Genomic DNA, 143,804 nt, shown 5'->3' with positions numbered 1-143,804 from the left:
CCACTTTGCCACATTCCCTGACCCTTCTCTAACCCTCTGCAGCCATTGCTGGCTGTGAAATGACAAGCTCCTGAGGGGCCATTATTCTGAGCCAGTGATGGCGAACCTTTTGAGCTCGGCGTGTCAGCATTTTGGAAAACCCTAACTTAACTCTGGTGCTGTTGTGTCACATATAGAAACTTTTTGATATTTGCAACCATAGTAAAACAAAGATTTATATTTTTGATATTCATTTTATATATTTAAATGCCATTTAACAAAGAAAAATCAACCAAAAAAATGAGTTCGAGTGTCATCTCTAACACCCCTGTCATAGGTTCGCCATCACTGGTCTGAGCGCTGGGGCCGAGTGGCAGGACCTGGCCCGTGTTGAGTGTTCACTGTTGGTTCTGACACACATGTGCATGCTGGTCAGTGCGTTCAAGGGTCAGATCAGGGCTCCTGTGCCTTCTTGTGGAGAGACATTACTCAAGTGTTTCTGTGTTGTTGTGCAAGCCCAGGACAGAAAGGGGCGATTTTGTTGAAAAAAGGGAAGACAGAGGAGCAGATGGGGCCCTGATATTTCAGACACGGCCTGTTCTCAGAGGCCCTTTGGGTGCCTAGAACTTACCTTAGAGACGGTCACTACAGGAGTGGGTCTGCCAGGGGTCATTTCCCCCAGAGCAGACTGCTGCCCAGGGCCATGCCCTGAGGCTGGCAGGGTCGGTGCCAGGGAATCCTTAGGGCGGCTCTCAGGGTCAGCGCTGGCTGGGGCCGTTTCTTCTCGCAGACAGTGGTCAGGGAGCCTTGGCGCTGGGGAGCAAGCTCTCCAGTGGAGTAATTCCCAAAAGGAGGTCAGAGGGTGACAATGACCTGAGGACATCTGCCACCTCCGCAGTTTGCCCATCCCAATGGCCCTCCCCTGGGAGACTCACTGCTCTGATTCCCCAGTGGCTACAGGGGCCCAGAGCACCTCAGTGCTGTTTGCTGGTTCTCCTCCTCCCTTCACCCTTTCCTTTGTCTCAACAGCATCTGCAGCGCTGGGAGCGGATGTGACCCTGAAGCCCGGTGCCCCCATCACTCCTTTCACAGCACAGCCCTTTCCCCCGCCCACTACTGGCCCCGCACACCGGCCACCTTGGGAGCAGCACCTGCCGCCCCTCAAGACCCCGTCATTCCCTCCTGGCCACCCCCTGGTGCTGCCCGCTTTGCCCAGGACACCTCTGGTGGCAGGAGGTGCTGGTCAAGGCCCCGTTGGGCCTGGGGCTTGTAACATCATGGACCAGGTCAGGTCAGAAGGGGGACGACCACAGCCCTCCCAGACTCAGACCATTGTCCTGACTCAGGCCCCCCTCAACGGGAGTGCTCCAGGTGCCATCTGTGGGGGTGCTGTGTGTCCTGCACCCCTCTTCTTGGAAGCCACTGAGGTGGAGGCGATTATGCCCCCCTCGGCTTTTGGGGGCACCCAGGCTGGCGATGGAGGCTGGTGTCCCGGCCTTCCTCCTCATGCTCCACCACCAGTTGCCCAGCTGGCCCCCATCGTCCCCCGAGTGGATCCTGGACCACGGCCACACACGGCTTCCAGGGAGGGTGGCCTGGCCGGCTCCCAGTCCAAGGCCTCTCTGGATGATGCCTGTAACCCCGAGAGTGTGTATGAGGACTTCCGTCGGTGGCAGTGCTTCAAGGCCCTGGCCCGGGGGCACCTTCCCCAGAGTCCTGATGCGGGAGCTCTTTGCTGCTTCCTCATGTGAGTGCACTGGGCAGGGCAGGGGGCGCGCCTGGAGCTTTCACATCAGAGGAGCTGGGAGGGACTTGCAGGCTGGCTAATCCCAGGATGCTGGAGGGCAGGTCTGAGGGTGGGGTCCCAGCGATGGGTGTGAGTGTAGGGTCAGCCTCCAGTCCTGGTTCATGGGCTGGTGTGAATGTGAGGCCATGACAACAGCAGCTGGAAGGCTTGTCTTTGCACACAGACGCCTCTTCCCTCACCTGCCGGTGCTCAGTCCTGCCGGGTGGGGGTGGGAACCTGGCGCCACTGAGCTGGGGTGGGCAGGCAGGTGGAGGCCAGGCTGCAGCCATGACTGACCCTGAGGCATTACAGGCCAGCACTCCGGTCCCTGTCCCGCCTGAGGCCCACCATGACGCTGCAGGAGGGAATAGGGCAGGCCATGCAGGAATGGCAGAACAAGAGCAACTCTGACCAGAGGGTCTATTTCGAGATGGCAGAAAAGTGAGTCCTTGGTCCCCACAGCTGGGGGTGGGGGTGTGGCTGATTACTGGGCTTGGTCCAGCTGTGAGGTCTCATCAGAGAGGAGGGTGGTGGGAGGGTGTCACTCAGGACGGGGTCCCCGCTGCCCAGAGGCCCTTCTCTCCTGGGGAAGCCTCTCCCTCAGCTTCAGAGCGTGGGTGCTTCTGTCCCACCTCCCAGGGAGCTCCCCCCTCCTCTGACCCTGACCCGTCCTGGGCTGGACATGAAGGCTCAGGACAGGCTGGGGGAGGTGCCCGCCCCGTGGGCAGACTCCAGCCAGAGGGGCTGTGCAGGAGTGTGCTCAGCCAGCCTCCTGCCTCCCCAGTGTCTGGGCCCTGACAGCCCCAAGGCCCTGGCTCTCCCGTCCCGCCACCCGCTGCAGCCTTTCTGGGCTCCCGGGGCCTCCTTCTCAGCACAGCTGTGTCCCCCTCACCCCCAGGTTCATGGAGTTTGAGGCAGAGGAGCAGATGCAGTTTCAGAAGTTGCAGTTGAAGAAGGGGGCGCAGACCCAGCCCCCTCCTGCCCCACCGAGACCTGCTCCTCGGGGGCCCCCAGCCCCAGCGGTGGGCGGGCAGCCAGGTAGGCCAGCACGTTCCCATGGGAGCCTATGGCCAAAGGCAACAGGGCCTAGGGCTGGCCACTGTCCCACCCATAGGGGCCCTTCGCCTTCAGGGGGGCTTTGGTCTTTCAAGGGAAACAGCCCTGAGAGTTGGGCCTCAGCGGCCCTTTGTCTGAATGGGGTCTGGACCTGGTCCACTTTCTCATCCCCTCTCCCCGCTCCCTGTCAAAGGCCCCACATGAAGTCGGCTGAGAAGCGGGCTGGCTGCGGGGCCCCTTGGAGATTCGGTGGCTCCACACGTCCTCACACATGACTCTCTTGGGTGCTCCCCTCTGGCCTCTCCCCTCACATAGCCACAGGCTTCAGGTGTCCCGACCCAGCCGCACCCATATTAATGCCCCGAACACTGCCCTCAGCATCGCATGCCCCGGAGGTGGGAGTTTTATCCCCTCACGGTCCCTCCTCTTCCCTCTCTGCCCAGCTCGCACTACCAGGAAGGCTGTACCCAGCGCCCAGTGCGCCCTCACAGCCCCGCTGCCCCGGGAGACTGAGTCCCACAATGGGATCCCCCCTGAGGCCGAGCAGGAGGACATGGACATCATGGATGAGCTGCCCATGGGGGCGCCAGGTGGAGGATGGGAAGATGAAGAAATGGAGTGGCTGCAGGATGAAGATCTCCTGAGCTACCTGGACCACCTGTGCTCCCAGGAAGACTTTGTCACCCAGGTGGGCTGGCTGGCAGCTCCGGGTCTATAAGATCCCAGAGGGTGGCGCTGCAGCACCCAGACCCGGGTTCTCCCAGGCTGATGGGATTGGGCTCTGCTCTTTGTTCCTGAGCTGGGCACGTGCGAGTGTGTGTGTCTGTGTGCATGTGTGCGCTTTGTGTGTGTGTGTGTGGTGTGTGCTGTGTTCATGTGGGTGTGCCTGTGTGTGTATGTGCATGTATGTGCGTGTGTGTTGTGTGTGTGTGTGTGTGTGTGTGTGTGCACCTGATGACCATGATGGAGTAAAACACCCACCTGAGCAGGAGGCCGGGTGGGTCTTGGCTTTCCCACTTGTGCTCCAGGCCCCACTGACTCCCAGTTTGCTCCCTGCCAAGGGGCTCACAGCCGCTTCCTTCTGTCCCAGGTGGAGGAGGTCATTGACCTCCAATTCATGGAACAAATAATTTCGCCAGACACACAGCAGGATCCCTTGGCCCTAGCTGAGGAGTTGGAGCAGGAAGAAGGGCTGACTGCTGCCCAGGTGAGCTAGGGGAGGGTAGACATTAGGGAGATGGGAGGGGGTACCCAAGTGAGCCATAGCATCCAGGGACCCCAGGGGAGTTAGAGGAGGGAAAGGCCCTAGTGAGTCAGGGAGGAAGGGAGGTTGATCGGGGTGGGAGGCCTTCAGGGAGCCAGGAAGGGCACACCCAGGTAAACCAGGGCAGGGAGCAGCCCAGAACCAGGACACACATGCCTGTGTCCACGCCACCCCTGCCTGCAGGCACCGCATGCCGAGGGGCCAGTCCTGGGTGGGAGCAGGGCAGGACAACAGAAAGGAGAGGGCTACAGAGAGGAGGGGGTGGGAGCCCAGAAGGGGAGGGGCCACAAAGCTGGGAATATGGCACAGGGGACAGAGTAGAGACACATGACTGCGGTGGATTCCAGTCACTTTGTCACCTCCCACTCCCCTCCCCCCGCCTCCCCTGCCCCCCACCCGTGCCATTGTCCTGTCACCCACGCTCCTCCTCCTCTCACATGTGAGCAGCGCCAGTCACTGTCCCTTCTTCCTCCCAGCTGGTAGAGAAGCAAGTCCTGGCCTCCAAGGAGGAGGGCGTGCAGGCACCCCCGAGTCACAGTGCTCCCCTGTGGGACTCAAGTCCTTCTGAGTCTGCGACCTGCCAAGATGCCCAGAGGCATGACCATGGCCCCAAGCTGGGGGTCAGTGACAAAGCCTGCCCACCAGAGACTGACTTCAAGGACCAGCAAAGGCGCGGCCCAGCAGGCGCCCACTGGCCCAGGCCCCAGGCCTTTGCTGTCTCTGCGGGGCGTCAGGAGCATCCACCACTGCGGGCTCGATGCCCCCCCTCTGCTCCCCAGGGCCATGGGCCTGCTGACTGTGCACTGGGCCCCAGGGAGGCCTGCGTCCCCAGAGAGGCCTCTCCTGTCAGGGAGACTCGCGGGCCATCTGACAGGCCCCGTGAGGAGGACGAGGATCTCTGCAGCCTGGCCTTCCTCTGGGCCTCTCCCGGCCGCCTGCTGCCCTGCACGCTCTCTCTGAGTCCTGTGCCCGCCTCGGGCCTGGCCTGCCCTGGAGGTCGGGGGCCCCGGGGTGCGGCCCAGTCCGAGTCCCTTCAGAGACGAGGCCTCAGCCGAGCGGCACCTGCAGCATCCAAGTCTCAGAAGCGGGCTCTGGGGGGAGGCCCCGTCCATGCTGAGAAGACCCCCCGCCCAGGGGCCGACCTCGGGGTCTGTGGGCGGCCAGCACTGGCTCTGGGGCTGGTGCCCTCCTCACAGCCTCGCAAGAGGAAGTGTGACCCGTCTGACCCAGGGAGTGGGAGGAAGCGGCACTGCAGCCAGGATGGAGCAGAGGGGTGTGCCCCCCACTGCCAGCGCCCCGAGGGGCCCACACTGCATGGGGCCTGGCTGTCCCCCAGAGGAGCCAAGGGCTCCTTCTCATCGCAGGGCTGATCCTGCTGCTCCACTGACATGGGAGGGTGGGAGGCAGGAGGTAGGGCGGGACCCTTAGGGCAGGGTTGGGTATGGGGTGGGGGTAGGAGGGAGGGCAGGGCCATTAGGGTAGGGCTGGGCCTGGGGAGGGAGGGCAGGACCATTAGGGTGGGGGGGGGCCTGGGGTGGGGGTAGGTGGGAGGGCAGGACCCTTAGGGTGGGGGTGGGTCTGAGGTAGGGGTAGGAGGGAGGACAGGACCATGAGGGTGGGGGTGGGGGTAGGAGTAGCACCTTTGGGACATTGTGGGTCTGTTATGAATAAAGATAATTTTGTTTGAAAATGCTCTGGGGGCCGCTGTGTCTGTACTCGGGTCTGCACTGCTCCTTGGAGAGGGGACCTGAGAGGAAGGGAGGATGTGGGAGGTACTGGGCGCTCTGCATCCACAGGGGACCCTCAGTCCCTCCTCCTGATTGACAGGGACCTCTTCCTGCTCCTGGCAGCACAGAGCTCTCTAATGCCCAGGGACCCCTCCCATCACTTCTGCTCCCAAGGCCAGGCTGTGCCCTGACCCGAGAGGGAAAGGCTGGGCCTCAGGGGCACCTGTCCCCCATGGGCCTCCTGCAGGAGGAGCATCCTCTGTCTCAGTGGGTGATTGAAAGTGAAGGGGGGTGGAGGCGAATCTGGAACAAGGGGGTGACAGGAGAGTAATGGCGACAAGCCTGTTAAAGGTGGGTACACGGGGAATGGCAGAGGGTGGGGAGGATACCAAGTCCCTTGGGGATTTCTGTGTGGGACGATCCTGTCCAGCTGGGGGAGGAGGACCCCTGTGCTGTGGCTGGGGGACGGGGCTCAGGGAGAACGGGGATTCAAGGACGCCCACAACTGCTGTCCCTTCCCTCCCAACCAGGGCTGGACTCTTGTGTGATAGATGCTGATGCAGATTTACATCCGCGTGGGAAACAGGAACTACTCACAACCTGTGGGGCCCTTTCACAAGCTCGACCAGCAGGGGCGGCAGGGGCCCAGGTGTGTGTGGCCCCAGGGCTGGTGGCAGCTGAGATCCAGGCTGAGGGAGGGGCCCCGTCACCGGCTGTGGGCACTGCTACCGACCACACAGACAAAGCAGGGACCCGGCCCGGATGTAAGAGTGAGATAAGCCAGCAGTGAGGGACGGAGCTGAGCCAGGAGGAGACCCCTGTCTGCAGAACTGCCTGTCCCAGCTCTGCTCCCACGTGGCCACGCTCTGGCCCTCACCCCTGCCTCCTGGCCATTGCCTCTTCCCCAAGTTCAAGTCTGATTCCTGCCCTGTGCTCAGGTTGGGTGGGACGGCTGAGGCTCCCAAGCAAGGCCCCAGCCCACCCAGCCTGCAAAGCTGTGGCCCCGGGCGGTGGTCCGGCAGCAGCGATGGGATGGGGCTGAAGCTGTGCAGTGAAAGGAGGCCTGGCCCTCTGCTGCCCCCACAAAGAGCTCGGGCGAGAATGGACTCATGTCAGGGCCCTAACCCCCTCTCACAAAATCGCAGGTCAGCCCTCAGGTCCTCTGCTGCCTTCCCTTGTCCCGTGTGGCGGGCAGCACCCACTCTCCCAGCCTCCTGGGCACTTTGTGGAGGAGACTTCTCACCTGGGCCCGTCCTTCCCGGGCGGCTGCCCCCTCCCTGTCCAGCTGGGTCTCAAACAGAGAAACGGGCTTGGAGGTTGTGCCAGACTCTGTGTGTCTTGGGGCTGGTCCAGAAGCCGCCTCCCCTCCCGGGTGAGCATCCTCCCCATGAGCCCCGATGTGTCCCTGCCTGGGTGGCAGGCCCTGGATGCAAATGTGTGGGTGACGGCCAGAGCCTGGACCCTCAGTCGCTGGTGCGAATTAGTCCTGCAAATTCTCTGCTTTCAGGGTCTTGGTGGTGAAACAGGGTAACCGCTCCCCCTCCTCCAAGGTGTCAGGAGCACTGAGTTGTGTTTGAAGGGAACACACTTGCTCCACCCCTGTGTGCCCTGTCACTATCATTAGGTTCTCACCTGGCCCCAGGTGTCTCTGCGTCTGTCCTCACTCGCCTGCTGTTTCTGCCTTTGAGTCATTTTTTGGATGAACAGTTCCCAGGGGGAGGCAGAGCCTGGGCTGCCCCCACCTCAGAGCCCTGGGAACCCCGAAATCTCCCTGGAACCTGCACAGTGGGGCCGACTGGAGGCCTATTGCTGCTTGAATCGTGGGCAAGGCCAAGTCCATGGGGTACGTGGAATCCTGGAGAGATTTGCACATTAGCGTTTGGAAAATACTACGGTAGGTGCAATGGGGAGAAAAGGGAAGAAGTGTTTCATATTTCCCTGCAGCCAACCTTCTTTATTACAAACTTATTACAGGCAGTTCTGCAGACATAAATAAAATGAACTGGGTTTGTAATAAATGAATGGAAAATAAACTTGACATGACACCCTGGAGGGCAGTGCATAAGGCAGGAAGCAGGACTGCGCTCCTAGTGACTGAAGTAGAATCTGTGGAAACGGCAATGCACTCCCATCACTCCTCCGGGGAAATCACGATGCTCATATGGAGAAGGTGCTCCCTGTGTGCTCAGCGCTCTCTGCTGCTTCTCTTCCTTGTAGGTCCTGATGGGGCTGAGAATGGGTGGAAGGGGGAGTAATATTGTAATATTACCTCCTCCCTTAGAGAGCCTGGGAGTGAGTTCTTTTCCCGTTTTTCTGTGAGGAAAGTGCAGCTGGGAAGGTCAGGGTACTGAGTGCAGGTCCCACACCAGGAACTGGGACAGCCTGGGAGGCACCAGGCAGGTTTGGCTGCAGAGACTTCCTCCTTCTCCGCGTGGAATCAATCCCCTGGAGGAAGCCCTGGCATCCTGGGGAAATCCCAGTCACATAGGACCGACCTGTCACCACCCTTGTGACTCGGAGCGGCATCTCATTGCGGATGGAGATTGCGTTTCCCTGATGTTGAGCATCTTTCCTCTGCTTCTGGCCACGTGTACATCTTCTATGGAACAATGTGCCCTCATCGTTTGCCAACGTTTAGTTGGTTTGGCTTTTATTATTGAGCTGTAAGAGTTCTTTATATATTCTAGGTAAGAGTCTTCCCAGAGATATGGTTTCCACTAAATTCTCCCATTTTGTGGGCTGTCCTTTACTTTCTTGGGAGTGTCTTTGGAAGGAAAAAAGTCTTAACTTCTAATGAAGCCCAATTTATTTATTTATTTTCTTGTGTTGCTTTGGTGTTTGGTGTTATATCTACAAATCTGTTCACAATCTATGTTATGGAAATGTATGCTTATGATTCTTTTTTTTTTAAACCATCTTTACCATTTTTACATGTACACTTCAGTGGTGTCAACTACATTTGCATTGCTGTGTCACAGATTTCTAGAAAATTATCATTTTTCAACCTTGGATCTCTATACAGATTAGACACCAATTCTCCTACCTTCTTCCCCAGACCTTGACAACCACCTTTCTATGTTCTACCTTTGACTTGACTACTTTAAATACTTAACGTGAGTAGAATCACAGCAGTATTTGTTCTTTTGTGACTTGCTTATTTTACTTAACGTAATGTCCTAAAGGCTCATCCTCGTGTGACTCACTTTCCTTGTTTTCAAAGCTCTTGGTTTGTACAGACCACATTTCTTTACCTTTTCATCTGCTGATGGACATTGGGGTTTCTCTTGACTATTGCAAAAAAAAAATGTAGCAATGAATGTGGGTGTTCAAATATTTCATTTGAATATTTTATTTATTTATTTATTGTTTTATTTTTTAATCCTCACCTGAGGATTAAAATCAGTGAGCAAGTAAGATGATCACCTAAAGCATCTAATATGCTTTTTGTAATTGCTATTGAAAATCATGCCATCATTTGAATAATCCTTACTTTGTAGGTGATCATCTTACTTGCTCACTGATTTTGAGATTGTCTTTTGAGTTCTACTGTTTTAAGAAGTGTAGCTGGGTTCAGGTTAAAATATTCTCTATCCTCCTCCTGACCTCTTTTGCTTCATTAACTGACAATACACATTCTTCATCAACTCTAGAAAATGTATCATCTTTTTAATGTTGCATCTCCTCATCTTCTCTTGTCACTACCCCTACAACCCCAAAAATATGTATACTGTCCCATCCTATGTATTCTCTATGTCTTTATCTGCTCAGGCTGCTACACTGAATACGACAGAGTGGTTTAAACAAAAATATTTATTTATTTTCTTCATTTCTAACTTAAATTAAAAATTTCTCAATTACAGTTCATATTCAATATTATATTACTTTCAGATGTGTTACATAGTGGTTAGACATTTCTATCACTCACAAAGTGATCCATCTGGGAAGTGCTGCACCCATCTGACAGTATATATAGTTATTACAATATTATTGACTGTATTCCCTAAGCTGTACTTTACACCCCTACGACTGTTTCATAAATGTCAATTTGTGCTTTTTAATCCATTCGGCTTTTTCATCCACTCCATGCAACCCCCCTCCCATCAGGCAGCCATCAGTTTGTTCTCTGTATTTATGAGTTAGGGTTATTGATAGGTATTACCATTTTATTACCATTTTATTATTTATATTTTACCTCTTTTTTCTTCTTCATCTTATTAAAGAAGTCCCTTTATCATTTCTCATAATATTGGTTTGGTGGTGATGAACTCTTTCGGTTTTTTCTTATCTGGGAAGATCTCTATCTTTCCTTTGATTCTAAATGATAGCCTTGCTTGGTAATCTTGATTGTTGGTCCTTGATATTTGTCACTTTGAATATTTGTGTCAATCCCTTTTGGCCTGCAAAGTTTCTGTTGAGAAATCAGCTAATGGTCTTATGGGAGCTCTGGTTTACATTACTATCTGCTTTTCTTTTAGTGCGCTTTTCAGATTCTCTGTCTAACATTTGGCATGCTAATTATATGATGTGTCTTGGCATGGGCCTCATTTGGTTCATTTTTTTTGGGGGGGACTCTGCACTTCCTGGACTTGTATGTCTATTTCTTTCACCAGGTTAGGGAAGTTTTCCATCATTATTTCTGCAAGTAGGTTTGTAATCCGTTGACTCTCTTCTCCTTCTTTTACCCTTGTGGTGTGAATGTTGTTACTCTTGATGTTGCCCCAGAGGTCCCTGAAACCACCCACATTTTAGGGGGGAGTTCTTTTTTTTTTTTTTTTAAATATATTTTATTGATTTTTTACAGAGAGGAAGGGAGAGAGATAGAGAACCAGAAACATCGATCAGCTGCCTCCTGCACATCTCCTACTGGGGATGCGCCAGCAACCCAGGTACATGCCCTTGACCGGAATCGAACCTGGGACCTTTCAGTCCACAGGCAAAAGCTCTATCCACTGAGCCAAACAGGTTTCGGCGAGGCGGGGGGAGTTCTTTTTTCTTTTCTCTTTGTGTGTGTTCTGTTATTTTGACTTCCATATCATTGATTCAGTCCTCGGGTTTCATCTAATCTGTTGTTGATTGATTCCTATGTATTCTTCATTTCAGTCATTGTACCCTTTATTTCTGACTGGTTCTCATTCATGTTTTCTGTCTCCTTTTTTACATTTCCTATCTCTTTGTTTAAGTTCTCACTGAGATCATCTGTTCTTCCCCTAAGTTTGCTGATCATCCTTATGAGCGGTGTTTGAAATCTGCATCTGGTAGATTGCTTGTCCCCATTGTTGAGTCCTCTTTCTGGAGTTTTGTCCTTTTCTTTCATTCGGGACATATTTCTTTTTCTCTTCATTTTGGTTGCCACCCTGTGTCTCTTTCTATATATTGGGTAGATCTGCTATGTGTTCTGGGCTGGGCAGAGCAGCCTTATGTAGTAGGTGTCCTGTGAGTCCTAGTGGCACAGTCTCCCTGATTTCCTAAGCAAATCTCCAAGGGTGTCCCACCAGTGGATTTTGTGTGCTTTCCTGTGGTAGTTGAGCCCCGACTGCTGTTGGCACATGTGTTGGTGGAACTGACACTCAGGGTTACTGCTTTTGAAGACTTGTCATCACTACAGTGGACAGCTGTTGTGTGGAATTTGAGTGGGATTCATTTGAGCATGGCCGGTGCCGGCCATGTTCACCTTTTGGTGTTTCCTTTTTGGCGCTACGTGGGTGGTGCTTCGGTGTGGTCTGAAGACAGCCACCAGGCATATTGATACTAGAGCCTTTTGGGAGGGGTTCTGGTACAGGTTCAGGTCAGCCCCTATTTGTGTTTAGCCTGGGGCCACATGGTTGGACTACAACGTGATCTGTGGTTGGTTGTTGCCTGTGCTGGGTTTAGTGGCACCCGGGAGTGGTTGTGCTGTGAACTGAGGCTGGCTACCACTAGGGCTGCTTAGCAAAAGGTACAGGGCCTGCCGAGGTCTGCTGTTGCTTGTTTGGGATTTATGAACCTGTGATAGATTTTAGAAAACTGCATAGTGTGGGCCCAGGTTGGTCGCTTGTGTGGGTTAACTTCTGAAAGAGATTCTGGCAGGCCTATGAATTGGGTGGGGCAAGAGAACCACCGGTGTGGGGCAGGTTAATGGAGACTCACATTTGGCACCAGCCTTTAACTGCAGGCTGTGTATATGTGGGAGGTGAGGGAGAGGGCTCACAAAGGAACAATGGGTCCTGCCATCACTTTATTCTAGCAGAAAGCTGCTCCACCGAACCTCGCCCTGAAGCCGGACAATTCAGTCCCTCCCACATGTGCCTGGTGCCTTTCAAACTCCTGACCCTTTCCTGGAAAGGGAAGGGTTTTGGACGGGTTTTGGTGAGCAGGTGTGTCTGTGCTCAAGCTCTTTAGGAGGATGCTTGGGCCTATAGCAGCCCTCCATCTCACCGGGACTGAGTTCCTACTGATTTTCACAACCAGCCACCATGGGAACTCTTTTTCCTGACACTGCTGCTGTCGGCTGGGAGTTTGATTTGGGGCTGAAACCCCTCGCTCCTCAGTGGGGACATTCACTGCTGGGATATCCCTCCAAATTCTTACCTGCCACAGGTGTGTGGGGAACCAGCTCTTGTTCGTCTTTGCCCCTCTTTCCAGTCTCAACGTGGCTTCTGCTTTAGATCAGACAGCTTGTAAGAGTGTGCAGCTGAAGTGGCTTTGTTTGAAGGACCTTGTTAAGCGATGGGCAGGGGGCCATGTGTTCCCAGAAGAATGTGGACGCTCTGGATTGCAGGTGGCCTTCTTTTCAGACAGGGGTGATTCTGCTGGCAACTAATCAGGAAGCTGGCTGGTGTCCTTGGCACTGCTGCCATCCCATGCACAGTAGGGATACAAGGGACTGAAGGGGGATGGGATAGTGGACACCCTCCCTGATAGCAAGGAGCCATTGCCTGTTGTCTCCTCACCTCCACTGCCCATACAGACATGAAGGGTGATAGCTTCCTGTTTAATAAATGCTATTGATTCTACACTGACGACCTAAGGAGTCTCAAATACTGACTTCTCGCTACTCAGCAGCACAATGGAGACATGGAGGGTGGTCGATAGAAGTCATTAAAGATCTTGTTTGAAAGCCACTGTTCTCAAAACTGCCTGGTACTGGCACAAGAACAGACATATAGATCAGTGGAATAGAATAGAGAGTCCAGAAATTAGCCCGAACCAATATGCTCAATTAATTTTTGACAAAGGAGGCATGAACATACAATGGAGCCAAGATAGTCTCTTCAATAAATGGTGTTGGGAAAATTGGACAGATATATGCAAGAAAATGAAACTAGACCACCAACTTACACCATACACAAGAATAAACTCAAAATGGATAAAGGACTTAAATGTACGACAGGAAACCATAAAAATTCTAGAAGAATCCAAAGGCAACAAAATCTCAGACTTATGCCAAAACAATTTCTTCACTGATACAGCTCCTAGGGCAGTTGAAACTAAAGAGAAACTGAACAAATGGGACTACATCAAAATAAAAAGCTTCTGCACAGCAAAAGAAACCATCAACAAAACAACAAGAAAACCCACCTCGTGGGAAAACATATTTGCCAACGTCATATCTGATAAATGCTTAATCCCCAAAATTTATAGGGAACTCATACAACTTAACAAAAAGAAGATAAACAATCCAATCAAAAAATGGGCAAAGGATCTAAATAGACACCTTTCAAAAGAGGACATTCAGAAAGCCAAGAGACATATGAAAACATGCTCAAAGTCACTAATCATCCGAGAAATGCAAATCAAAACAACAATGAGGTACCATCTCACACCTGTCAGAATGGCCATCATCAACAAATCAACAAACGACAAGTGCTGGAGAGGATGTGGAGAAAAAGGAACACTTGTACACTGCTGGTGGGAATGCAGACTGGTGCAGCCACTACGGAAGACAGTATGGAGGTTCCTCAAAAAATTGGAAATGGAACTCCCATTTGACCCTGTGATCCCACTTCTTGGAATATATCCCAAGAAACCAGAAACACCAATCAGAAAGGATATATGCACCCCAATGTTCATAGCAGCACAATTCACCATAGCTAAGATCTGGAAACAGCCTAAGTGCCCATCAGTAGATGAATGGATTAGAAAACTGTGGTACATCTACACGATGGAATACTATGCTGCTGTTAAAAAGAAGGAACTCTTACCATTTGCAACAGCATGGATGGAACTGGAGAGCATTATGCTAAGTGAAACAAGCCAGTTAATGAAGGAAAAATACCACATGATCTCACTCATTCATGGATAATTAAGACCATTACAAACTTTTGAACAATAATAGATACAGAGGCAGAGCTGCCTCAAACTGATTGTCGGACTGCAGTGGGAAGGCCAAGGGAGGGTTGGGGGACAGGAGGGAGGGGAGAAAGGGATCAACCGAAGGACTTGTATGCATCCATATAACTATAACTAATGGACATAAGACACTGGGGTGTAAGGGAGGGCAGGGGCTTGTCAAGAGCGGGGGGGAAAAAAGGACACTTATGTAATACCCTTGGTAATACTTTTAGCGAAAAATAAAAATTAAAAAAAAAAAAGATCTTGTTTGAGGCAAACTTGCTTATTCTGCAATATGTGCTTCTTTACTTAATTGGGGTCAGGCTGGTCTGTCTTTTGTAAAAATGATGTTGAGAGTATTTTAAAAATGAAAGATTGGCCCAACTGGTGTGGCTCAGCAGTTGAGCATGGACCCAGGAACCAAGAAGTCTCCAGTTTGATTCCCAGTCAGGGCATGTGCCCAGGTTGTGGGCTCAATTCCCAGTGAGGATGTGTGTGGGAGGTAGCTGATCAATGATGTTCCTCTCTCATCAATGTTTCTATCTCTCTCTCCCTCTCCATTCCCCTCTATCTCTAAAAATCAACAAAAGCAAGTGATTAAGACTGAGAGCTGGCAGACTGGCAAAGTGGGCTGGTTGGTCCCACCTTCTTGCAGCCAAGGCTGTGGAGACAGACACAAACATAAGAGCAGTGGATTGTTAGGAGCTTCAACACAAAGACAGTGCCTGACAGTTGTCAGCACATAACTAGCTAACAGGAAGCCCAGAATTGGCAGCTAGAACAGAAGAGTGGGGTCCTAAACTAGCCCCTTTGGGGTATTAAAATATGGCTGAAGCAAATAACACTTATTATTTTTTCTTTTAAATTAAAAAAATTTTAGTATTAGTTATTTTATTTTTAATTGTTATTTAATTTATTTTTCTTTTTTTCACTTTTTTCTTCCTAATTCTCCCTTTTGTATCCTGTTTTTCTTCTTCTTTCCTGCTTTAGTTTTTCTCTGTCATACTTTTGATCTCTTTTTAAAAATTGGTCTTCTTTACCTGCTTTATTGATGTGTTATTATTACTGTAGTCTCTCTTGGCTTATTCATATATCTAATTTCCTCTTCCCTACTCCTACTCCATTTCCCCTTCTCTTTTTTTTTTTTTTTTGCTATTCATTTTTTCTCCCTCTCCGCTCTTTTCTTCTCCTAATTTTTTAATTAGTTTCACTTCCTTAATTCAGGCCTATCTACTCTCTTCTCTATTCTCCTTTTAAAAAAATAAGTAATTAAAACTTTTTTTCTTCTTATCCACTCATTCTTGTTCTCCATTCTCTATACTACACCATGGTCCTTCACCTATTCATCCAATTCCTTAACTTTATTTTCTGTATTTGAGCTCTGCCCCTACAGATTCTGCCCCCCTTTTTTCTGATTGTTTTTTATTTGTGCTTTTTGGTTTAGCTGTTTGTTTTGTTGTAGTTTCTACCCATAGGGAAAGGTGAGGACTGCAATCCAGGTTGGAGAGAGGAATGCATGTCGGGGAAGTCTGCGCCCCACAAAGCCCGCGGCCTTTGGGGCCAGGTGATCCGTAAGTGTGGAAGGGGATCCACAGGGCTGCTGGCAGAAGGGAGCTCTAAAAATTATCCCATAGCTGGATTGGGCGCAAAAAGGCAGCCTCGGATTTTACCAGTGTGCCCGCTGCTTAGTGCCAGGGGAAAAAGGATGTGCAGAAGAGATGTTTGGAGAATTGTGTGCAGAGCTGGATGGAGAGAAAGAGCTACATAACCAGACACCCGGAGAAGAGAGATCATGGGGAGACAAAGAAATAGCCCACAAACGAAAGAAAAGGAGGCATCACCAGAAAAGGAAGTAAACAAAAAGGAGGCAAGCAATATGTCAGAGAAAGAATGCAGAGAAATGGTCATAAGGTGGCTGAAAAGAATGGAAGACAAATTCAACAATATGTGTAAGAACCAAGAGGAAATGAAGAAGAACCAAGAAGAAATGAAAAATGACATCGCTGCTATAAAGAACTCAATAGAAAGCATCAACAGTAGACTAGAAGAAGCAGAGGACTGCCATCAGTGAGCTAGAAGACAAGGTAGGAAAAAATACCCAAGCACAGCAACATCTAGGAAAAAAAAAAACTTAAAAAACAGGAGGAGAGCCTAAGGAAACTTTGGGACAACATGAAATGAAACAACGTCCACATAATAGGGGTGCCAGAAGGAGAGGAAACTGAGCAAGGAAGAGAAACATGTTTGAAGAAATAATGACAGAAAACTTCCCTGATATAGGAAAGAAAACACACAAATCCAAGAAGCTCACAGGTCCCAAACAAAATGAACCCCAAAAGACCGGCACCAAGGCACATTATAATTAAATTGGCAAACACCAACGACAAAGTAAGAATCTTAAAAGTGGCCAGAGACAGAAAGTTATCTACAAAGAATCCCCCATCAGACTAGTGACTGATTTCTCAACAGAAACACATCAGGCAAGAAGGGAATGGAATGAAATATACAAAGTCATGCAAAGGAAGGGTCGGAATCCAAGAATACTATACCCAGCAAGGCTATCAATCAAAATTGAGGGTGAAATCAGGAGCTTCACAGACAAAAAAGGACTATGGGAGTTTATTACCACCAAACCAGCAACGCAAGAAAATGCTAAAGGGTCTGCTGTAAAAAGAAGAAATAGGAAATGAAGAAGGAACACAGGCGTAAAGAATAAAAATGGCCACAAACAAATACCTATCAATAATAACTTTAAATGTTAATGGATTAAATGCCCCAATCAAAAGACATAGGGTAGCTGAGTGGATGAGAAAACATGACCCATATATCGGCTGTCTACAGGAAACTCACCTCAGAAAAAAGAACTCACACAGACTGATGGTGAAGGGATGGGAAAAGATTTTTCAGGCAAATGGAAATGAAAAAAAAGCTGGGGTAGCAATACTTATATATGACAAATTAGATCTCAAAGTGAAGGACAAAACAAGGGATAAGGAAGGCCACTTCAAAATACTAAAGGGAGCAATATAACAAGAAAATATAACTCTGGTAAACATATACGCACCCAATACAGGATAACCCAAATACATAAAAAAAACTTCTGGAGGATATCAAGTAAGAGAGTGATAGCAATACAGTCATAGTAGGGGACTTTAATACCCCACTATCACCATTGGACAAATCCTCTAAACAAAAAAAATCAGCAAAGAAACATCAATCCTAAATGATGCACTAGATCAGATGGAATTAATTGACATCTTCAGAACATTTCACCCCAAAGCCACAGAATATACATTCTTCTCAAGTTCACATGGGTCATTTGAAAGATAGACCATATATTGGGTCACTGGAAAGTCTCTTCAAATTCAAGAAGATAGAAATCATATCAAACATCATCTCAAATCACAATGGCATAAAATTAGAAATCAACTACAATAAAAACAATAAAAAAAACCCCAAACACCTGGAGGCTAAATAGCATGCTATTAAACTATGACTGGGTTACCAGAGAGATCAAAGAAGAAATAAAAAGCATCATGGCAACAAACGACAATGAAAACACAACAAACCAAAATCTATGGGACACAATGAAAGCATTCTTGAGAGGGAAGTTCATAGCTCTACAGGCCTGCCTCAAAAAACAAGAAACAATGGTAATAAATTATCTAACCCTACAACTCAAAGGGTTAGAAAGAGCAACAAGAAAAGCCCAGTGTAAGCAGAAGGAAGGAAATAATAAAGATCAGAGTGGAGATAAACAACATAGAGACTAAAAAAAACAATACAAAAGATCAACAAACCAAGAGCTGGTTATTTGAAAGGATAAACAAGATTGATGAACCTCTAGCCAGGCTCACCAAGAAGCAGAGAGAGGACCCAAATAAACAAAATCAGAAATGAAAGAGGTGAAATAACAACCAATCCCACAGAAATACAATTATGAAAAAATGCTATAAACAACTCTATTCCAACAAAATTCTATGGACAACCTAGATGAAATGGACATATTCTTAGAAAAATACAAGCTCCCAAAACTCAACCAAGAAGAGTCAAAAAACCTGAATAGGTCGATAACTACCGAAGAAATTGAAACAGCGATCAAAAAATCTTCCAGCAAACAAAAGCCCTGGTTCGGGTGGCTTTACAGGGGAGTTCTACCAAGCATTCAAAGAACTAAAACCTATCCTCCTCAGACTATTCCAAAAAATTCAAGAGCAACACACATTTCCAGGCTCTTTCTATGAAGCCAGCATTCCCCTAATCCCAAAACCAGATAAAGATACCACAAATAAAGAGAACTACAGGCCAATACCCTTGATGAACATAGATGCTAATATCCTCAACGAAATCCTAGCAAATCAGGTTGAGCAATACATTAGAAAGATCATACACCATGACCAAGTGGGATTTATGCCAGGAAGGCAAGGATGATTCAACATCTGAAAATCAATAAATGTGATACATCACATAAACAAACTGAAAGACAAAAATCACATAATAATATCAATCGATGCAGAAAGAGCATTTGACAAAATCCAACCCCCTTTCTTGATAAAAACTCTCAGCAAAGTGGGAATAGAGGGATCATACCTCAACATAATAAAAATCCTATATGACAAACCTACAGCCAATATTATACTCAGTGGGCAAAAACTAAATCCATTTCCCCTAAGAACAGGAACAACATAAGGATGCCCACTTTCACTACTCCTGTTCGACACAGTACTAGAAGTACTAGCCATAGTGATCAGACAAGAAGAAAAAATGAAAGGCATCCAAATTGGGAAAGAAGAAGTAAAACTGTCCTTATTTGCAGATGACATGATATTATACATAGAAAAGCCCAAAAACTCCACCAAAAAACTACTAGACCTAATCAATGAATTTGGCAATGTAGCAGGATACAAAATTAACACCCAGAATTCTATGGCCTTTTTATACACCAATAATGAACTCACAGAAAGGGAAATGAGAAAAAAACAATCCCATTTACCATTGCACCAAAAAAATTAAGATACCTAGGAATAAACTTAACCAGGGACGTAAAAGACCTATACTCGGATAATTACAGGACATTGAAAAAAGAGATAGAGGAAGACATAAACAAATGGTAGAACATACTATGTTCATGAATTGGTAGAATCAACATCATTAAAATATCCATACTATCTAAAGCAATCTATAGATTCAATGCAATGCCTATTAAAATACCAATGGCATATTTCAAAGACCTAGAACAAACTCTCCAAAAATTCATCTGGAATAAAATAAGACCCCAAATAACCACAGCTATCCTGAGAAAGAACAACAAAGTTGGAGGGATCACAATACCAGACATCAAACTATATTACCAAGCCACAGTTCTCAAAACTGCCTGGTACTGGCACAAGAACAGACATATAGACCAATGGAACAGAATAGAGGACCCAGAAATTGACCCAAGCCATTATACTCAAAAGTGATTGCTGAATTCCCACTCAGCACTGGGGACTCTTTGGTCCTAGCACAGGCCTAGGCACCTACTGGGAGGGAGATCCAGTACTGAAAAGGTTGGTTCTAGATAGGTCTGTAAAATAAACATTTGGCAAATGAATGAACAAAAAGCAAAGAAACATTGATAGAGAAGATGTTCCACTCTGCTGACTTAAAGTTTGCTTTCAAAAGGAGGTTTGAAGCTTCCTGCTGTTTTTTTTTTTTTTTTAGCTTCTTTGCATTTTTAAAAGGCAGGACCACTGAAGTCTAATGGGAGAAAGACAAGAAAGTGCTGGGCATTCAGAATCATGGGCAGTGGGAATATTGGGGAACCTCAGACCAGTCACTTCATCTCCCTGAACCAGTTTCAATCTGCAAAATAACTAATGTGTGTGTTTTAAAAAATATTTTTATTTATTAAATACATTCGGGTGACATTGGTCAACATGAACATATAGGTTTCAGGTGTGGGGTTCTATGTTACTGGATCTGTGTATTGCACCGTGTACCCAACGCAGGAAGCAACACCAGGCTGGTGAACAGGAGATGAGGTGTGAAGGCGCATCATGGGTCAACTGGCCACCAGAGGCCAAAGGGCTGGCCTGTGAAGGACTAGGGACAGGAGCAACATCCTGGCGTGAACTGGTCTGCAGTCAGAACCCTCTCCTCCCTGAGGCAGGTCAGAAAGCAGCTACTGCATTTCTGAACAAGAAATTGAGACACGGGTTTTGACAAAAAAAATTTAAGATATTTTAAAAATTCATGAATCTATGTGGGATGTCGTAAAGTGGATTAAGATATCATATGTATGTACATGTTAATGAATCAGGTTTATTACAAATATGAAATCAGAAAAGAGCTCTTTGCTCAGGAATTCATTCATCAAGTGTGTGCTGTCTACCTGGGTCTCGGGGGCAGGGACTTCACAGGTCACCTTTCAGGTGCTGAGAGGGGCTGAGGGACAGACAGGTGAACAAGAACCAAGGCAACACTTTATTTCAGGAGATAGGAAGAGCCACAAAGAAAACAGACTTAGCTTATTATGACTAGGGAACCACAGGGACACAAAGGATTTCTGTTGGTGCCCTGACCAATGACCTTAAACACAGTGGTTCACAGGACAAAGTGTGGGATCCCAGGTGCTGTGGGTCAGAAACCCGAGGAGGTTCATTGGGTTGCCCTCCTCCCAGGAGGCCTTGGGGGGGCCTGCTCATGGGGAGGTGGCAGAATCCATTCCTTATGGGACAGCTCCCTTCTGTGTCCCTGCCAAAGCCACTCCCAGCTTCCTGGGCGCTCCCAAAAATGTTGGCCTTTGATCCCTTCCTCCAGCCTCAAAGCCAGCAACTCAAGTGGAGTCCCTCCCTGGCTTCTCTGCCCCGCCCTCCCACCCAGTTTTCACTGTCAAGAACACCTGGTTATGGAGGGTCAGGACCTCGGGGAGAGCCACGCCTCCTGTGCTTTCTGTAGAGGGCCTGGGGTGTGTTGGTGTCAATAAATGTTTATGCCCTGATTTTAAACAACACAAGAAAATTTGAGAGGTTGGCCCACATGGCTGACCTGGCAGGGTTGCTAGGTTACCTCTATGACCTGTCTTACCATTCTGACCTCTGTTAGTACTGTGACCTATTGCCTGGTGTACCCCCTAGGGCTGGGTGGGGGCTCCCCAGCAGGGTGACTCCCCAGCAGGCTCAGGGAAGGGTTCCCCAAAATATTTAAACTGAGTAGTGGCTTTTGAGACAGAGCTGGCCCCATAGAGAGCTGGGGAAGCCACCCCAAAAGGAGAGGCAGTGCCCCAGAGCAAGGACAGCCAGGCTGGATGGGAACAGCAGATGGTGGGGGGGTGGGGGGGGGGCACATAGGGGACCCTAGTGTGGATTGAAAATGCTGTCACAGCATGAAGGCTTTTAGGCACCAGAATAGGGGGATCTGATTTATATTTTTTAAAGATCACTCCGTGATTTGACATTTGAAATGATATTTGACATGTGTCCTGAGAGCCCGGGTGGATTTGGGCAGATGAAGATGGTGAGATGTGCTTCAGGTACAGACAGTGGACACGGCCTGGAGGCAGGACAGATGAACACTGGGGACCAGAGCACATGCCTTTCAGAGCTTGTGAGTGATGGGACACGGCAGGGAAACAGAAGACCCTGCATGGAGGGGTCAGGGCAGGGGGAAGGGGTCCTTCCATGGAGAGGGCAGGGTAGGGGAGGCAGTGAACCCTCCATGGAGGGGGCAGGGCAGGGAGGAGAGGGGACCTTCCATGGAGGCTGCAGGGCAGTGGGGGCAGGGAACCCTGCATGGAGGGGACAGGCAGGGAGGAGAGGGGACCCTCCATGGAGGGGACAAGGCTGGGAGGAGAGGGGACCCTCCATGGAGGGGACAAGGCTGGGAGGAGAGGGGACCCTCCATGGAGGGGACAAGGCTGGGAGGAGAGGGGACTCTCCATGGAGGGTACAGGGCAGGGATGAAAGGGGACCCTCCATGGAAGACGTGGGTCAGGGAGGAGAAGGGACCCTCCATAAAAGGGGGACCATAGGGGGATGGGAACCCTCCATGGAGGGGACAGGTATGGAGGAGAGGGGACCCTCCACGGAGGGGAAGGGCAGGGAGGAGATGGGACCCTCCATGGAGGGTGCAGGGCAGTGGGGGCAGGGAATCTTCCATGGAGGGGGAGGCAGGCAGGGACGAGAGGGGAGCCTCCATGGAGGGGACAAGGCTGGGAGGAGAGGGGACCCTCCATGGAGGGGGACAAGCAGGGATGAGAGGGGAGCCTCCATGGAGGGGATGGGTCAGGGAGGAGAAGGAACCATCCATGAAGGGGGGACCATAGGGCGATGGGAATCCTCCATGGAGGGGACAGGTAAGGAGGAGTGGGAACCCCCCATGGAGGACACGGGTCAGGGAGGAGAGGGGACCCTCCATGGAGAGCACAAGTCAGGGAGGAGAGAGGACCCTCCATGGAGGGGGGACTGTAGAGGGATGAGAACCCTCCATGGAGGGGACAGGTAGGAAGGAGAGGGGACCCTCCATGGAGGGTGCAGGGTAGTGGGGGCAGGGAAGCCTCCATGGAGGGGACAGGCAGGGAGGAGAGGGGACCCTCCATGGAGGGAACAGGCCGGAAGGAGAGGGGACCCTCCATGGAGGGGACAAGGCTTGGAGTAGAGGGGACCCTCGATGGAGGGGAAAAGGCTGGGAGGAGAGGGGACCCTCCATTGAGGGGACAAGGCTGGGAGGAGAGGGGACACTCCATGGAGGGGACAGGGCAGGGAGGAGAGGGGACCCTCCATGGAGGGGACAAGGCTGGGAGGAGAGGGGACCCTCCATTGAGGGGACAAGGCAGGGAGGAAAGGGGAACCTCCATGGACTGGACAAGGCAGGGAGGAGAGGGGACCCTCCACGGAGGCGACAGGGCAGGAAGGAGGGGGAACCCTCCATGGACGGGACAGGGCAGGGAGGAGAGGGGACCCTCCATGGAGGGGACAAGGCAGGTAGGAGAGGGGACCCTCCATGGAGGGAACAGGCAGGAAGGAGAGGGGACCCTCCATGGAGGGGACAAGGCTTGGAGTAGAGGGGACACTCCATGGAGGGGACAAGGCTGGGAGGAGAGGGGACACTCCATGGAGGGGACAAGGCTGGGAGGAGAGGGGACACTCCATGGAGGGGACAAGGCTGGGAGGAGAGGGGACACTCCATGGAGGGGACAAGGCTGGGAGGAGAGGGGACACTCCATGGAGGGGACAGGGCAGGGAGGAGAGGGGACCCTCCATGGAGGGGACAAGGCAGGGAGAGAGGGGACACTCCATGGAGGGGACAAGGCAGGGAGGAGATGGGACCCTCCATGGAGGGGACAAGGCAGGGAGGAGAGGGGACCCTCCATGGAGGGGAAAAGGCAGGGAGGAGAGGGGAACTTCCATGGAGGGGACAAGGCTGGGAGGAGATGGGACCCTCCATGGAGGGGACAAGGCAGGGAGGAGAGGGGACCCTCCATTGAGGGGACAAGGCTGGGAGGAGATGGGACCCTCCATGGAGGGGACAAGGCAGGGAGGAGAGGGGACCCTCCATGGAGGGGGACAGGGCAGGGAGGAGAGGGGAACTTCCATGGAGGGGACAAGGCTGGGAGGAGATGGGACCCTCCATGGAGGGGACAAAGCAGGGAGGAGAGGGGACCCTCCATTGAGGGGACAAGGCTGGGAGGAGATGGGACCCTCCATGGAGGGGACAGGGCAGGGAGGAGAGGGGACCCTCCATGGAGGGGAAAAGGCAGGGAGGAGAGGGGAACCTCCATGGACGGGACAAGGCAGGGAGGAGAGGGGACCCTCCATGGAGGCGACAGGGCAGGGAGGAGGGGGGACCCTCCATGGAGGGGGACAGGGCAGGGAGGAGAGGGGAACTTCCATGGAGGGGACAAGGCTGGGAGGAGATGGGACCCTCCATGGAGGGGACAGGGCAGGGAGGAGAGGGGACCCTCCATGGAGGGGCAAAGGCAGGGAGGAGAGGGGAACCTCCATGGAGGGGAAAAGGCAGGGAGGAGAGGGGACCCTCCATGGAGGGGAAAAGGCAGGGAGGAGAGGGGACCCTCCATGGAGGGGAAAAGGCAGGGAGGAGAGGGGAACTTCCATGGAGGGGACAAGGCTGGGAGGAGAGGGGACCCTCCATGGAGGGGACAAGGCAGGGAGGAGAGGGGACCCTCCATTGAGGGGACAAGGCTGGGAGGAGATGGGACCCTCCATGGAGGGGACAAGGCAGGGAGGAGAGGGGACCCTCCATGGAGGGGAAAAGGCAGGGAGGAGAGGGGAACCTCCATGGACGGGACAGGGCAGGGAGGAGAGGGGACCCTCCATGGAGGCGACAGGGCAGGGAGGAGGGGCGACCCTCCATGGAGGGGGACAGGGCAGGGAGGAGAGGGGAACTTCCATGGAGGGGACAAGGCTGGGAGGAGATGGGACCCTCCATGGAGGGGACAGCGCAGGGAGGAGAGGGGACCCTCCATGGAGGGGAAAAGGCAGGGAGGAGAGGGGAACCTCCATGGACGGGACAAGGCAGGGAGGAGAGGGGACCCTCCATGGAGGCGACAGGGCAGGGAGGAGGGGGGACCCTCCATGGAGGGGACAGGGCAGGGAGGAGAGGGGACCCTCCATGGAGGGGACAGGGCAGGGAGGAGAGGGGACCCTCCATGGAGGAGACAGGGCAGGGAGGAGAGGGGACCCTCCATGGAGGGGACAGGGCAGGGAGGACAGGGAAACCTCCATGGAGGGGACAGGGCAGGGAGGAGGGGGGACCCTCCATGGAGGAGACAGGGCAGGGAGGAGAGGGGACCCTCCATGGAGGGGACAGGGCAGGGAGGAGAGGGAACCCTGCATTGAGGGGACAGGGCAGGGAGGAGAGGGGACTCTCCATGGAGGGGACAGGGCAGGGAGGCGAGGGGACACTACATGGAGGGTGGAGGGCAGGAGACAGGGAAACCTTCATGGAGGGGGCAGGGCAGGGGGACAGGGAACCCTCCTGGGAAGGGGCAGTGCAAGAGGACAGGAAACCCTACAGGCAGGGGGCATAACAGTGTGGACAGGGAACCCTTCAGAAAGGAGTTCGAGCTGGGGACAGGGAACTGCACATGGAGGGAAGGAATAGTGAATACAGGAAACCCTCCATGCAGTGGGGAGGGCAGGAGTAAAGGGAACCCCAATTAAAGGGGGGCAGGGCAGGGAGGAGAGGGGAGACCAGGAACCCTCTATGGCAGTGGTTCTCAACCTTCTGGCCCTTTAAATACAGTTCCTCATGTTGTTACCCAACCATAAAATTATTTTTGTTGCTACTTCATAACTGTAACGTTGCTACTGTGATGAATCGTAATGTAAATATCTGATATGCAGGATGGTCTTAGGTGACCCGTGTGAAAGGGTCATTCGACCACCAAAGGGGTCGCAACCCACAGGTTGAGAACCGCTGCTCTATGGGGAGGGGGCAGGGCAGTTGGACAGGGAACCCCCATGCAGGGGGGAGGGCAGGAGGTAAGGGAACCTCACTTTGAGAGAGCAGGGCAGAGAGGAGACAGAACTATCCATTGAGGGAGCAGGGCAGGGGGGCAGGGATCTCAACTTTAGGGGCAGGGGCAGGGAGGAGAAGGTACCCTCTATGGATGGGCAGGGCAGGGGTGTAGAGAACCCCACTTTGAGGGGGAGGGGCAGGGAGGAGAAGGTACCCTCTATGGATGGGCAGGGCAGGGTGTAGAGAACCCCACTTTGAGGAGGAGGGGCAGGGAGGAGGAGGTACCCTCTATGGATGGGGAGGGCAGGGAGGAGGAGGTTTCCTTCTTGGAGGGGGCAGGGCAGGGGGACAGAGAACCTCACTTTGAGGGGGCAAGCAGTGGGGAAAGGGAACCCCAGTTTGAGGGAGAAGGGCAGGGAGGAGACAGAACCCTCCATGGAGGGGAGAGGCTGGGGGGATAGGGAACCCTACTTTGAGACAGCAAGGATTTTGGCACAGATCCTTAAATAGAGGGCAGGGCAGGGGGGAGAGGGCATCCTCCATGGAGGTAGCAGGGCAGGGAGGACAAAGAACCCCACATAGTCTGAGCAGGATAGTGGGGTTAGGGCACCATCCATGGAGGGGCCAGGGAAGGGAGGACAGGGAAGTAGAGATAGGTAACAGGAGAAGCAGACCCCTCCATGGAGAGTCCCCTGTTCCCCCATGGTGGGGCCCTTGTTTCCTAGCCCTGCCCCTTCGCAGCATTCCCTGTCCTACCTGTCCATCGGCCCCTCCCGTGGTCCCCTGTCCCCGCTGCCCTGCATTCCCATGGAGGGGCTCCTGTCTCCCCTGCTCTGACCACTCTGTGGTTGGTCCCCTTATCCTTCTGCCTTTTCCCTCCATGAAGGGTCTTCTGTTTCCCTGCCCTGACCCCTCACTCACAGGCATCTGAGGGGCATATGCTCTGGTCTCTCCAGTGTTCATCTCTCCTGCCTCCAGGCCGAGTGTCCACTCTCTGTACCTGAAGCACATTCTCACCTTCTTCTTCTGTCTAAATCCTACCCGTGCTCTCAAGACACATCTCAAATATCATTTCAAATGTCAAATCACAAACAGGGGAAGGGGGGTGGGTGGGTGGAGGAAGGGGGGTGGAGGGTGGGGGGCTGGGGAGTGTGGGGTGGGGGTGGGGGATGGGAGGTGGGTGGGTGGGTGGTGTGGGGTATGGGATGTGGGGTGGCGGGTGGGGGTAGGGGTGGGGGATAGAGTGGCAGGTGGGGGTGAGGGGTAGTGGTGGGGGATGGGAGCTGGCAGGTCAGGGGTGGGGATGGCAGGTGGGGGCTGAGGGTGTGGGGTGTGGGGGTGGCAGGTGGGGGTGGCATGTGGGGAGTAGGAGGTAGGGTTGGTGGGTGACAGGTGGGGGAGGGAGAAGAGGGCATGGGGGGGGATAAATGGTGATGGGAGGAGACTTGAAGGCAGTGAACACACAATCCAATATACAGATGATGCATTATAGAATTGCACACCCGACCTATGCAATTTTATTAATGAATGTCACACAAATAAGGTTGATGAAAAATAAGTAAAAGGTGGGTCTTTTGAGGTTGATTAGGTCATGAGGGTGGAGCCCTCATGAATAGGATTAATACCCTTTTCAAAGATAGCCCATGCTAGGCTTATCAGGAGATGACTTTATATGTTATATAAATGTCTAACCACTATATTGTACACTTGAAACTAATATTGAATGTCATCCCTAACTGAAAAAAAATTAAAGTAGTAAAACAATTTTTAATAAAAATAAAAATACAAATCAGAGTGATCTTTAAAAAATATAAATCAGATCATTTCACTCTGTGCCTAAAAGCCTTAAGCGCTCCAGCAGGGGTCAGCTCTCCAGACAGAATCATGCCTGTGAGGGTGTTACACTGCTGGGAGAGGAATGCCCTGTCTTCTTCCTCCAGTTGCTCCCTTCCCTGTGCTGGTGACGTGTGGCACTGGTACAAGGCAGTACTGTGCTTCCTTGAGAGTGAGCTAAGCATCACTTTGGCTGCTTAGTTGTAGTGTGGGAGTAGACACAGAAAAAATAAAGTTAAGCCTTAAAGATTCTAACAGCATTTCGACCCACCAAACGGACCTCTATCCTCCCTTCCCTACACTCCAGCCAGCCTGGCTCATCCAGCCTTGAGGAAAGAAGGCAGGGACAGTGCTGCTCAGGAAGCCAGTGAGCATGCATGTGATCGGAAGTCTGGAGAGAGCTCCAGTTCTCTTAGGATAGAAATCGAGGGATGAATCTGCTGAAATCAGCCACCCATGAGGGGACTCTACTTTTCACTACCTGATGAGGGCATCACACCTGCATGATCCTGCCATGCTCTCGCTCCCCTGTGGCATCCCAGGGGACCCATGAATCAGCCACAACAGGAAGCAGCTCTCTGGCCTTTGAGAATCCACAGACCCTCTGCAAAGCCCTTAAGTTCACAGGGCTGATCTCAGACTACAGATCCCAGACATCTTAAATCCTGGGAAGCAGCCTCTTTTGACTTTTTCATTCTCCTCCTACAAACAATGCCAGGTCTGTGTCTTCTGTACACTGCTCAAAGATGTGTGAGGACCCAGCAGGTGGCAGCTGGACCTGGTACACCCTGGGACATTTGCTGAGTGGCCTCAGACCCAACACTGACACTGAGCTTGAACCTGCATCAATCTGGTGTACACCACTCACCTCTACCTGGGGACTCCCTGAGCACCTACCTCATGCAACTTGAATGCTTCCAGAGACTCTTTCATTCACTGAGACTAACAGGCACCCAGCAGATGGAGGCAGACAGGGAGGCAGAGCATGGTGTGCTCTGGGACTTTTGCTGACCTGTCCCCAGGCTCAATGCTAGTAAAAGCCAGCTTTGGTGCCCTGCTTGGACCCTCCTGTGCTCACTCAGCCTCGGTAGAGGCTGTCACACATTGTGAATTGCTTTGTAGATGCAAATAGATTGCCCTGGGCCAGTCACATAAAGCATCTGACATTGTTCAGCACCAGAGTCCATCCCAGGAAGCCCCAGGACCAACACGCCCAGTGGCAGCTTCCAAGCACATCAGAGCAGGATACAATTAGCCTCACAAGCTGCATATCCAAAGAGAGATCTAGGCAGGCACCAGAACCTGCTGAGATGAAAATCGCTCCACCTGGTCAACACCTGTCAGCAGCTCATACACTGCACTGTAGGCAGGGTACACTGGTCCCAGCCAACTAGCCTGAGCATCGACTCAACACATGCATGGGCCAATAGCCATCAAGAATCAACTACCACAGGAAGGTTCACATAACATACATGGGACATCCCTGGAGCACTCAACTCAGGTGATCAAGAAAACCTTGCCACTGGGTTCCACAGGACACCTACTACACAAAGTCACACTACCAAGGCTTGGGTTCTAATACAAAGAAACAAACACACAGAGGCAGCCAAAATGCAAAGAAACATGCCCCGAATTTAAGAACAGGAGACACATCCAGAAAAAATGCTAAATGAAGTGAAGGCAAGCAATATACCAGATACAGGGTGTTTTAAAAAAAATGGTTGTAAGGATGTGAATAGAAGTTAGGCGAAGAATGGATGAAATCAGTGGGAACTTGAAAACTGATAGTAGGCATGAAAAAGAACATTTAAGCCATATAAAAGATCCAGTCAGAAATAAAGAGTACAACCTCTGCAATGAAGAATACACTAGAGGAAATAAATAGTTGGATGAAGCAGAGAATCAAATTAGTGATTTGGAAGAGAAGGTCACAGAAGACAAAAGCAGAAAAAAGAAAAAAATGATTTTTAAAAATGAGGACTGTTTAGGGGACTTTTGGGACAACATGAAGCATAACATCCACATTACAGGAGTAAAAGAAGGAGAAAAGAAAGATTAAGGGACTACAGCCTATTAAAAGAAATAATGACCGAACACTTCCCTAACCTGGTGAAGGAAAAGACACAAGTACAGGAAGTTCAGAGTCCCAAAGGAGATGAACACAAAAAAACAGGACACCAAGACACATCATAATTAAAATAACAAAGATTAAAGACAGGACATCTTAAAAGCAACAAGATAAAGACAGTCAGTTACCTACAAGGGAGCTCCCATCAGATTGTCAGCTTGTTTCTCTGCAGAAACATACCAGGTCAGTAGGGGTTGGCACAAAATATTCTAAGTAATGAAAAGCTAGGACCTTCAACCAAGACTACTTTACCCAGCAAGGCTGTCATTTAAAATGGATGGAGAAATAAAGAGCTTCGCAGACAAGAAACAGCAAAGAAGTGTGTTACCACCAAACATTAGTATAAGAACTATCAAGAAGGAATAAAAGGGAAACAGAGTTAAAAGAATAAAACATATCTATGAATAATCACTTTAAATGTAAGTGGCTTAACTGCTTCAATTAAAAGGCATGATAGCTGAATCGATAAGAAAACAAGAACCATATATATGCAGTCAATAAGAGACCTACCTCAGAATGAAAGATATACAGACAAAAAGCAAGGAGATGGCAAAAGATATTTCATGCAAATACAAACGGAAAAAAAGCTGGGGAGGTAATACCTATAGCTGACAAAATAGACTTTAAAACAAAGGCTATATTAAGCAATAAGGAAGGACACCACATAATGATAAAGGGAGCAATCCAACAAGAGGATATAACCCTTGCAAACATGTATTTCCTCAACATAAGAGCACCTAAATGTGTAAATCAAGTCCTGGTGTACATAAATGGAGAGTTAAACAATAATATACTCATAGTAGGGCATTTTAATACCACCTTGGCATCAATGGCTGGATTTTCCACACAGAAAATCAAGAAGGAAAGAGTAGCCTTAAATAACACACTAGATCAAATGGATTTAATTGGTATCTTCAGAGCATTTCACCCAGAAGCAGTAGAATATACATTCTTTTTAAGTGGACGTACAACATGTTCTAGGATACACCACATGTTAGGACACAAAAACCAGTCTCAGGAAATTTAAGAAGAATGAAATCATATCAGGAATCTTATCTGACCATAACTGTATACAACTGGAAGTCACTGAGAAAAAAACTGATATACAGATGATCTATTACTTAATTGTACACATCTAAAACCACCCTGCCCCAATAAATTTATTAACAGAGAAATAAAAGCAATGAAAAGCAAAAAAATAAAATAAAAATCTGGAGATACACAGTGGCGAGAATTGCATGTCAATATACGTAATGTATACTTAACTGTGGTTAAAACTCTAAATCTTACATTTATTTGACCACACTAAAAATGAATAATATAGGATTGAAAAAAAAACAGAAAAAGAAAAAGATAAATCTGCAAAACATAGAAAGTCTTGGAGGCTAATTAACATGTTACTAAACAATGAATGGTTAACAATGAGATCAAAGACATAATCAAATGATACCTTGAAACACATGGAAATGAGAGCACAACAATCCTAACTCTATGGAACATAGCATAAGCAGTCCTAAGAGGGAAATTCATAACATTACAGGCCTACCTCAAGAAACAAGAAAAATCTGAAATACATCATCTAACTTTACACTTAGAGGAACTAGTGCAAAAAAAAAAAAACAACAACAAAAAAGACACCACAAAGTGAGAATAATAAAGAAATAATAAAGATCAGAGCAGAAATAAACAAAACAGTAAAAAACAAACAAGTGATCAATGAAGCACGGGCCATTGTGTGTCAGTGGTTAGAGCTATGGTCCACGCACCAAAGGATCATGGGTTCGATTCCCAGTCAAAGGCACGTACCTGGGTTGCAGGTTCACCCCTGCCCCCTGTTGAGGTGTGTGTGTGTGAGAGAGACAACCATTTGATGTGTGTGTCTCACATTGATGTCTCTCCCTCTCTCTCTCTCTCTCTCTCTCTCTCTCTCTCTCTCTCTTTGCCCGCCCTCCCTCCCTCCTTCCCTCTTCTCTAAAAAAAAAAAAAAAAAAAAAAAATTCATTGGAAAATATATCCTTGGTGAGGATTAAAAGAAAAAACAACTTCTCAACAAACGCAGATGCTGGACTGGATGGCTTCACAGTGTATTTCATCAAACATTCAGAGAAGAACTAATACTTGTTCTCCTCAAACTCATCCAAAACACTCAAGACAAGGGAAGATATCCAAGCTCATTTTATGAGTCCAGCATTATCCTAATCCCCAAACCAGAATAAGACTTTACAAAGAAAGAAAATTATAGGCCAATATCCCTGTTGAACATAGATGCTAAAATCCTCAACAAAATATTGGCAAACTGGATCCAGTAATACATTAAAAAGATTACACAACATGATGAAGTGGGATTTATTCCGGGGATGCAAGCTTGGTACAGGATCTGCACATAAAAAACATGATACAGCATAAACAAAATAAGGAATAAAAATCACATGGTTATAACAATAGATGCAGAAAGAGCATTCAACAAAACACCTTTTCATTATAACAACTTGCAGCAAAATGTGAATAGAGGGAATACACCTCAACATAATAAACATCACGTAGATAGAAAGAACAAAAGAAAGAAGAAAATGAAAGAAGAAAATGAAAGAAATGAAGGAAGGAAGAAGTTGCAGAAGATACAAATAAGTAAAAGCATATATGGTGTTCAAAGATAGGAAGAATTACCAACATTAAAATGTCCAATGATGTATTTCAGAGAGCTACAACAAATACCACAAAAATTTATATGGAAGTACAAAAAAAACCCCCAACACACACACAAACACATACACACACACACACACAAAAACAAAACAAAGAAAATAAAACCAAGCCAATAGCCACAGTGATCTTGAGAAAGAACAGCAAAGTTGGAGGAATCATGCTACCTGATAACAAACTATACTAAAAGGCCATAGTAATAAATATAGCATGGTACTGGCATAAAACAGACATATAGATCATTGGAACAGAATAAAAAGCCCAGAAATAAACCCATACATTTATGGTAAATTAATATTTGACAAAGGACACAAGAACATACAATGTGGTAAAGATAGTCCACTCAATAAATGCTATTGGGAAAATTGGACAAGTATGTAGAAAAATAAATGAATGCAGACTACCTTCTTACACCATATTGAAGAATAAACTCAGAATGGATTAAAGAATTGAAAGTAAGATTTGAAACCATAAAAATTCTCGAAGAAAATAAAGGCAATAAATTTTCATAGCAATATTTTTTATTCTGATATCTCTATTTGGGTAAGGGAAGCAAAAGAAAAACTAAACAAATGGGACTACATCAAACTAAAAAGTTATTGCACAGCAAAGGAAACCATCAACAAAATGAAAAGACAACGCATTGAATGGGAGAACATATTTGCCAAGGATACATCTGATAAGGGCTTAAGATACAAAATTTGTGAAGAAGTTATAAAACTCAACATCTTAAAAAAATCAATCCAATTTAAAAATGAGCACAGACCCTAAACAGACACTTCTCCAATGAGGCCCTGCAGATGAGTATTACACAAATAAAAAGATGCAGAGCACCACTAATCACTACAGAAATAGAAATTAAAATCTCAGTGAGGTATCACCTCACATCTGTCAGAATGGCTGTCATCAATAAATCAATAAACATCAAGTGCTGGTGAATATGTGGAGAAAAGGGAACTCTCCTGTACTCTGGGTGGGAATGCAGATTGGTGCAACCATTATGGAAAGCAGTATGAAGTTACCTCAAAAATTAAAAAGAGAACTGCTTTATGACCTAGCATTTCCACTTCTGAGAATATAACTGCAGAAACCTGAAACACTGATCTGAAAGGATATATGCAGCCCTATGTTCATTGCAGCATTATTTACATTAGCAAAGATTTCACAGCAGCCCAAGTGCCCAGCAGCAGATTAGTGGAGAAAAAGCTGTGGTACATTAACAGAACGGAATACTACTCACCCACCCACACACACAGGAAACGAAGGAAATCTTAACTTTTGCAACAGCATGGATGGAGCTGGTGAGTATTATGCTAAGTGAAGTGAAGTAAGCCAGTCAGAGAAATACAAGTTCCTTATGGTTTCACTTATATGTGGAATCTAGTGAACAAAATAAACTACAATCAAAATAGAAACAGGCTCATAGATATAGAAAACTGACTGACAGCTGTCAGAGGGGAGGGAGGTTGGGGGACTAGGTGAAAAAGGTGAAGGGATTAAGCACAGAAAAAAACTCATAGACACAGACAGCAGTTTGGTGATTATCAGGGAGAAAGGGGTGTGGGGAGAAGAGGGTTTAGAAAGGATAAATTGTGATGGAAGGAGACCTGACCTGGGGGCAGGGGGGAGGGTGGTGAGACACAGAAATCAACATACAGATGATGTATTATAGAACTGTATACCTGAAAGCTACATGATTTCATTACCAATCTCACCCCAATAAATTCAATTTAGAAAAATAGGCCATTGTGACACATGCTACAACCTGGATGGACCCTGCAGACGTGATGCTCAGTGAAGCAAGCCAGTCACAAAAGGACAAATATTGTGTGATTCCACTCACCTGAGGTCCCTAGAGCCGTCAGAGTCATAGAGACAGAGGTAAGAGGGAGGGGACCAGGGATGGGGGAGTGGATGCAGAGTTGTTGTTTAGTGGGGACAGAGCTTCAGTTGGAGAAGATGAGAACAGTGATGGAGATGATGGTGGTGACGGCAGCACAACAATATGAATGTACTTAACACCACTGGACTGCGCCCTGAAAAATAGTTAAAATGGTAATTTTCATTGTGTATATTTTACTGTGATAAAGATATACCAAAAAAAAAAAAAAAAAATAGAAGGCACTGTCCTGGGTGCGGGAGAATTGGGTAGAGCTGTTCTCCATCTGCCCTACATGGGTGGTTGGGTCACTGTCAAAATCCTGGTTGTGAGATTTTTATAAGATATTATTGAGAGCCAAAACTGGTTTGGCTCAGTGGATGGAGCGTCGGCCTGCGGACTGAGGGGTCCCAGGGTCGATTCCGGTCAAGGGCATGTGCCTGGGTTGCGGGCGCGTCCCCAGTGGGGGGTGTGCGGGAGGCAGCTGATCGATGTTTCTAGCTCTCTGTCTCTCTCCCTTCCTCTCTGTGAAAAATCAATAAAATATATATTTAAAAAAAAAAGATATTATTGAGAGAAACCGGGTCAGATTACATGGGCCACCTCTGCATTCTCTCTTACAAATAATGTCAATCTACAATTATATTTTTAAAAGTCTAAAAAATAAAAGGGGTGGCCCAGATTTGGTTGTCTTGCCCCAGAGAATCTGGTCCAAGCAGGTCCAGTTGGGGTCTGGGCTGAGTATAAGGAATTGCCCACGGGCACTGGTAGTCAGTGGGATTGAGGGCCACCATCCAGACCAGTGACCTCCACAGCTATGTTCTCATCCCGTCACGGAGCTTCCACAGCCTTTAAGACAGCTGCTGTGTCTCAGCCACTGCTAATGCGATCGATCCGGAGAACAGCTCCTTCACTGTACCACCTGGTTTCTCAAAGGAGCTTCAAACCTTTTAACCATCTCACAAAACACAACAGAGGCAGCACAGTCCTCCCACAGTGACCCTCTGCTTCATTAAACCACATCCACCAAGTGACAAGGATGGGCCTTTTGTGCCATTCCAGGAACGCTGGGCCAGGGTCCCATCGACAGAGCAGATCCACTTCTCGGTGTCTTGGTTGGGTCCTGGGCCCAGGGCCCAGGAGTGACGCTACCCAAGAACAAGGATGAAGGAAGGGAGCATTGTCGTTGCAAGCATGTGCCTTTGAATCATCTACAGGTCTCAACTGCAGAAAAGATACTTATGCTCCGTTAAAGGTCAGGAAGGATAAATAATTTTTCTCTGTGTACTCGGCAGAGTGGTGCTCAAAATTAAGGTAAAAATAATACCTTGTCTTCATATGCTCTCTCCTTCCAGAGATGGCTCCAATTTGCCTGTCAACTTGACTGCGAGATGGAAGAAGGAATGCTGGTGAGTGAAATCAACACATCCCATTTTTAAGGGTTAACCCAGTGGTCAGCAAACTGCAGCTCGCGAGCCACATGCGGCTCTTTGGCCCCTTGAGTATGGCTCTTCCACAAAATACCACGTGCAGGCGCGCACGTACAGTGCGATTGAAACTTCGTGGCCCATGTGCAGAAGTCGGTATTTTGTGGAAGAGCCACACTCAAGGGGCCAAAGAGCCGCATGTGGCTCTCGAGCCGCAGTTTGCCGACCACTGGGTTGACAGAAGATGAGAGATGGAGTGTCACTCATCAAAGGTCCGACACCTTACTCTGTGGTCCACTCAGGGAGGTTCTAATTGTCCATCAAAGACTGTATCATTAGGGTAATAATGTGGGCTGTCATGAAGAACTTTTCAGTGTCTGAACCCAATAAAATCTTGCTCCTTGTGGTCCATGATGTGTGCCAGGGGGCCACCAAAGCTCATCCTCTCCATACAGTGACTCAGGGCTCCAGGGCTCCTCTGGCTTGTGGATTCAGCTGGCAATGAGCACAGACCAATGGTGTAGAGGTTGGACAGAGGAGTGGGGTCAGGATGGCCTGGGAGGAGCCACTCATGGCTGTCCTTGCCTCTGGCCAGACCTGACTCACTTGGTGAGAGAGGCTCAGAAATGCAGAACAGCACAAACTCCTTGCATCTTGGCACATAGGACAGCACATTCACTCTCTTGTTCCTGTACCTGTGCAGCCAGCCAACTCAGTCACCTTCAGAAAGAACATGCAGAGAGAATAATAAAATAAAAGTACCTCATGCCAATCCACATAGCACTTCAAAGTACTAAGAGTAAAAAAACTCACTGTCCATGCATTTCTACAGAAAGGTTACTTGCTGTCCAGACCCATTTTCTCCCTTCCTTTTCTTCTTCTCAAAAGAACCGAAGATATCATTCTGGAGCCACCGAGATGGAGCAGGTCAATGGCTAGCTGTCCACCCAATGATGACAACCATGGTCTCAGAGAGAATAGTAACTGCGGACTCCAGAGAGAGCAGCAGTGGGCTGAGTGGGGAGAGAAGTGAGAACTTGACAAGTGACCAGCACGGTGGTGAGCTGATTTGTCTTGAAGGCAGTGAGTCTTAGCCCTGCTCTGTGAGTAGGATGGGAATGACTCAGAGGACTGCACCGGGGGCCTGTTGGAGCCAGAGTGGGGGCTGCCCTGGATCCTCCCCCTCTTCTTTCCTGGCCTGGCCCTAAAGCCATGGCCTGGGCATAGCCCTTCAAATGCTGAGGAAAAACCCATCCCTGGTGAGGACCTGGGAAAACGGGGCCCTGAACTCCAAAGTATTGGGGGGACTCCTGCTTATTTTTCTTATTTTTCTCTTGCCAGTTTTCCCCGAAAACTATCGTGTTATATGAAGCTTCCACACAGCTCATGGCGGGAGAGGAGTCTAAGATTCTGAGAGAACCAGAGCTTCTAGCAGAAGGACCGGGAAGGTGGCTGAGGTCCAGGGGTAGAGGAGCTATGGGTGAGCTGGACCCTCACAGAGCACATCCCAGAGGCCAGCATAGGCTCTGCGCACACTGATGCTGAGGTCACCCCCAGAGCTTCCTAGACACAAGTGAGGTCTGAACCTAAGGCCCCACAGCCTTACAGTGTGGGCTCTCACCTCTGCCACTCAGTGGTGGGAAGACAGACTGTGGAGCTTGTCCGGTAGGGGCAGCACATCCATCACCAGCCTCATGTGAAGTCTGGAGGGAGAACGGAACTGCATGTGAACAGGCACAAGGGTCAAGTGCAAGAGGCCAGGGCAGTAGAGCCCCAGCTACAGACCCACCACACCCTGCACTTTAGTTCCAAGTACAGCTCTTTTTTGCAATAGTAAGAATTGTAGGTTTGACTTTGAAGAAAAAAGACCTCAAATTACATTAGAGATTTCCATTTTGGTTTGTCACATGTTCAATGGATGTTAGCTGAACCCAATGTGGTAATCATTTCACAGTGTAGGTAAATCAAACCATCATGCTGTCTGCCTTAAACTTATACAGTGGTGTATATCAATTATTTCTCAATAAAGCTGGGAAAAATAAACAGTGCCTTAATAAATGGGGAAAAAAAGTGGTTATAGATGCAGTGAAATGCATACACAATAACTAAAGAAAACAAATCAAAATACACACATAACAAATAGTATCATCTTGCCCTGGAGGCATGCTCAGTGGTTGAGCATTGATGTATGAACCAGGAGGTCATGCATAGAGTCCCTGTCAGGGCACATACCCTGATTGTGGGCTCCAACCCCAGTAGGAGGTGTGTAGGATGCAGCTAATGAATGATTCTTCATCATCATTGATGTTACTATCTCTCTCTTCCTCTCCCTTCCTCTCTGAAATCAATAGAAACTATATTTAAATAAATAAATAGTATCACCTCAAAAAGGTATTTAGATATATAAATTTACCTAAGGCAAAGAGAAATACTCTGAAATGTTGACAGTGGTTAACCCTGGATAATGGAGAGAAGTGGTTTCTTTTACCTCATATATTTCTTGTAAATTTCTACTAATGATCCTGTATTGTTTTGATAATGAGAACAAATCTTCTAAAAAAACATTTAAATAACTACTTTTGGTTTAAAATGCATTTTGCACCCATGTTCAGTGACCATCCACTCATCTTTGAGAAACTTAAAAAGTGCTTTGGGTGTGAAATATCCTTTAAACTGCATTCTTGCACGCTAACAGCCCCTGAATGAGAACACTTGGCTTTGGAGATGCTGGGTCTGCTTGGAAAAAATAATGGGGCAGGGGCTGGGGCGCAGTAGGGGAAGGGGCAGATCAGGAACCCTGAAGAGAGGCTCCTAGGCAGGATGCCTCAGTATCCACAGCACAGGCTGTATTTGAAGAATTCCTCATTGGAAGGCTGATATCTACAGTAAAGGTTCAGATTTGATCAATTTTAGGCATGAGCCATAGCTAATTTTCTTTTAGAATGGTTTTTCCTGTTCTTATTGCAAATCTATATATATAAAAAGCTGCTAATATGCTTAATGTCCAACCGTCTGACCAGTCGCTATGATGCGCACTGACCACCAGGGGGAGATGCTCAATGCTGGAACTGCCTTGACGAGAACTGGCAATTTACAGAAAACCTGGAACCCACAAGTAACACTCAGCTTCCCCCAAGTGGGACACAGGCCCTGCCACCACCGTGAAGTGACACCCCACCAAATAGCAGCCAACACTGCCGAGACCCCATGGCGCAAAGCCCACAGCCCAGCCCAGCACAGAAATGATGGCTGTGGGCGCCAGGTAATGATGTCACATAGGACACCCGGCTTCCTCTCCCTAGTGACTAGCCTGCTTGGAGTTTCTTCATCCCACTTGCTTTATAGCCAAGTGAAAACTTTTTACAGTTTAACCAAATGTCTGTGAAACGTTTTCACATGCCTCTTCTCATTTCATCCTCACAGAAGTCCTGTAGTAGGTAGATAGGAGACTCGGTAGAATCCTATTTTCTTTCAATTAGCCGGAAAATGGAGATTTAGAATGTTTAGAAACTTGGCCCAGCTGAAAAGAAATAAGAAATGGTAGAACTTGAAAATGACTCCAGGTTTTCTCACTACACAGAATATAGTCAAACAGTGCTACAGTTAAATAGTTCACCCTTTGTTCTCCCTGTATGATCTGCAATAATAATCTGCTTCGTATTGATATTTACTGCTGTGTTGCTGACAATATCCTGAAAGAAAAGTTGGGGTGCTTCACTGGGCTGGAAAAAGTTGAGCTAAATCAGAAAGCAGGTCTAATTAAGCAAGTTTATCAACATACAGTGGGGCCTTGACTTACGAGTTTAATTCCTTCAGAGACTGAGCTCCTTAAGGAGCTCGTTAACTCAAATTACTCTGTCAACTCAAAGCAAAAAATCGGCCGAGAGACAGCTGCTATCTCAAAAAACTCGTTAGTCGGACACTCGTAAGTCAAGGCCCCACTGTATGTATAAAGCTCTCAGTGGTGCCAGTCATACCCATGTGTTTCAATCTGTCATTGTTGATCATGAGTTTGGTTGACTGTGATCAGAATGCACACTCTGATTTCAGGCCTTTGAAACAGCGATGGTCTATAATTGTAAATGTTTCCTGTGCACTTCAAGTGAACTAGTGCTCTCCATCTGTGGGGTGTGATTCTCTAAAAGTGTCAGGTCCAGTTGCTGAGAGCTAGTCTCAATCTCCTACACCCATTGTTTTCTGCTTGTTGTTTTGAGATCAATCACCCTTTCAAGGTAGGATTTGGCAAATGCCTTGAGGGGAGATTGCAGGCAGATGTGGTGGCTACTTCCCTGTGGTTTCTGCCTCTCTGAGGTTCTGTTCCTCAAATGCCCAGCTGCTTGGGCACCTTGAATTTCAAACTCTGTTTCATCCTTTGTCCCATGGAATGACCACTTCCTACTTGAACTTCATTCCTATGTGCTCTTCACTATAATCATGATCACCATACTTGGACATGATGAATGACCAATAAATGTTATTATTCCTTTTTAATAATCAGCCTCTCCCCTCCATGGAGGGTTCCCTGTTCCCTCTCCTCCATGCCCTGTCCCCTCCATGTAGGTTCTGTCTCCTCCCTGCCCTTCTCCCTTAAAGTGGGCTTCCCTTTCCCCCCTGCCTGCCCCCTCAAAGTGAGGTTCCCTGTCCCCCTGCCTGCCCCCTCCATGGAGGGTACCTTCTCCTCCCTGCCCCTCCCCCTCAAAGTTGGGATCCCTGTCCCCCTGCCCTGCCTCCTCCATGGATAATTCTGACTCCTCTCTGCCCTGCTCTCTCAAAGTGGGGTTCCCTTTCCTCCTGCCCTCCCCCCTGCATGGAGGATTGCCTGTCCAACTGCCCTGTCTCCTCCATAGAGGGTTCCCTGTTTCCCCTCTCCTCCTTGGCCTGCCCCCCCTAATTGGGGTTCTCTTTCCTGCTGCCCTCCCCCTGCATGGAGGGTTTCCTGTCCCCACTATCCGGTCCTTCCCAGTGGGGTTCCCTGTCCCCCAGCTCTGACCACTCTATGAAAGGTTCCCTGTCCACACTGTCCTGCCCCCTGCCTGGAGGGTCCCTTCTCCTAGACACACAATGTCAGGGCCTGGAATAAGCTCTGCCCCTGACCATTCCCTTCCCTCAGCTCTCCTCTCCACCCTCCCCCGCTCCCCCCCCTCAATACACACACACACACACACACTCTGTTTGACCAGGTAGTTAACTTTCTGGGGACTACAGATCTGTCTTGTCCCCCGGTTTGAGACAAGTCCTGGAGAAGCAGGACCCCTCACTGTCTGGCTTAATAGACAGGGGGCCCTGCTGGGGTCTGGCTGGAACTCTGTCCCCAGCTGCCTCCTGTCAGTACAGCAGCCAGCACTCATCCAGGTCCAGGGAGCACACGCAACCTGCACCCGAATGACAGGGGACCAGCTGCCCACAGGGATGGAGCCCACACTTGGGCTCTTGGTCTCGCACGGGGCTCTTGGTCCCAGGTGGCGGCTTGATGGAGCCTCTCCACTCTCCTGCTTTCTCCCATTACCCGGGGCTCCCCAAGTCCCAATCCTTTGGGAAAGTGACTCCTTGGCTGCCCCCACAGAGCAAGGCTCAGAGAAACCCCAATCCTCCAAGTGTTTTAAATACCTGACAAGCCCAAGTTCACCCTTGGAATGAACCCTTCACGCCCACCACAGCCACCACCACGTGGGACACTCCAGGCCGGGCCCCTGGGAAGTGCCAGATAGGCTGGAACCCACACTCAGTTGCAAGGGGAGGGGGCGGAGGGAGGAGGTTTAACAGGGCTTTTAGGCGGGAGGAGCTGGGCAGGTGAGCAGGAGGGCACTCACCTTGGTGACATGGAGGAAGGTGGCCTGGCCCAGCACTGCCCCTCACCAGCTTCAGCTCCAGTTCCTCCCTCAGATTAGCAAGAGGATCCAGGCCACAGGCGGGAGAGGAGCGCCTGCAGGATGGTGGCCTGGATTCCAGGCTGATGCACTTGGTCTGGCAGCGGGGCGGCATCCACACCAGCACGCCTTGGCCTCCAAAGGCTCCTCCAGCTCCTCTGCCCGCGGGACCCTGGCGGACTCGGGCGAGGCAGCGGCGCGAGCCAGGAAGCCCAGCGGGTCCTGTGACTCCAAGTCCCTCCAGGCTAGTCCCCCTCACCCACGTGGACGCCTGTGGCCAGATCTGCCAGGCTGGCCTGCCAGGCGCATTTGCCGCTGCAGCGCCACCTGGTGGGGCCTCTGCGCAGTACCAGGAGGCCATCCTCCTTTGCTCAGTAGTGTGGGTTACCTCATCCACCCAGCATTGCTTACTGACAGTCTGTCCCTGCAGAATAATGTCAACACAGGACACTTCTGCGTTTTGACCAAGTCAGTGTCGAGAGCCAGAATTTTTCATGAGGTCACTGGTTTGGTCATCATGATGTAGAATATTTGATCTTTTGACTTATTTTATTAAATGTTTTCTATTAAAGAAGGATATAATTTTTTGTAGATGTTAGAAAGGAGGGTATGTCATTATATTATGTGTATACCAGGTGTCAGCAATTTATAGTCAGTGGGTGAGATCTGGCCTATTGCCTGTTTATATATGTCCCATGAGATAACAATAATTTTTATTCACGTTTTAAAAGTTAGAAAACAATGAAAAGAATATTTTTGATACATAAACATAACATGAAATTAACATTTTGGTGTCCATAATTAATGTTTGGTGTCCATAATTACTGTTTGACTGGAAGGCAGACATGTACATTCATTTACATATTGTCTTTGGCTACTTTCATGTTACAATGGCCAATGTGAGTAGTTATGACCAAGATGGTATTGTCTACAGAGCCCAAACCATTGACTACCAAAGCCTTTACACAGGAAGTTTGCAGAGTCTTGTCCTTCACGGAGTAGATGAAGGCCATGTGCGTTATTATTAGCTCTGTATTTGGATTTCAAATGATTTTAAATGTCACATATTGCACATTTTAAAATCAACAAAATATGCCTAGCTAGTGTTGCTCAGTGGTTGAGCATCAACCAATGAACCAGGAAGGCACAGTGCTCTGAAACCCAGTCATTTGCCTGGGTTGCAGGCTCAATTCCCAGTGTGAGGTGTGCAGGAGGCAGTGGATCAATGATTCTCTCTCATCATTGATGTTTCTCTCTCTCTATCTCCCTTCCTCTCTGAGGTAAAAAAAATATTTAAAAAATAATAAATAAAATCAACAAAATATGGTAAATATTCACCAGTAAAGGAATACATACGTAGTTCTGAAATACTTATATGAATAAATATTTTTTCCTGCTCCAAGGCAAATTGGTGAGCTTTAAAAAAACATAAAACTCTTTTGGGTCTGTTAATAATTTCCAAAGAAAAGAGCAGCCAATGGTTGAATAAATAAACCATTCTTGATGACAATTTAAGAACCACAGTAACAAATGTGTGCATATGTGTGCTTGTGTGTGTATGTGAACACACAATAGTGCAATCAACTTCTAATTAATCCTATTAATTTGAGAAGTACTATTCTGGCTGAATCTGTCCCTGTGTGTGCATTTCTCTATACACATATAATATTTCAGAGAAGAGTAAAAAATTTAGCTGATGTCCAGGGTTAAATTATGCTTTGTTAACAAAACATAAGTAATTCCTAAGAATAATTTAGTAATTCACATCCATAATTTCAAAGGTGGAATGGGCTGCCTTAGGAGGTAGTGAGTTCCTGGTCACTAGAAGTGTTTGAGAAACAAGTGTGCAAGGACCTCTTGATGGAAATGTTTTGGTTGGAATCCTTTTACCCATTGTGGAGAATTGGAAGTGGTGAATTTTTAAGTCCCTTCTAATAGGAGAATCTATGATTCTATGACATAGAATCAGCAATAAGTCTTAAATGAGAGCACGGTGAAGGCAAGGTTACATCTTTAACACAGTTCATAGGACATACAACCAATGTGGATGGAAGCCTGAATCAGTTGGATTCGATGATTTCTGATACCCTCCCAGCACAAAGATGGAAGTTGATGAATTTAATTGCATCAGTCAGGCCTCTCCATGTACTGGGCATGACTTTCGGATTTATTATGAGAAACTGACTCATGCAATTGTGGAGACTGAGAAGTACCACTACTTGCCCTCTACAAGCTGCAAACTCTCTGGGTGGTGTGATTCAGCTGGAGTCAGGAGGCCCGAGAACAAGGGTTGCCAGTAGTGTAAATCCCAGTCCAAGGGTAGGAAAGACCCATGTCCCAACCAAAGCAGAGAGGCAGGAAGGAGGAGAAGGGGTGAATTCCTCCGTCCTCCACCTTTCCTTTTATTCAGGCCCTCAACAGATTAGAGGACACCCACATTGGGGAGGCTATGTACTTTTTGGAGTCCATCAGTTCAAATGCTAATCGTATCCAGAAACACTCTCACGGACACACCCAGAAATAATATTTAATCTGGGCACCCTATGGCACAGTCAAGCTGACATGTAAATTAACCATCACATTAATGAGTGTCAGCCTCTGACAATAATGTATATGGGATGCATGACTTTCTTCTTCAAGGCTCTATTTCCAACCAGTGGAGCTCTTTCCTTTTGTATTCCATGCTCTTTAAACCTGTGAATTTTTGGTGGCACTTCTGATGGGAATAAGTTATATCCACAGTTACTTCACTGGTTACTTGCCTGTCCTTCAGCATTGAGTTGCCCTTGAATGGAATTCTTTACCACCTCGACTACACAGTGTTATATGCTCCTAAGGAAAGTTCTCCCAGTTCCAGCCAATCCCAGTTCACCCTGGGCACTGGCTCCTTGCTATGCACCTCTTACACTTTCTCACTGACAGGTGGACTCTTGTGTGGCTGGCTTGGCCCCGTCTGCTAGACATCACCCAAACAGTATGCATCTCTGCCTTAACAAAAAATGAATTTTACATGCTGCCTGAAATTTGGTGGCATGTGGGTGAAAGGTAAGAGAACCATTGTTGTAAATGTTTCTACGTTGTTGAACATCTGATGTTCAGCAATAAAACAGACCAGGTCATACTTTAATCTTCAGTGCTCAAGTCTGCCGGGAACCTTTAGCTGATGCTTCTGAAGCTCTGTGTGCTTTGTAAGAAGTCAGGCTTCTCTGTGTACGAGGTGTGATTTTCAGAAACTTTGCTGAAAATCAACAAAGGCTGGCAGCATGTCTTCTCAGTATGGGCACCCTGATAAAACAGCCTATGACAATAAAGTCGGCAGTCAGTAACAAGAATCTTAGAGATGACCCAACATATGCAAACATTTTCCTGACTCTGTCTCCCAGATTCAGCTTTGCTCTTGAACTTCAGCTTTTAGGCATCCTGAAAGGGTCCTGCGTTCTACCTGGACCACACATACATGTGCATACTGCCTCATAAGCAATGCCCTGCACAGCTCCGGGGTGGAGGGAGCAGTGATGTTGATGGGAATGGAGCCCGGCTCACTAATTGTTGCTAGCTGCCTCTTATCACAAATCTTCGCCTTCCTTTCCGGTGCAAACCTGAGTCTGTGTAGTTTGCTTCAACACATCATGGGTTCAGTTGAGACTTTTTAAGGGAGAAGGGCTCCTGTGGTTTTTCATTCCACATCTCCACTTCCTCCCGACAGTTGGCAACACTCTTCTTCTCCCCTGCTCGCAAAGAATGCTGACCTCCACGTTTACAGAGAGCACAGTGGGGTTCAGCAAGTCTCCCAACAGCTTTGATTTTAATTCAAGTGATGCGAACATCCAGGACTTCTCCAGAGGATATCTTACAAACTTCAAATTGCTGTTGCCTTTCTGGGACATTAAAGAAAGTTTCTCGTGCCCCTAGGCTTCCCGGAGGACACTTCCAAACACCAAATTTGCTTTGACTTGAAGGAAGATGACATGTATGGTAAGGAGCAGCGAGGAATAAAGATGTAGCAGGCTTGAAAATTCACTCACACTCCACTCAGAGGTGCAATATCAAATAGTTTCTGTCCTTCCCAAAGCTGGTCTGATCTTCTTTCGACACCCCCTACTCGCCAATTAGCAATATCGAAGTCTCTTCCAATTTAAATGTTTTCATTTCAATTAAATATTTTATTTATTAGAAATCCAGTTTCTTTCTGGAGCTGACATCTTGTCCTCTGTAGGTAAAGGCTCATTCTCCATCCCAAGGGGGTTTCAGGGTGATTAAAGAGGCTTCTGTGTTTTTTAGTGGGAGAGAAAAAAAGGGGGGTGGCTATGTGGGATCCTGTTATTGCCTCTTTATCCTGATCATGGTTTTCATCTTCCCACCTTCACAACCTTATACCTTGGGATCCAATACATGTCATCCCAAGAGCCCTAGAGACCTAGAGAGCTGCCTTAGACCCCCAGGCTGGGTACCTTTAGCTTCCACTGTTGTCCCCTTGCTTTACCTGACTTTGGAAGTGACCATACAGGTGACTTCTTGAGGCTTGTAGCCTCTCCGGAGAATCCCCATGGAAGTGTGACAAGAAGTGAGTCTCTACTCTCTTGATGTTGTCAGCCTTCCCCTCAGTCTATCTACACTGCTGCCCTGTTCCAGGACTTGAGAGGAAGGGTCAGGACCCACCTGGCTTCCCTTGTCCACCTGCCCCTTTGCCTTCTTTGTGCAGCCCCTCAGGCGAAAGCAGCCAGCTTTCCACTCCTCTGAGTCCCATCCTGATGGCATAGAGTAAATCTCTAGGATCTATTCCACCAGGTATGGCTCTTGATACACTAATGGGAGCTAAAAAAATTGAGAAAATCCCTTTCCTTCTCAACAATGCCAGGCTTTGAAGAGGATTTTCCTGCTTAAGAGGTCAAGAAAGCCAGCTTTGAGATTCAAAGTGATCAATGGTCTCTTTGTTCTAGGCAGTATCCCTGGGGCCAGAAGCCCCATGCCTCCACCTTGGAGGTGGAGGACTGCAGAGGAAGGTGATTTAAGAGGAAACCAAAAAGTTAGAAGTGTACTATTCGCAAAATATTATCCCTGTTACAGAAATATGATTCTGAGCTTCCAAGAAGCACAGTTAAACACTCCCTTTTAGGAAATGTCCATTTATATGATTTTCCTGTTTGAAGCATCCATAATTTTCGACTTCCTTCCTAAAACACTTTCCCCAGAGTCCTATGTACTTTGAAAGACTGTCTTTGAAGAATTTTATTCCACATTCTTTCTCTATTTTTCTGGTTTGGTTAACAAACAACACTGAAGTAGCAATAAATGTTACCTCTACCAGTTGCTCTTTCTCTAACTACCCTAGAGTCTTCCCTCACTCTGCACTCCCTTCCCTTTCTCAGAAACTACCAAGTCACAAGGGCATTATACAGGACAGAATTACAATCCTTGTGGCTGGAAGCAGGATGGTTTGATAGTAACATGCTGGGTGGTTGCTGTGATAATTTCTAAGAAATAGCTGGCAACTCGGTTTTCATTAGGGGCATAACCTCTAATTCTTTGTATGTTGTCTCCACAGCAATGACCATGACTCCAAATAAAATGAACGTGGCACAGAGAGGAGTAAGTTTTCCTCATGCTTGTCAAAGCATGTCAGTGTTCGCCCACGAAGTGTGGTACAATTCTCCTAATGCAATCAAGCAGCACCTTCTTTTACCATGAAAATGCACTTAGAAATGTCAGTCTGGCTTGTGGTCACCAGGCTGGGAAGAACTTACTGTGTTATAGAACTTGAAACCTGTCCTGATTATATGTTTTGCAACAAAACCCCAAAGTTCACATGAACTTTTCAACTGGTGAGTATGGCTGGGGGTTCATCATGGATTCACTTGGATTTGGGGGCAGAAGATTTTGATTCAACATGCTTAGTAAGGTGCTTGTCATTTCTCTCCAACCTTCTGGGCAGCACTCTCATTCCTATTCTTTTGATCTGACAGGAAGCCACTTCTCCACAAACCTCTGTGGATTGGATGAACTCTTCATGACAGGCTTGAAGTAGAGAGCAGCTGGTCTCCGCTGATCCACAAGCCACCAGCCCTGCTCATAGGTTTCTCCCATGACTGGTTCAACCTGGGAGGCAATGACAGTTTTACCCTTCACTGTTCATGTGTGTGTGATAAGAGTCATAATTCCTTCGATGAGTATAGATATATAAGGGTTACTCAGCATGTTCATTTAATTCTCATAAGCACCTAGTAAGAGAGGTAATGGTGGTCAACACAGCCCTTCAAACCAATGTACATGCAGTGGCTTTGGAAATGGGACTTGTCTTGGGGATGTGATACAGTATAGCAGCTAATGATGCTGGTTTTAGAACATTCCTTCTAAGGCCATTTACATTTGTGGGGCCCAGTAAAAAATGAAAACATTATTCATTTTGACACTTGTTCTAAAAGCAGGGGAAAATGCCATTTAAAATGGTTCAGTGGCTGAGCGTCGATCTACGAACCAGGAGGTCATGGTTTGATTCCTGGTCTAGGCACATGCCTGGGTTGTGGGTTCAATCTCCAGTGTGGGGTATACAGGAGGCAGGTGATTGATGATTCTTTCTCATCATTGATGTATCTGTCTCTCTCTGTGATCAATAAAAATATAGATATTTTTAAAGTAATAAAATATAAAGCTTTTTCCCCCCTCTATGGTTTCTCTTTTGACTCATCGTGGTATTTTTTATTTTCTATTTAATGTCATTCTACATAAGGAGAAATTAAAATCTTAAATTATTAGCACACCTTTTACTATTCATTCAACTTTATGTTGTTGGATGCCAGTTTTAAATGTAACCATAAGAGTACTTAACTCATGCAATTAATCAAGTACTTAACTCCACAATTCATATTTTGTAGCTCACGCGTGTATTTATTATTACTAGAATAGTGAAGACATTGCACAAAACTAACTCATCTGTTTTATTTCACCTCCTGATATGAACATATTCTACCAATGCTTCCTACATTTGGCTAACTGCTGAGTAAGAAAGGACTAAAAAGAAATATCAATTTTATCTAAGTGATAATTATAGAACACTTCATCCAACAACGCAATACACATTCTTATTAAGCTCATATGGAACATTCTCCAAGAGAGACCATATTCTGGGCTACAAGACACACTTTAACAAATATAAAAGAATAGAAATCATACAAAGTATGCTTTCAGATCATAATGGAATTGAACGAGCAATAAATAACAGATAGATAGCTGGCATATTCTGAAATGTTTGGAAATTAAACAATACACATATGTCAAGGAAGCGGTCTCAAATAAAAAAAGAATTTTAAACTAAATAAAAATGCAACTTAAAGTTTGCAAGATTCAGCAAAAGCAGTACTTAAAGGGCAATTGATAGCTTTGAAAGCATCTATGTATAAAGAAGGATTTAATATCTCTCAGAAACTCTGGTTTACTTATCTAATTGATATACCTGTTTCCAAAATATTGGGAAATATGGATTCTTTTCTAGGTAGCACAGTGAGAGAAGGAGAAGCCCTATCCCACAAGAAGGCTAGGAATACCTAGAAATTTGAGCTATGGTTCAGCCATCGTACAGTAAAGCACCTCAGTCAAAGAAGATGGTTTGCATCTTCAAAAGTGCATTGGGACCTTAGGCAGCTGGACATTGAGAGCACTGTCTAAGCTAGATTTTCAGGCCCACATCACGGAGCTGTAACAGAGACCTCAAAAGTTCTTGAGGGTGGGTTAGGGGACAACTCAGAGACAACGGCCTCACAACCCATCTCCCCATCGTCCAGCCCAGGAGATCTGTTTATCCCTACAGGGAGGGCCTTTTCGATTTCTCCAACATAACTTCCAACTTCACCCAGTCAACATACCACATATTTTAACTTGGTGAAATTTTCTATTTATTCCACCTCTTACCCAGATAGTACCTGAAGCCCCTTGACTGCTTGGTGATCTCCTCGTGGACCTCAATTACCCTTTGGAAGCCTGCTGTGCCCAAGGATTTACATCCCCAAGATCTACTCTGTCCTCAAGTGCAGCTTTCCCTGGAACATAATGTGTTCTTACATGAAACCAGAGATACTTACTTGTATGAAACCAGAAATACACTCAGCAGCAGCCCCACCTCTATATCTCCCCCAAAGAATCCACATTTACCAAAAAGTGTGAGAGAGCAGAGCAGCCTGTATCAATGCACAGAAAGCATGACTAAGAGAGAGACGAGGGCATGGCACACTCATGCACCCATGGCAAACATGTCTAAATTCTGTAGTAATCCTTTTTCTGCCAGATCCCATTTAGGCTATTCAGCCCCTATTAGCCTATGTAGCTCCTAGATTCTCAAACCTAGTCCTCTTCACACAGTGTCTACCTCTGCTGTTCCTTTTCTTCTCTGCCAAATTCCTTCTCTCCTCACAACATTTTTTATTTTTTTTTAAATATATTTTATTGATTTGTTACAGAGAGGAAGGGAGAGAGAGATAGAGAGTTAGAAACATCGATGAGAGAGAAACATCGACCAGCTGCCTCCTGCACATCTCGCACTGGGGATGTGCCCGCAACCCAGGTACATGCCCTTGACCGGAATCGAACCTGGGACCTTTCAGTCCGCAGGCTGACGCTCTATCCACTGAGCCAAACCGGTTTCGGCCTCACAACATTTTTTAATTCTTTATTTTACACAGCAGTTGTGCTAGCCCACAACACACAAGACAAACATCTTGATTAGGAAGTGGGCTTCTCATTAGCATAACTTCTAATGTGCACGACTGTGATTATGTTTAGCAATACATTTTTTTTTTTTGGTTTTCTGTGTGTGTGTTTTTAAATCACACTGATGGTTACTTCTTCTATGAAAAGTTAATGGTTTTACTTTTTAATTTTTCACCAACATTCCTATTGGTATCTTTTGGAATAATTATCTTTTGATAATGTTGTGTATGTATTCATTTCCTCTCCCATACCAGCTAATCCTCGAATAGTTACAACCACTGCAGCTTCCCTTTTTTTAGCTTATGAACTGCTGAAATGAAGCCTTGTCATTCCCTTGCATTTCTTGCCTGTGTTCCCTCTGAGTCCGAGGAATCAGGCTTGGCCTCAGTCCTCTATCCTCTCCCTCCCACTGAGGATGTTCACCAGCAATGACGGCTCCATTCTGTGTGTGTCTTCTCCTGCATCCACAGCTTCACCATTGTCTCCATCCAAAAGCAAGGTGCACTTTCAGCCCCACCGCCACCCCTTATCCTCCCTTGACTGCTGGAGGTGTCTCTTCAGAAAAATCCCTCCACTCTCCTTGTACTTCTGGTATCACTTTCTTATAGCAAGACTGGCCCTGACTGTCCTTAAGGTCCATAGGACTCAGAGCCGTAAAAACATCCTTTAAGATCTGAGCAAGATAAACTGTACAACATTTTTTTTTCTAGGTGAGAAGACATTATGAAAATAGCACATTGAATACGCTTTTAAAAAAATGGCCTTGCCATCAAAAGGAAAGGCTGAGAACCTGAGACAGACTCAAGGAGAATAAAGACACATGACAACTCAATGCAGTATGTGCTTCTACCAGGGGTGGGCAAACTTTTTGACTCGAGGGCCACAGTGGGTTCTTAAACTGGACCGGAGGGCCGGGACAAAAGCATGGATGGAGTGTTTGTGTGAACTAATATAAATTCAAAGTAAACATCATTACATAAAAGGGTACGGTCTTTTTTTTTAAAGTTTTATTCATTTCAAACGGGCCGAATCCGGCCCGAGGGCCGTAGTTTGCCCACGGCTGTGACAGAATCCTGTAATGGAGGGTTTTAAGAAAGCCACAAAGGACTACTCAATAAACTGACAAAAATAGACTATTAATGGGACATTAATTAAAAGTTTTATGCCAAATGTTAAATTATTGGTGGGAATAACTGTATTGTATGTAAGAGAATCTTTTAAAGAAATATGCAATAAAATATTGGAGAACATACAGGATGCATAAACTCAAGTATGCATGGATATTTTTCATATATGTGTGTGTGTTGATATATAGGGAGAAAGGGGAGGGAAGGAAGGAGACAGAAACAGTGGTGGATCAGAGAGGAGAAAGGGTTTATGGTTTTACTATGCATGCAACTTTTCAAAACTTTTAATTTTCAAATAAATATATTTTTTAAATGGACCGTTGATTGTTTTCCTGAATTTTACCTGACGTTTGAGATTTCTAACTTTGATTTCTGTAGCTACCACCACCACCACCATACCCAGACCCCAGAAGTGTGCAATGCCAACTTTAAAACAATGATCTGATTTTGTCCCAGGCAGAAACCTGGCACCCACTACACATTTAAAGCATGCTAACTTTTCAAAAGGATTTTACAAATTACTGGAGAACCTTCAACTCATCTCCCCATGATCCAGCCCAGCAGATCTGTCCACCCCTACAGGGCCCTTTAGATTTCTCTAACGTAACTTCCAACTTCACCCATTCATCATACCATATATTTTCACTTAGTGAAATTCCCCCCACCAATGAATAAAAGATTTTTTAAAATTATACATAATATAAAAAACAATAAAAGAACAAAAAATCAAGATATTTACCACATGGAACCCCTCATTTCTTGTCTGGTGCCACCAGGTTGTTCGTCTTCTGGGGTTTTGTGCTGTGATGGGTTTGCCGGCACTTCCCCTGTTCTGCTAGTCACTTACCTCTCCTCACCTGGATTCTCATCTCCAGGAAATGTGTTGACGTCTTTTGTCTTATCCTTTCCCCTATTTGTCCTTCTTAAGTACTTATTCTTTTTAAATTTTTCACTTGTTTAACTTTAAATATAGTTCACATACCATACTCATTTAAAGTGTATAATTTTAATATATTCACAGATATGTGCATCTCTAGTGAATTTTTAAACATTTTCATGACTTCAAAAAGAAACTTTATAATCTCTAATTATCATCTCCCCCCCCCTTCCTCCCCCACCCCCAGCCCTAAACAATCACTAATGTACTTTCTATTTCTCTAGTTCTCTCTGTTTGGGACATTACATATGAATGGAATCACATGTGATCCTTTGTGACTGGCTTTATTCACTTATCATAATGCTTTCAGGGTTCATCCATGTTATAGCACGTATTAATAGTTTTTATTGCCTTAAGATATTACATTGCATGGATATACCACATTTTATTTACCATTCAACAGCTGATGGACATGTGGGTTGTTTCCACCTTTGGAGTATTATGAATACTGGATGCTACTGCTGTGAGCATTTGTTTACAAGTTTGGTGTGGACATGTGTTTTCATTTCTCATGAGTGTGTACTTAGAGGTGGAGTTGCTGGGTCATATGGAAACTCTCTGTTTGACATTTTGAGGACAGGCCAGATTATTTGTCAAAGTGGCTGAACCATTTTTCATTCCCGCCGGCTATGTGTGAGGGTTCCACCTTCCCCACATTCTCAGTGAGACGTACCTGAATTTTCAATTCTAGCCTTTTGTGTGTGTTTGTCTGTTGCTACCTCATAGTGCTTGTGATGTGCATTTTTTTTTTTCTGATGGCTAGTGATATTGAGCATCTTTTCATCTAATATTTTACTTTTAATGGCATTTTTGGAAAGAAAGAAAAACAAGTGTGCTGATCTGCGTTTAAGTCATTTTCATGCATAACAGGAAACATTCTTCTAAATCAGTGGTTCTCAACCTTCTGGCCCTTTAAATACAGTTCCTCATGTTGTGACCCAACCATAAAATTATTTTCGTTGCTACTTCATAACTGTAATGTTGCTACTGTTATGAATCATAATGGAAATATCTGATATGCAGGATGGTCTTAGGCGACCCCTGTGAAAGGGTCATTTGACCGCCAAAGGGGTCGCGACCCACAGGTTGAGAACCGCTGTTCTAAATATTTGAAAACACATATAGCAATGCCAATTCTGTAGTTTTCTACTTCTATACATTTAGCGTGTTACCATAGTTACTGTGTGATTAAGGAACAGCAATGCTGTGCACTGGATTTACTCTGTATGGAGTTGAGAGAATTTGCTCAAATGACTCCTCAGGGTTGACTACAAGGCAGATCAGAACTGATTGCCAAAGCCTCTAAAGCTGCATGCTGTTTACATCTGTGGTGCATAAGTGTGTCCCATACGTGAATATCAAAGAAAAAGAGGAACTTGGACATGGGCACATAGCATATGTCTGAGAAATAGATAACAAGATGTTTCAATGGGCTTTTCCACTTTATTGTAAAAATGGGATGTATTACATGTACCAAATGATAATTGTGAAAGTTGGGTGAGGGTACATGGAAAGATATAAGGTTCTATCTGCTCTTATGCATGTGTGAGCATTTCTGTGTTAACAAGCTTTGAAAAATAAAAGACGTTGGGTACCTCATAAGGAGAGGGAGGGGGCAAAGGATACCTGGCAAAGGGGCATCAGTCCATCCAGATGGGAATTTAGCTCTCTCTTAATAAGGCAGTGTCATTCCGTTGAGGTTGGGAAGAAAACCTCTTTCCATAGAAAATAAGAAGGAAAAAGGAAAGGAGAATGTGAAAGGGCTTTTAAAATAGATTTTATTGATTTTTTAGAGAGAGGAAGGGAGAGGGATAGAGAGTTAGAAACATTGCCCCACAACCAAGGTACATGCCCTTGACTGGAATCAAACCTGGGACCTTTCAGTCCGCAGGCTGATGCTCTAGCCACTGAGCCAAACTGGTTAGGGCTGAAAGTTGTTGTTTTTTTAAGTGTTTTGTTGAAAAGTCCCCATCTCGTGGCTTCTTGCTCCTCTCTGAACAGTTGTTCAGCACATCTGTCGAGCAAGTGGAGATGGCCTCAGTTTGAGGAAAGTGAGATTTGCCATGGATTTGAGGAGCTTTGGGAAGAGAATGGACTAAGAAAACAGGGAACTGAGCTCCATTTGTTTTGTTCACATGTCAGTAAGCATGGGAGCATTATTTGTGGAATGAATGAGTTCCAGGTAGTTCCTTGGAACCAGTAGAATCAATTGTGAGATCTAATCCAATAGTGGTCAGTTACTTATAGGAAGACATTTCTGAAAAAACACAAAGTTGAAATTTCGCCAGACAGGAAGGATTAAAGGGAACTGGAAGCGGGGGTGGGGGGGGGGGGAGGGGGAGGGGGGCGCATTATCGTAGAGCTTTTTAAATGTTAGTCACTAGATGGACCATCAAGTCTACCTTAGTAAGGGAGGAAGCCAAGAGCTTTGTGGATTGGCAGGGAGTGAGTGGATAAATATATGACCTGAAATTGAAAAATTAACAATGGGCATCTATGCTGGAAGGATAGGGGATGAGGCCAAAGGGTAAACGGTCAGACTATATTATTCCTGAGGCAGAGATGTTCCTGGTAATAAGGTCTGAGTGTGGCAGTGACTGCACTGGAGCGGCAGTAAAGGACCCCAAGATGAGATGGTGTAGGAACTGGGAGGCTGCGTTATCGGCTGCTTGTCCACATGGATGTTACAACCCTCCGCTGCCTGCTGACCTCTTCACGTCCCCTGCCTTGGGCCCCATTCCACCTTTAGTTCCTTTTTGTTCTGCATTTTTTCTCTGATCTCTAGCTTCAGACATTGCAAGGCCAATGGCATAACTCTAGACAAGAAGATACTAGTGTGGTAGTGAGAGGGGGCTCTTTGGTTTTGGTTTTTGCTCTTTCTCTTTACGCTCAGGATTCACAAGGCTGACTGGAAAGGCAACCTGAAGTGCTCATGAGGACACTCATTCCATTTTTGTGTTTCAGTCTGTACCGGTGGATCTGCCTTCCCTCCAGACCACTGTAATAAGGGTGTGTATGTGCAGATTTACCTCCCCCCACCTCACCCCCAAAAATACATTCCATGGAAGTCCATGGTGAGTCCTCAGATATCTGTAAACCTGGTGCATAGTCTAGAACGCACCTCTGGTTCATGAGCTGAAGGTGTTCTGGGGAGATTTATTATAGCTCCACTACCACTATGCCTTTCTGATGCGAGGCATCAGTGTGCTGTGCAGTGCTCTGACCAGCCCCAGCAGGTAGAGTGTAGGTCACTTAGAGGAAGCTGGAAGCAAGACAGCATCCAAGGTGGGGCTGACGAGGCATAAACCTTTGTTCCACCAACAAGGTTATTCTTTCCCCTCTTTATTTGTTCTTACTTTCTCTTTCACTTTAAGGCATCTTGTACTTACTTTCAGCTTTGTTTTACCTGGGAGGTAAGAGGCTGCCTGGTTAACATTGCTGCTACTGATAGCTGAGTGGTGCTTTTGCTCAGCAAAAAGTAAAAATAAAAAATAAAATAAAATAAAAATCATTAATCCCTCAGCCTGAAGAAATGCCCAGAGATGGGAACCACTTTCCTAAGGTGACTTTCCAGTAGGCGTACTTCAGTGTCAGGGTTAAAGTATGCTTTTACAACATGTTAACTTGACCCACAAGATTGATTTTTGAGCAGTGTCTGTGCTGTTCCTAGCTCCTACCTCAACCAGCCCAACATTCACGGCAGCAATATCCCTCCACACACTCCTATTCAGGGTTCACCCACCTGTGGGTTCCTCTGATTACTGATTCTAAATAATGATTAAGCCACTGTCTTCCCTGCTGCCTTCAAGGTCATACAGCATTCCCTGAAGGGGAAGGTGTGGGCTGCTATCCATGTTCCTTAAGGCTAAGCTATGAGGTAGGAGACAGAGCCCATCTCCTCAAACCTCATCAGGGAGGAAGTGGACTTTGGGGGAGGGCACATGATATGTATTTCTCACAAGAGCTCCAGAGAATGGTCACTTTAAAAAAAAAAAAGAAAAAAAAAATATATATATATATATATATATTCCAGAGAGGAAAGGAGAGGGAGAAAGATAGAAACATCTGTGATGAGAGAGACTCATTGATTGGCTGCCTCCTGCATGCCCTCCCACTGGGCATGTGACCTTGACTGGAATCAAACCTGGGACCCTTCAGTCCACAAGCTGATGCTCTATCCGCTGAGCCAAACCTAGCTGGAAATGGTCACTTTTGGAAGCCAAGGAAGCAATCAGTAGGAGTTGAACTTATTCCTTTCTTCCCTTAAGCACAAGCCCCGAGAAACCCTAAACCCTTGCCCCCAACTCAGGACACGGAGAAGACATCACTATTATTACAGACACATTTATTAGGCAAATCAGTATTCCCCACAAGGAGGGAATTACTTGGGGGTGGGAAATGTTTCCCCCTGGAAATTCTGGAGAAGCATTGTGTGTCTAAATCGTGGAGGCTGCTCTCTGAACGCAGTGCCTCCAGCAGTGGTAAGAACAGCAGGAGGCCCCTTGGCAATTTGAGGCCTGCAGTTGGGGCTTGGATGGGGCAGAGTCCCCCTGAGGGGCACAGATTGAGGGTGCTTCTGACATATTTGCTGGCCCTTTGATAACACAACGTTCTGGGGGGGTCTGTGTTCGTTTGTGGTATGTCTAGTATTGCTAGAGCCCTGGCCAGCCAAGATAGCTGTGTGGCGGCCGGACACGGCATTTGTCACATCATAGGGGGGAGCCCTGCGGAGGAAAGGACGCCTCTGCACTGGCTCTGCCTGGGCCTGCACTGCTCCCTTCTGCACAGGTTTCCCCGACTGCGCTGCGGAGGGAAGGGGCTCTTGGGGGCAGGTGGTAACGACTGCAGGCCGGCGCCCCAGTTTCTCTTCTGGGGACTTCCCCATGTCAGACATGTCATGTGCTGGCCCAGTAAAAGCAGCTCTGCTTTTAACTGGGCCTCTGCTTTGTGTAGATGATAGGGGGATGATGCCCTTTTCCTGGAGGGCTTCTTGCATTTTCTGTTTTATTCCAGGCTGATACCGTTGAAAAAAGTTCTTAATTTTACCTAGGAAATGGGTATCTTCCTTGCCCACAAGTGAGGTGGCCTGTCCCTTCTGTGATAGCGCCTGGGAAGATCTGTTCCTAAGTATGTCCTCTAAAATTGCTTCCTGAGAAAGAAATATCTTCTCTTCAGGTTGGGAAATTGTCAATTGTGCATCTCCTGCACCAAGCTCTACTGATTTGGGGTCTGTAGGCTCTGGGGGAGGGGACACGATATCATTGTTTACAGCTGGTGGGGAATTCTGATCCTGGCAGGACCTTAATGCCTGCCTTGGAAGCCAAGGTTCCTGCTGCTTCTCCATACTGACTCCGCTGTCCTCCGATTGGACATGCAGCAACTGGGGAACCTCCTCATCCCCACTGGAGACACCCTGATCAGGAGTCAGGGAGCCTCTGCAAGTCAAGCTGTCTGAGTCATAGGACACGTCCGTGGGCTGGCTTTCGGACTCACTATGCTTTGTCTCTAACTTCAACTTTAACGCAGTCATTATTTGCGTTTTAAGTTCTGATAAGTTAGGATCTTGAACTGATGGGTTTTCAGTGGTCACAATAGTTTCTTTGTCGATCCTTTGGGAGATTCCTGGCTTTCTGGTTGTCAAGACGCCACTAGTTTGGGGTTGAAGAGCTTTGAGCCCCTCAGCCCTGACTATCTCCCTACACATGCTGGGCCTGGAAGCAGGTTCTGATTTCTCCCTATTTGCACCCTGTTGTATTTCTACTCTGTCAGAATTCACACTGTTATTCTTTGTCTCCTGTGGGGTCCCTTCTTGCCTGGCAGGCAGCTTTGGGGGTTGAATGTTGGCTATCAGAGAATTTATCTGACTTTTCCCCTCATTAATGGTATTTGTGACAGGCAGTTTGATTTTCAAAAATTTCTGAATTTCCTCTGAGAGTGTGTGTTGGATCTCAGCAGGCGAATGTCCTTTCTTGTCCATGAGTGAGATGGCAGGGAGAGGAAAATTCAGGTCGTCAGCTGAATTTCCTGTTTCCACTTTGTCCAGGTGAAGGGATTCAGAACTTCCTCTCAGGGGCATGAAGGCCCCAGATTTGGTGTTTGCCTCAGAAATCAGTTTGGTTGAGGAGGAAGAGTTGGGATTGATAGAAGAATGAGATGCAGTATCTTTGGGTTTGAAGTGCTCTTTGGATTGGAGGACTTTGGTGGGAAGGGCTGACAACATCCCCATCTGACACTTGGTAATGTGGGGTTTCCGCATCTGCTGTGTACCACACTCAAGCGAGGGAAGCTCCTGGGATGTGCTCAGGCAGTAGTCCCCACCCACTGATGATGGCAAACTTTTCTCTAATTTGGTGTGGGATTTTACAGGATTCTGCTTGATAGAGTGTTGTGAACTGTGCACAGTCCCAGGAAGCTGACCCTCACCGATTTTCTCAAACTTTTTTCTCAAAAAATGTACTTTCTGGACATTTTCCAGTTGTCTCTGACTTACACTATGCTCAGAAAACATTGAGTTTTCTCTTGACAGACTCATCACCTCAGAGCCACTTCCCACATCCTTATGTGAAGAGGTCTTTGAATCACTCAGCAGATGAGCTTTTGGATCATTCTCTTGACCGGGTCCCTCATCCTTCCCTTTATTCTCCTCTAGCTGAAACATTTCTAAGCTCCTCTCATAGAAGCTTCCTGTTTGGCTCAATCCAACATTTGGATTTTCACTGCTCTGGTCCTTATCCACAGAGATCCATGAGAGGCCAGAACTGCTCTTTGACTCAAGTATGCCTGAGCAATTGCTCAGAGGCCTCATTAGTGACAGAGGCCCATGGAGCATGCAGGGCTGGCCCTGGTGGTGTTGGATGAGCCTCTTTCTAAGGTGATGCTCAAATTGATCTCGAAATTCACTGCTGAGAGGAAACTCTACAGGATCGATGGAATTGGTAACATGGGCCTTAGAACTTTGAACCACAGAGGTTAAACCCCACCAACTTTCCTGTTCTTTCAGCAACACATTGCATTCCAGGTGTTCCGTTTCAGACGAGGTGTGACATTCTGATGCATAATTGGGTATGTGGACACTCATTTCACAGGCCTTCTTCTGGGTAATGGGACTGGATGGTAGGATTGGGAGTGGGGATTGAAGGTGGGCCTGGGTTTGGATCTGAGTGAGATGGAAGTACTCAGGTTTGAGACAAGGCAAGGTTTGAGACAAGGGTTGAGGTTGGACCTCTGCCAAGAATGGAGGTTGGAAATAAGAAAGTCCTGGGGATTCTTGGTCTGTGAAGGAATTTGAGATGCTGTTGAAAAAGATTGAATAGTCGCCTGAGGCATTGACGGCAGAGGACAAGGACTCACTATGCAGAGATGGAAGGCCCCAGAATAGCTGAGTAAGTTTTTCCTTTAAGTTGCCTTTCCAGGTCTTAGGATGTATGTCCTCCTGTGTTGAGTCATGCTCATCAGGGCTGAGAAATAAAAGATGTCTAGGATCGATAAGTTTGGCTTCCGGGTCTGCCCAAAAAGAGGTTTTTGTAGAATGGAGGGCAAGAAACCCTTGATGCAAATCATAGTGTGTCAAGGTCGAAGAGAATAAGTCTTTGGGTTGAGGTGAGGAATGGTGCATTGGCTCTGGAGTTTGACCCAGTGGTAAAGGTGACAGAAAATTACCCAAGGTTGTCATTGGGTTAGAGGAGAGAACAGAGGGAGGTTGTGGGGAAGGCTCAGGCAGAGGAGTTGGTAAGAGTTCTCCGAGAGGGATTGCTGAGAAGACAGAGGACTGATTAAATGATGGCTCAGTCACCGGAGCTGTCTCAGAAGCTGAGGAAGCCACAGAAGACAAAGAGGAAGTAGGCTTTTCCAATGCCTCTGAGAACAGCATCTGATTAATTTCAGCAGCTGCATTATTACACACCTCACAGGAGGGGTCTGGACATAAAAGTCGACGACAGCGGGTGATGTCATAATTCTGTCCCAGGGTGCTGCAGGTGATAGGAAGTAAGAAGATGCTGCTAGGACCAGAACAAGGAAAAGAGGACCTACTGGCCTGGTGAGGGTGGGGCACCTGAAGCCTGCTGCCCTTTCACATTGCTCCACACCCATGACTTCACAATGCACTCATCTCAAGGCATTCACTCACATTCCCATTCCTATGGCAACCCCTCCCATGACCAGGGAAGGCTCCACTGAATCCCTGGAAATGCAGAGAACATGCTAAAGGGAGATCAGGAAAAATGGGGAAAGACTAGTCACCTTTTCAGGAAAGAAATCTGCTCCCTGTCGTCGTCCTTGCTTTGATGATATCTTGAACCTGGGAGCCAGAAGAGTGAATTACATGTAATGAAGGTAGACACATAGGCAATACACATGAGGCCCTTTCTGGGAGACCATTGGGATATTAGACTCTGAAAGACCCAAGAATTAGTAGATGAGTCAAATGGTCAATGATAATAAGAATAAGGTCCCCATATGTATGTTGCTTCCTTTATAAAATAATCGCATTTGATGCTCAAAAGCACGCTGTGAAGCAGAGGTGTCCATGGTTACAGCAAAGAGGAATCTGATCATCCTGAAGCCAAAGTACTTTCTCAAAGTCAGGAGACATAACTTCTGACTCTCGACATCTACTGGGCAACACCCATGGCCCAGGTCCCTCACTGCTTCTTACCCATGGACAGCAGAGCAGGGAATCTGAGCAGTATCTCAGGTTCAGTCTTTCCATGAGCCTCTCCTTTGAGGGCTCTGTTTCATGAGAGGGGCTGTATCTACCAACTGACAGAGACCGTGGACCTGGTACCTCATGGGAAGGAGAGAGAAGGGTCACCCTTGGGGAGCTCAGGTGGAATAGGCAGAACCTTACCTCTCCGTGTCCCACCTTTCCTTCTCCTCTTGGCTCTGACCCGATGCTGAGAACAAAAAGGAATGAAGGGGTGATTAGGCCTCATTTCTCTCCTCCTCCCCCTTGGAAACTCAGACATTTAGTATCTAAGAATAATGTCCCTCTGAGCCAGCCAAATAGATTTTAACTAATAGAACTTTGTGTTCCTTTAACCATTTTTTAAAGCTTTAAAATGTTTTTTATTTTATTTTTCCTTGTTGAAAAACTCAAAGAAGGACTTTGTTTCTGGGGTCCACACTTGGTATACTCAGATGTCCTCTGCTCAAGGTCGGCATATAATCTGAGGCCTACAGTCCATCTCTGTCCCCTCAGATAGGACCCAGTAACCTGATGGTGCTCAGGCTGCAGCCTCTGCTCACTCAGAGGCTCTCAGAGGCTCAGCACTCCCTGCTTAGCAGCCCAACACAAAGGCTAGTTAAGTGATGCCTGCCAGGGCAGCATGACTCAGGATGAAGTGCTGGTTAACTCTGATGTCCTACAGAGACGCCCATGTCTCTAAAGAACTGGATCCAGGACTAGGGAATCCCTGTGTTTGGAGCCAGAAACCTGTCACCACACCCCGATGGTCTGTGAGATTCAGATGGAAGCCTGAGTCCTCCCTGAACCCCTAGCCCTGCCTGGTCTCTTCCCCTAGAAGAGCGCTGTTCTGTTCTCTCCTGAGATGCCCCATCTTCAGTGTCTCTCTGACTCATCCACACTCATTTAGAAATGTGGGAATCAAAACGGCAACAACAATGAAGAACTCTGTTGGGGTTCCACTGAACTCTCACTCAGGGTTCCTTACCTTATGTGTCTGTTCATTTTCCCGGAAGTATGGAATTCCCACGAAGAAAATGAAGAGGAGGAAAAACCACAACACCAAGATGGAAATTGGGTTGAGGTTATTATATAAAAATTCTGAGCCGAAGCTCAGATAAAATTCTAGAAGGCTATTCAGAAATAGACTGAGTTCCATTTCCCGAACAACAACGCTGCTTGAAGCAACTGAGCTCTGAGAGCTCCGACTCTTGGCTTTATAGCCAGGCCTGCATCACAGAGCACTGTGGAGTCACAGAGGGTTTCTGAGAGTGGGGGTGGGTCCACCTTCAAGAGGGTTTGTCCACAGCCCCGCCCCCCAGCCAGCCCAGCAGATTCCCTCCATCTCTTCTGGGCCTCTAGGTCCTTCTGCCCTCCTCTCCTAGCCTGTTTTTCAATTTGCCTTTTAACATATCATATATTTACCTTAATTAATGCTTTGCTTGTTTCATCTGTAACCCAGATATTAGCTGGGTCCCCCGTTAATGTTTGGAAAGCTTGACTTTGGTCTCACCAGGTCCACTACCTTGCAAGTCTGAAATACTCCCTGGAAATTTTGCTTGTGCCCAGACATTTACACTGAGGGTCACATATGTTCTCAAATCCAACTTACACAAAGCCAGGTACAGAACTTAAAGTTCTTTTAGACGTACTTGTGGATGGTAAGTAGCAAATTTTAGTTTTTTCAGTAAGTTATAAGTGAATCATAAAGTTTAAAATATTATCCCTCTCAGGAATACATCTCACATATGTTACATCTATCCAAACCCTAAGTTCTGTAATAAAGCTCTCCACAGGACATTTCAAGCAGACATGGAGTGCTGGGGTCCAGCCCCAGCGGGTCCAGGGGTTCCCAAAGGTGTGGACAGAGTCGGCCAAGAATGTTTTACACAGAGACAGCGTTCAGAACTCTCTAGCTTTCCTTAGTCTCCGTGGATCTACCTGTGCCTGGCTGAGGCCACAGAGAGAGATCCCAAGGCAAGCTGAGCCTTTATTTTATTTATTTTTATTTTTTTATTATTATTATTTTTTAAATATATTTTATTGATTTTTTACAGAGAGGAAGGGAGAGGGATAGAGAGTTAGAAACATCGATGAGAGAGAAACACCGATCAGCTGCCTCCTGCACACCCCCTACTGGGGATGTGCCCGCAACCCAGGTACATGCCCTTGACCGGAATCGAACCTGGGACCTTTCAGTCCGCAGGCCGACGCTCTATCCACTGAGCCAAACCGCTTTTGGCTGAGCCTTTATTTTATAGTGAGAGGTAAACAAGGTAGTGGTTTCTAGAGTTACACAGTTCTTGTGAGTTTCACTTGTTTTGACCGTAGTTACACTTCCTGCACTTCCCTCAGCCCATTAGCTTCCCAGATAAGATCTAGAGAGCCTCATAAGGTCAAGCCTAATTATGCTAAGAGGACTGTGCCCTCTAAGCTGGGAATTGTTTGTGACTTCACCAACAGGTCAGTCCGAGGCTTAACCCTGTATCAGCTCCCCACATCTCACCCTTCTTTTATTTTTTAAGCTACTATAATGAGAGTTTTTAAGCTACCATAATGACAGTAAAACTTAAGCATCAAGAACAAAACTCTGGCTATTAAAACAATAACAAAACAATGCCAATGTAAAACCCAAAACATTTTAAAACTTGAACATAACATTTCAAGAACAAAAAATATTTTAAGTCCCAATTTCAACGTCCAACAGTTCTGAGTCCAAGTTTCAATGTCCCACAGTTCCTTATGTATACATGTCAGCAATGATATTTCAGTTCTGGATGGTGGACAAATGGTGGCAATGCAGGTCCGACCCTCTCTGGTTTGATCCTGGGCAACCTGCAGCGACGCACAGCTGCTGACTGCTAGTATGGCAAAGTGTCGTCAGCGTCCTCCATCTCTGGATTGTTTTTCCTCTTGTCTTCATCGCTGGAGCATTCCTGATAATTCCTCTCTGTTGCAGGAATCCACATGGTCTTGAAGTTGTTTTCTGAAAATATACAAACATATTCTCGACCGAAGGTTAATAAAGGGAATTTTACTTGGGGTCCTTTTTATATTTGCCCAAATGATTTTCCTTTGGCTTATTTTGACACTGTGTGTGTTTTCCTGGGTGTCTTGCTGTTAGCATTACAAATGAAAATTTTTTCTAGATGTAATTTAGTTACAGGATATTTTTCCTTACATGGTATTTTTCCACTATTCCCCCTTTTTTTGATTTAATCTAGATATCTTTAAATTTTAATGTTTTTGCACAAAAATATGACTGTTTTAGTTTCATTGCATGTTAAGCAATTTTTCCATGAAATGAAAATTTTTGGTTAATACTTCTTGAGCCAATTTTAATTAATCTGAAAACTTGACTGCTATTTTACTGTCAAATTTAGTACTCTAACAACAATCTTAGTTTACATTGTAAATATTAATGGAAAGGATTACTTTACATCCTTGAGGAGGCTTAAGCATTCCTGTTTGTTAGGCTAGATTTAAATACAGGGTCTGTTAACTAAGCCTTCGTTTTTCTGGGTACCATTTTCAGCTGGACCAAGTCTCTTCTGTTATTTGGTTCCTGATCTGGGCTGGGCATGGGAAGCAAGAAGCAGCCATGGGGACAGGAGACCTTCCTCAGAAGGGGCGAGTGTTCCAGCCCCTGCACAATTGGGGGGGTGAGGATCTGTGCCCCACCTCTGTTGAACCCCAAGTTCTCTCCTACTGGCCCCCGGCTGTGCCTGTCTTAGGTTGCCCCACCCTATGGGGTCTTACCCGTTGTTGACTACCAGCCATCTCTGGGCCAAGTAGGGTGATGTGAGATTCAGTTCTGTCTCCTTGGTAGCCTATGTCCCTCTGGCCTCTATGCCCAGCAACTGCCTTTGGATGCCCTCGCCTGCTGGCGGGGCACCAGCATTGATCATGGGGAACCCAGGTTTCTTCTCCAGAGAGGGCCCAGCTTACGCCATTGGGCAAGAGACAGATCCATGGTACCAGCTTTTCATGATCCCAGCTTGAACAGAAGGTCAGATAACAGCTGTAGACAATTGGAATCCTCTTGGCAAAAAAAGGTCAAGAGAGGTCAATATAGAATGCTTAAGTGCCTTCCCAGGAGGGAATAAATCCCTTCAATGTCCTTAAAACATTCAAAGAATTAATTTGTAAGTTTGTTTGGGATAAATGCACAATATACTGTTGTAAAGCATCAAAAATTATGAATAAAACTTGTAGAATAATACCATGTAAGAATATTCTTTGCTCTAGGTCATGACAACTTAATTTTAAACTGGCTGTCTCAAAGTTTGGAATGAGGAACCTAGTTAGCAAAAAAAAAAAGCAATTTACAGAAGCAGAGACAGCATGCTATCCAAATTACAGTTTTGGGTAAACATATTATCTAGAGTCCTTGGGTAACCTAGGTTAAACTTAGGCATGTTATCTAAATTTACAGTTTTGGGTCTCCAGAACACTAAGTTGACATGCTAACTGGAGCCCTCTGACCTTGGGATAGCTGTGCTGTCCTTCCCAGGTAAAGGAAAAATGTGCCTTCTAAGACCAGCATGAAAGTTATAGTTTTTACCTGAATTAATTGTTACTGAAAGGGCGCACTGCGCAGGCGCAGGCCCTGCGCTCCAGCCCCGCCCCTGCTTGCATCCTGCTGGCTCCGCCCCGCACGCAGGACTGCTGCGCAGGCGCAGTCTGCAAGGTTCCGGCGGCTGGAGGACCGCGCCTGGCGGTAGAGTGGGGTGCTGGGCTCGGCTGGTGGGTGCGTGCGGGTGCACCTGCCGCGGGCCTTTGGCGTGTCCGGCTGCAGGCCCGCACCCAGCCGGCGGCCTGGGGCGCCTGAGCCTTGGGGACGCGAGTCCCACCTGTGGAGACCTGCCCTGCGTGCCCTCCGCTGGTGCCGCAGCGCCCCGAGGCCAGCCCCAAGCTCCGAGGCGGTGGCGGCCACGTGCGGGGGGGCCCTGAGCCTGCCCCTCTCGGGAGCAGGTGCTCCGTGCTCGGCCTCGTCCGCTGGGGCTGGGACTGAAGGAGCCCACGTGGTGGCGGCGGCACCAGCGAGGCCCCGGGTGCGGCCGGCTCCTGAGCGGCCCCCCGCCCTAGAGCCCAGTGGCAGGTGTGGGCCACGGGCCTCTGAAGGGGCGAGTGCGCATACACGCGCACCAAGCAGGACGAACAAAGAGGCGGTGGACGCAGGCGGCCGAGCGGAGCAGAGCGCCGACGAGCACCGCCGAGCCAGGCCGTGCAGGGCCGGGCCCAGGAGCGTGCAGGTGATGGGGGTGACCAGGCCGGGGTCGGCGGGCCCCTGAACCCGACGCCCCGGGCTGGCGGGGAGCTGCGCGGTGGCTGCGTGTCCAAGGGGCCGGGCCCGCCATGGCCGGGGTCAGCTACACGGCGCCCTGGTGGGTGAACCTCTTGCACCGGCTGTTGCACTTCAACCTGCGCTGGGAGCCCACCAGTGACCAGTTCCGGCCCAAGGACCCCGACTGCCAGAGGGCGCTGCTGCTGCTCGGGGCCGCTGCGCTGGCCTGCCTCGCCCTGAACCTCCTCTTCCTGCTCCTCTACTCCTGGCTGCGCTGCCGGCGGCGTGGGAACGAGGAGCACCTGGACACCGACTGCTGCTGCACCGCCTGGTGTGTGGTCATCGCCACGCTGGTGTGCAGCGCCGGCATCGCCGAGGGTTTCTGTGGCGACGGGGAGACCAGCGATGGCCTCCATTGGGCCACCTACTCGCTCCGCCACGCCAACCGCACGGTGGCGGGGGTGCAGGACCGCATGTGGGACACCGCGGCTGCCCTGAGCCTCACGGCGGAGCCGCGATGCCGTGATGGAGCGTGGGCCCGAGCAGCAGGCAGAGCCCGGACCAGGCCGGCATCCGGGACCGCGGGGCCGGGCTGCTCGTAGCGGAGGCGACGGAGCCCCCCAGCGGCTGAGGGGCCTCCTCCCAGCCCTCGCGGGCGGCCCAGGCGCAGCGAGCCCCCGTGGGGATCCCCCACGACATCCAGACCCAGAGCACCCCAGGAAAGAGGAGGGAAGCCTCCAGAGCCAACACAGAACGACTCCCACGCCGGGGACGGCGAGGACTTCCTCCGTGTTCAGTGGAAGGGTGAGATCTCGGACCTGTGGACGTGCGCCCCCGCCCTTCCCTGCGTTCTCGGTAGGGGGGGCGGGGACTGCGCCCTCCATCTTGCCCTGGGTCCTCCACTTTTGGGCAGGGCCATGTGCTCAGCGGGGGCTTCTTCCCGGAGGAGGCCTCTGCTAGCCACACCCAGGATTCCTCTGGACTGGCCGGTGATGGTCGGGGGAGGTGCGCGCCATCACTATGACCGCATCCTGTGTGGTGAGATGCCGACTCACGCCTGGCCAGTCCGGCAGGGCCCACGGTCCCCTCTCTCTTTGCCACTTGCTGCTGCGTCAGTAAGGAAGGTGGGAGAGCCAGGCCTGGGCTTGAAATAAAAGACTCTTTGCTTTTGCATCGGACTGGCTGGCTCCCTGGTGGTTTCTTGGGAATCTTGAAATCTGGGCATAACAGTTACCATACTTCACTTTACCGTGCCCCAGGTGGTCTCTGGGCTGTTGGTTGTCTGGTTTGTCTTCCGCCTGCTGGGCTATACTTGGAGAACTTCAATTTAAAAAGAAATCTTTTTCTTTTACAAAAAGTAACCTATAGGGTTGCTTCCTGGATGTTGACTGATAGTGCTGCAAGGCCATGTATTACAAGTCAAAGTCATGAAACATTTATGGTGACTGTACTTTCAGATTTGGTATTTTAACAGCAAATCATTAGATTATCCTATAAATATTAGTGGAAGATATTTCAAAATTTTAAAATTTCTCCTTTTTATTAAATTTAAAATATTTTTAAACAGCATTCCCTTTCGGCTTATTTGCATATACAGAGGGATCATGGGAAGCCTTCAGTAACTTTTTAGAAGAATTTTACTTTACTAGGATTCAATTGCTTACAAAGGTTAGTAAATTTAGTGATGTTGTATTCTGATACACAAGGTGCAAACTCTGCTCCACCTCCAGCCTAATTTAAAATGCAGCGGCGAGGAGCTTTTGTTATTTTAAATTACATCTTAAAATTCTACTGCTGTATTTTAAGAAATATCAAACAAAATAACTTGCTTTGCCCTTTCTTAGAGGCAAAAACTTAAAATATGCTTATTAATTTATATTCGATAAAGCTTTCCATGTGATTTCAAGTATATTAAATTGGCTTTATTAAAAAATCATTTAAGAAGAGAGAATAAACTTTTGAAAACATTTCAGGGCCCGCGAAATGTCTCAAAGTCATTTCTTGGTTATAGTTTTGAAATCTAACTTGAAAGACCATCAAACACATATGTGTATATATGATTTAAAGATTATATACCTTTTATAATTATTAAGAGATATCAGTTAAATTTAAACTGATCTTTGTATTTAAAAATTTAGGTTGGGATTACAGAATTTATCCTCTTTTTTCAGTTAGACAAATGTTGAAATTTTACTATAATTATATAATTTCTCCCAATTTATTTAACCAGAACTTTAAACTCTTAGCTGGCAAGTTAAATATTTAGCATTTCTCAATCAGTAACATTTTTAAGAATAAACTTCAAAAATACAAGACACAATCAATAGATTTAATTCTGTCCTCTAAATTTTTCGTGAGGGAAATTTAGATTAATATTTCAGCATTTTGTTATTTTAGAATATCTAATTCAATTTAGCAAACTCCCAAAGCCTTGGGCTGCCATTGACTGGAAACAGGTAACCATTAAAATGCAAATTAGTTACATTCTTTCTACCAAGGATGGGAAACTGGGAAGCAAGCCTCTCTTTAGAAGTTTCCACTGGTAGGAAATTTTTGGCCTACCTGCTTGTGTGTTGGGGGGAGGGAGGCTAGCCCTTCCTCCATCAGAAATTGCCTTGGGCATACATACTCCTCTGTATTCACAACTTCCCACTTCAACCCCAAAAGCAGCAGCTTCACATTTCTACCGTGAATTGGCTCCACCCCTGAGCCTCAGCACCTCAAAACAAAACCCCAATTTCGAGCCAAATTGTTAGTTTTACCTTTTGTGTCAAGAGCTAACTTTGATATGTTCAAAACTAAGTAAAATCCACTTACTCAATCCAAAACAGGCATTAAAAAGAAAAACCCCAAATGCTCTCTTGTATCCATTTTAAGAGTAGGATTGGTGCTTTCCACTATTACCTGAGTCCTGATCTATCACCCCAGGGAGAGCTGCCAATCCTGCACTTTCCCGGGGTGGAAAGGCTGCAGTGGGGTTAAAGATAAGGCTCCTTGGGCCTACCTTCTCCCATGCCTTTACATTTACCTTTCCGGCACCTTTCCTTCCTCAGAAAAGCATGGACATGTTAAAAGATCAATACGGAGTCTTTTTTCTTCTAGACTCAGTATGGCACATCTTCTCATTCTAAAGATCAATACAGAATCTTCTTTCTTCTAGACTCAATATGGCACATCTTCTCAATCTAAGTTCTGTACTATCCACCCACTGAAGTATGGTACCTTTTTGCTTTGTTTAACAATGGACAGGTTACTTTGATTTTCTAAATTGTATAAGTCATCCCATTCGATTGAATGACTTATTGATTGAATGACTATCCCATTGATTGTGATCTTACTGGTTATCGAAGCACATTCTTCTGTACCTGGGAAACAGGACAGCACAATTACCCTAAATTGTTTTAGTAGCCACAGGTGGTACGTTCCAGTTGACTCAGTGGTCCTAAGACCAGGACAGTGCAACTACTCTAAATTGCCTCGATGGCTCTAGATAATGTGTTTCTATCAACTCAGTGATCCGGAGACCCAGAACTGTAATTTAGATAACATGCCTAAGTTTAACCCAGGTTACCCAAAGGCTCTAGATAATGTATTTCTGTCAATTCAGTGACCCCGAGACCCGAAACTGTAATTAACATGCTTAATTCTGCTTCTGTAATCTGCTTTTTTTGCGAGCCAGGTGCCTCATTCCAAACCCTGGGATGTAATCAATACCTTTGTGATTTTTGCCTATATAAGTCTGGTTTTGCCACCATCTTATTGCTATGAGATTTGGGAATGTCCGCTCATAGTCCAAGATTGCAATAAATGTGACTCTTTAATTCGACTTCTTGAGGCGTCCTTCTGTGATTCGCGGGGTACATTACAACACTATGACGTAAATTAATAAACTACATATGACATATAAATTTGGAAGGCATGGGGGAACCAGGGGAGGCTTCACTTTCTAGTGAAGTGGGCTCTCTGAATCTCCGGACCCACCGCTTTGTATTTGCTGGAAAACACACAGGCCCTTTAGGAATGCAAACAGGTAAAGTTCAATAAACAGGAAAACATGATCAGGTTAGGGGATATTCCTTCAGCTATTCTGCCAGCAGCAGGTAAACAGGAAAAGATGATCAGGTTAGGTAAAATGCCTACAGCTGTTTCAGCACCAGGTAATAACATAGGCAGATTTTCAGCCCTGCTGAAGCCCCAAGATCCACCAGCCTTCTGATGAACTTCTTGCTTAATTCTGACCTGCTGGAATTTTCTTCCAGCAGGTTACTAAGACCCCATGCACAGATGCTGACTCTGCAGTTCTGCCCCTAGTCCTCCCTGGGTTCCCTGTGCCAACAGTGCCCTCTATGCAGCTCCTTGCTCAGTCTTCAGCGTACAGCCTGGGGTCACCTGCTCTGTGATTCGGAAACATGGCTGGGTCAGCATTCTTCCAGGGCATGGGATACAGAATAATTGCCCCCAAACATGTCCACATCTTCATCTCAAGAACTTGTGACCAGGTACTTTATGTGGCAAAGGGATTTTGCAGATGTGGTTGAGTTGAGGTTCTTGAGATGGGGATTTTCCTGGATTACCTGAATGGATCCAATGTAACTCCAAGGGTCCTTATAATATGGAGGCAGGAGAGTCAGAGAAGCAGATGTGATGATGAAAGCCACGGTTGGAGTGATTCTTTCCAGAAGCTGGAAACAGCAAGAAAATGGATTCACCCCTGTGCCAGAAGCCAATTCCAGCATGTCATAATTGCAAGGTTTCATCGAAAGGCTGATGAAACTTGGGGACTCAACAAGGGCTGAGTCACATATGTTATTGCCTGTTGGGAATGGCTGAGGGCATTATCCCAAACCTGAAAAGGATGCATTAAAATCATTGCTTGCTGCCAGACAGCTCAGGGCATCTTAATCTACATGTTATTGCCTCCTACTGGTTAAACACCTGAACAGCCTGAAGAGGCTAATTCTCCCCATTCTGACAATGGACTGTGTATAGGAAACCAGACCCTTTCAAGTGTATATCTCTGCCTCGCCTCAGGACAATTTGTGTTAATAAAAAGCATGGGGTCCTGAGATGAGGAGATCTTAGTTTCTTTAGCTGGGCTCCTCTGAACCCCGAATGCCTTTCAAAATTATATTTCGTCTCTGGACCCTTTATTAAGTTACACACAGCCCCTTCTCTAGATTGCTGAACACTTCTAGATGCTGGAACAAGACCCCTGGAACCCCTGGCAGGAGCCAGCCCTGCTGACAACTTGATGATAGCCCCTTGAAACCAATCTCACACCTTCAGAATGATAATTGTGTGTTGTTTACATCAGTGAGTTTCTGGTAATCTGTTACTAATAATAGGAAACTAGCACAGGGGAAAAGCTAGAGCTGGACTCAGCACCATCTTCCCTGTTGTTTGCTAAATGGGCAATTGCCCATTTTCTTAAGTCATAGCTCCATCATATTTGATATCTTTGAAAAGGGTAGTGAGTGTCTGCCAAATTCAGTCAACAGCAACATGCCTGAATGTTCAAAATCTGTACTAGTCCACAGGCTTATCATGGTGGTCAGACGTCTCCTCCTAACCCAGAAATACCTTTGAAGGTCACTGTTACACCTGCAAATGATCTTTCTCAATGTGAAAGTGACCAAAAACCTTCCAAACACACACTTGCCAACCAGAATGAGAGCAGGAGGAGGTGGTGTGGTCCTTCCAACTCATGGAAGTCTCAGGGCTGAGTAAGGTCTGCGGTGGTGTCTTATCTGTGGCTACCTTCTCATGTTTCTCTAGATGGCAGTGAAGGACAGAGGGCTCAGACTGCCCTACTCATTTTCAGTGAGCAGAGTTGCAGGTGTTGCCATAGAAAACGTGAAATGCAAAGAGATTAAGCAATCAATCCAGTTTCAGAATTAATTTCTTGAGTGATATTTGGTCATTGGGGGACAGTTACTGCAGGGTTTATCAAATATCAGGATTATCTGCACCAGGTGTTCTTAAAGTATAAACTTGTTAGACATGCAAATCCTCAGGCCCTTCTCTGGACCTAAGTGTCAGGGCCAGCCTGACAGTTTGAGCCAGGCTGAGGTAGGGAGGTGGGAATTGAGAAAAGAAAGAAAGACAGGAGAGCGGGATCGGGAGGACTACAGCTCAATTGAGGAACTGCAGCAAGTTTATTAACCACACAATGCTTTTTATACATAAGACACTCAATAGGAGGTCTGTCAAGTGGAATGTATTCTTTGTTCCTCTTAATCTCTAAGGAAGGGACAGAGCAGAAGGACAAATTCTCAGTACAGCAAATCTCAGTAAATAGTTACAGACTTCTTGATAAGCCATGAAAGGCTGTTCTCATTCTACAAAGGTTGCTCTCATTCTACTGATAACCGCCATCCAAACAAGTCTGGGAAAACTGTGTGGGTAAGGGTCCCAGCCTTGCTAGCCCCTTCAGGTGTAAGGACCATGTCAGCTTACACCTGGTCTCCAACACGTAAGCATTATAGACTGAGAGTCTGTGTCTGCAAAATTTTTATTTTGAAGCCCTTACCCAAATGTGATGGAGGTGGATCTTTGGGGAAGAGATTAGGTTATGAGGGTGGAGCGCTCATGAATGGGATTAGTGCCATTATAAAACAGTGCTCTCACCTCTTCCACCATGTGAGGACACAGTGAGATGATGGTGGTCTGCAACCCAACCGTGCCGCCACTCTGGCCTCAGACTTCCAGCCTCCAGAGCTGGGAGAAATAAGTTTCTGTTGCTTGAGCCCCCCAGTGTGTGGTACTTTGTTACAGCAGCCCAAGCTGTCTGAGACACTGCTCGTCCCCAAACACCCAGCACCCGTCTTCCTAGCCCTGGTGATGTGGCGCACATTCAGGTCTGAACACTGACCTGTACTATTCTGCTGGACACCCCCCTGCAGCACCATGGAGCCACGGGGCCCTGCCTGCACCCTCCCGGTGACAAGGGCTCGCTAACCTCTATTAGGCTTCGTCATCAAAGGCTCATTCTTGTTTCGAATCTAGGCCTGTCCCTGTATCCGAAGCCCACAGGCTCCATTCTGCCTCTGGGAAGCACTTAGACCAGCGGTTCTCAACCTGTGGGTCGCGACCCCTTTGGGGGTCAAATGACCCTTTCACAGGGGTCACCTAAGACCATCAGAAAACACATATATAATTACATATTGTTTTGTGATTAATCACTATGCTTTAATTATGTTCAATTTATAACAATGAAATTGGGGGGTCACCACAACATGAGGAACTGTATTAAAGGGTCGCGGCATTAGGAAGGTTGAGAACCACTGACTTAGACAATGCATCTATCCCACTGATATCCTTCCTTTTATCACAGAATTCTGGGCTCTGGGGGAGCTCTGGTGGCCACTGCCTCTGTCTGAGTAGCAGAACATTCTTTTTTTTTTAATATATTTTATTGACTTTTCACAGAGAGGAAGGGAGAGAGATAGAGAGTTAGAAACATCGATGAGAGAGAAACATCGATCAGCTGCCTCCTGCACATCCCCCACTGGGGATGTGCCCGCAACCCAGGCACATGCCCCTAACCTGAATCGAACCCGGGACTGTTCAGTCTGCAGGCCGACGCTCTATCCACTGAGCCAAACCGGCTTTGGCGCAGAACATTCTTGATGGCTCATGCAGTCCCCTGTGGGGAACACAGCAGCACCTGGCAGATCCAGGTCCAGGAGCTGCCAAGGCAGCCAGAGACCCAGCATGGATGCTGTGCGAGCTTCTTGCCTCATTGCCCAGCACCTCTGCAGTGTCCAACAGTCAGAGCAGGGACATGGGCCACCAGCATGGCTGCCTTTTCCCAGGACACAACACTCCAAGGGAACTTTGTTGCCCTGCCATCACTCACTCTCACTCAGGTTGGCATGTCCTGGTGCTTACAGAGTTGCACCCTCAGAGTTACATGATTATGTGTGTAAAACACATTGTGTATGTAACATACTGCAATTATACATTCCTAAGGATGGAGTGGAGTAGAGGGAGAAGGCTTCTTGGAAGGGCTGGGTATATCTGAAAAGCTGCCCAGAGAGTACATAAATACATTTCAGGATTGAGGGAAGAGGGTGGGAGACATGATGCTAGGAACACAGGCAGGGCAAGATCATGAAACACTTTGCATGCCACCCTAAGGAGTTTGGATTTTTGAAGGATGTGGAAGCAAAGAAGGCATGTGAAGGGGGAGTGGAATGACCAGATGTGTAGTGTGGAAAGCTTCCTGGGAGGACAGTACAGAGGACTGAAGCGGTTGGATGAGGCTGAGCGATCACTCAGGAGGCAGGTGTAGTCACTGGCCAAATGAGGACTCAGATTAGGGCGGCCATACTGTAAGTGGAAGAGAGCATGTTAACCCAGGTGGTTCTGAGGAGGTGGAGTCCACAAGATGGATGGCCAATGAGCAGGGAGAAAAAGGAAGGATAGAGGATGCATCCTGGTTGCTTATCTGGGCTGATGGATCAAAGGTAGTTCTATGGACTCATCTGGAAGGAGAAGCAGTTTGGTGAAAGAGCAAGAATCCAGTTTTAGAATGTTCAGTTGTAGATACCTGTGGGATAAGGCAAGTACAGATGTCTAATAGACTGTTAAATATAGTGTTGGGAACACAGGAGGGAGGTGTGGGATGGAGATAAATGGAAGATACTCTTAGTGTGATACTAGGGTCACTGCTTTATAGCTGGTATAAAAGATATTCTAGATCCAGGCTTCTTCAAACTCACCCTCTTCATTCCTCAGGGTTTTTAATAAAAGAAAACCAAATAAGAAATCCCAATATTAAGAACATATTTCTAAAGTTCTTTAAACAGATTAAATCTTCATCTGGCACAGCTAGTTTGAATGTGATCAGATCCATAATGATCTATGCTAAGAATACTGCTGCGAGACACACTTTTCCAGGATGGGCACTCCTCAGTGGTGTGCCCAGTGTCACAACAACACTTGCAGTCAAGGGTATCCGTCCACATCCAACCTACCTCTCTCGCCATGTACCCTCACTGCTTTTGGCAATTATCCTCATTAGAAAGTTTAATTTCTTGCCATCAGCTGACACAATAACACTTTTTAACTTTAAACCTGTGATTAGACTATTCCAAACAAATAGATGAAAAATAAAAAATGTAGTTGTCAAAATGTTCCAAATATAACCAACAATGAACATTATTGGTTCCCCACACCTTAGAACAGAGACCTAAGCAATTTAAAAGGCCCAAGAGGCCCTGCCTAGTCTGGTCCCCACCTCCTTCTGTACTGCAGTGTACGCCTTTGCCCAGTGCCCACTCCTCATCTGCCATATGGGCATATTTGGGAGGCACCAGGCCCTTTTTTCACTAACTGCTTCTTTATAATGACTGCAAATAAACTGAAATACAATGTAAAGTCAAGGGCAGAAATCGGGTCATTTCCTCTCTTTTGGGTCTTGGTTTCTTCATCTATAAAAGAAGAAGGTTGAACTCAATCAGGGTTAGACTCCCAAGAATGAGATCCCAGGGACCCTCCGTGATATGAATGGGGATCAATAAGATGATAAAATGGAACTTTTGCTCACAAAAAGGCTATAGAATAAACATTTACTAAGTGCCCACATATGAAGTTCATGCTTTTTCACAGTTACTTAAGTAGGTGCTACTATACTGATTTTACCATTTCCATTTTCTGACAAGAAAATAGTCCATGAAGAAGTGAAATGATTTTTTAAGGCAGAGCTATGGTTTTACAAGGCTAAATAAAACAAAAAAAATATCTCCCCCCTTTTTTGCTTGTATTTTTAAATTTATTTTTAAAAATTTAATATAGTTGGTATATGATATATATACCTTACAATGTGATCACCATACTTATTGTAGTGCTTATCTGTTACTGTTTGTTTTTTTGCTTTTAAATAGTATTATATCAACTTAATAATGCAACCAAGATTATCCAGATAATAGAGTGTGCTGGGGAGGGGGGGAGAGGAAAAATAATTGCATTTTGATTGACAGACCTTTCAAAATACGACCCATAGGGGAAGGCAGATTATCATATGTATCTTTCTCAATAAAGTTGGGAACCTACGTTACAGTTGTATTTTAAAGCAGAGATCTTCCATATCAAAAAATACCGACTAGGACTCTAAGAAAACTTGTTGACACACAATATGTGCATTGATAATTAACTACCAAAGGTGACGCAATTCACAGTAAAAGAAATGAGGTCAGTCCAAGTCTGAAATTTTAACTTTTGTTTTCTCCACTTAAAGCATGCTTTATCCTTTAGAAATTTAACCTTGATTTTTAAGTTTATTTATAGAATTGTATTACATGAATGTGTTTATTTATTTGGCCTGAAATCCCTCCCACCTCCCTTCACTGGGTAACTCACATTTACCTTTAGTTATCACCTAAATATTACTTCCTGAGAATCTCACCTCCCTGGACTAGGTTAATTTCCCGAGACCACACTTCTAGATAATATTGCCCTTGGCCATCAGGCTACTTTACACTCTTGAAATGTCTAAATTCTACATTTTACACCTCATATAAGGCAAGGAACCACATTGATCCATTTGCAGCTCAAACCTAGAGGTCAGTCCAGTTTCTGAGTCATAGTAGTCAGTCAAAAATTAACATTTGTTCAATAAATAAATGAACGGTAAACTACATAGTAGAAAAAGATGTAACCTATAAGGTTTCTTCCAGATTGAAACTTAAAAGATTTCAGAGGGAAAATATCTTCCCACCAGAAACAAAAGATTGACCAACCAAGTTTTCATCTTGTCTGATCTTTAATTCTAAATAATGGTGGTAGAAAATTAGCAATGCTTAGCAACCACCTTAATAATTCTTCAGTTAGTCTCACACTATTACCCATAATTGTTGTGTAATTTAACTAACAACTCCCAGAGCAGGTGTCTGGAGTCACAGTCAAGCCTCTGGGCTGATGAGAATAGCTTGCATCTAGTGTGGAGAGGGGATTTCCTCCAAGCTCACCTGGCAAAGGAAGGACTTTTGTCAGGAACAAGGGCTTTCAATGCAAATGCATCAGGAGAAGTGCTCTCAGACCAGGAGGCACTGTGCTTTGAGGCCACTCGGGTTTAGTGTGTGCAAAAAGCTTGAGCACAACCCATCAGAGATTTGATCTAATCTCTGCTCTTTTTTTATGTGTGTTAATTCAATTTACCTCAAGTTAAGTTTAATCTGACACTGAGCATCTGCTGTGTGCAAAAAATTGTGCTGAGTGACTTGTGATGTCAAGATGTGAAAGGCTGAGAACTCTGGCCCTGGAGCTGTTTGCAATTCAGCAATTCTGATTCCAGCCCTGTAGATGAGGAGAGATTCAGTGTGCGCTTACTGAACTGATAATTCTAACCAGCGAAGGTCAAGTTCAACAAAACTATCCCCCAGAAGGCACAGGCACAAGATTCGGAATGAATGAGCAGTGATGATGTGGGCTGAAAGTTAGAGAAATGATATCAGGTCAGAACACAGGCACCCTAACCCTTCCTGCTTCTCCACCCCACGTGCTCCAGCAACAATCTCCCAACTAACAGTTCCTCTGAATGAATACCCACTTGGGATTTAGTTTCACAAGTATGATCCACCTTCTGCACGTGCTGTGGCCTCTGGGCTGCTCCAGCCCTACCTGCCTGGGAAACTACTTACCTTCAAAATGCAGCCCAGGCTCATAGATGCCTCTGACAGACCCTCCCTCCCCCTCAGGAGCTTCAGATCACTTTGTCATCACAGCTCTTTCAGGAGGACATCACATTCAGGCTGCATCTCATTCCCACAGCCCCTCCCGGAGCTGTAGGATGCTGGAGGGCAACCTGCCTCCATGTGCTCCTTGGCGTCTGCCACAAAGAGGGGGCCCTCCGCAGTTAGAAACTCTTTCTCTTCCCTGTATGTCCACTGATGTGGCCCTAAAATACAGATTACTTTCATGGGAAACTGACCTAGAAGATCCCAGGAGGCCATAAGATGACTAGAAACATTATTAGACTGAGTACTATTCTCTTTCATTGGTACACTTTCTCAAGATTGAAGAGCTTTCATATGCATTATTTTCTTTCAGTCCTTACAAAAACACTGATTTAAGAACCTTAGAATCATCTGAGCTAGAAGGAACCTTAAAGATCATATGTAACTCTTTCAAACAAAAACGAAGAACAAAGGTTAAAATATTTGCTCCTAGTCCTGAGATTTAACAAGAAAAATAGTTTTCTACTGCAGCAAACCAAATTACCACCAACTCAGTCGCTTAAGACAATACTCATTTATTAGCTCACGGTTTGGGTCAGAAGCCTGGCCCTATGTGCCTGGTTCCCTGCTCAGGGTTTCAAAAGGCTGAAATTCAGGCATCAGTTGGGCTGCGTTCCCACCTAGAGGCACTGGGAAGGGCCACTCCCAAGCTCAGTTCTCTCACTTGCTGGACCAAAGACATCTTTCCTTGCTGACTGCTGGCTCTTGGCTGCTGGAAGCCACTCTGTCCTTTCCACATGGCTGCCTCCACCTTCACGCCAAAAACAGTGCATCAGATCCTTCCCATACTTCAAATCTCTCACTTCTGCTGCTGCTACCAGCTAGAGGAAATTCTCCGCCTCTGACAGTCTGGCGTAATTAGGTTAGGCCCAGTAGGGTCCTCTCTTTTTCTTACCATCAACTGTACCAAGTAATATAACCTAATTACAACAGTAAAGCCCATCAGATTCAGTTCCAAGGACTATACAGGGTTTGTGCATGGAGGTGGAATGGGAGGGGAATTCTTAGAAGCAAGTTAGAGTCCTGCCTCCACACAAGGGCCAGAGCATCACACAGACATGGGGCTGACACCAGCTCCACCTCATGCCATCTCTGCAGTTCACAGTATCATTACATTTGAGCCCCTGTTTCTTCATCTGTAGGATGAGAACAGTAGACACGCCACAGGGGTTTTGTAAGGGGTAATGAGAAGGACATAAAAAGTGGTTTTCAGGTGTAAGACACTACCTGGCAGGGTTTAGTTGAAGGAGTATGTACAGGTGTGGCACCATTGACTCAAAGTACTTAAAGTTAGAGGAAAATTTGTCTCTTCCAACCTGCCAGACCAGGACTTCCTCTCCTGCAGTGAGCCGTACTTTGTCACAATGAGATGGAATTTAAGGCACCAAGAAATGAAGAGCAGCCACAGGGCTTCAGACAGCCCTTTCTTTCTACCAGAACGCTGAGCTGCCTCGGCTGGAGTGACCAGACAGCCCTGGACCCCCAAACAGCGATGGTTCACCCATGAGAGTTGGGCTTAACTCAGAGGGCAGTCTACTGATTGGAGCAGGCACAGTGGAGATTACCAGGCAGATGTTTTTGCAGGAATGACAGCCTGGCTACCCTGCCCTGTTCTTGAACGTTCCTTAGGGCAGAAATTGTGAGTTATGATAACAAATAATCATAACTCTCTTAACTTACAACACCAAGGGGAACTTCTCCATTGTCCAAAAGAAACACTGAAAGCCAGCCAGCACACACATCTGTGGGAGCCCCATTCTCTCTTCCTTCAGTGTGGCTTAATTCCTGAGACAGGAGCACACAGACATTCATTTAACTTGCTTAGGATGATAGTTACATATATTAATCATAATTTCCATGTCAGCAGAAGAAATCATTATGTGATGATCTCCTCAACCCTTTCTTGCTAAATACATAGACTAGAGCACAACACTTGACACATAATAGATATTTCAAAAATGCAGTCGCTGAGTGAACAAATTAATACAACAGTGAGCAGGAACCCAGTTCTCCTATCCTTCATCCACCAGCCTTTCCAGTACACTCTGATTTCTACTATACTGACATGGTGGCTGCCTTTTGAACAGGTTTAATAAGCAGTAGTAAGGCTCTAGCTGAGCTTGAACATGCCAGCTCTCACAGCCACTAGCCAATTCCAAGCCTGCCTGGAAAGAGCTGTGCAGCTGGGGAAGTGAGCAGCTCATTGACCATCTGTCATCTTCCTTCTCAGGGGAGCTGAGTAAAGGAATTGGGAAGGTTAATGAGTCCTCCCTAGCTCATGTGACCTGCACAATCTGTGGGAGTAGGCCTTGTCCATTTGGGAAGATAAACACCTACCTCAATGCCTGGAGTATACACATGCCTATACAATGATTAGAGTTTTCTTGCCATAGTGATCTGTGAATGTTTTAGAGGCTATGAAGGGATACGGGAAAACTACTTGGGCATTGTAATCAGACAGTGCAGGGTTTGAAACCTTGATTTCTCCACTTAATTGAATAACTTTCGTTCCTCTCTGAGCTTCTGTTTCTTCACGTACAAAATGAGAATACTAATATTTTATCCTGTGGGGATATCATGAGTATTAAATGAACTGAGTGTGTACAGCATTTAATGTAGAAACGGGCATCCATTAAAGGGGCTACTCTGATTGTTGGCATGTAGGTAACTAACCTTCCTCTTGAATGCCCATGTGTTTGTTTCTTCAAATCATCCAATCATTTAGTCCATAAACATTCACAAAGTGCCTAACTTGCCAGTCACTGTGCGAAGTGATGGGGTTGAAACAAGTAGGAGGACTGGTCAGGGGAAGGGGTTGGAAATTAGCATTTACTGAGAGCCCACATTAAGCCTGCTCTGTGCTAAGAGCTAGGAATCTCAGGAAAACAAGTCAAGAGCATTCTAATTTAATACCTGCTTCTGCTTCTTCATTTCATGCTTTCCTTCATTTAAGAGACATCAAAGCTCACAAAACCTCCTTTGGTTGTCTGGTGACCAGAATTTCCATTGGACTGGTCTTCTCTGAATTTCACTGTGGAAAAAGAGTGAGGAAACCTGAGATGCTTGCCTTACACTCCAGCCAGGGCCAAGCTCAGTCTCAGCTGCCACTACTCCCTAGACATCTTTGGTTTCCCACTCGCAGCCATGAATAACTGCGTTCTCAACAGAAACCTCGGTGCCCTTGAACTCAACATGATTGCTTTCTACAGTAATTGTGTTACTGTAGCAAGATCATCCTGCCCTCTTAAGGGCTTTTGTTTTTTGTTTTAATCTTCATTGTTGGCAGAATTACATATGCCCCCTTCATTCCCCCATTGACCTCTTCTAGCCGACTCCGCCCTCCCTCCTCACGCATTCACCAACATATTGTCTGTGTCCATGGGTTATGCATATATGCATACAAGTTCTGTGGTTGATTTCTTCCCAACCACCACCTACCCACCCCTGCCGTCCCTCTGAGACAGGGTTGCTGCGACTGTTCGTGGTCTTTCTTGGTTCCAAATAAATTTTTGGAGTATTTGTTCTATATCTGTGAAATATGACATTGGTAATTTAACAGGGATTGCATTTAATCTACAGATTGATTTGGGTAGTATGGATATTTTAATGATGTTAATTCTACCAATCCATGAACATGGTATATTCCTCCACTTGTTTATATCTTCCTCTATCCCTTTTTGCAATGTCCTATAGTTTTCTAAGTACAAGTCTTTTACCTCCTTGGTTAAGTTTATTTCTAAGTATCTTCATTTCTTTGTTGCAATGGTAAATGGGATTGTTGATGTAGTTACTCTGAGAATTCATTATTGGGGTATAAAAATACCATTGATTTCTGGGTGTTAACTTTGTATCTGCTACATTGCTGAATCCACTTATTAAATCTAGTTTTTTGATGGAGTCTTTAGGGTTTTCTATGTACAATATCATGTCATCTGCGAATAATGAGTTTTACTTCCTCCTTTCCAGTTTGGATGCCTTTCACATTTTCTGCTTGTTGGATCACTGTGCCTAGTCCTTCCAGTGATATGTTGATTAAGAGAGGTAAAAGCAGATATCCCTCTCTTGTTCCTGTTCCTAGGGGAAATGATTTTAGTTTTTGATGTGGAGTATGATGTTGGCTGTAGGTTTGTCATATATGGCCTTTATTATGTTGAAGTATGATCCCTCTATTCCCACTTTGCTGAGAGTTTTTCTTTAAAACAAAAAATGAGTATTGGGTTTTGTCGAATGCTTTTACTGCGTCTATTCATATGGTCATGTGGTTTTTGTCCTTCAATTTGTTTATGTGATACATCACGTTTACTGATTTGTGAATATTGTACCAGCTTTGCATCCCTGAAATAAATCCCACTTGATCGTGTTGTATGATCTTTTAAATATATTGCTGTATTCGATATGCTAATATTTTGTTGAGGATTTTTGCATCTATGTTCATCAGGGATATTGACTTGTAATTCTCTTTTTCTGAAGTGTCTTTATCTGGTTTTGGAATTAAGATAATGCTGGCCTAATAAAAATAAGTTGAAAGTGTCCCTTCCTCTTGGATTTTTGGGAATAGTTTGAGGAGCACAGGTGTTACTTCTTTGAATGTTGGTTAAAACTCCTCTGTGAAGCCATCTGGACCAGGGCTATTGTTTGCTGGCAGTTTTTTTTTATTACTGCTTCAATTTCATCAATTATTATTGGCCTATTCAGATTTTTGATTCATGCTTATTCAGTTTTGGAAGATTGTATTTTTCTAGGAACTTGTCCATTTCACTCACATTGTCCAGCTTATTGGCTCATAGTATTTTCTTACAATCCTTTGTATTTCTCTGACGTCATTTGTTACTTCACCACTTCATTTCTGACTTTATTTATTTGGGTCCTCTTTGTTTCTTGATGAGTCTGGCTAAAGGTTCATCAATATTGTTTATTTTTCTGAAAGAACCAGCTCTTGGTTATTTGTTTGTTTGTTTGTTTGTTTGTTTATTTTTGTCTCTATGTCATTTGTTTTTGCACTAATATTTATTTCCTTCCTCCTACTTACTCTGGGCTCTTCTTGTTGTTCTCTAATTTTTAAGTTGTTTAAGTTGTAGGGTTAAATAGTTTAATATCACTTTTTCTTGTTTTTTGGAGGTAGGCTTCTAGTAGGACTTGTTTTGGGTCCTAACATGTGGTCTATCTTGGTGAATGACCCATGTGTACTGGAGAATGTATAATCTGCAGCTTTGGGGTGAAATATTCTATAAGTATCAATTAAATCCATCTGATCCAGTGTGTCATTTAGGGTCACTATTTCCTTGTTAACTTTTTGTCTGGAAGATCTACCCAGTGAAGTCAGCAGGGTGTTAAAAATCCTCTACTATGACTGTATTGCTGTTGATCACTCCCTTAAAGTCTTCTTGAAGTTTTAAAAAATAGCCCTCACCGGTTTGGCTCAGTGGATAGGGCGTCAGCCTGCGGACTAAAGGGTCCCGGGTTCGATTCCGGTCAAGGGCATGTACCTTGGTGGCAGGCACATCCCCAGTGGGGGGTGTGCAGGAGGCAGCTGATCGATGTTTCTCTCTCATCAGTGTTTCTGATTCTCTATCCCTCTCCCTTCCTCTCTGTAAAAATAAATTATATATATATATATTTATTTATTTAGGTGCTTCTACAGTGGATGCATATATGTTTACCAAGGTTATATCCTCTTGTAAGATTGATTCCTTTAGTACTACGTAGTCACCTTTATTGTCTCTTGTTATAGCCTTCATTTTGAAATCTATTTTGTCAGATATGAGTATTGCTACCCAAGCTTTTTATTTTCCCATTCACTTTGAAAATTTATTTCCATCCCTTCACTCTCATTCCGTGTGAGTCTTTGTTCTGAGGTGGGTCTCTTGTAGACAGCACATATTTGGGTCATGTTTTCTTAGCCACTGACCTATCCTATGTCTTTTGATTGAGCATTTAATCCATTTACACTTAAAGTTATTATGGATAGATGCTTCTTTATTGCCATTTTAATTCTTATGCCTAAGTTTCTCTCTCTACTTTTTCTTCTCGTTATAGCAGTCCCTTTAGCATTTCTTGTAATGCAGGCTTGGTGGTGATGTACTACTTTAGCCTTTTTTTTTTTGTCTGGGAAGCTCTTTATTTCTCTATTTTGCATGACAGTCTTGCTGGATATAGTAATCTTGGGATCCTTGCTTTCCATTACCTTGAGTACTTCATGCCATTTCTTACTGGCCTGTAGAGTTTCTTATGAGAAATCAGGTGTCAGCCTTATGAGAGCTCCATTGAGGGTAACAATTTGCTTTACACTTGCTGCCTTTAAGATTCTTTTTGTCTTTAAATTTTGACATTTTAATTACGATGTGTCTGGGCATGGGCCTTTTTGGGTTCCTCCTGCTTGGGACTCTCTGTGTCTCCTGAACTTGTATGACTTTTTCCTTCAATAGGTTAGGGAAGTTTTCTGCCATTATTTCTTCAATTACATTTAGTATTCCTTGCTCACTTACTTCACCTTCTGGCACTCCTATGATGCAAATACTGTTATGTTCATGTCCCAGAGCTCCCTTAAGCTGTCCTGTTTGTTTTTTATTTTTTTCATCCTCACCCAAGAATATTTTTCCATTGATTTTTTAGAGAGAGTGGAAAAGAGAGGAATACCCAGAGAGAAATATCAATGTGAGAAAAACACACATATTGGTTGTCTTCTGCATGCATCCCAACCAATTCTTTTTTTTCTTTTTGATTCTCTGCCTGAGTGATATTTTTCTACCCTGTCTTCTAATTCACAGATCCAATCCACAGCTTCCCCTAATCTGCTGTGTATTTCTTTCACTGTGTTCTTTGTTAGTGCTATGCCATTCTTCATTTTTTATTGGTGTTTTTTCATAGTTACTATATCTTTTCTCATGCTGTTGAGCATCCCTGCCATCGTTATTCTGAACTGTATGTCTAGTAAATTTCTTATCTGCATTTTATTTAGCTCTTCTTCTGGAGAATTCTCTTATTCTTTCACTTGGGTTTTTTTTTGTCTCCCTGCATTGGCTGCCTTTTTGTGTTTGTACCTATGTATTAGGTAAAGCTGCTACAACTCCCAATCTCTAGTGCATGACAGTATCAGACACTGTTTCTGACTTCCCATGAGTAGCCCTCTTTGGAGCTACCAGCATTCCACAGCTTTTGACTCCCTCTAATGGGGATGGGTGCCTTTAGAAAGAACCAAGATGTCTACTTTTCCTAGTGCCAGACCCCGAATTAGATCAGGCAAAGACTCAAAGCCTCCAGAGACCCACCTCTGCTTGCAGTCTGATTGTTATTCAATCTTGATTAACTTCAGGCTATGGACCACAGGGTGTGGTTTTCCAACAATGTGGGACAATTGCTTCTACCTGCAGGCTGATTATTATTCTCAGTCTCTTAATGGGCCTCAGAAACTCCACAGGGTGGGATAAGGATTTTTCCAATCGAATGGGGCAATCACTCTTCCCCTCCCCAGGAAAAAGCTGCCTGGGTGGAAAAGGTCTGCTGGAGAAAGATATCCTCTGCATTATGAGGGAATGAGTCAACACAGGAAACCAGGGTGTCTATCTTCTGAGCTCTAATCCCAGAGCCGCCAACCCTGGCTTTTGTTCACATAGCTCCTGTCCTCTCTGCCCTCCTTCTGCCAGAGCCCAAGATGAGTGTCTGCACACGAAATTTTCTGCATTGGCCTTTTAAGAGGGTACCTGCATTTCCAGCTGTCTCAACCCTGCGGCTTTTCACCGCCAGGTGTTATGTGGGCGCCTTTCTCAGTTCTGGTGCTCTGGGCTGGGGGGCCCAGCTTGGGGTTTAGATCTCAGAGTTCTTAGTGGGAACTCTACACCATTGAGATATCTCTCCAGAACTTCAGCTGATGTCTGTGGGAGCCTGGCCAGCCCTTTTGCACCGCCACACTTTCTACCATTCTCTATGCAGTTCCCACTTTCTGTCCTTGGTTATCAGGGTTCTCTACAGCTAGTCTTCAGTTGATTATTCAGGATGGTTTTTCTGTATTTTAGTTGTAATTCCAGTTTGGTCCTGGAAGCATGTCTGTTTAGTTTCCGCTTACTCCCCGGTATTTTGGAATCTCCTTTTAAGGGCTTTTGTGGTTTGATGCTTGTCCCAGGTCCTCCTAGTCAATCATGTTCATTTATTCATGTTGTCAATTTCATCTATAAGTCATCTCAGAAGTCACGGGACTAGTGACATGTTTCCACAAAATTTCAGGAAAAAAGTGGATAGTACTAGAAATAAAATTACTCAGAGAGCCACAAAACACTTGTCATGGTTTCACTAAACCAATCAACAAATCTCCAGCACAATACTTCATGAACAATTAACACTTAAATGTAAATGGACACTCTAAGTATTTTCAAATCACAAATGCAGGAAACTTTTTACATCTCTTAGATGGGAAGATATTTCTAAGCATGACCTCAAAGGCAAAAAGCATTAAGAAAGAGACCAGACAGAGAAACCAAGATGGTGGCATAGGTAAACACCGGAGATTGCTGCCTCACACAGCCATTTCAAAAATACAACTAAAAGACGGAACGGACATCATCCAGAACCACAGGAAGGCTGGCTGAGTGGAAATTCTACAACCAGAAGGAAAGAGAAAAGCATACCGAGACTCAGAGGAGGTGCGGTGCTGAAGTAAAATACAAAGGTGCGGAGGTGCATGCGGAGAGGGCTGGCGGCTGAGGACATGATTGTCTTTTACAATCGGGAGGGAGTCTCATGCTCTGAGCTCCAGTTCCGGGTGAGTCTCTGGGGACCCAGACTCATATGGGAGAAACGGGACTGTCTGGCATCAGTTGGAACTCGAGGGCAGCTTTCTTTCAGAGGCGCTCCGAGCGATTGCCTGGGTCTCTGAGGGCAGGACTGACAGCAGCCATACTGCTCACTCCACCCGCCCTGTTGATCCCCTGGGACCCCGCCCTGCCCACGCCCTGCATGGAGGCTTTTGCATATGAAAGGCCCGGACCTTTGTAATCTGAAAATTACTTAACAAACTGCAGCTGTCCCAAGGCCCCAGGGCAACCTGCATTGCTTTACAGCTGGCTTCTGCTGGGTAGCCTCAGGCAGGGGCTAGATTAGCACCTCCTTAGATCCAAGAGCCAGTGTACCCAGTGGTCAGAGTGGGACCATCCAATTACAACTCCTCAGATCCATAAGGGACACACTCAGGGGGCAGACTCAGTGAGCACCAAAGCCTCACTGAAGCAAGTCTTGCCCCAGAAGGGTGTCTTCAGCACAGAAGTTCTCCCACTGTAGACATAGCTGATTCTCACAGCCAATTGGCCTGGAGGTCAATTCCTCTCAGGGTTAACTACAACAATCAAGGCTTAACTACAACAAGACTGTGCACAAAGCCCACAAGAGGGTGCACCAAGGGTGTCTAGCTCAGGTAATTCTGGAGGCTGAGCCACTGAACCCTATAGGACACTTAGCACAGAAAGCCACTATATCGACACAGCAAAACATAAAAAATGCTGAGACAAAGAAACAGGACACAAATGACAGAAATGGAGGAAAGCAAACTACTGGATATAGAGTTCAAAACCACACTTTTAAGGTTTTTCAAGAATTTTCTAGAAACCGCCAACAAACTTAAGGAGACCTACAAGAAATCTAATGAGACCCTCGAGGTTGTGATAAAGGACCAACTAGAAATTAAGCATACACTGACTAAAATAAAGAATGTTATACAGACTCCCAACAGCAGACCAGAGGATCACAAGAATCAAGTCAAAGATTTGAAATACAAAGAAGCAAAAAACACCCAACCGGAAAAGCAAAATGAAAAAAGAATCCAAAAAAACGAAGATAGCCTAAGGAGCCTCTGGGACAGCTTCAAGCGTACCAACATCCGAATTATAGGGGTGCCAGAAGAAGAGAGAGAGCAAGATATTGAAAACCTATTTGAAGAAATAATGACAGAAAACCTCCCCTACCTGGTGAAAGAAATAGACTTCCAAGTCCAGGAAGTGCAGAGAACCCCAAACAAAAGGAATCCAAAGAGGACCACACCAAGACACATCATCATTAAAATGCCAAGAGCAAAAGACAAAGAGAGACTCTTAAAAGCAGCAAGAGAAAGAAAGTCAGTTACCTACAAGGGAGTACCCATATGACTGTCAGCTGATTTCTCAACAGAAACTTTGCAGGCCAGAAGGGAGTGGCAAGAAATATTCAAAGTGATGAATGCCAACAACCTACAACCAAGATTACTTTATCCAGCAAAGCTATCATTCAGAATTGAAAGTCAGATAAAGAGCTTCACAGATGAGGAAAAGCTAAAGGAGTTCATCACCACCAAACCAGTATTATATGAAATGCTGAAAGGTATCCTTTAAGAAGAGGAAGAAGAAGAAAAAGGTAAAGATATAAATTATGAACAACAAATACACATCTATCAACAAGTGAATCTAAGAATCAAGTGAATAAATAATCTGATGAACAGGATGAACTGGTGATTATAATAGAATCAGGGGCATAGAAAGGGAGTGGACTGACTATAATTGGGGGGGGAAAGGGGTGTGGGGGATGCGGGAAGAGACTGGACAATAATCGTGCACCTATGGATGAGGACAGTGGGGGGGGGGGTGAGGGCGGAGGGTGGGGTGGGAACAGGGTGGAGGGGAGCTATGGGGGGGAAAAAGAGGAACAACTGTAATAATCTGAACAATAAAGATTTAATAAAAAAATAAAAAGAAAAAAGAAAGAGATCAATAGAATTGACTTATGTAAACTTTTATATGGCCAACAATTCCACAAAATATTAGCATGCAAATTAGGAAAAATATTTGCAATCAACAGAGTCCTGAGCATATGAAGTACTTTTGCAATTGCAAAATGAGCAAAAGTCACGAAAAGACAATTCACAAACACAATGTTCAGTACCATTTAAAAATGTCTGACCTCACCAAAGAAATACAAATTAAGATAATGAAATATATTTTTTCACCAATCAATTAGAAAAACTTAAATTTATGGATAAAGCCAGTGTTTGAAAGTATGTACACAAACCAGCACTCTCATACATTCTTCATGGAAGTATCATGGGATTAGATTTCTATTTTGCAATATGTAAAAAACTTTTAAAAGTGCATACCATTTGACTCAGCAATTCCACTTCTGGGCATTATCTAAGGAATTAATTGGAGAAGTCCCAAATATGTATTATAATAAAGAAAAGTAGAAAACATATCTAAAGAGAATAGTAAAATTATATTATAACCACACCATATATATAATATGCTACCATTAAACATGATAATAATTCTCCTTTGATGGCTTTGAAGAAGCTACCATGGTGTGAGAGGGGCTATGGAGAGGACCCCATGGCAATGAATGAAAGGAGCCTCTAAGAGCTGAGAGCAACCCACTGCTGACAGCTAGAAAACAGGAACCTCAGTTTCTAGCTGCAAGGAAATGAATCCTACCAATAACCTGAGGGAGCTTGAAAGCAGATGTTTCTCCAGTCAATTCTCTGATGAGATTGCAACCTGGCCAACACTGGATTTCAGTCTGGCAACAAAAATGCTTAAGTAATAAATATGTGTTGTTTGAAGCTGCTAATTTTGGGGTAATTTATATTGCAGAATTCTCTATGTTAAATAAAAAATAGTTTATAAAGATGATTATGATATGATCTTGTTTAAAATTTTATTTTTAAAAAAAAATCTTTATTTTTGAGAGTATTACTGATGCCCCCTCTTAATCACCCCCTTTATTGCCCCCATCTACCCAGATCCTGCACCCCACCCCAGGCCTTCAACACCCTATTATCTGTGTTTATAGCTAATGCATACCTATAATAATAAAAGCATAATATGCTAATTAGACCGGATGTCCTTCCATCCTTCCAGACGAAGCCGGGGCTGTGAGGAAAGCCCAGGTTCCAGGTGCCTGCCAGTGGCCAGAGGGAAGGAAGGCCTACTCTTGCACAAATTTCATGCATCAGGCCTCTCGTATACATATAAGTTCTTTGGCTAATTTCTCCCCATCCTCCAACCCCCTTCACTCTGAGATTTGTCAGTCTGTTCCATGTTTCCATGCGTCTGGTTGTTTTTTTTTTGGTTTTTTGTTTTTTTTTAGATTCAATTGTTGATAGATATGTATTTATTGCCATTTTATTGTTCATATTTTTAATTTTTTTTCTTCTTCTTAAAGACACTTCAACATTTCATGGAACACTGGTTTGGTGGTGATGGAGTCCTTTAGCTTTTTCTTGTCTGTGAAGCTCTTTATCTAAGCTTCAATTCTAACTGATAGCTTTCCTGTGTAGGCTAGTCTTGGATGTAGGTCCTTGCTTTTCATCACTTTGAATATTTCTTGCCACTCCCTTCTGGCCTGCAAGGTTTCTGTTAAGAAATCAGCTGACAATTGTATGGGCCCTCCCTTGTAGGTAACTAACTGCTTTTAAGATTCTCTCTTTGTCTTTAAACTTTGGCAATTTAATTATAATGTGTCTTAGTGTGGGCAACTTTGGGCTCTTCTTGTTTGGGACTCTCTGTGCTTTTTGGACTTATAAGTCTATTTCTTTCACCAGTTAGGGGAAGTTTTCTGTCACTATTTTTTCAAATAGGTTTTCAATTTCTTGCTCCCTCTCTTCTCCTTCCATCATCCCCATAATGCAAAGGTTGGTATGCTTGAAGTTGTCCCAGAGGTTCCTTACACTATCTTCATATTTCTTTGTATTATTTTGTTTTTTAAATATATGGTTTATTGATTTTAGAGAGGAAAGGAGAGGAATAGAGAGATAGAAACATCAATGAAAGAGACATCAATCATCTGCCTCCTGCATGCCCCCTACTGGACATTGAGCCTGCCACCCAGGCATGTGCCCTAAATGGGAATTGAACTGGGGACTTCCTGATTCATAGGTCGACACTCAACCACTGAGCAACACCAGCTGGACTATCTTCATATTTTTGGATTCTTTTTTTCTTTTAGTTGTTCTCATAGGGAGTTTTTGCTTCCTCATATTCCAAATCACTGATTTGATTCTTGGCATCCTCTACTGGATTGTTGATTCCTTGTAAATTATTCATTTCAGTTAGTGGATCCTTAATTTCTGACTGGTCCTTTTTTATGTCATTGTTTTTACTAAGTTCCCCGAAGTTCTCACTAAGTTCCCTAAAAGTACTCCCTAAGTTCCTTGAAGTTCTCATTAAGTTCCTTGAGCATCCTTGTAACCACTGTTTTAAACTGTATCTGGTAGTTTGCTTCCTTCTATTTCATTTAGTTCATTGTCTTGAGATTTCTTCTGTTCTTTCATTTGCAACATGTTTCCTTGTCTCTGCATTTTGGCTGCTTACCTGTGTTTGTTTCTATGTATTAGGTAGAACTACTATGTCTCTTGGAATTGGTAGAGTAGCCTCTTGCAGTAGATGTCCTGTACGGCCCAGTGGCTCAGCCTCCACAGTCATCTGAGCTGGGCATTCTGGCTGTGCCCCTATGTGGGCTGTGTGCACTGTCTTGTTGTAGTTGAACTTTGGTTGCTGTTGGTGTTACTGGGAGGAATTGACTCCCAGGCGAATCAGCTGTGAGGACCAGCTGCAACTACAGTGGGAGAACTGCTATGCAGGAGATGACCCTGTGGAGCAAGACATGCTTCAGTGGGGCTTTGGTGCTCACCAAGTCCATCCTTTGAGTGTGTCACTGGTGGATGTAGTCAAGTTGTAATCTGGCATGGTCTGAAGCTGACCATTAGGTGCACTGGTTCTGGGCCTCCCAGTGGGTACAATGTCAGCCACTGCCTGTGCCCTGCCTGAGGCCACCTGGCAGGAGCTACAGAGTGACCTGCAGATGGCTGCTACTTATGTTGGGCTTGGAGGTGTCTAGGAGAGGCCAACCTATGAACCTTGCCAGGCTGTTGCTACTCCAGCGTCTGGGGCCACTTACCGAGAGGTATGAAAGCTGAGGCCAGCTGCTGCTTGTTTGAGAGATTTTAGGAAAGTCTGAAGCCTAAGCCAGGACAGTCGTATTTAAAACCCACTGCAAACAGCTTGGGTGGAGCTGCAAATTGGTGGGGCAGGGTCTCAGGGTATCACCAGGGAGGTGGGGTTAATAGTGTGGGCCAGGTTAGTGGAAGCTCAGATATGGCTCCTGTCTGTTGGTTCTGTGGTGGGGGAGGGCTCTGATGAGGAACAATGACCTCTGCCAGCACTTCTGTCTGGGAGAAAGCTGGCCCCCACTTCCAGCCCTCCTACTGGTTTCTGATTTCCAGTCTTAAATCTAAGTCTTTAATCCAGTCTCAGTGTGGCTTCTTTAATTCTCTAGTTATAGGGCTTCCATTCAGCCAGATTTCAGGTGGTTCTGAATGATGGTTTTTCTGTGGCTTAGTTGTAATTTTGATATCTAAAATCACACTTATGTTTAAATAAATATTCATAAATTTTTATCTAAATATATAGTTAATATACAATATTACTTTAGTTTTGGGTATATAACATAGTTATTCAACATTTGTATACCTAAGGAACAGATCATCACAATAAGTCTAGTAACCATATGGCACCATATATGGTTACTGTGATATTACTGACTATATTTCTTATACTGTGCATTATATTACCATAACTTATTTGATAACTGGAAATTTGTTCCTCTTATTCTTCATTTTTCCCCCTCCCCCCTACCTTCTTCCCCTCTGCCAACCATCAGTTTGTTCTTCATGTCTATGAATCTGTTTGTTTTGTATTTCATTTGTTTTATCTTATAGATTCCACATGTAAGTGAAATTATCTGGTACTTCTCCTTCTCCATATGACTTATTTTACTTTGCATCCATGTTGTCACAATGGCAAGATTTCACTTCATTCTGTTTTATGGCTGAGTAATATTCCATTGCATATCCATCTATTGATGAACATTTAGGTTGCTTCCATATCTTGGCTATTGTAAATGATGTTGCAATGAACATAAGTGTGCAAATACCTTTCCAAATTAGTGTTTAGTTTTCTTCTGATAGATACCCAGAAGAGGAATTGCTGGGTCATATGGTAGTTCTATTTTAATTTTTTTAAGGAACCTCTATATTGGCTTCCATAATGGCTGTACCAGTTTGTAATCCCACCAACAGTGCATGAGGTTCCCTTTTCTACAAATCCTTGCCAACATTTGTTTATTGTCCTTTTGATACTAGCCAACCTGACAGGTGTGAGGTGATAGCTCACTGTGTTTTTGGTTTGCATTTCCCTGATAATTAGTGGTATTGAGCATCTTTTTATGTGTCTCTTGGCCATCTGCATGTTTTCTTTGGAAAAATATCTACTCAGATCCTCTATCCATTTTTTAATTAGTTTTTTTATATTTTTGATATTGAGTTGTATGAGTTCCTTATATATTTTGGATATTAACCCCTTATTGGATATGTCATTTTCAAATATTTTCTCCCATTCAGCAGGTCATCTTTTAGTTTTGTTGATAGTTTCCTTCACTGTGCAAATGCTTTTTAATTTGGTGTAATCCCATTTGTTTATTTTTGCTTTTGTTGCCCTTGCTTGAGGAGACATATCCAAAAAGATATTTCTAAAACAAGTATCAAAGAGTTTACTGCCTATGTTTTCTTCTAGGAGTTTTCTGATTTCCAGTCTTAAATGTAAGTCTTTAATCCCGTATTGAAATAAAAGTTCAGGATATGATTGATTATCCTAATAGTACCTACATCAGATATTAATAAGAAAACCAGTAATGTCCATTAAGTTTCATCAGTCATTTAGGTAAGTGTGTGTAGGCCCTTGAGCCCAATAGTACCCAGGGCACAGCTATGTCCTATAAGTAAGTCCCAAATGTTTGGGGTTAAAGGACACTTAATCCATTACTTTGTGTGCAGTTGGTGTTAGAAGGTGAAGCATGTTCAGCAGTAGTTTGAACCAGAGCAAACAAGTTGGACACACATGACCTTACAGTAGGATATTTTCAGTGATTTGAAACACTTCTGTGCTGTGTATTATTTTGGAACGACCACTGATGTTGGAGTTCCCTCTACTGCATGACAACAGCTATGGGGGTGGGGGAGGGTTTCTTTTATTCTTCTCTCTTCTTATTTCCAGTCTAAAGGATTTATAGGAATGCTCTATCAAACATTGGTTTATAAATCATGATTACCTGTCTTTTCCAAGCAATAACCCTATCAGGAGAATATAAACTCAGATATTTCTCTGGAGGTTATCTTTTTATTTCAATTATAGTTGACATTCAATATTATGTTAGTTTCAAGTGTAGAGCATAGTGGTTAGACATTCATATAGCTTATGCAGTGATCCTCCCATAAGTCTAGTAACACCCTGACATTGTACATAGTTTTTACAATATTACTGACTATATTCCTTATGCTGTACTTTATATCCCTGTGACTATTTTGTAACTGCCAATTTGTACTTTTTAAAAAATATATTTTTATTGGTTTCAGAGGTTGAAGGAGAGAAAGAGATAGAAACATCAATGATGAGAAAGAATCATTGATCGGCTGCCTCCTGCACTAGAGATCAAGCCCAAAGCCCAAGCACGTGCCCTGACCAGGAATTGAACCATGACCTCTTGGTTCCTAGGTCTATGCTCAACCACTGAGCCATGCCAGCCGGGTCAATTTGTACTTCTTAATCTCTTCCCCTTTTCATCCAGCTCCCTAGCCCCACACCCACCTGGCAAGCATCAGTTTGTTCTCTGTATCTATAAGTTTGTTTGTTAATATAGTTTTCTGGATTCCACATATAAGTAAAATCACATGGTATTTGACTTTCTCTAACTTATTTCATTTTGCATAATACCATCGAGGTCCATCCATGTTGTCACAAATAGTAAGATTTCATTCTTCCTCATGGCTGAGTAATATTCCATAATACTACTATTATTTGTACCCCCTCTTCTTTATCCAAATCCTGCTCCATGGCATCAACCCCTGTACAACAGTGTGTCTGCTGTACTCACAGCCATTCCACACAGCTAATCAGCCTGAAAGCCAATACCTCCCCTTAACATACCAATAGCAATCAAGTCTCACCTGCAACAGAATGGCACACACAATCCACACAAGAGACACCCCTGGAGTACCTGGCACTGGTGACATGAAAGACTGCACCACTGGGACCAACAGGACACCTACAACATAAGGCCACTTGACCAAGATCAGGAGATGGAACATATCTACCAAATACCCAAATACAAGGAAATACACAGAGAGAAGCAGCTAAAATGAGGAAACAAAGAAACATGACCCAAATGAAAAATACAGGGGGAAAAAATCCAGAGAAAGAATTCAACAAAACAGAAGCAAACAATCTACCATATGCAGAATTCAAAATACTTTGATTAGGATGCTCAAAGAACGTAGGAAAAACATAGATAAACTCAGAACATTAATAAAGAGATAGGATCTTTCTCTTCAATGAGGTGGCAGAGAAGCCTCCCCAGCAGATGCAGAGATGTAGATCTTTGTGAAGTGTGCAGAACCAGTTCAGCCAAGGGTTCAAAAGCCTGAGTGTTGGTGGTGAAAGGATGAAGAAATGACAAAGAGAATAAGCTGAGTATGGTCAGCCGTGGGCAAACTACGGCCCGCGGGCCGGATCCGGCCCGTTTGAAATGAATAAAACTAAAAAAAAAAAAGACCATACCCTTTTATGTAATGATGTTTACTTTGAATTTATATTAGTTCACACAAACACTCCATCCATGCTTTTGTTCCAGCCCTCCAGTCCAGTTTAAGAACCCATTGTGGCCCTCGAGTCAAAAAAGTTTGCCCACCCCTGTTCTAGGTAGATCTTCCTGTGCCTGGCAAGCTGAGCCTTTATTTTATAGCCAGAGGTAAACAAGGTAGTGGTCACCATAGTTACAATGTTCTTGTGAGTTTCACTTGTTTTGGCAGCACTTGCTGCACCTCCCACAGCTCATTAGCTACCTAGGAAGGATCTAGGGAGCGTCATAAGGTCAAGCCTAATTATGCTAAGAGGACTGTGCCCTCTAAGCTGGGACTTGTTTGTGGCTTTGCCAACAGGTCAGTCCGAGGCTTAACCCTATAGCCGCGCCCTACAGTGAAGACCCTGACTGGCAAGGCCATCACCCTTGAGGTTGAGCTCAGTGATGCCATTGAGAAAGTCAAAGCTAAAATCCAAGAAAAGAAGGGCATCCCGCCTAACCAGCAGCATATGATTTTTGCTGGCATATAGCTAGAGGATGGTCACACTCTGACTACATTATTAGAAAAATACCACCTTGTACTTGATGCTTCATCTGTGGGATGGCATCATCGAACCCTCCTTCCACCAGCTTGCCCAGAAGTACAAATGCAACAAGATGATCTACCAAATGTGTTACAGTCAGTTGTATCCTCACGCTATCAACTGCCACAAAAATAAGTGCAGCCACCAAAACAACCTGTGCCCCAAGAAGGTTAAATAAGGCCCCTCCACCAGCTCCTCGACTGCAGGGAAGTCTTCTGCCTGAATCCCAGAACCCTGGGGCCTCAATAAAGTTACCCTTTCATTGACTAGAACAGTAAAGAAAATCAAAAGAAGAGATGGGGAACATAAAAATGGAGATGGGGGAAAAAAAGAATCAATCAAATGAAGAATACAATAACTGAAATGAAGAATACATTCGAGTGAGTCTAGAGTAGATTACATGAAGCAGAGGATCAAATCAGCAATTTGGAAGACAAGGTAGCTGAAAATTGGAACAGCAATAAAGATATAATTTTTTTTAAATGCTGATATCTTAAGAGACTTCTGGGACAACATCAAGCATAACAACATTCAGATCACAGTGGTACCAGAAGAAGAAGAAAGTATAAGGGATTAAAACCTATTTACAGAGGTACGAATGAAAAATTTCTCTAACCTGGTGAAGGAAACAGACACACAAGTCCAGGAAGTGCAGAGTCCCAAAGAAGATGAACCCAAGAGGCCCACACCAAGATACATCATAAGTAAAATGGCAAAGGTTGATGACAAAGAGAGAATCTGAAATGCAGCAAGATAAGAACTACTACTTACCTGCAACAGAGCTCCCATAATCATCTGATTCCTTAGTAGAAACTTTGCAAGGTAGAAGGGACTGGCACCAAATATTCAAAGTGATGAAAAGCAAGGGCCTACTGGTATATCAAAATTACTCGACTCAGCAGGGCTATCACTTAGAATAGAAGGAGAGATATGAGCTTTTCAGAAAAGAAAAAGCAGGAGTTAATAACCACCCAACAGTATTACAAGAAATGTTAAAAAGACTCAAGAGAAAGAAGGTGTGAGTGTGGGTGTGGGTTTGGGTGTGGGTGGAGGTAGAGGTAGAGGTAGAGGTGGAGGTGGAGGTGAACATATGAATAATAAAATGGCAATAACTACAAACCTATCAATAATTACTTTAAATGTAAATGGGTTAAATGCTCCAATCAAAAGACACAGGATGGCTAAATGGATAACACAGCAAGACCCATACATATGCTGCTTACAAGAGACCTCCTTCAGATCTAAAGTAAAGGGATGAAAAATGATATTTCATGCAAATGGAAATTTTAAAAACTGGTATCACAATACTTCTATCACACAAAATACACTTTAAATCAAAGGCCATAAAAAGAAACGAGGAGGACCCAGCAATTCCAATTCTCAGTATTTATTCAAAGAAACATAAAACACTAATTCTAAAAGGTATATGCATCTCTATGTCCATTGCAGCATTAATTACAACTAGAGGCCCAGTGTGGGAATTCGTGCACCAATGGGGTCCCTCAGCCTGGCCTGTGGGATCAGGCTGAAACCGGCTCACCGACATCCCCCAAGGGGTCCAGACTGCGAGAGGGTGTAGGCCAGGCCAAGGGATCCCACTGGTGCTGGGGAGGGATGCGGGAGGTTGGCCAGCCAGGGAGGGGTTGCGGGAGGGCTCCAGGGCGTCTCTGGTGCACCTTGCTCAGTCCCGGACCCCAGCAGCAAGCTAACCTACTGGTCGGATCATCTGCCCCCTAGCAGTCAGTGCACATCATAGCGACTGGTGTACTGTCTGCCCCCTGGTGGTCAGTGCATGTCATAGCGAGTGGTTGAGCGACCTTAGCATATCATTAGCACTAGGGGGCCAGTGCACGAATTCATGCACCTTGAAAGGAACCGTGGGCCGAGAAGCTGCGGCAGGAATAGGGGCAGGTCTCAGCCCATACTCCACGCCCCTACCCAATCCCTCCCCACAAGGCCCTCGGTCCACTGTCTGCCTGCAGCTACAATCCTGCTGCCGCCACTCCCACATACTGATGGTGCCAGCCCCACTTGCACCCACTGACAGAGTGAAGCAAATGGGGCCGGCACTAGCAGCAGGTGCAAGCAGGGCCGGCACCGGCAGCGGGTGCAAGTGGTGGTTACTGCCCTGATTGCCCCTCAGGAGCACGGGGAGGTGGAGAAGCCCTGAGGGGCAATCGGGGCCAGCAGCTACCGCTTGCAACCTCTAATGGCGTCAAGCGACCAGTGCCATGCCAGGCGCCATCAGCAGGTGTGAGCAGGGCCAGCACTGGCAGCAGGTGCAAGCACTGGGCGGGACCACGGCGCAGGGGAGCAAAGAATTTTTAGTAACCACCAGAGGCTCACCCCAATGACAACAACTGGTGCCCCGCCTTGGTCTGGTGCTCCTGCTCACCTGCCCCACCATCCCGCCGTGGCCAACACCCACCATGTTCTATGCACACCACCTGATGGTCAGCACACATCATAGCAATCAGTTGTTCTGTTGTTCCACTGTTGGGTCTATTTGCATATTAGCATTTTAGTATATAGGATTACACTTTGATTTGTGGAACAAATGACTGGCCGACTGGACACTTAGCATATTAGGCTTTTAGTATACAGGATAGCCAAGACATGGAAGAAACCGAAGTATCCATCAATAAATGAGTGGATAAAGAAAGTGTGGTACTGCAAACAATACAATTCTGCTCAACCAAAAGAGAGAATGAAATCTTGCCATTTGCAACAACATAGATAGAACTAGAGGGCATTATGCTAAGTCAAACAGCTCAGATGGAGAAGGACAAGGACCATGGGATTTCATTTACATGTGGAATCTAAAGAACAAAATTAACCAACAAACAAAACAGAAGTATATTCACAGGTGCTGAGAACATTTTGAAGGGAGGCGGGAAGGATGGGGGGAAAAGTGGAAGGGATTAATATCTACAAATTGCCAATTACAAAAACAGCCATAGGGATATAAAGTCAATAATATTGTAAGAACTACTAATGGTGTCAAATGGGTACTAGACCTATCGAGGTAATCAATTTGTAAGTGATATAAATGTTTTAGCACCATGTTGCACACCTGAAACTAATATAACAATTGTATGGAAACTGTAATAAAGCATTTTCTTAAATTATTTTTTTAAAAAGAACAGAAGATTCCTTCTGTCCATGGAGAGACAAGGAAATGACTACACTCCAAAAAAATATCAGCCCCAGAAAAACCAGCTCTGTCCAAGCCCAGCCATTCTAGCATTTTGCATTAATTGCAGCTGGTGGGGGATTTTCAGTGCTGATTCAAGATACCAAGGTACTCCTGTTCCTCACCCATAAAACTCAAGAGACGTGCCTTCCCATTTCAGAACCAAAGCCAAAAAATTTTCAACAAACAACCCCAAGAACATTACCTTGTATACATTATACTGCATGTTTATTTTTTTAAAAATATATTTTATTGCCGAAACCGGTTTGGCTCAGTGGATAGAGCGTCGGCCTGCAAACCGAAAGGTCCCGGGTTCGATTCCGGTCAGGGGCACGTACCTGGGTTGCGGGCACATCCCCAGTGGGAGATGTGCGGGAGGCGGTTGATCGATGTTTCTCTCTCATCGATGTTTCTGACTCTCTATCTCTCTCCCTTCCTCTCTGTAAAAAATCAATAAAATATATTAAAAAAAAAATATATATATATATATATATATATATATATTTTATTGATTTTTTACAGAGAGGAAGGGAGAGAGATAGAGAGTTAGAAACATCGATGAGAGGGAAACATCGATCAGCCGCCTCCCGCACATCTCCTACTGGGGATGTGCCCGCAACCAAGGTACATGCCCTTGACTGGAATCGAACCTGGGACCATTTAGTCCGCAGGCCGACGCTCTATCCACTGAGCCAAACCGGTTTCTGCTGCATGTTTATTTAAATATGTAACATTTTAAAATATAAAACTAGGACTGGCTCCATTCTGGCATCAACCAACAACATGATCAGTACAACACACTGTCATTTTATAGGAGCTAGGTTATGGAGAGGGCAGTGAGAGCTACTAGGAATCTGCTTCTACTCAGACAAGCAGTTCTTGGGGCATTCAAGCAAGTGAGGGGTACATTCTGTTGGCAGGAGGATTCACCATGGGAGAGAAAAGACCAGAAGGAGACTCACCATAAGGAAGGAAGACCCAATAGATTCTTGGGAGGAATTAAGAGAGGCAGGAGACAGTTGTGGGGTCAGCTGATGGCTACACTCATCATAGACCATGGTTATTCTGAATCATTGCATTGCTCTGCCCCAGATGCCAGGATCATACAAATGTTAAAGAATAAAGAAATGTCCACATGCCTAAAGGACAGACACCCCCAATCCATCTGTAGGAAGAGGGGCCAGAAATCACCAACATTTATGGCATTCTTTGGCCGAAAGAATGGACCAACCTGATTAAGAGCAATGCAATGATTCAGAATGACCATGGTCTATGCAAGGCCCGCAGCCCCAGATGCCTCTGGTGGTTTGCAGATCAACATGGAATAGAGAAAAGAGGGTCAGTGCTAGAATCATCATCAGCGTTCAGATAACAAAGGAGAGCCTGTCTAAAGTGTTCAGAAATGTCACAGACAGATATGTCCTCAGAGTGGGACTCCCCTGTCTCTCCAGGTGTCAGCTCCCAGCCATCCTCAGGGACAAAGCCTCTTCGCATCCATCTCTGTCATATCACTGACCCCTGAAGTCCTCCCTATCCAAAAGGATTGAGGTTTCCATGGAGATAAGTGGGTTAAGAACTAGTGACATCACTGACCAGCCTGATACACAACACAACTCACCACCTGGACCCCATGTAAAGGCTGTCCTTGCCCACCCACCTTACCTTTAGGCTTTTATTATATAGGCACCTGCTGCTGGTGCCGGCCTCAATTGCTCCAAGCCATCAGCGGGTGCGAGTGGCAGCTGCCAGCCCCGATCGCCCCTCAGGGCTTCTCCACCTCCCCCTGCTCCTGAGGGGCAATCAGGGCAGTAGCCACCACTTGTACCTGCTGACAGCCCCGGCCCCGCTCCCAGCTGCTGCTGGTGCTGGCCCCAACTGCTCCGTGCAGTCAGCACGTACGAGTCAGTAATACCAGTACCTGCCCAGCTGATTCTTAGGGCGTTTGCCAGGGGGAACAGTTTGCCATCTGACCTCCAGGATGCCCCCCCATCTTCTGACTGTAGCCTGTCAGGCCAGAAGTACACCTGTGAAGGTTCTGTTCTGCACAGCTATCTGTCCACCAGGCCCACCCATCTAGGGCCCCAGATGCCAGGATCATACAAATGTTAAAGAATAAAGAAATGTCCACATGCCTAAAGGACAGACACCCCCAATCCATCTGTAGGAAGAGGGGCCAGAAATCACCAACATTTATGGCATTCTTTGGCCGAAAGAGTGGACCAACCTGATTAAGAGCAATGCAATGATTCAGAATGACCATGGTCAATGCAAGGCCCGCAGCCCCAGATGCCTCACTCCCAATTCACACAGAGCCTCCCATACATATGCCCACTGATGCCTGAATATCCCTGCTTCACACGTACATACACTGAGACACACACACACAAGTGGGGTGCTGGTGAATGCTGATCACTCTCAGGAGGATGCAGGAAAGACTTCAATTGTGCTGAGCACCTGGTACAAATATTCCCAGCATGCCTAACTTCAAGCTACCCACCGGATGAACACAGAGCCCCAGAGAGACATGCACCATCAACTATCCCAAGCTAGTATGAGCCAGTTCCAGCACACCCCATGCCCTGTCAAATGATTATGTGCACACAATGCACTTACACCCTGCGTAGGAACCTCCACTCCCACCCAGATATATAAACAAAAATGAATTTACATATATGAACACACATGTACATTTCTACCCTCACTCTCCTGGAATATACAGATAGACCACCTCTTACTACCTAAGTTGTTACAAACAAACCCCTAATCATCCGGAATATTCACATTCTACACCTACAATTATATACACACACACACAACATGGGCCTGTATACAAACATGGGCAACCAACATACCACCCAGATATACACACTGAATACTGAATACTTCAGACCCTCTAAAAATACAAGTAGACAACTCTCTCATGTGTCACCCAAAAAAAGATCCATATGCAACTCCACAGCCATAAAATGCACACGCTCCACAATTCCTGAACACACACACACACACACAAACACACACACACACGCACACACACACAACCTACACAGTCTCTTTGTTTCCAAACACAAAGTGAACTCTCACATTCCCTAGAACACACAGCCCATCCATAAGCTCCAAGAACTCAAATACATAGAGTGACAAATAACCTCTACTTATCAAATACATATAAGCCCACCTCACACACAGAGAGGACACATACAAGCAATACCACCAAATTCTGCAAGCATTACATTCTGGAACAGATGCAAAGAGGACCCTAAGCTTCCTGATACACTCACAAATCCCAAATACACACATCCACAAACCACTCACGAATATACACCCCACACACTCAGATGGATACATGCAAAACACAAACGCACTGACAATCCCTTAACTCTCACTAATATGCATACACTATTCTCACACACCTATGGAAACACACAGGCTTGCAAATATTCTCAAGCCCTGAATATACAGACCCCTCAAACACTATACATTATGCCACCTCTCCAGAATACAACCTCGTCACCTCGCCTCTTCAGTATGTAACAAAAGCACACTATACACATTGTTTTCTCTGGCATCACTCTGAATATACAGACCACTGCTTGCTAACTACTACCAAATACATGTAGAAACACTTTACTATTCTCCAAAGAAATACACTTTATGTACATCTAAGAACCCCATACACCGTATGAACAAACTGATAATTCATGCACCTGGTCATAGATATAAACACAGACCAGTATACCTGGGCAAGACACGTAGCTATATCCCCAGGAAACCACATATAAAACAACTTCCAAATTCCAAGTTACCCCTAGCTAATGAGTCAGCTCTCACATCCACAAACACTAACAAATAACCTTATCACGCACCTCCCATACATAGATACCATCCTCCATCCCCTGTATAAGCAAAGAAACCATCTCTCCGTCAAATACACACACCCTCGGTACCCAAAACATGTGAGCCTTAGGGCCCGACTGAAAAATACAAACACGGAGCTCCAGCAAACATCCTTCCCCGGCCACGGCCCTGGAACACAGTACACTCCACACACACACTCTCCACAAGCCCCGAACAGACCCACGAATAGCCCGTGCCCTGCAAACATGCACACCTGTGTCCCCATACGTATGTCCCAAACACACTTCATGCCACGTACACACCTGCGCATACATACCCCCTCCCAAATTCCCACAGGATTCACTCTTCCATCTTGGAGAACACACAGCCACACACCGCACACCAAACCGCACACACACTACTGTTCACCGGCATATACACCTCCACACCCTCCAAATACAGCGCTCCGCCTGCACGTTCACACACAGGCATGGCCGCCCAGTGGCCACAGCCGCCCGCAGACACGGCGTGAACCGGAGGCGCTGTCAGAGGCGGAAGAACTGCCGGGAGCCGCGCTGTTCAGAAAGCGGGGGACACAGACCGACGCCCCGAGTTGGACTCACAGGCATCACTGGGCCGTGTAGGCCCCCATCACTGACCTCCAACGGCCAGTGGCTGTCAATTCCCGGTGAAAACACAGAAATATGTGAGGGTGTCGGGCCTGAGCACAGACCCGGGGCACAGAGCCCACAGGGAGAACCACAGAGAAGAGGGGGCCCCTGAGGGGAGAGGAGGCCACGCGCCCCTTACCTCCCTGTTTGCCTAACGGACTCCGGAGGCCGCCATGCCAGGCCCCGCGTGCAGCCTGGGTGGCCGTTGGGGACCTGTCCTGCCTTTAGCGCATGCGCGCGCCTGTGGGCGCCAACCGCCCCAACGGACGCTGGGAGCAGGTGCAGGACAGAGTCCCGCCCCCAGTGGGCGTGCTCGTGCGCCCTGGCGCGAGGCACCCTGGGAAGGGCCCAGGCTGTCCCTGCAGGAGAGGAAGGAGTGGAGGGAGGGGCCCTGTGAGGCCTCCTGCAGGTCCTCCTGCTCAGGAACCTCCCAGCCCGTTGCAGGGAGCACTTGCGCCTTTAAAGTTGCAAACGTGCAGTCCATGCACTTGGCTGCCCCTCGGGACGGAGTTTGGGAGAGGCCGGCCTGAAGCACTGTCCTCGGAGGGGCCAGTGCCTTCATGCCCTTGGACTGGTCCGTGGTTTCTAGAGAGTAGGTCCTTCCTCCCAGAAGTCCGGGCGTGCATTGCACAATTCCGGCCAAGAACTTTAGACCTGGACACACTCTAAGAGACACTTGCCCCTGACCCCGTTCCTCTGTATTTATTCAGTAAGTGGAGGTTTTCAATAAATGTTGCTTCACAGATGTTTCCGTTGCAAGGTTGTTGTGCAAACATTGATCAAAACATGACTGTCTGGGCCAGTTTCCGTTGACATGGCAGGTAGCATGGGAACAATGTCACCGTGCCCGCCCTCATTTTTTGCATTATATTGCAGAATTTCAGTTGGCAATAAAACATATAGTAGCAGAATCAACTTACTAGAGTTTGTCATATTTCAAAAGAAACTGAAATCATCTGATTTTCGTTCTGGTCATTTGCAAGAGGGGAAAGAGGCAGGAGAAAGACACATCACTGCATTTTCCATTTTGCAAAATTTGACTGTGAACTATGCAAAGGCATTACTTTAAAATCTTACAAAATGTAAAAAGTTAGACACTGAACAACATTATACTCTGAGAAACAAAAAGTGGTGGTGTCTGGTCTTGCCCTGTAGGCTACAGGGTCTTGCCCTGATGGACGGGAGCAAAGGGGATGGTTTGTAAGGCTGGGCCGGCTGCATCTGCAGGGCTCCCAGCACTGGGCGGCACTTGGGGCCACAGGACTGCTTCCTAAGGAATGATGTGCACACAGCCACCGAGCATGCTGCCTCTGCTGGGTCAGTCCTAATTTCAAACACTGGGTTCCGTGTGGCCATAAGTTCCCATTATTTCTTCAGGCTGCCTGTTCTGAATTTTGTTCAGAAAGTGTAGTCTGTGTTGAAGTCAACCAAGACCAGATAGGAAGCAGGTTGAGGAACCCAGAACTAGGGTGATGGATCAAGAACTGAAATAAAGGTCACATCAGGGGACTTTGGGTGCCTAGAACTTACAGAAGGTCATTACTGCTAGTGTGTCTTTAAATTTGTGATTTTAAATTTGAAAGGAACTGCTGGTTCTCTCCTACCTATCAGAGCCCTCCATGGAATGCCCCCCCACCCCCACCCCAGCCCATTGGTCCTCGGCCCCTCCCCCGCTGCAGAATGTCTGGAGCCCTACATTCTACAGTTTAAACCCAAACCTTCCCTCCACTGGATGCTGAGCAGCTGTTGGAGCAGGTCAGTCTCTGGATTCTCGACTTGACTTTTCTCATTGTGGAGGCTACTAGGCAGCGGTGGTCGGTGAATGAGCCTGCGGGGATGGCTTCAGTAGGAGGTAAGACTATAGATTGGAGAGGGGATGTTTTAAACACTGAGATGTCCCTCAAAACTTGGGGTTAAACTGTGACACTGGGGAAACACGCTTTGAAGTAGGGGAGGGAGGGAGCACTGGACCTCAAAGCACCTGTCACCTGAGAGGCTGGGAGCCAATGGGAACCTGTGAGGGCACTGGCAGGAGGGCTCCTAGAGGTGGGTCAGGGTGGCTCAGGGAAATGCCTGGGTGTGGAGAAAGGACGGCAGCAGGCACGTGGGTTCTTCCCAGAGGGGAGACAAGCCACTCCCACGTGTGTGTGGGGAGTAGTGGGCGATGTCGTGGGGGTGGCACAGGGTGGTCACGGGAAAGCCTAGTCCTGTGTGCTGTTCTTGGGGCACCTGGAGCTTGCCCCGCAGTATCTTTCTAAGGGACTTGACCTGAGTTCACTAGAGCTAATGGGGGCCATGGGAGGGTCTTAGCCAGAAAGCTGTCCAGTGGGGCTGCCTGTGGCCAAGTCCACAATGAAATGTCCCCACTGAGGGCTGGGCTGGAAGGTCCTCCAACTGCTGCAGCCCAGAGCTTCTCCCCTGCTTCTGGCCCAGAGCTCACTCCTCCTCAGCCCTGGGAGATGCTTGTTGGCTTGGATTCCACAGGGACAGGGCGGCCGGGTAACTTCCACCGAGAGAGGGCCCGGTTCCCTGAGCTGTCCCGAATCGTTCCCCCTGTGGCCACCCAGGTCTTCAGACCGACTTCCTCTTGTCGAGCATCTCATGGTGCACCCTCTGCCCTGCCCTTTACCTTTGAGATGAAGGGTTTGCTCATAGTCCATGTCCCTGCTTCAGGGACAGAAAACAGATGTGGAGCCTGCGTGGTGTTCCGTGGAACATCTGTGAAGGCGGATTCTTTTTTAAAGGGGAAGGGGAGTGCACAGGGACAGGAAGACCATGGCCTGTGTCAGTAGTAAATGTCCAAGGCCGCCTGTCCTGAGGAATTAGGGCACGCAGTGTGCAGCCTGCTCTCCTGGACTAGGTCTGCTCGAGCTCCTCTGAGCGGGGATTTGTTCAGACAACTGTGTCCCACTGTCACCTGCTCACACCTGCTTCCTATTGGCCTTCACTTTCCACTGTTGGGAGCTGGAAGGGGAAGGACCTCACACAGTCTGCAGTCCCATGACCCATCTAACAGGACAGCAGCTATGGAAGTTTCTGGAAACCCTACCGACAGCCCCACTTTGCCGCATTCCCTGACTCTTCTCTAACCCTCTGCAGCCATTGCTGGCTGTGAAATGACAAGCTCCTGAGGGGCCATTAGTCTGAGCCAGTGATGGCGAACCTTTTGAGCTCGGCCTGTCAGCATTTTGGAAAACCCTAACTTAACTCTGGTGCCATGTCACATATAGAAACTTTTTGATATTTGCAACCATAGTAAAACAAAGAATGATATTTTTGATATTCATTTTATATATTTAAATGCCATTTAACAAAGAAAAATCAACGAAAAAAATGAGTTCGCGTGTCACCTCTGACACCCCTGTCATAGGTTTGCCATCACTGGTCTGAGCGCTGGGGCCGAGTGGCAGGACCTGGCCCGTGTTGAGTGTTCACTGTTGGTTCTGACACACATGTGCACGCTGGTCAGTGCGTTCAAAGGTCAGATCAGGGTCCCTGTGCCTTCTTGTGGAGAGACATTACTCAAGTGTTTCTGTGTTGTTGTGCAAACCCAGGAGAGAAAGGGGCGATTTTGTTGAAAAAAGGGAAGACAGAGGAGCAGATGGGGCCCTGATATTTCAGACACGGCCTGTTCTCAGAGGCCCTTTGGGTGCCTAGAACTTACCTTAGAGACGGTCACTACAGGAGTGGGTCTGCCAGGGGTCATTTCCCCCAGAGCTGACTGCTGCCCAGGGCCATGCCCTGAGGCTGGCAGGGTCGGTGCCAGGGAATCCTTAGGGCGGCTCTCAGGGTCAGCGCTGGCTGGGGCCGTTTCTTCTCGCAGACAGTGGTCAGGGAGCCTTGGCGCTGGGGAGCAAGCTCTCCAGTGGAGTAATTCCCAAATGGAGGTCAGAGCGTGACAATGACCTGAGGACATCTGCCACCTCCGCAGTTTGCCCATCCCAATGGCCCTCCCCTGGGAGACTCACTGCTCTGATTCCCCAGTGGCTACAGGGGGCACAGAGTGCCTCAGTGCTGTTTGCTGGTTCACCTCCTCCCTTCACCCTTTCCTTTGTCTCAACAGCATCTGCAGTGCTAGGAGCGGATGTGACCCTGAAGCCCGGTGCCCCCGTCACTCCTTTCACAGCACAGCCCTTTCCCCCGCCCACTACTGGCCCCGCACACCGGCCACCTTGGGAGCAGCACCTGCCGCCCCTCAAGACCCCGTCATTCCCTCCTGGCCGCCCCCTGGTGCTGCCCGCTTTGCCCAGGACACCTCTGGTGGCAGGAGGTGCTGGTCAAGGCCCCGTTGGGCCTGGGGCTTATAACATCATGGACCAGGCCAGGTCAGAAGGGGGACGACCACAGCCCTCCCACACTCAGACCATTGTCCTGACTCAGGCCCCCCTCAACGGGAGTGCTCCAGGTGCCATCTGTGGGGGTGCTGTGTGTCCTGCACCCCTCTTCTTGGAAGCCACTGAGGTGGAGGCGATTATGCCCCCCTCGGCTTTTGGGGACACCCAGGCTGGCGATGGAGGCTGGTGTCCCCGCCTTCCTCCTCAAGCTCCACCACCAGCTGCCCAGCTGGCCCCCATCGTCCCCCGAGTGGATCATCGACCACGGCCACACACGGCTTCCAAGGAGGGTGGCCTGGCCGGCTCCCAGTCCAAGGCCTCGCTGGATGATGCCTGTAACCCCGAGAGTGTGTATGAGGACTTCCGTCGTTGGCAGTGCTTCAAGGCCCTGGCCCGGGGGCACCTTCCCCAGAGTCCTGATGCGGGAGCTCTTTGCTGCTTCCTCATGTGAGTGCACTGGGCAGGGCAGGGGGCGCGCCTGGAGCTTTCACATCAGAGGAGCTGGGAGGGACTTGCAGGCTGGCTAATCCCAGGATGCTGGAGGGCAGGTCTGAGGGTAGGGTCCCAGCGATGGGTGTGAGTGTAGGGTCAGCCTCCAGTCCTGGTTCATGGGCTGGTGTGAATGTGAGGCCATGACAACAGCAGCTGGAAGGCTTGTCTTTGCACACAGACGCCTCTTCCCTCACCTGCCAGTGCTCAGTGCTGCCGGGTGGGGGTGGGAACCTGGCGCCACTGAGCTGGGGTGGGCAGGCAGGTGGAGGCCAGGCTGCAGCCATGACTGACCTGAGGCATTACAGGCCAGCACTGCGGTCCCTGTCCCGCCTGAGGCCCACCATGACGCTGCAGGAGGGAATAGGGCAGGCCATGCAGGAATGGCAGAACAAGAGCAACTCTGACCAGAGGGTCTATTTCGAGATGGCAGAAAAGTGAGTCCTTGGTCCCCACAGCTGGGGGTGGGGGTGTGGCTGACTACTGGGCTTGGTCCAGCTGTGAGGTCTCATCAGAGAGGAGGGTGGTGGGAGGGTGTCACTCAGCACGGGGTCCCCGCTGCCCAGAGGCCCTTCTCTCCTGGGGAAGCCTCTCCCTCAGCTTCAGAGCATGGGTGCTTCTGTCCCACCTCCCAGGGAGCTCCCCCTCCTCTGACCCTGACCCGTCCTGGGCTGGACATGAAGGCTCAGGACAGGGTGGGGGAGGTGCCCGCCCCGTGGGCAGACTCCAGCCAGAGGGGCTGTGCAGGAGTGTGCTCAGCCAGCCGCCTGCCTCCCCAGTGTCCGGGCCCTGACAGCCCCAAGGCCCTGGCTCTCCCATCCCCCCACCCGCTGCTGCCTTTCTGGGGCCTCCTTCTCAGCACAGCTGTGCCCCCCTCACCCCCAGGTTCATGGAGTTTGAGGCGGAGGAGCAGATGCAGTTTCAGAAGTTGCAGTTGAAGAAGGGGGTGCAGACCCAGCCCCTTCAAGCCCCACCGAGACCTGATCCTCGGGGGCCCCCAGCCCCAGCGGTGGGCGGGCAGCCAGGTAGGCCAGCACGTTCCCATGGGAGCCCATGGCCAAAGGCAACAGGGCCTAGGGCAGGCCACTGTCACACCCACAGGGGCCCTTCGCCTTCAGGGGGGCTTTGGTCTTTCAAGGGAAACAGCCCTGAGAGTTGGGCCTCAGCGGCCCTTTGTCTGAATGGGGTCTGGACCTGGTCCACTTTCTCATCCCCTCTCCCCACTCCCTGTCAAAGGCCCCACATGAAGTCGGCTGAGAAGCGGGCTGGCTGCGGGGCCCCTTGGAGATTCGGTGGCTCCACACGTCCTCACACATGACTCTCTTGGGTGCTCCCCTCTGGCCTCTCCCCTCACATAGCCACAGGCTTCAGGTGGCCGGACCCAGCCGCACCCATATTAATGCCCCGAACACTGCCCTCAGCATCGCATGCCCCGGAGGTGGGAGCTTTATCCCCTCACGCTCCCTTCTCTTCCCTCTCTGCCCAGCTCGCACTACCAGGAAGGCTGTACCCAGCGCCCAGTGCGCCCTCACAGCCCAGCTGCCCCGGGAGACCGAGTCCCGCAATGGGATCCCCACTGAGGCTGAGCAAGAGGACATGGACATCATGGATGAGCTGCCCATGGGGGCGCCAGGTGGAGGATGGGAAGATGAAGAAATGGAGTGGCTGCAGGATGAAGATCTCCTGAGCTACCTGGACCAGCTGTGCTTCCAGGAAGACTTTGTCACCCAGGTGGGCTGGCTGGTGGCTCCGGGTCTATAAGATCCCAGAGGGTGGCACTGCAGCACCCCGACCCGGGTTCTCCCAGGCTGATGGGATTGGGCTCTGCTCTTTGTTCCTGAGCTGGGCACGTGAGAGTGTGTGTGTCTGTGTGCATGTGTGCGCTTTGTGTGTGTGTGTAGTGTGTGCTGTGTTCATGTGGGTGTGCCCGTGTGTGTATGTGCATGTATGTGTGTGTGTGTGTGTTTGTGTGTGCACCTGATGACCATGATGGAGTAAAACACCGGCCTGAGCAGGAGGCCGGGTGGGTCTTGGCTTTCCCACTTGTGCTCCAGGCCCCGCTGACTCCCAGTTTGCTCCCTGCCAAGGGGCTCACAGCCGCTTCCTTCTGTTCCAGGTGGAGGAGGTCATTGACCTCCAATTCATGGAACAAATAATTTCGCCAGACACACAGCAGGATCCCTTGGCCCTAGCTGAGGAGTTGGAGCAGGAAGAAGGGCTGACTGCTGCCCAGGTGAGCCAGGGGAGGGTGGACATTAGGGAGATGGGAGGGGGTCCCCAAGTGAGCCATAGCACCCAGGAACCCCAGGGGAGTTAGAGGAGGGAAAGGCCCTAGTGAGTCAGGGAGGAAGGGAGGTTGATCGGGGCTGGGAGGCCTTCAGGGAGCCAGGAAGGGCACACCCAGGTAAACCAGGGCAGGGAGCAGCCCAGAACCAGGACACGCATGCCTGTGTCCACGCCACCCCTGCCTGCAGGCACCGCATGCCGAGGGCCCAGTCCTGGGTGGGAGCAGGGCAGGACAACAGAAAGGAGAGGGCTACAGAGAGGAGGGCGTGGGAGCCCAGAAGGGGAGGGGCCACAAAGCTGGGAATATGGCACAGGGGACAGAGTAGAGACACATGACTGCGGTGGATTCCAGTCACGGTGTCACCTCCCACTCCCCTCCCCCATCTTCCCCCCCCCCGCCCCGTCCCATTGTCCCGTCACCCACGCTCCTCCTCCTCTCACAGGTGTGCAGCGCCAGTCACTGTCCCTTCTTCCTCCCAGCTGGTAGAGAAGCAAGTCCTGGCCTCCAAGGAGGAGGGCGTGCAGGCACCCCCGAGTCACGGTGCTCCCCTGTGGGGCTCAAGTCCTTCTGAGTCTGAGACCCGCCAAGATGCCCAGAGGTGTGACCGTGGCCCCCAGCTGGGGGTCAGTGACAAAGCCTGCCCACCAGAGACTGACTTCAAGGACCAGCAAAGGCGCGGCCCAGCAGGCGCCCACCGGCCCAGGCCCCAGGCCTTTGCTGCCTCTGCGGGGCGTCAGGAGCATCCACCACTGCGGGCTCGATGCCCCCCCTCTGCTCCCCAGGGCCACGGGCCTGCTGACTGTGCACTGGGCCCCAAGGAGGCCTGCGTCCCCAGAGAGGCCTCTCCTGTCAGGGAGACTCGCGGGCCAGCGGACAGGCCCCGTGAGGAGGACGAGGACCTCTGCAGCCTGGCCTTCCTCTGGGCCTCTCCCGGCCGCCTGCTGCCCTGCGCGCTCTCTCTGAGTCCTGTCCCCGCCTCGGGCCTGGCCTGCCCTGGAGGTCGGGGGCCCCGGGGTGCGGCCCAGTCCCAGTCCCTTCAGAGACGAGGCCTCAGCCGCGCTGCACCTGCAGCATCCAAGTCTCAGAAGCGGGCGCTGCGGGGAGGCCCCATCCATGCTGAGAAGACCCCCCGCCCAGGGGCCGACCTCGGGGTCTGTGGGCGGCCAGCACTGGCTCTGGGGCTGGTGCCCTCCTCACAGCCTCGCAAGAGGAAGTGTGACCCGTCTGACCCAGGGAGTGGGAGGAAGCGGCACTGCAGCCAGGATGGAGCAGAGGGGTGTGCCCCCCACTGCCAGCGCCCCGAGGGGCCCAGACTGCATGGGGCCTGGCTGTCCCCCAGAGGAGCCAAGGGCTCCTTCTCATTGCAGGGCTGATCCTGCTGCTCCACTGACATGGGAGGGTGGGAGGCAGGAGGGAGGGTGGGACCCTTAGGGCAGGGGTGGGTATGGGTGGGGGTAGGAGGGAGGGCAAGACCATTAGGGTAGGGCTGGGCCTGGGGAGGGAGTGCAAGACCATTAGGGTAGGGCTGGGCCTGGGGAGGGAGGGCAGGACCATTAGGGTGGGAGGGGGCCTGGGGTGGGGGTAGGAAGGAGGGCAGGACCCTTAGGGTGGGAGTAGGTCTGGGTGGGGGTAGGAGGGAGGGCAGGACCCTTAGGGTGTGGGTGGGTCTCGGGTAGGGGTAGGAGGGAGGGCAGGACCATGAGGGTGGGGGTGGGGGTAGGAGTAGCACCTTTGGGACATTGTGGGTCTGTTATGAATAAAGATAATTTTGTTTGAAAATGCTCTGGGGGCCGCTGTGTCTGTACTCGGGTCTGCGCTGCTCCTTGGAGAGGGGACCTGAGAGGAAGGGAGGATGCGGGAGGTCCTGGGCGCTCTGCATCCACAGGGGACCCTCAGTCCCTCCTCTTGATTGACAGGGACCTCTTCCTGCTCCTGGGAGCACAGAGCTCTCTAATGCCCAGGGACCCCTCCCATCACTTCTGCTCCCAAGGCCAGACTGTGCCCTGACCCGAGAGGGAAAGGCTGGGCCTCAGGGGGACCTGTCCCCCATGGGCCTCCTGCAGGAGGAGCATCCTCTGTCTCAGTGGGTGACTGAAGGTGGAGGGGGGTGGGGGCGAATCTGGAACAAGGGGGTGACAGGAGAGTAATGGCGACAAGCCTGTTAAAGGTGGGTACACGGGGAATGGCAGAGGGTGGGGAGGATACCAAGTTCCTTGGGGGATTTCTGTGTGGGACGATCCTGTCCAGCTGGGGGAGGAGGACCCCTCTGCTGTGGCTGGGGGACGGGGCTCAGGGACAACGGGGATTCAAGGACGCCCACGACTGCTGTCCCTTCCCTCCCAACCAGGGCTGGACTCTTGTGTGATAGATGCTGATGCAGATTTACATCCGCGTGGGAAACAGAAACTAATCACAACCTGTGGGGCCCTTTCACAAGCTCGACCAGCAGGGGCGGCAGGGGCCCAGGTGCGTGTGGCCCCAGGGCTGGTGGCAGCTGAGATCCAGGCTGAGGGAGGGGCCCCGTCACCGGCTGTGGGCACTGCTACCGACCCCACAGACAAAGCAGGGACCCAGCCCGGATGTAAGAGTGAGATGAACCAGCAGTGAGGGACGGAGCTGAGCCAGGAAGAGACCTCTGTCTGCAGAACTGCCTGTCCCAGCTCTGCTCCGTGTGGCCACGCCCTGGCCCACACCCCTGCCTCCTGGCCATTGCCTCTTCCCCAAGTTCAAGTCTGATTCCTGCCCTGTGCTCAGGTTGGCTGGGACGGCTGAGGCTCCCAGGCAAGGCCCCAGCCCACCCAGCATGCAAAGCTGTGGCCCCGGGCGGTAGTCCGGCAGCAGCGATGGGATGGGGCTGAAGCTGTGCAGTGAAAGGAGGCCTGGCCCTCTGCTGCCCCCACAAAGAGCTCGGGCGAGAATGGACTCATGTCAGGGCCCTAACCCCCTCCCACAAAATCGCAGGTCAGCCCTCAGGTCCTCTGCTGCCTTCCCTTGTCCCGTGTGGCGGGCAGCACCCACTCTCCCAGCCTCCTGGGCACTTTGTGGAGGAGACTTCTCACCTGGGCCCATCTTTCCCCGGCCGCTGCCCCCTCCCTGTCCAGCTGGGTCTCAAACAGAGAAACGGGCTTGGAGGTTGTGCCAGACTGTGTGTGTTGTGGGGCTGGTCCAGAAGCCGCCTCCCCTCCCGGGTGAGCAACCTCCCCATGAGTCCCGATGTGTCCCTGCATGGGTGGCAGGCCCTGGATGCAAATGTGTGGGTGACGGCCAGAGCCTCGACCCTGAGTCGCTGGTGTGAATTAGTCCTGCAAATTCTCTGCTTTCAGGGTCTTGGTGGTGAAACAGGATAACCTCTCCCCCTCCTCCAAGGTGTCAGGAGCACTGAGTTGTGTTTGAAGGGAACACACTTGCTCCACCCCTGTGTGACCTGTCACTGTCATTAGGTTCTCACCTGGCCCCAGGTGTCTCTGCGCCTGTCCTCACTTGCCTGCTGTTTCTGCCTTTGAGTCATTGTTTGGATGAACAGTTCCCAGGGGGACGCAGAGCCTGGGCTGCCCCCACCTCGGAGCCCTGGGAACCCCGAAATCTCCCTGGAACCTGCACAGTGGGGCCGACTGGAGGCCTATTGCTGCTTGAATCGTGGGCAAGGCCAAGTCCATGGGGTACGTGGAATCCTGGAGAGATTTGCACATTAGCGTTTGGAAAATACTACGGTAGGTGCAATGGGGAGAAAAGGGAAGAAGTGTTTCATATTTCCCTGCAGCCAACCTTCTTTATTACAAACTTATTACAGGCAGTTCTGCAGACATAAATAAAATGAACTGGGTTTGTAATAAATGAATGGAAAATAAACTTGACATGACACCCTGGAGGGCAGTGCATAAGGCAGGAAGCAGGACTGCGCTCTTAGTGACTGAAGTAGAATCTGTGGAAAAGGCAATGCCCTCCCATCACTCCTCAGGGGAAATCACGATGCTCATATGGAGAAGGTGCTCCCTGTGTGCTCAGTGCTCTCTGCTGCTTCTCTTCCTTGTAGGTTCTGGTGGGGCTGCAAATGGGTGGAAGGGGGAGTAATATTGTAATATTACCTCCTCCCTTAGAGAGCCTGGGAGTGAGTTCTTTTCCCGTTTTTCTGTGAGGAAAGTGCACCTGGGAAGGTCAGGGTACTGAGTGCAGGTCCCACACCAGGAACTGGGACAGCCTGGGAGGCACCAGGCAGGTTTGGCTGCAGAGACTTCCTCCTTCTCCGCGTGGAATCAATCCCCTGGAGGAAGCCCTGGCATCCTGGGGAAATCCCAGTCACATAGGACCGACCTGTCACCACCCTCGTGACTCGGAGCTGCATCTCATTGTGCATGGAGATTGCGTTTCCCTGATGCTGAGCATCTTTCCTCTGCTTCTGGCCAAGTGTACATCTTCTATGGAACAATGTGCCCTCATCGTTTGCCAACGTTTAGTTGGTTTGGCTTTTATTATTGAGCTGTAAGAGTTCTTTATATATTCTAGGTAAGAGTCTTCCCAGAGATATGGTTTCCACTAAATTCTCCCATTTTGTGGGCTGTCCTTTACTTTCTTGAGAGTGTCTTTGGAAGGAAAAAAGTCTTAACTTCTAATGAAGCCCAATTTATTTATTTATTTTCTTGTGTTGCTTTGGTGTTTGGTGTTATATCTACAAATCTGTTCACAATCTATGTTATGGAAATGTATGCTTATGATTCTTTTTTTTTTTAAACCATCTTTACCATTTTTACATGTACACTTCAGTGGTGTCAACTACATTTGCATTGCTGTGTCACAGATTTCTAGACAATTGTCATTTTTCAACCTTGGATCTCTATACAGATTAGACACCAATTCTCCTACCTTCTTCCCCAGACCTTGACAACCACCTTTCTATGTTCTACCTTTGACTTTGACTACTTTAAATACTTAACGTGAGTAGAATCACAGCAGTATTTGTTCTTTTGTGACTTGCTTATTTTACTTAACGTAATGTCCTAAAGGCTCATCCTCCGGTGACTCACTTTCCTTGTTTTCAAAGCTCTTGGTTTGTACAGACCACATTTCTTTACCTTTTCATCTGCTGATGGACATTGGGGTTTCTCTTGGCTATTGCAAAAAAAAAAAATGTAGCAATGAATGTGGGTGTTCAAATATTTCATTTGAATATTTTATTTATTTATTTATTTATTGTTTTATTTATTTATTTATAGTTTTATTTTTTAATCCTCACCTGAGGATTAAAATCAGTGAGCAAGTAAGATGATCACCTAAAGCATCTAATATGCTTTTTGTAATTGGCTTTGAAAATCATGCCATCATTTTAATAATCCTTACTTTGTAGGTGATCATCTTACTTGCTCACTGATTTTGAGAGTGTCTTTTGAGTTCTACTGTTTTAAGAAGTGTAGCTGGGTTCAGGTTAAAATATTCTCTATCCTCCTCCTGACCTCTTTTGCTTCATCAACTGACAATACATATTCTTCATCATCTCTAGAAAATGTATCATCTTTTTAATGTTGCATCTCCTCATCTTCTCTTGTCTCTACCCCTACAACCCCAAAAATATGTATACTGTCCCATCCTATGTATTCTCTATGTCTTTATCTGCTCAGGCTGCTACACTGAATACGACAGAGTGGTTTAAACAAAAATATTTATTTATTTTCTTCGTTTCTAACTTAAATTAAAAATTTCTCAATTACAGTTCATATTCAATATTATATTACTTTCAGATGAGTTACATAGTGGTTAGACATTTCTATCACTCACAAAGTGATCCTTCTGGGAAGTGCTGCACCCATCTGACAGTATATATAGTTATTACAATATTATTGACTGTATTCCCTAAGCTGTACTTTACACCCCTACGACTGTTTCATAAATGTCAATTTGTGCTTTTTAATCCATTCGGCTTTTTCATCCACTCCATGCAACCCCCCTCCCATCAGGCAGCCATCAGTTTGTTCTCTGTATTTATGAGTTAGGGTTATTGATAGGTATATAGTTATTACCATTTTATTATTTATATTTTACCTCTTTTTTCTTCTTCATCTTATTAAAGAAGTCCCTTTATCATTTCTCATAATATTGGTTTCGTGGTGATGAACTCTTTCAGTTTTTTCTTATCTAGGAAGATCTCTATCTTTCCTTTGATTCTAAATGATAGCCTTGCTTGGTAATCTTGATTGTTGGTCCTTGATATTTGTCACTTTGAATATTTGTGTCAATCCCTTTTGGCCTGCAAAGTTTCTGTTGAGAAATCAGCTAATGGTCTTATGGGAGCTCTGGTTTACATTACTATCTGTTTTTCTTTTAGTGCGCTTTTCAGATTCTCTGTCTAACATTTGGCATGCTAATTATATGATGTGTCTTGGCATGGGCCTCATTTGGTTCATTTTTTTGGGGGGGGACTCTGCACTTCCTGGACTTGTATGTCTATTTCTTTCACCAGGTTAGGGAAGTTTTCCATCATTATTTCTGCAAGTAGGTGTGTAATCCGTTGACTCTCTTCTCCTTCTTTTACCCTTGTGGTGTGAATGTTGTTACTCTTGATGTTGCCCCAGAGGTCCCTGAAACCACCCACATTTTAGGGGGGAGTTCTTTTTTTTTTTTTTAAAAAAAATATATTTTATTGATTTTTTACTGAGAGGAAGGGAGAGAGATAGAGAGCCAGAAACATCGATCAGCTGCCTCCTGCACATCTCCTACTGGGGATGCGCCAGCAACCCAGGTACATGCCCTTGACCGCAATCGAACCTGGGACCTTTCAGTCCACAGGCAAAAGCTCTATCCACTGAGCCAAACAGGTTTTGGCGAGGCGGGGGGAGTTCTTTTTTCTTTTCTCTTTGTGTGTGTTCTGTTATTTTGACTTCCATATCATTGATTCAGTCCTCGGGTTTCATCTAATCTGTTGTTGATTGATTCCTATGTATTCTTCATTTCAGTCATTGTACCCTTTATTTCTGACTGGTTCTCATTCATGTTTTCTGTCTCCTTTTTTACATTTCCTATCTCTTTGTTAAAGTTCTCACTGAGATCATCTGTTCTTCCCCTAAGTTTGCTGATCATCCTTATGAGCGGTGTTTGAAATCTGCATCTGGTAGATTGCTTGTCCCCATTGTTGAGTTCTCTTTCTGGAGTTTTGTCCTTTTCTTTCATTTGGGACATATTTCTTTTACTCTTCATTTTGGTTGCCACCCTGTGTCTCTTTCTATATATTGGGTAGATCTGCTATGTGTTCCGGGCTGGGCAGAGCAGCCTTATGTAGTAGGTGTCCTGTGAGTCCTAGTGGCACAGTCTCCCTGATTTCCTAAGCGAATCTCCAAGGGTGTCCCACCAGTGGATTTTGTGTGCTCTCCTGTGGTAGTTGAGCCCCGATTGCTGTTGGCACATGTGTTGGTGGAACTGACACTCAGGGTTACTGCTTTTGAAGACTTGTCATCACTACAGTGGACAGCAGTTGTGTGGAATTTGAGTGGGATTCATTTGAGCATGGCCGGTGCCGGCCATGTTCACCTTTTGGTGTTTCCTTTTTGGCGCTACGTGGGTGGTGCTTCGGTGTGGTCTGAAGACAGCCACCAGGCATATTGATACTAGAGCCTTTTGAGAGGGGTTCTGGTGCAGGTTCAGGTCAGCCCCTATTTGTGTTTGGCCTGGGGCCACATGGTTGGACTACAACGTGATCTGTGGTTGGTTGTTGCCTGTGCTGGGTTTAGTGGCACCCGGGAGTGGTTGTGCTGTGAACTGAGGCTGGCTACCACTAGGGCTGCTTAGCAAAAGGTACAGGGCCTGCCGAGGTCTGCTGTTGCTTGTTTGGGATTTAGGAACCTGTGATAGATTTTAGAAAACTGCATAGTGTGGACCCAAGTTGGTCGCTTGTGTGGGTTAACTTCTGAAAGAGATTCTGGCAGGCCTATGAATTGGGTGGGGCAAGAGAACCACCGGTGTGGGGCAGGTTAATGGAGACTCACATTTGGCACCAGCCTTTAACTGCAGGCTGTGTATATGTGGGAGGTGAGGGAGAGGGCTCACAAAGGAACTATGGGTCCTGCCATCACTTTATTCTAGCAGAAAGCAGCTCCACTGAACCTCGCCCTGAAGCCGGACAATTCAGTCCCTCCCACATGTGCCTGGTGCCTTTCAAACTCCTGACCCTTTCCTGGAATTTGGACGGGTTTTGGTGAGCAGGTGTGTCTGTGCTCAAGCTCTTTAGGAGGATGCCTGGGCCTATAGCAGCCCTCCATCTCACCGGGACTGAGTTCCTACTGATTTTCACAACCATCCACTGTGGGAACTCTTTTTCCTGACACTGGTGCTGTCGGCTGGGAGTTTGATTTGGGGCTGAAACCCCTCGCTCCTCAGTGGGGACATTCACTGCTGGGATATCCCTCCGAATTCTTACCTGCCACAGGGGTGTGGGGAACCAGCTGTTGTTCATCTTTGCCCCTCTTTCCAGTCTCAACGTGGCTTCTGCTTTAGATCATGTTATAGAAGTGCTCTTCAGCTAGTCTTCAGGTGGTTTCCAAGAACTACTGTTTGGTCATTTATTTGTAATTTTGCTGGAATCACAGGAAGTGGTGAACAGAGTGCTTTCTTGCTCTGTCCTCTTGACCAGAAGAACAACATTACTTCTTAAACAGAGACTTACTTCCCATGGTTCTGGAGGCTGGAAGTCCAAGATCAAGTTGCCAGCAGACTCTATGTGCATGCATTTCCCTTTCCTATTTTCTGACTCTTTCTTTTCTGGGCTACGCTTTATTTAATTTAGTACAGTGACTTCCACGTCATGAATTTCTTCTTTTGCGAAATTTTGCAAAAATGTGATCTTATCTACTTTCCCCCCATTTACTTTAAAATACAAATGTGTAATGTTTGTAACATTCAATTTCATTATATGTTATAAATATATGAATTTTCAAGAGTCAAGATTTAATAACAAACAATGGCTACTGCTTTATTCAGAATATTCTTTTTTTGTGATTGAGAAAACATCCTCACCCGAGGAAATGTTTATTGATTTTAGAGAGGGAGGAAGGGGAAGAGAGAGAGAGAAAGAGAAAGAGAGAAACATTGATTTGAGAGAGAAACGTCAATTGGCCGCCTCCTGCACATGCCCTGACCAGGGATTTCACCTGAAACCTAGGTGTGTGCCCTGACCGGGAACCAATCCCACCACCGTTCAGTGTATGGACAATGCTCCAACAAACCGAGCCACCCACCCAGGGCTGTTCAGAATATTCTTAACTGAAACGGGCCCTTTTCATGACGAGTGTGTGATAGTGAATACAATTCCTACTAATGCAGTTTGGTGCCACTCTTTGATCTGGTTGAGGTACTGCCATTGCTTTTGCCCCATCAGTGTACATGGCACTCAATTGTTCCAGGATGAATCATAAGAGTCAAGAAAATTAACTAACAATAGATATATTTCAGCACCATGTTTCTTGGAGATTAAAAAAGATCTTCAATGATTAGTTGGTGCTGATGCTGAACAAATGCATGGAAAACAGCAAGTCCATTGATTTGTGAGACAAAAGTGCTGGAAGTTATCAACCTAATTTCCAGTTTGAATCCTTAACTGTATAATTGGAAAGTGGCAGGGCTACCATTTTTTCCCCACTGTGTATCTTAACAGACAGCTTGTAAGAGTGTGCAGCTGAAGTGGCTTTGTTTGAAGGACCTTGTTAAGCGATGGGCAGGGGGCCATGTGTTCCCAGAAGAATGTGGATGCTCTGGATTGCAGGTGGCCTTCTTTTCAGACAGGGGTGATTCTGCTGGCAACTAATCAGGAAGCTGGCTGGTGTCCTTGGCACTGCTGCCATCCCATGCACAGTAGGGATACAAGGGACTGAAGGAGGATGGGAGAGTGGACACCCTCCCTGATAGCAAAGAGCCATTGCCTGTTGTCTCCTCACCTCCACTGCCCATACAGACATGAAGGGTAATAGCTTCCTGTTTAATAAATGCTATTGATTGTACACTGACGACCTGAGGAGTCTCAAATACTGACTTCTCGCAACTCAGCAGCACAATGGAGACATGGAGGGTGGTCGATAGAAGTCATTAAGGATCTTGTTTGAGGCAAACTTGCTTATTCTGCAATATGTGCTTCTTTACTTAATTGGGGTCAGGCTGGTCTGTCTTTTGTAAAAATGATGTTGAGAGTATTTGAAAAATGAAAGATTGGCCCAACTGGTGTGGCTCAGCAGTTGAGCATGGACCCAGGAACCAAGAAGTCTCCAGTTTGATTCCCAGTCAGGGCATGTGCCCAGGTTGTGGGCTCAATTCCCAGTGAGGATGTGTGTGGGAGGTAGCTGATCAATGATGTTCCTCTCTCATCAATGTTTCTATCTCTCTCTCCCTCTCCATTCCCCTCTATCTCTAAAAATCAACAAAACCAAGTGATTAAGACTGAGAGCTGGCAGACTGGCAAAGTGGGCTGATTGGTCCCACCTTCTTGCAGCCATGGCTGTGGAGACAGACACAAACATAAGAGCAGTGGATTGTTAGGAGCTTCAACACAAAGACAGTGCCTGACAGTGGTCAGCACATAACTAGCTAACAGGAAGCCCAGAATTGGCAGCTAGAACAGAAGAGTGGGGTCCTAAACTAGCCCCCTTTGGGGTATTAAAATATGGCTGAAGCAAATAACACTTATTATATTTTCTTTTAAATTAAAAAAATTTTAGTATTAGTTATTTTATTTTTAATTGTTATTTAATTTATTGTTCTTTTTTTCACCTTTTTCTTCCTGATTCTCCCTTTGTATCCTGTTTTTCTTCTTCTTTCCTGCTTTAGTTTTTCTCTCTCATTCTTTTGATCTCTTTTTAAAAATTGGTCTTCTTTATCTGCTTTATTGATGTGTTATTATTACTGTAGTCTCTCTTGGCTTATTCATATATCTAATTTCCTCTTCCCTACTCCTACTCCATTTCCCCTTCTCTTTTTTTTTTTTTTTGCTATTCATTTTTTCTCTCTCTCTCCTCTCTTTTCTTCTCCTAATTTTTTAATTAGTTTCACTTCCCTAATTCAGGCCTATCTGCTCTCTTCTCTATTCTTCTTTTAAAAAAATAAATAATTAAAACTTTTTTTCTTCTTATCCACTCATTCTTGTTCTCCATTCTCTATACTACACCATGGTCCTTCCCCTATTCATCCAATTCCTTAACTTTATTTTCTGTATTTGAGCTCTGCCCCTACAGATTCTGCTCCCTCTTTTTCTGAGTGTTTTTCATTTGTGATTTTTGGTTTAGCTGTTTGTTTTGTTGTATTTTATCCCCATAGGGAAAGGTGAGGACTGCAATCCAGGTTGGAGAGAGGAATCCATGTCGGGGAAGTCTGCGCCCCACAAAGCCCGCGGCCTTTGGGGCCAGGTGATCCGTAAGTGTGGAAGGGGATCCACAGGGCTGCTGGCAGAAGGGAGCTCTAAAAATTATCCCATAGCTGGATTGGGCGCAAAAAGGCAGCCTCGGATTTTACCAGTGCGCCGGCTGCTTAGTGCCAGGGGAAAAAGGATGTGCAGAAGAGATGTTTGGAGAATTGTGTGCAGAGCTGGACGGAGAGAAAGAGCTACATAACCAGACACCCGGAGAAGAGAGATCATGGGGAGACAAAGAAATAGCCCACAAACGAAAGAAAAGGAGGAATCACCAGAAAAGGAAGTAAACAAAAAGGAGGTAAGCAATATGTCAGAGAAAGAATGCAGAGAAATGGTCATAAGGTGGCTGAAAAGAATGGAAGACAAATTCAACAATATGTGTAAGAACCAAGAGGAAATGAAGAAGAACCAAGAAGAAATGAAAAATGACATCGCTGCTATAAAGAACTCAATAGAAAGCATCAACAGTAGACTAGAAGAAGCAGAGGACTGCCATCAGTGACCTAGAAGACAAGGTAGGAAAAAATACCCAAGCACAGCAACATCTAGGAAAAAAGAAAACTTAAAAAACAGGAGGAGAGCCTAAGGAAACTTTGGGACAACATGAAATGAAACAACATCCACATAATAGAGGTGCCAGAAGGAGAGGAAACTGAGCAAGGAATAGAAACATGTTTGAAGAAATAATGACAGAAAACTTTCCTGATATAGGAAAGAAAACACACAAATCCAAGAAGCTCACAGGTCCCAAACACACAAATCCAAGAAGCTCACAGGTCCCAAACAAAATGAACCCCAAAAGACCGACACCAAGGCACATTATAATTTTATTGGCAAACACCAACGACAAAGTATGAATCTTAAAAGTGGCCAGAGACAGAAAGTGATCTACAAAGAATCCCCCATCAGACTAGTGACTGATTTCTCAACAGAAACACATCAGGGAAGAAGGGAATGGAGTGAAATATACAAAGTCATGCAAAGGAAGGGTCGGAATCCGAGAATACTATACCCAGCAAGGCTATCAATCAAAATTGAGGGTGAAATCAGGAGCTTCACAGACAAAAAAGAACTATGGGAGTTTATTACCACCAAACCAGCAACGCCCGAAAATGCTAAAGGGTTTGCTATAAAAAGAAGAAATAGGAAATGAAGAAGGAACACAGGCGTAAAGAATGAAAATGGCAACAAACAAATACCTATAAATAATAACTTTAAATGTTAATGGATTAAATGCCCCAATCTAAAGACATAGGGTAGCTGAGTGGATAAGAAAACATGACCCATATATCTGCTGTCTACAGGAAACCCACCTCAGAAAAAAGGACTCACACAGACTGATGGTGCAGGGATGGGAAAATATTTTTCAGGCGAATGGAAATGAAAAAAAAGCTGGGGTAGCAATACTTATATATGACAAATTAGATCTCAAAGGGAAGGACATAACAAGGGATAAGGAAGGCCACTTCATAATACTAAAGGGAGCAATATAACAAGAAAATATAACTCTGGTAAACATATACGCACCCAATACAGGATAACCCAAATACATAAAAAAAACTTCTGGAGGATATCAAGGAAGAGAGTGATAGCAATACAGTCATAGTAGGGGACTTTAATACCCCACTATCACCATTGGACAAATCCTCTAAACAAAAAAAATCAGCAAAGAAACATCAGTCCTAAATGATGCACTAGGTCAGATGGAATTAATTGACATCTTCAGAACATTTCACCCCAAAGCCACAGAATATACATTCTTCTCAAGTTCACATGGGTCATTTGAAAGATAGACCATATATTGGGTCACTGGAAAGTCTCTTCAAATTCAAGAAGATAGAAATCATATCAAACATCATCTCAAATCACAATGGCATAAAATTAGAAATCAACTACAATAAAAACAATAAAAAAAACCCAAACACCTGGAGGCTAAATAGCATGCTATTAAACTATGACTGGGTTACCAGAGAGATCAAAGAAGAAATAAAAAGCATCATGGCAACAAACGACAATGAAAACACAACAATCCAAAATCTATGGGACACAGTGAAAGCAGTCTTGAGAGGGAAGTTCATAGCTCTACAAGCCTGCCTCAAAAAACAAGAAACAATGGTAATAAATTATCTAACCCTACAACTCAAAGAGTTAGAAAGAGCAACAAGAAAAGCCCAATGTAAGGAGTAGGAAGGAAATAATAAAGATCAGAGTGGAGATAAACGACATAGAGACTAAAAAAAACAATACAAAAGATCAACAAACCAGGAGCTGGTTATTTGAAAGGATAAACAAGATTGATGAACCTCTAGCCAGGCTCACCAAGAAGCAGAGAGAGGACCCAAATAAACAAAATCAGAAAGGACAGAGGTGAAATAACAACCCATCCCACAGAAATACAAACAATTATGAAAAAATGCTATGAACAACTCTATTCTAACAAAATTCTATGGACAACCTAGATGAAATGGACATCTTCTTAGAAAAATACAAGCTCCCAAAACTCAACCAAGAAGAGTCAAAAAACCTGAATAGGTCGATAACTACCGAAGAAATTGAAACAGCGATCAAAAAATCTTCCAGCAAACAAAAGCCCTGGTCCGGGTGGCTTTCAGGGGAGTTCTACCAAGCATTCAAAGAACTAAAACCTATCCTCCTCAGACTATTCCAAAAAATTCAAGAGCAACACACATTTCCAGGATCTTTCTATGAAGCCAGCATTCCCCTAATCCCAAAACCAGACAAAGATACCACAAATAAAGAGAACTACAGGCCAATACCCTTGATGAACATAGATGCTAATATCCTCAATGAAATCCTAGCAAATCGGGTTGAGCAATACATTAGAAAGATCATACACCATTGACCAAGTGGGATTTATGCCAGGAAGGCAAGGATGATTCAACATCCGAAAATCAATAAATGTGATACATCACATAAACAAACTGAAAGACAAAAATCACATAATAATATCAATCGATGCAGAAAAAGCATTTGACAAAATCCAACACCCTTTCTTGATAAAAACTCTCAGCAAAGTGGGAATAGAGGGATCATACCTCAACATAATAAAAACCCTATATGACAAACCTACAGCCAATATCATACTCAGTGGGCAAAAACTAAATCCATTTCCCCTAAGAACAGGAACAACACAAGGATGCCCACTTTCACTACTCCTGTTCGACACAGTACTAGAAGTACTAGCCATAGTGATCAGACAAGAAGAAAAAATGAAAGGCATCCAAATTGGGAAAGAAGAAGTAAAACTGTCCTTATTTGCAGACGACATGATATTATACATAGAAAAGCCCAAAAACTCCACCAAAAAACTACTAGACCTAATCAATGAATTTGGTAATGTAGCAGGATACAAAATTAACACCCAGAATTCTATGGCCTTTTTATACACCAATAATGAACTCACAGAAAGGGAAATGAAAAAAAAAACAATCCCATTTACCATTGCACCAAAAAAAATAAGATACCTAGGAATAAACTTAACCAGGGACGTAAAAGACCTATACTCGGAAAATTACAGGACATTGAAAAAAGAGATAGAGGAAGACATAAACAAATGGTAGAACATACTATGTTCATGAATTGGTAGAATCACCATCATTAAAATATCCATACTACCTAAAGCAATCTATAGATTCAATGCAATACCTATTAAAATACCAATGGCATATTTCAAAGATCTAGAACAAACTCTCCAAAAATTCATCTAGAATAAAATAAGACCCCTAATAACCACAGCTATCCTGAGAAAGAATAACAAAGTTGGAGGGATCACAATACCAGACATCAAACTATATTACCAAGCCACAGTTCTCAAAACTGCCTGGTACTGGCACAAGAACAGACATATAGACCAATGGAACAGAATAGAGGACCCAGAAATTGACCCAAGCCATTATACTCAAAAGTGATTGCTGAATTCCCACTCAGCACTGGGGACTCTTTGTTCCTAGCACAGGCCTAGGCACCTACTGGGAGGGAGATCCAGTACTGAAAAGGTTGGTTCTAGATAGGTCTGTAAAATAAACATTTGGCAAATGAATGAACAAAAAGCAAAGAGACATTGATAGAGAAGATGTTCCACTCTGCTGACTTAAAGTTTGCTTTCAAAAGGAGGTTTGAAGCTTCCTGCTGTTTTTTTTGTTTTTGTTTTTTTTTAGCTTCTTTGCATTTTTAAAAGGCAGGACCACTGAAGTCTAATGGGAGAAAGACAAGAAAGTGCTGGGCATTCAGAATCATGGGCAGTGGGAATATTGGGGAACCTCAGACCAGTCACTTCATCTCCCTGAACCAGTTTCAATCTGCAAAATAACTAATGTGTGTGTTTTAAAAAATATTTTTATTTATTAAATACATTCGGGTGACATTGGTCAACATGAACATATAGGTTTCAGGTGTGGGGTTCTATGTTACTGGATCTGTGTATTGCACCGTGTACCCAACGCAGGAAGCAACACCAGGCTGGTGAACAGGAGATGAGGTGTGAAGGCGCATCATGGGTCAACTGGCCACCAGAGGCCAAAGGGCTGGCCTGTGAAGGACTAGGGACAGGAGCAACATCCTGGCGTGAACTGGTCTGCAGTCAGAACCCTCTCCTCCCTGAGGCAGGTCACAAAGCAGCTACTGCATTTCTGAACAAGAAATTGAGACACGGGTTTTGACAAAAAAAATTTAAGATATTTTAAAAATTCATGAATCTATGTGGGATGTCGTAAAGTGGATTAAGATATCATATGTATGTACATGTTAATGAATCAGGTTTATTACAAATATGAAATCAGAAAAGAGCTCTTTGCTCAGGAATTCATTCATCAAGTGTGTGCTGTCTACCTGGGTCTCGGGGGCAGGGACTTCACAGGTCACCTTTCAGGTGCTGAGAGGGGCTGAGGGACAGACAGGTGAACAAGAACCAAGGCAACACTTTATTTCAGGAGATAGGAAGAGCCACAAAGAAAACAGACTTAGCTTATTATGACTAGGGAACCACAGGGACACAAAGGATTTCTGTTGGTGCCCTGACCAATGACCTTAAACACAGTGGTTCACAGGACAAAGTGTGGGATCCCAGGTGCTGTGGGTCAGAAACCCGAGGAGGTTCATTGGGTTGCCCTCCTCCCAGGAGGCCTTGGGGGGGCCTGCTCATGGGGAGGTGGCAGAATCCATTCCTTATGGGACAGTTCCCTTCTGTGTCCCTGCCAAAGCCACTCCCAGCTTCCTGGGCGCTCCCAAAAATGTTGGCCTTTGATCCCTTCCTCCAGCCTCAAAGCCAGCAACTCAAGTGGAGTCCCTCCCTGGCTTCTCTGCCCCGCCCTCCCACCCAGTTTTCACTGTCAAGAACACCTGGTTATGGAGGGTCAGGACCTCGGGGAGAGCCACGCCTCCTGTGCTTTCTGTAGAGGGCCTGGGTTGTGTTGGTGTCAATAAATGTTTATTCACTGATTTTAAACAACACAAGAAAATTTGAGAGGTTGGCCCACATGGCTGACCTGGCAGGGTTGCTAGGTTACCTCTATGACCTGTCTTACCATTCTGACCTCTGTCAGTACTGTGACCTATTGCCTGCTGTACCTCCTAGGGCTGGGTGGGGGCTCCCCAGCAGGGTGACTCCCCAGCAGGCTCAGGGAAGGGCTCCCCAAAATATTTAAACTGAGTAGTGGCTTTTGAGACAGAGCTGGCCCCATGGAGAGCTGTGAAAGCCTCCCGAAAAGGAGAGGCAGTGCCCAGGGCAAGGACAGCCAGGCTGGATGGGAACAGCAGATGGTGGAGGGGGCACATAGGGGACCCTAGGGTGGATTGAAAATGCTGTCACAGCATGAAGGCTTTTAGGCACCAGAATAGGGGGATCTGATTTATATTTTTTAGAGATCACTCGGTGATTTGACATTTGAAATGATATTTGACATGTGTCCTGAGAGCCCGGGAGGATTTGGGCAGATGACGATGGTGAGATGTGCTTCAGGTACAGACAGTGGACACGGCCTGGAGGCAGGACAGATGAACACTGGGGACCAGCGCACATGCCTTTCAGAGCTTGTGAGTGATGGGACAGGGCAGGGAAACAGAAGACCCTGCATGGAGGGGGCAGGGCAGGGGGAAGGGGTCCTTCATGGAGAGGGCAGGGTAGGGGAGGCAGTGAACCCTCCATGGAGGGGCCGGGCAGGGAGGAGAAGGGACCTTCCATGGAGGGTGCAGGGCAGTGGGGGCAGGGAACCCTCCATGGAGGGGACAGGCAGGGAGGAGAGGGGACCCTCCATGGAGGGGACAAGGCTGGGAAGAGAGGGGACCCTCCATGGAGGGGACAAGGCTGGGAGGAGAGGGGACCCTCCATGGAGGGGACAGGGCAGGGAGGAGAGGGGATCCTCCATGGAGGGGATGAGGCTGGGATGAAAGGGGACCCTCCATGGAAGGGTTGGGTCAGGGAGGAGAAGGGACCCTCCATGGAGGGGGGACCGTAGGGGGATGGGAACCCTCCATGGAGGGGACAAGGCTGGGAGGAGAGGGGACCCTCCATGGAGGGTACAGGGCAGGGAGGAGAGGGGACCCTCCATGGAGGGGACAAGGCTGGGAGGAGAGGGGACCCTCCATGGAGGGGACAAGGCTGGAAGGAGAGGGGACCCTCCATGGAGGGGACAGGGAAGGGAGGAGAGGGGACCCTCCATGGAAGGGACAAGGATGGGAGGAGAGGGGACCCTCCATGAAGGGGAGAGGGCTGGGAGGAGAGGGGACCCTCCATGGAGGGGACAAGGCTGGGAGGAGAGGGGAACCTCCATGGAGGGTACAGGGGAGGGATGAAAGGGGACCCTCCATGGAGGGGACAAGGCTGGGAGGAGAGGGGAACCTCCATGGAGGGTGCAGGGCAGTGGAGGCAGGGAACCTTCCATGGAGGGGGGGGCAGGCAGGGACGAGAGGGTAGCCTCCATGGAGGGGACAAGGCTGGGAGGAGAGGGGACCCTCCATGGAGGGGACAAGGCTGGGAGGAGAGGGGACCCTCCATGGAGGGGACAAGGCTGGGAGGAGAGGGGACCCTCCATGGAGGGGGACAGGCAGGGATGAGAGGGGAGCCTCCATAGAAGGGATGGGTCAGGGAGGAGAAGGAACCATCCATGAAGGGGGGACCATAGGGTGATGGGAATCCTCCATGGAGGGGACAGGTAAGGAGGAGTGGGAACCCTCCATGGAGGACACGGGTCAGGGAGGAGAGGGGACCCTCCATGGAGAGCACAGGTCAAGGAGGAGAGAGGACCTTCCATGGAGGGGGGACTGTAGAGGGATGAGGACCCTCCATGGAGGGGACAGGGAAGGAAGAAGAGGGGACCCTCAATAGAAGCGGCTGGGCAGGAAGGACAAGGGACCCTCCATGGAATGGGAAGGAAGAGGAGGAGAGGGGACCCTCCATGGAGGGGGCAGGGCAGTGGGGAAGGGAAACAGGGAACCTTCCAAGAATGGGCTGGGCAGGGAGGAGAGGGGACGCTCCATGAAGAAGGGAGGGCAGGGGAAGTGGGGACCCTCCATGGAGGAGACAGGGCAGTGAGGCAGGGAACACTCCATTGAGACTACAGGACAGGTGGGGCAGGGGACCCTCCATGGAGGGGTAGGGCAGGGAGGAGAAGGGACCCTCCATGGAGGGGAGATGACAGGGAGGAGAAGGGACCCTCCATGGAGGGGAAATGACAGGGAGGAGAAGGGACCCTCCATGGAGGCGAGATGACAGGGATGAGAGGTGACCCTCCATGGAGGGGAGAGTACAAAGAGTAGAGGAGACCCTCCATGGAGGTTACAGGTAAAGAGGAGGGACCCTCCATGGAGGTTACAGGGCAGGGAGGTTAGGACCCTCCATGGAAGGGAAGGATAGTGGGAATGAGTACTCTATATGGAGGGGGAAGTGAAGGGGTATGGGGAACAGGGAACTCTCCATTGATGGGCAGGGCGGTGGGGAGGGGGAACACGGGACCCTCCATGGATTGGCTGGTCAGGGAGGAGAGGGGACTCTCCATGGAGGAGGGAGGGCAGGGAAAGTGGGGACCCTCCATGGAGGGGACTGGGCAGGGAGGAAAGGGGACCCTCCATGGAGGGGACAGGGAAGGGAGGAGAGGGGACCCTCCATGGAGGGGACAGGGCAGGGAGGACAGGGGACCCTCCATGGAGGGGACAGGGCCGGGAGGAGAGGGGACCCTCCATGGATTGGCTGGTCAGGGTGGAGAGGGGACTCTCCATGGAGGAGGGAGGGCAGGGAAAGTGGGGACCCTCCATGGAGGGGACAGGGCAGCGAGGAGAGGGGATCCTCCATGGAGGGGACAGGGCCGGGAGGAGACGGGACCCTCCATGGAGGGGACAGGGCAGGGAGGAGAGGGGACCCTCCATGGAGGGTGGAGGGCAGGAGACAGGGAAACCTTCATGGAGGAGGCAGGGCATGGGGACAGGGAACCCTGTATGGAGAGGATAGGACAGGGGGACAGGGAAACCTTCATGGAGGGGGCAGGGCAGGGGGACAGGGAACCCTCCTGGGAGGGGGCAGTGCAAGAGGACAGGAAACCCTACAGGCAGGGGGCATAACAGTGTGGACAGGGAACCCTTCAGAAAGGAGTTCGAGCTGGGGACAGGGAACTGCACATGGAGGGAAGGAATAGTGAATACAGGAAACCCTCCATGCAGTGGGGAGGGCAGGAGTAAAGGGAACCCCAATTTAAGGGGGACAGGGCAGGGAGGAGAGGGGAGACCGGGAACCCTCTATGGCAGTGGTTCTCAACCTTCTGGCCCTTTAAATACAGTTCCTCATGTTGTGATCCAACCATAAAATTATTTTTGTTGCTACTTCATAACTGTAACGTTGCTACTGTTATGAATCGTAATGTAAATATCTGATATGCAGGATGGTCTTAGGTGACCCCTGTGAAACGGTCATTCGACCACCAAAGGGGTCGCAACCCACAGGTTGAGAACCGCTGCTCTATGGGGAGGGGCAGGGCAGTTGGACAGGGAACCCCCATGCAGGGGGAGGGCAGGAGGTAAGGGAACCTCACTTTGAGAGAGCAGGGCAGAGAGGAGACAGAACTATCCATTGAGGGAGCAGGGCAGGGGGACAGGGATCTCAACTTTAGGGGCAGGGGAAGGGAGGGGAAGGTACCCTCTATGGATGGGCAGGGCAGGGGTGTAGAGAACCCCACTTTGAGGGGGAGGGGCAGGGAGGAGAAGGTTTCCTTCATGGAGGGGGCAGGGCAGGAGGACAGAGAACCTCACTTTGAGGGGGAGGGGCAGGGAGGAGGAGGTTTCCTTCATGGAGGGGGCAGGGCAGGGGGACAGAGAACCTCACTTTGAGGGGGCAAGCAGTGGGGAAAGGGAACCCCAGTTTGAGGGAGAAGGGCAGGGAGGAGACAGAACCCTACATGGAGGGGAGAGGCTGGGGGGATAGGGAACCCTACTTTGAGACAGCAAGGATTTTGGCACAGATCCTTAAATAAAGGGCAGGGCAGGGGGGAGAGGGCATCCTCCATGGAGGTAGCAGGGCAGGGAGGACAAAGAACCCCACATAGTCTGAGCAGGATAGTGGGGTTAGGGCACCATCTATGGAGGGGCCAGGGAAGGGAGGACAGGGAAGTAGAGATAGGTAACAGGGGAAGCAGACCCCTCCATGGAGAGTCCCCTGTTCCCCCATGGTGGGGCCCTTGTTTCCTAGCCCTGCCCCTTTCGCAGCATTCCCTGTCCTACCTGTCCATCGGCCCCTCCCGTGGTCCCCTGTCCCCGCTGCCCTGCATTCCCATGGAGGGGCCCCTGTCTCCCCTGCTCTGACCACTCTGTGGTTGGTCCCCTTATCCTTCTGCCTTTTCCCTCCATGAAGGGTCTTCTGTTTCCCTGCCCTGACCCCTCACTCACAGGCATCTGAGGGGCATATGCTCTGGTCTCTCCAGTGTTCATCTCTCCTGCCTCCAGGCCGAGTGTCCACTCTCTGTACCTGAAGCACATTCTCACCTTCTTCATCTGTCTAAATCCTACCCGTGCTCTCAAGACACATCTCAAATATCATTTCAAATGTCAAATCACAAACAGGGGAAGGGGGGTAGGGGGGTGGAGGAAGGGGGGTGGAGGGTGGGGGAGAGGGAGTGGGGGGTGGGGGTGGGGGATGGGAGGTGGGTGGGTGGGTGGTGTGGGGTATGGGATGTGGGGGTGGCGGGTGGGGGTAGGGGTGGGGGGTAAGAGTGGGAGGTGGGGGGGGTAGTGGTGGGGGATGGGAGCTGGCAGGTCAGGGGTGGGGATGGCAGGTGGGGGCTGAGGGTGTGGGGTGTGGGGTGGCAGGTGGGGGTGGCATGTGGGGAGTAGGAGGTAGGGTTGGTGGGTGACAGGTGGGGGAGGGAGAAGAGGGCATGGGGGGGGATAAATGGGGATGGAAGGAGACTTGAAGGCAGTGAACACAATACAATATACAGATGATGCATTATAGAATTGCACACCCGACCTATGCAATTTTATTAATGAATGTCACACAAATAAGGTTGATTAAAAATAAGTAAAAGGTGGGTCTTTTGAGGTTGATTAGGTCATGAGGGTGGAGCCCTCATGAATAGGATTAATACCCTTTTCAAAGATAGCCCATGCTAGGCTTATCAGGAGATGACTTTATATGTTATATAAATGTCTAACCACTCTTTTGTACACTTGAAACTAATATTGAATGTCATCCCTAACTGAAAAAAAATTAAAGTAGTAAAACAATTTTTAATAAAAATAAAAATACAAATCAGAGTGATCTTTAAAAAATATAAATCAGATCATTTCACTCTGTGCCTAAAAGCCTTAAGCGCTCCAGCAGGGGTCAGCTCTCCAGACAGAATCATGCCTGTGAGGGTGTTACACTGCTGGGAGAGGAATGCCCTGTCTTCTTCCTCCAGTTGCTCCCTTCCCTGTGCTGGTGACGTGTGGCACTGGTACAAGGCAGTACTGTGCTTCCTTGAGAGTGAGCTAAGCATCACTTTGGCTGCTTACTTGTAGTGTGGGAGTAGACACAGAAAAAATAAAGTTAAGCCTTAAAGATTCTAACAGCATTTCGACCCACCAAATGGACCTCTATCCTCCCTTCCCTACACTCCAGCCAGCCTGGCTCATCCAGCCTTGAGGAAAGAAGGCAGGGACAGTGCTGCTCAGGAAGCCAGTGAGCATGCATGTGATCGGAAGTCTGGAGAGAGCTCCAGTTCTCTTAGGATAGAAATCGAGGGATGAATCTGCTGAAATCAGCCACCCATGAGGGGACTCTACTTTTCACTACCTGATGAGGGCATCACACCTGCATGATCCTGCCATGCTCTCGCTCCCCTGTGGCATCCCAGGGGACCCATGAATCAGCCACAACAGGAAGCAGCTCTCTGGCCTTTGAGAATCCACAGACCCTCTGCAAAGCCCTTAAGCTCACAGGGCTGATCTCAGACTACAGGTCCCAGACATCTTAAATCCTGGGAAGCAGCCTCTTTTGACTTATTCCTTCTCCTCCTACAAACAACACCAGGTCTGTGTCTTCTGTACACTGCTCAAAGATGTGTGAGGACCCAGCAGGTGGCAGCTGGACCTGGTATACCCTGGGACATTTGCTGAGTGGCCTCAGACCCAACACTGACACTGAGCTTGAACCTGCATCAATCTGGTGTACACCACTCACCTCTACCTGGGGACTCCCTGAGCACCTACCTCATGCAACTTGAATGCTTCCAGAGACTCTTTCATTCACTGAGACTAACAGGCACCCAGCAGATGGAGGCAGACAGGGAGGCAGAGCATGGTGTGCTCTGGGACTTTTGCTGACCTGTCCCCAGGCTCAATGCTAGTAAAAGCCAGCTTTGGTGCCCTGCTTGGACCCTCCTGTGCTCACTCAGCCTCGATAGAGGCTGTCACACATTGTGAATTGCTTTGTAGATGCAAATAGATTGCCCTGGGCCAGTCACATAAAGCATCTGACATTGTTCAGCACCAGAGTCCCTCCCAGGAAGCCCCAGGACCAACAAGCCCAGTGGCAGCTTCCAAGCACATCAGAGCAGGATACAATTAGCCTCACAAGCTGCATATCCAAAGAGAGATCTAGGCAGGCACCAGAACCTGCTGAGATGAAAATCGCTCCACCTGGTCAACACCTGTCAGCAGCTCATACACTGCACTGTAGGCAGGGTACACTGGTCCCAGCCAACTAGCCTGAGCATCGACTCAATACATGCATGGGCCAATAGCCATCAAGAATCAACCACCACAGGAAGGTTCACATAACATACATGGGACATCCCTGGAGCACTCAACTCAGGTGATCAAGAAAACCTTGCCACTGGGATCCACAGGACACCTACTACACAAAGTCACACTACCAAGACTTGGGTTCTAATACAAAGAAACAAGCACACAGAGGCAGCCAAAATGCAAAGAAACATGCCCCGAATTTAAGAACAGGAGACACATCCAGAAAAAATGCTAAATGAAGTGAAGGCAAGCAATATACCAGATACAGGGTGTTTTAAAAAAAATGGTTGTAAGGATGTGAATAGAAGTTAGGCGAAGAATGGATGAAATCAGTGGGAACTTGAAAACTGATAGTAGGCATGAAAAAGAACATTTAAGCCATATAAAAGATCCAGTCAGAAATAAAGAGTACAACCTCTGCAATGAAGAATACACTAGAGGAAATAAATAGTTGGATGAAGCAGAGAATCAAATTAGTGATTTGGAAGAGAAGGTCACAGAAGACAAAAGCAGAAAAAAGAAAAACATGATTTTTAAAAATGAGGACTGTTTAGGGGACTTTTGGGACAACATGAAGCATAACATCCACATTACAGGAGTACAAGAAGGAGAAAAGAAAGATTAAGGGACTACAGCCTATTAAAAGAAATAATGACCGAACACTTCCCTAACCTGGTGAAGGAAAAGACACACGTACAGGAAGTTCAGAGTCCCAAAGGAGATGAACTCAAACAAACAGGACACCAAGACACATCATAATTAAAATAACAAAGATTAAAGACAGGACATCTTAAAAGCAACAAGATAAAGACAGTCAGTTACCTACAAGGGAGCTCCCATCAGATTGTCAGCTTGTTTCTCAGCAGAAACATACCAGGTCAGTAGGGGTTGGCACAAAATATTCTAAGTAATGAAAAGCTAGGACCTTCAACCAAGACTACTTTACCCAGCAAGGCTGTCATTTAAAATGGATGGAGAAATAAAGAGCTTCGCAGACAAGAAACAGCAAAGAAGTGTGTTACCACCAAACATTAGTATAAGAACTATCAAGAAGGAATAAAAGGGAAACAGAGTTAAAAGAATAAAACATATCTATGAATAATCACTTTAAATGTAAGTGGCTTAACTGCTTCAATTAAAAGGCATGATAGCTGAATCGATAAGAAAAGAAGAACCATAGATATGCAGTCAATAAGAGACCTACCTCAGAATGAAAGATATACAGACAAAAAGCAAGGAGATGGCAAAAGATATTTCATGCAAATACAAACGAAAAGAAAGCTGGGGAGGTAATACCTATAGCTGACAAAATAGACTTTAAAACAAAGGCTATATTGAGCAATAAGGAAGGACACCACATAATGATAAAGGGAGCAATCCAACAAGAGGATATAACCCTTGCAAACATGTATTTCCTCAACATAAGAGCACCTAAATGTGTAAATCAAGTCCTGATGTACATCAATGGAGAGTTAAACAATAATATACTCATAGTAGGGCATTTTAATACCACCTTGGCATCAATGGCTGGATTTTTCCACACAGAAAATCAAGAAGGAAAGAGTAGCCTTAAATAACACACTAGATCAAATGGATTTAATTGGTATCTTCAGAGCATTTCACCCAGAAGCAGTAGAATATACATTCTTTTTAAGTGCACGTACAACATGTTCTAGGATACACCACATGTTAGGACACAAAAACCAGTCTCAGGAAATTTAAGAAGAATGAAATCATATCAGGAATCTTATCAGACCATAACTGTATACAACTGGAAGTCACTGAGAAAAAAACCGATATACAGGTGATCTATTACTTAATTGTACACACCTAAAACCACCCTGCCCCAATAAATTTATTAACAGAGAAATAAAAGCAATGAAAAGCAAAAAAATAAAATAAAAATCTGGAGATACACAGTGGCGAGAATTGCATGTCAATATACGTAATGTATACTTAACTGTGGTTAAAACTCTAAATCTTATATTTATTTGACCACACTAAAAATGAATAATATAGGATTGAAAAAAAAAACATAAAAAGAAAAAGATAAATCTGCAAAACACAGAAAGTCTTGGAGGCTAATTAACATGTTACTAAACAATGAATGGTTAACAATGAGATCAAAGACATAATCAAATGATACCTTGAAACACATGGAAATGAGAGGACAACAATCCTAACTCTATGGAACACAGCATAAGCAGTCCTAAGAGGGAAATTCATAACATTACAGGCCTACCTCAAGAAACAAGAAAAATCTGAAATACATCATCTAACTTTACACTTAGAGGAACTAGTGCAAAAAAAAAAAAAAAAACAACAAAAAAGACACCACAAAGTGAGAATAATAAAGAAATAATAAAGATCAGAGCAGAAATAAACAAAACAGTAAAAAACAAACAAGTGATCAATGAAGCACGGGCCATTGTGTGTCAGTGGTTAGAGCTATGGTCCACGCACCAAAGGATCATGGGTTCGATTCCCAGTCAAAGGCACGTACCTGGGTTGCAGGTTCACCCCTGCCCCCTGTTGAGGTGTGTGTGTGTGAGAGAGACAACCATTTGATGTGTGTGCTTCACATTGATGTCTCTCTCTCTCTCCCCCTCTCTCTCTCTCTCTCTCTCTCTCTCTTTCCCCTCCCTCCCTCCCTCCTTCCCTCTTCTCTAAAAAAAAAAAAAAAATTCATTGGAAAATATATCCTTGGTGAGGATTAAAATAAAAAAAAACTTCTCAACAAACACAGATGCTGGACTGGATGGCTTCACAGTGTATTTCATCAAACATTCAGAGAAGAACTAATACCTGTTCTCCTCAAACTCATCCAAAACACTCAAGACAAGGGAAGATATCCAAGCTCATTTTATGAGTCCAGCATTATCCTAATCCCCAAACCAGAATAAAACTTTACAAAGAAAGAAAATTATAGGCCAATATCCCTGATGAACATAGATGCTAAAATCCTCAACAAAATATTGGCAAACTGGATCCAGTAATACATTAAAAAGATTACACAACATGATGAAGTGGGATTTATTCCGGGGATGCAAGCTTGGTACAGTATCTGCACATAAAAAACATGATACAGCATAAACAAAATAAGGAATAAAAATCACATGGTTATAACAATAGATGCAGAAAGAGCATTCAACAAAACACCTTTTCATTATAACAACTTGCAGCAAAATGTGAATAGAGGGAATACACCTCAACATAATAAACATCACGTAGATAGAAAGAACGAAAGAAAGAAAGAAAGAAGAAAATGAAAGAAGAAAATGAAAGAAATGAAGGAAGGAAGAAGTTGCAGAAGATACAAATGAGTAAAAGCATATATGGTGTTTAAAGATAGGAAGAATTACCAACATTAAAATGTCCAATGATGTATTTCAGAGAGCTACAACAAATACCACAAAAATTTATATGGAAGTACAAAAAAAAAACCCCAACACACACACAAACACATACACACACACACACACAAAAACAAAACACAGAAAATAAAACCAAGCCAATAGCCACAGTGATCTTGAGAAAGAACAGCAAAGTTGGAGGAATCATGCTACCTGATAACAAACTATACTAAAAGGCCATAGTAATAAATATAGCATGGTACTGGCATAAAACAGACATATAGATCATTGGAACAGAATAAAAAGCCCAGAAATAAACCCATACATTTATGGTAAATTAATATTTGACAAAGGACACAAGAACATACAATGTGGTAAAGATAGTCCACTCAATAAATGCTATTGGGAAAATTGGACAAGTATGTAGAAAAATAAATGAATGCAGACTACCTTCTTACACCATATTGAAGAATAAACTCAGAATGGATTAAAGAATTGAAAGTAAGATTTGAAACCATAAAAATTCTAGAAGAAAATAAAGGCAATAAATTTTCATAGCAATATTTTTTATTCTGATATCTCTATTTGGGTAAGGGAAGCAAAAGAAAAACTGAACAAATGGGACTACATCAAACTAAAAAGTTATTGCACAGCAAAGGAAACCATCAACAAAATGAAAAGACAACCCATTGAATGGGAGAACATATTTGCCAAGGATACATCTGATAAGGGCTTAATATACAAAATTTGTGAAGAAGTTATAAAACTCAACATCTTAAAAAAATCAATCCAATTTAAAATGAGCAAAGAACCTAAACAGACACTTCTCCAATGAGGACCTGCAGATGAGTATTACACAAATAAAAAGATGCAGAGCATCACTAATCATTACAGAAATAGAAATTAAAATCACAGTGAGGTATCACCTCACATCTGTCAGAATGGCTGTCATCAATAAATCAATAAACATCAAGTGCTGGTGAATATGTGTAGAAAAGGGAACTCTCCTGTACTCTGGGTGGGAATGCAGATTGGTGCAACCATTATGGAAAGCAGTATGAAGTTACCTCAAAAATTAAAAAGAGAACTGCTTTATGACCTAGCATTTCCACTTCTGAGAATATAACTGCAGAAACCTGAAACACTGATCTGAAAGGATATATGCAGCCCTATGTTCATTGCAGCATTATTTCCGTTAGCAAAGATTTCACAGCAGCCCAAGTGCCCAGCAGCAGATTAGTGGAGAAAAAGCTGTGGTACATTAACAGAACGGAATACTACTCACCCACCCACACACACAGGAAACGAAGGAAATCTTAACTTTTGCAACAGCATGGATGGAGCTGGTGAGTATTATGCTAAGTGAAGTGAAGTAAGCCAGTCAGAGAAATACAAGTTCCTTATGGTTTCACTTATATGTGGAATCTAGTGAACAAAATAAACTACAATCAAAATAGAAACAGGCTCATAGATATAGAAAACTGACTGACAGCTGTCAGAGGGGAGGGAGGTTGGGGGACTAGGTGAAAAAGGTGAAGGGATTAAGCAAAGAAAAAAACTCATAGACACAGACAGCAGTTTGGTGATTATCAGGGAGAAAGGGGTGTGGGGTGAAGAGGGTTTAGAAAGGATAAATTGTGATGGAAGGAGACCTGACCTGGGGGCAGGGGGGAGGGTGGTGAGACACAGAAATCAACATACAGATGATGTATTATAGAACTGTATACCTGAAAGCTACATGATTTCATTACCAATCTCACCCCAATAAATTCAATTTAGAAAAATAGGCCATTGTGACACATGCTACAACCTGGATGGACCCTGCAGACGTGATGCTCAGTGAAGCAAGCCAGTCACAAAAGGACAAATATTGTGTGATTCCACTCACCTGAGGTCCCTAGAGCCGTCAGAGTCATAGAGACAGAGGTAAGAGGGAGGGGACCAGGGATGGGGGAGTGGATGCAGAGTTGTTGTTTAGTGGGGACAGAGCTTCAGTTGGAGAAGATGAGAACAGTGATGGAGATGATGGTGGTGACGGCAGCACAACAATATGAATGTACTTAACACCACTGGACTGCGCCCTGAAAAATAGTTAAAATGGTAAATTTCATTGTGTATATTTTACTGTGATAAAGATATACCAAAAAAAAAAAAAAAAAATAGAAGGCACTGTCCTGGGTGCGGGAGAATTGGGTAGAGCTGTTCTCCATCTGCCCTACATGGGTGGTTGGGTCACTGTCAAAATCCTGGTTGTGAGATTTTTATAAGATATTATTGAGAGCCAAAACCGGTTTGGCTCAGTGGATGGAGCATCGGCCTGCGGACTGAGGGGTCCCAGGGTGGATTCCGGTCAAGGGCATGTGCCTGGGTTGCGGGCGCGTCCCCAGTGGGGGATGTGAGGGAGGCAGCTGATCGATGTTTCTAGCTCTCTGTCTCTCTCCCTTCCTCTCTGTGAAAAATCAATAAAATATATATTTTTTTAAAAAAAGATATTATTGAGAGAAACCGGGTCAGATTACATGGGCCACCTCTGCATTCTCTCTTACAAATAATGTCAATCTACAATTATATTTTTAAAAGGCTAAAAAATAAAAGGGGTGGCCCAGATTTGGTTGTCTTGCCCCAGAGAATCTGGTCCAAGCAGGTCCAGTTGGGGTCTGGGCTGAGTATAAGGAATTGGCCACGGGCACTGGTAGTCAGTGGGATTGAGGGCCACCATCCAGACCAGTGACCTCCACAGCTATGTTCTCATCCCTTCACGGAGCTTCCACAGCCTTTAAGACAGCTGCTGTGTCTCAGCCACTGCTAATGCGATCGATCCGGAGAACAGCTCCTTCGCTGTACCACCTGGTTTCTTAAAGGAGCTTCAAACCTTTTAACCATCTCACAAAACACAACAGAGGCAGCACAGTCCTCCCACAGTGACCCTCTGCTTCATTAAACCACATCCACCAAGTGACAAGGATGGGCCTTTTGTGCCATTCCAGGAACGCTGGGCCAGGGTCCCATCGACAGAGCAGATCCACTTCTCGGTGTCTTGGCTGGGTCCTGGGCCCAGGGCCCAGGAGTGACGCTACCCAAGAACAAGGATGAAGGAAGGGAGCATTGCCGTTGCAAGCATGTGCCTTTGAATCATCTACAGGTCTCAACTGCAGAAAAGATACTTATGCTCCGTTAAAGGTCAGGAAGGATAAATGATTTCTCTCTGTGTACTCGGCAGAGTGGTGCTCAAAATTAAGGTAAAAATAATACCTTGTCTTCATATGCTCTCTCCTTCCAGAGATGGCTCCAATTTGCCTGTCAACTTGACTGCGAGATGGAAGAAGGAATGCTGGTGAGTGAAATCAACACATCCCATTTTTAAGGGTTAACCCAGTGGTCGGCAAACTGCGGCTCGCGAGCCACATGCGGCTCTTTGGCCCCTTGAGTATGGCTCTTCCACAAAATACCACGTGCAGGCGCGCACGTACAGTGCGATTGAAACTTCGTGGCCCATGTGCAGAAGTCAGTATTTTGTGGAAGAGCCACACTCAAGGGGCCAAAGAGCCGCATGTGGCTCTCGAGCCGCAGTTTGCCGACCACTGGGTTAAAAGAAGATGAGAGACAGAGTGTCACTCATCAAAGGTCCGACACCTTACTCTGTGGTCCAGTCAGGGAGGTTCTAATTGTTCATCAAAGACTGTATCATTAGGGTAATAATGTGGGCTGTCATGAAGAACTTTTCAGTGTCTGAACCCAATAAAATCTTGCTCCTTGTGGTCCATGATGTGGGCCAGGGAGCCACCAAAGCTCATCCTCTCCATACAGTGACTCAGGGCTCCAGGGCTCCTCTGGCTTGTGGATTCAGCTGGCAATGAGCACAGACCAATGGTGTAGAGGTTGGACAGAGTGGTGGTGTCAGGATGGCCTGGGAGGAGCCACTCATGGCTGTCCTTGCCTCTGGCCAGACCTGACTCACTTGGTGAGAGAGGCTCAGAAATGCAGAACAGCACAAACTCCTTGCATCTTGGCACATAGGACAGCACATTCACTCTCTTGTTCCTGTACCTGTGCAGCCAGCCAACTCAGTCACCTTCAGAAAGAACATGCAGAGAGAATAATAAAATAAAAGTACCTCATGCCAATCCACATAGCACTTCAAAGTACTAAGAGGAAAAAAACTCACTGTCCATGCATTTCTACAGAAAGGTTACTTGCTGTCCAGACCCATTTTCTCCCTTCCTTTTCTTCTTCTCAAAAGAACCGAAGATATCATTCTGGAGCCACCGAGATGGAGCAGGTCAATGGCTAGCTGTCCACCCAATGATGACAACCATGGTCTCAGAGAGAATAGTAACTGCGGACTCCAGAGAGAGCAGCAGTGGGCTGAGTGGGGAGAGAAGTGAGAACTTGACAAGTGACCAGCACGGTGGTGAGCTGATTTGTCTTGAAGGCAGTGAGTCTTAGCCCTGTTCTGTGAGCAGGACGGCAATGACTCAGAGGACTGCACCGGGGGCCTGTTGGAGCCAGAGTGGGGGCTGCCCTGGATCCTCCCCCTCTTCTTTCCTGGCCTGGCTCTTAAGCCATGGCCGGGGCATAGCCCTTCAAATGCTGAGGAAAAACCCATCTCTGGTGAGGACCTGGGAAAATGGGGCCTGGACTCCAAAGTATTGGGGGGACTCCTGCTTATTTTTCTTATTTTTCTCTTGCCAGTTTTCCCCGAAAACTATCGTGTTATATGAAGCTTCCACACAGCTCATGGCGGGAGAGGAGTCTAAGATTCTGAGAGAACCAGAGCTTCTAGCAGAAGGACCGGGAAGGTGGCTGAGGTCCAGGGGTAGAGGAGCTATGGGTGAGCTGGACCCTCACAGAGCACATCCCAGAGGCCAGCATAGGCTCTGCGCACACTGATGCTGAGGTCACCCCCAGAGCTTCCTAGACACAAGTGAGGTCTGAACTTTATAGGCCCCACAGCCTTACAGTGTGGGCTCTCACCTCTGCCACTCAGTGGTGGGAAGACAGACTGTGGAGCTTGTCCGGTAGGGGCAGCACATCCATCACCAGCCTCATGTGAAGTCTGGAGGGAGAACGGAACTGCATGTGAACAGGCACAAGGGTCAAGTGCAAGAAGCCAGGGCAGTAGAGCCCCAGCTGCAGACCCACCACACCCTGCACTTCAGTTCCAAGTACAGCTCTTTTTTGCAATAGTAAGAATTGTAGGTTTGACTTTGAAGAAAAAAGACCTCAAATTACATTAGAGATTTCCATTTTGGTTTGTCACATGTTCAATGGATGTTAGCTGAACCCAATGTGGTAATCATTTCACAGTGTAGGTAAATCAAACCATCCTGCTGTCTGCCTTAAACTTATACAGTGGTGTATATCAATTATTTCTCAATAAAGCTGGGAAAAATAAACAGTGCCTTAATAAATGGGAAAAAAAAGTGGTTATAGATGCAGTGAAATGCATACACAATAACTAAAGAAAACAAATCAAAATACACACATAACAAATAGTATCATCTTGCCCTGGAGGCATGCTCAGTGGTTGAGCATTGATGTATGAACCAGGAGGTCATGCATAGAGTCCCTGTCAGGGCACATACCCTGATTGTGGGCTCCAACCCCAGTAGGAGGTGTGTAGGATGCAGCTAATGAATGATTCTTTCTCATCATTGATGTTACTATCTCTCTCCCCCTCTCCTTTCCTCTCTGAAATCAATAGAAATTATATTTAAAAAATAAATAGTATCACCTCAAAAAGGTATTTGGATATATAAATTTACCTAAGACAAACAGAAATACTTTGAAATGTTGACAGTGGTTAACCCTGGATAATGGAGAGAAGTGGTTTCTTTTACCTCATATATTTCTTGTAAATTTCTACTAATGATCCTGTATTGTTTTGATAATGAGAACAAATCTTCTAAAAAAACATTTAAAT

At 46.7% G+C, this 143,804-nt stretch overlaps 3 protein-coding genes, 2 long non-coding RNA genes, 2 other non-coding genes and 1 pseudogene across 7 annotated transcripts in view; 6 read left to right on the top strand and 2 right to left on the bottom strand.

The window, feature by feature from the left end:
- The window catches only part of LOC138998935 (NUT family member 2G-like), a 6,677-nt gene extending 1,222 nt beyond the window's left edge, over nt 1-5,455 (top strand). The window contains exons 2-7 of the mRNA XM_070400975.1: nt 1,009-1,726; nt 2,078-2,206; nt 2,664-2,803; nt 3,265-3,509; nt 3,912-4,028; nt 4,562-5,455. Coding sequence (XP_070257076.1) covers nt 1,009-1,726; nt 2,078-2,206; nt 2,664-2,803; nt 3,265-3,509; nt 3,912-4,028; nt 4,562-5,455 — 2,243 coding nt within the window. The remainder of the gene's footprint in view (nt 1-1,008; nt 1,727-2,077; nt 2,207-2,663; nt 2,804-3,264; nt 3,510-3,911; nt 4,029-4,561) is intronic.
- Nucleotides 5,456-27,435: 21,980 nt separating this feature from the next.
- LOC138999028 (small nucleolar RNA SNORA74) lies at nt 27,436-27,638 on the top strand. Its single transcript, XR_011469296.1, has one exon. It is a non-coding gene; the product is annotated as a small nucleolar RNA SNORA74 (small nucleolar RNA).
- An 8,212-nt stretch (nt 27,639-35,850) lies between these two features.
- LOC138998787 (uncharacterized) lies at nt 35,851-41,448 on the bottom strand. The gene is made up of 4 exons (XR_011469268.1): nt 41,363-41,448; nt 37,174-37,255; nt 36,366-36,565; nt 35,851-36,272 (listed from the first exon to the last, which is right to left on the bottom strand). It is a non-coding gene; the product is annotated as an uncharacterized lncRNA (long non-coding RNA).
- Nucleotides 41,449-66,224: 24,776 nt separating this feature from the next.
- On the top strand, nt 66,225-66,755 carry LOC138998934 (protein tweety homolog 3 pseudogene; annotated as a pseudogene).
- Nucleotides 66,756-70,562: 3,807 nt separating this feature from the next.
- LOC138998933 (ubiquitin-ribosomal protein eL40 fusion protein-like) lies at nt 70,563-96,293 on the top strand. Its single transcript, XM_070400974.1, has 3 exons — nt 70,563-70,652; nt 95,915-96,017; nt 96,100-96,293. Exons 1-3 carry the CDS (start codon nt 70,563-70,565, stop codon nt 96,291-96,293), a joined length of 387 nt encoding a protein of 128 aa, XP_070257075.1.
- Nucleotides 96,294-105,649: 9,356 nt separating this feature from the next.
- LOC138998931 (NUT family member 2G-like) lies at nt 105,650-112,296 on the top strand. The gene is made up of 7 exons (XM_070400973.1): nt 105,650-105,665; nt 107,877-108,594; nt 108,945-109,073; nt 109,522-109,661; nt 110,123-110,367; nt 110,753-110,869; nt 111,403-112,296. Exons 1-7 carry the CDS (start codon nt 105,650-105,652, stop codon nt 112,294-112,296), a joined length of 2,259 nt encoding a protein of 752 aa, XP_070257074.1.
- A 20,818-nt stretch (nt 112,297-133,114) lies between these two features.
- LOC138999035 (small nucleolar RNA SNORA74) lies at nt 133,115-133,317 on the top strand. Its single transcript, XR_011469303.1, has one exon. It is a non-coding gene; the product is annotated as a small nucleolar RNA SNORA74 (small nucleolar RNA).
- Nucleotides 133,318-141,418: 8,101 nt separating this feature from the next.
- LOC138998780 (uncharacterized) overlaps nt 141,419-143,804 on the bottom strand; it is a 5,960-nt gene continuing 3,574 nt past the window's right edge. Inside the window, exons 2-4 of the long non-coding RNA XR_011469262.1 lie at nt 142,856-142,937; nt 142,047-142,246; nt 141,419-141,953 (exon numbers count right to left, since the gene is read on the bottom strand). This is a non-coding gene — a long non-coding RNA (uncharacterized lncRNA). The remainder of the gene's footprint in view (nt 141,954-142,046; nt 142,247-142,855; nt 142,938-143,804) is intronic.

This window comes from Myotis yumanensis, unplaced genomic scaffold, assembly GCF_028538775.1.
Source record: "Myotis yumanensis isolate MYYU_CA2020_CCGP unplaced genomic scaffold, mMyoYum1.0.hap1 SCAF_21, whole genome shotgun sequence".
NCBI lineage: Eukaryota > Metazoa > Chordata > Mammalia > Chiroptera > Vespertilionidae > Myotis > Myotis yumanensis.
The sequence above is the reverse complement of the archived record's forward strand: the minus strand, read 5'-3'. Positions and strand labels throughout refer to the sequence as shown.

Bases quoted from the DNA above. Each gene is read 5' to 3' on its own strand.
- LOC138998933 (XM_070400974.1), top strand. From the start codon at position 70,563: ATGGCTGGGTCAGCATTCTTCCAGGGCATGGGATACAGAATAATTGCC. The intron at 70,653-95,914 runs GTACTTTATGTG...TTAACCCTATAG, and splicing joins TCTCAAGAACTTGTGACCAG to CCGCGCCCTACAGTGAAGAC. The intron at 96,018-96,099 runs GCATCCCGCCTA...ATTATTAGAAAA, and splicing joins TAAAATCCAAGAAAAGAAGG to ATACCACCTTGTACTTGATG.
- LOC138998931 (XM_070400973.1), top strand. The intron at 109,074-109,521 runs GTGAGTCCTTGG...CCTCACCCCCAG, and splicing joins TATTTCGAGATGGCAGAAAA to GTTCATGGAGTTTGAGGCGG. The intron at 109,662-110,122 runs GTAGGCCAGCAC...CTCTCTGCCCAG, and splicing joins AGCGGTGGGCGGGCAGCCAG to CTCGCACTACCAGGAAGGCT.